Source organism: Scyliorhinus torazame, chromosome 22 (assembly GCF_047496885.1).
Source record: "Scyliorhinus torazame isolate Kashiwa2021f chromosome 22, sScyTor2.1, whole genome shotgun sequence".
Taxonomy (NCBI): Eukaryota; Metazoa; Chordata; class Chondrichthyes; order Carcharhiniformes; family Scyliorhinidae; genus Scyliorhinus; species Scyliorhinus torazame.
Window position 1 is genome coordinate 25,896,437 of NC_092728.1, and position 141,967 is coordinate 26,038,403.

The following is a 141,967-nucleotide window of genomic DNA, read 5'->3' on the forward strand; positions in this document are numbered from 1 at the left end:
CCCTCCACAGTGAGAGAGGGCGCGGGGAGGGTGCTCTCCACAGTGAGAGAGGGCGCGGGGAGGGTGCCCTTCACAGTGAGAGAGGGCGCGGGGTTGGTGCTCTCCACAGTGAGAGAGGGCGCGGGGAGGGTGCCCTCCACAGTGAGAGAGGGCTCGGGGAGGGTGCTCTCCAGAGTGAGAGAGGGCGCGGGGAGGGTGCCCTCCACAGTGAGAGAGGGCGCGGGCAGGGTGCCCTTCACATTGAGAGACGGCGCGGGGAGGGTGCCCCCCACAGTGAGAGAGGGCGCGGGGAGGGTGTCACCCACAGTGAGAGAGGGCGTGGGGAGGGTGCCCTCCACAGTGCGAGAGGGCTCGGGGAGGGTGTCCCCCACAGTGAGAGACGGCGCGGGGAGGGTGTCCCCCACAGTGAGAGAGGGCGCGGGGAGGGTGCTCTCCAGAGTGAGAGAAGGCGCGGGGAGGGTGTCCCCCACAGTGAGAGAGGGCGCGAGGAGGGTGCTGTCCACAGTGAAAGAGGGCGCGGGGGGGGTGTCCCCCACAGTGAGAGAGGGGACGGGGAGGATGCTCTCCACAGTGAGAGAGGGCGCAGGGACGGTGCCCTCCACAGTGAGAGAGGGCGCAGGGAGGGTGCCCTCAACAGTGAGAGAGGGCGCGGGGGAGGGTGCGCTCCACAGTGAGAGAGGGCGCGGGGAGGGTGGTCTCCACAGTGAGAGAGGGCGCAGGGACGGTGGCCTTCTCAGTGAGAGAGGGCGCAGGGCCGGTGCCCTCCACAGTGAGAGAGGGCGCGGGGATGGTGCTCTCCACAGTGAGAGAGGGCGCAGGGACGGTGCCCTCCACAGTGAGGGAGGGCGCGGGGAGGGTGCCCCCCACAGTGAGAGAGGGCGCGGGGAGGGTGTCCCCCCACAGTGAGAGAGGGGTGCAGGGAGGGTGGTCTCCACAGTGAGAGAGGGCGCGGGGAGGGTGCTCTCCACAGTGAGAGAGGGCACGGGGAGGGTGCCCTTCACAGTGAGAGAGGGCGCGGGGCGGGTGCCCTTCACAGTGAGAGACGGCGCGGAGAGGGAGCCCCCCACAGTGAGAGAGGGCGCGGGGAGGGTGCTCTCCAGAGTGAGAGAGGGCGCGGGGAGGGTGCCCGTCACAGTGAGAGAGGGCGCGGGGAGGTTGCGCTCCACTGTGAGAGAGGGCGGCAGGGACGGTGCCCTTCACAGTGAGAGAGGGCGCGGGAAGGGTGCCCTCCACAGTGAGAGTGTGCGCGAGCAGGGTGTCCCCCACAGTGAGAGAGGGCGCGGGGAGGGTGTCCCCCACAGTGAGAGAAGGCGCGGGGAGGGTGCTCTCCACAGTGAAAGAGGGCGCGGGGAGGGTGTCCCCCACAGTGAGAGAGGGGACGGGGAGGATGCTCTCCACAGTGAGAGAGGGCGCAGGGACGGTGCCTCCACAGTGAGAGAGGGCGCAGGGACGGTGCCCTCCACAGTGAGGGAGGGCGCGGGGAGGGTGTCCCCACAGTGAGAGAGGGCGCGGGGAGGGTGGTCTCAACAGTGAGAGAGGGCGCAGGGAGGGTGCCCCCCACAGTGAGAGAGGGCGCAGGGACAGTGCCCCCCACTGTGAGAGAGGGCGCGGGGAGGGTGTCCCCCACAGTGAGAGAGGGCGCGGGGAGGGTGGTCTCCACAGTGAGAGAGGGCGCGGGGAGGGTCCTCTCCACAGTGAGAGAGGGCGCGGGGAGGGTGCCCTTCACAGTGTGGGATGGCGCGGGGAGGGTGTCCCCCACAGTGAGAGAGGGCGCGGGGAGGTTGCCCTCCACAGTGAGAGAGGGCGAGGGGAGGGTGTCCCCCACAGTGAGAGAGGGCGAGGGGAGGGTGCCCTTCACAGTGTGGGATGGCGCGGGGAGGGTGTCCCCCACAGTGAGAGAGGGCGCGGGGAGGTTGCCCTCCACAGTGAGAGAGGGCGTGGGGAGGGTGTCCCCCACAGTGAGAGAGGGCGAGGGAGGGTGTCCCCCACAGTGAGAGAGGGGGCGGGGAGGGTGCCCCGCACAGTGAGATGGGGCGCGGGGAGGGTGCTCTCCACAGTGAGAGAGGGCGTGGGGAGGGTGTCCCCCACAGTGAGAGAGGGCGCGGGGAGGGTGCCCCGCACAGTGAGAGAGGGCGCGGGGAGGGTGCTCTCCACAGTGAGAGAGGGCGTGGGGAGGGTGCTCTCCACAGTGAAAGAGGGCGCGTGGAGGTGGTCTCAACAGTGAGAGAGGGCGCAGGGAGGGTGCCCTCCACAGTGAGGGAGGGCGCGGGTAGGGTGTCCCCCACAGTGAGAGAGGGCGCGGGGAGGGTGGTCTCAACAGTGAGAGAGGGCGCGGGGAGGGTGTCCCCCACAGTGAGAGAGGACGCGGGAGGGTGTCCCCCACAGTGAGAGAGGGCGCAGGGACAGTGCCCCCCACAGTGAGAGAGGGCGCGGGGAGCGTGTCCCCCACAGTGAGAGGGGGAGGGGGTGCGGGGAGGGGGGTGGTCTCCACAGTGAGAGAGGGCGCGGGGAGGGTGCTCTCCACAGTGAGAGAGGGCGCGGGGAGGCTGCCCTTCACAGTGAGAGACGGCGCGGGGAGTGTGCCCCCCACAGTGAGAGAGGGCGCGGGGAGGGTCCTCTCCACAGTGAGAGAGGGCGCGGGGGAGGGTGCCCTCCACAGTGAGAGTGGTGCGCGAGCAGGGTGTCCCCCACAGTGAGAGAGGGCGCGGGGAGGGTGTCCCCCACAGTGAGAGAAGGCGCGGGGAGGGTGCTCTCCACAGTGAGAGAGGGGACGGGGAGGATGCTCTCCACAGTGAGAGAGGGCGCAGGGACGGTGCCCTTCACAGTGAGAGAGGGCGCGGGGAGGATGCCCTCCACAGTGAGAGAGGGCGCGGGGAGGGTGCGCTCCACAATGAGAGAGGGCGCGGGGAGGGTGGTCTCCACAGTGAGAGAGGGCGTGGGGAACGGTGCCCTTCTCAGTGAGAGAGGGCGCAGGGACGGTGCCCTCCACAGTGAGAGAGGGCGCGGGGAGGGTGCTCTCCACAGTGAGAGAGGGCGCAGGGACGGTGCCCTCCACAGTGAGAGAGGGCGCGGGGAGGGTGCTCTCCACAGTGAGAGAGGGCGCAGGGACGGTGCCCTCCACAGTGAGAGAGGGCGCGGGGAGGGTGCCCTCCACAGTGAGAGAGGGCGCAGGGACGGTGCTCTCCACAGTGAGGGAGGGCGCGGGGAGGGTGTCCCCCACAGTGAGAGGGGGCGCGGGAGGGTGGTCTCAACAGTGAGAGAGGGCGCAGGGAGGGTGCCCCCCACAGTGAGAGAGGACGCGGGGAGGGTGTCCCCCACAGTGAGAGAGGGCGCAGGACAGTGCCCCCCACAGTGAGAGAGGGCGCGGGGAGGGTGTCCCCCACAGTGAGAGAGGGCGCGGGGAGGGTGGTCTCCACAGTGAGAGAGGGCGCGGGGAGGGTGCCCTTCACAGTGTGGGATGGCGCGGGGAGGGTGTCCCCCACAGTGATAGAGGCGCGGGGAGGTTGCCCTCCACAGTGAGAGAGGGCACGGGGAGGGTGTCCCCCACAGTGAGAGAGGGCGAGGGGAGGGTGTCCCCCACAGTGAGAGAGGGCGCGGGGAGGGTGCTCTCCACAGTGAGAGAGGGCGTGGGGAGGGTGCTCTCCACAGTGAAAGAGGGCGCGGGGAGGGTGGTCTCAACAGTGAGAGAGGGCGCAGGGAGGTTGCCCTCCACAGTGAGGGAGGGCGCGGGGAGGGTGTCCCCACAGTGAGAGAGGGCGCGGGGAGGGTGGTCTCAACAGTGAGAGAGGGCGCAGGGAGGGTGCCCCGCACAGTGAGAGGGGACGCGGGGAGGGTGTCCCCCACAGTGAGAGAGGGCGCGGGGAGGATGCCCCCCACAGTGAGAGAGGGCGCGGGGAGCGTGTCCCCCACAGTGAGAGAGGGCGCGGGGAGGGTGTCACCCACAGTGAGAGAGGGCGTGGGGAGGGTGCCCTCCACAGTGCGAGAGGGCGCGGGGAGGGTGTCCCCCACAGTGAGAGACGGCGCGGGGAGGGTGTCCCCCACAGTGAGAGAGGGCGCGGGGAGGGTGCTGTCCACAGTGAAAGAGGGCGCGGGGAGGGTGTCCCCCACAGTGAGAGAGGGGACGGGGAGGATGCTCTCCACAGTGAGAGAGGGCGCAGGGACGGTGCCCTTCACAGTGAGAGAGGGCGCGGGGAGGGTGCCCTCAACAGTGAGAGAGGGCGCGGGGAGGGTGCGCTCCACAGTGAGAGAGGGCGCGGGGAGGGTGGTCTCCACAGTGAGAGAGGGCGCAGGGACGGTGGCCTTCTCAGTGAGAGAGGGCGCAGGGCCGGTGCCCTCCACAGTGAGAGAGGGCGCGGGGATGGTGCTCTCCACAGTGCGAGAGGGCGCAGGGACGGTGCCCTCCACAGTGAGGGAGGGCGCGGGGAGGGTGCCCCCCACAGTGAGAGAGGGCGCGGGGAGGGTGTCCCCCACAGTGAGAGAGGGTGCAGGGAGGGTGGTCTCCACAGTGAGAGAGGGCGCGGGGAGGGTGCTCTCCACAGTGAGAGAGGGCACGGGGAGGGTGCCCTTCACAGTGAGAGAGGGCGCGGGGAGGGTGCCCTTCACAGTGAGAGACGGCGCGGAGAGGGAGCCCCCCACAGTGAGAGAGGGCGCGGGGAGGGTGCTCTCCAGAGTGAGAGAGGGCGCGGGGAGGGTGCCCGTCACAGTGAGAGAGGGCGCGGGGAGGTTGCGCTCCACTGTGAGAGAGGTAGCAGGGACGGTGCCCTTCACAGTGAGAGAGGGCGCGGGAAGGGTGCCCTCCACAGTGAGAGTGTGCGCGAGCAGGGTGTCCCCCACAGTGAGAGAGGGCGCGGGGAGGGTGTCCCCCACAGTGAGAGACGGCGCGGGGCGGGTGCTCTCCACAGTGAAAGAGGGCGCGGGGGGGGTGTCCCCCACAGTGAGAGAGGGGACGGGGAGGATGCTCTCCACAGTGAGAGAGGGCGCAGGGACGGTGCCCTTCACAGTGAGAGAGGGCGCGGGGAGGATGCCCTCCACAGTGAGAGAGGGCGCGGGGAGGGTGCGCTCCACAATGAGAGAGGGCGCGGGGAGGGTGGTCTCCACAGTGAGAGAGGGCGCAGGGACGGTGCCCTTCTCAGTGAGAGAGGGCGCAGGGACGGTGCCCTCCACAGTGAGAGAGGGCGCGGGGAGGGTGCTCTCCACAGTGAGAGAGGGCGCAGCGACGGTGCCCTCCACAGTGAGGGAGGGCGCGGGGAGGGTGTCCCCCACAGTGAGAGGGGGCGCGGGGAGGGTGGTCTCAACAGTGAGAGAGGGCGCAGGGAGGGTGCCCCCCACAGTGAGAGAGGGCGCAGGGACAGTGCCCCCCACAGTGAGAGAGGGCGTGGGGAGGGTGTCCCCCACAGTGAGAGAGGGCGCGGGGAGGGTGGTCTCCACAGTGAGAGAGGGCACGGGGAGGGTCCTCTCCACAGTGAGAGAAGGCGCCGGGAGGGTGCCCTTCACAGTGTGGGATGGCGCGGGGAGGGTGTCCCCCACAGTGAGAGAGGGCGCGGGGAGGTTGCCCTCCACAGTGAGAGAGGGCACGGGGAGGGTGTCCCCCACAGTGAGAGAGGGCGAGGGGAGGGTGTCCCCCACAGTGAGAGAGGGCGCGGGGAGGGTGCCCCGCACAGTGAGAGGGGGCGCGGGGAGGGTGCTCTCCACAGTGAGAGAGGGCGTGGGGACGGTGCCCTTCTCAGTGAGAGAGGGCGCAGGGACGGTGCCCTCCACAGTGAGAGAGGGCGCGGGGAGGGTGCTCTCCACAGTGAGAGAGGGCGCAGGGACGGTGCCCTCCACAGTGAGAGAGGGCGCGGGGAGGGTGCTCTCCACAGTGAGAGAGGGCGCAGGGACGGTGCCCTCCACAGTGAGAGAGGGCGCGGGGAGGGTGCCCTCCACAGTGAGAGAGGGCGCAGGGACGGTGCTCTCCACAGTGAGGGAGGGCGCGGGGAGGGTGTCCCCCACAGTGAGAGGGGGCGCGGGGAGGGTGGTCTCAACAGTGAGAGAGGGCGCAGGGAGGGTGCCCCCCACAGTGAGAGAAGACGCGGGGAGGGTGTCCCCCACAGTGAGAGAGGGCGCAGGGACAGTGCCCCCCACAGTGAGAGAGGGCGCGGGGAGGGTGTCCCCCACAGTGAGAGAGGGCGCGGGGAGAGTGGTCTCCACAGTGAGAGAGGGCGCGGGGAGGGTGCCCTTCACAGTGTGGGATGGCGCGGGGAGGGTGTCCCCCACAGTGAGAGAGGGCGCGGGGAGGTTGCCCTCCACAGTGAGAGAGGGCACGGGGAGGGTGTCCCCCACAGTGAGAGAGGGCGAGGGGAGGGTGTCCCCCACAGTGAGAGAGGGGCGCGGGGAGGGTGCTCTCCACAGTGAGAGAGGGCGTGGGGAGGGTGCTCTCCACAGTGAAAGAGGGCGCGGGGAGGGTGGTCTCAACAGTGAGAGAGGGCGCAGGGAGGTTGCCCTCCACAGTGAGGGAGGGCGCGGGGAGGGTGTCCCCCACAGTGAGAGAGGGCGCGGGGAGGGTGGTCTCAACAGTGAGAGAGGGCGCAGGGAGGGTGCCCCGCACAGTGAGAGGGACGCGGGGAGGGTGTCCCCCACAGTGAGAGAGGGCGCGGGGAGGATGCCCCCCACAGTGAGAGAGGGCGCGGGGAGCGTGTCCCCCACAGTGAGAGAGGGCGCGGGGAGGGTGTCACCCACAGTGAGAGAGGGCGTGGGGAGGGTGCCCTCCACAGTGCGAGAGGGCGCGGGGAGGGTTTCCCCCACAGTGAGAGACGGCGCGGGGAGGGTGTCCCCCACAGTGAGAGAGGGCGCGGGGAGGGTGCTCTCCAGAGTGAGAGAAGGCGCGGGAGGGTGTCCCCCACAGTGAGAGAGGGCGCGAGGAGGGTGCTGTCCACAGTGAAAGAGGGCGCGGGGAGGGTGTCCCCCACAGTGAGAGAGGGGACGGGGAGGATGCTCTCCACAGTGAGAGAGGGCGCAGGGACGGTGCCCTTCACAGTGAGAGAGGGCGCGGGGAGGGTGCCCTCAACAGTGAGAGAGGGCGCGGGGAGGGTGCGCTCCACAGTGAGAGAGGGCGCGGGGAGGGTGGTCTCCACAGTGAGAGAGGGCGCAGGGACGGTGGCCTTCTCAGTGAGAGAGGGCGCAGGGCCGGTGCCCTCCACAGTGAGAGAGGGCGCGGGGATGGTGCTCTCCACAGTGAGAGAGGGCGCAGGACGGTGCCCTCCACAGTGAGGGAGGGCGCGGGGAGGGTGCCCCCACAGTGAGAGAGGGCGCGGGGAGGGTGTCCCCCACAGTGAGAGAGGGTGCAGGGAGGGTGGTCTCCACAGTGAGAGAGGGGCGCGGGGAGGGTGCTCTCCACAGTGAGAGAGGGCACGGGGAGGGTGCCCTTCACAGTGGAGAGAGGGCGCGGGGAGGGTGCCCTTCACAGTGAGAGACGGCGCGGAGAGGGAGCCCCCCACAGTGAGAGAGGGCGCGGGGAGGGTGCTCTCCAGAGTGAGAGAGGTAGCAGGGACGGTGCCCTTCACAATGAGAGAGGGCGCGGGAAGGGTGCCCTCCACAGTGAGAGTGTGCGCGAGCAGGGTGTCCCCCACAGTGAGAGAGGGCGCGGGGAGGGTGTCCCCCACAGTGAGAGAAGGCGCGGGGAGGGTGCTCTCCACAGTGAAAGAGGGCGCGGGGAGGGTGTCCCCCACAGTGAGAGAGGGGACGGGGAGGATGCTCTCCACAGTGAGAGAGGGCGCAGGGACGGTGCCCTTCACAGTGAGAGAGGGCGCGGGGAGGATGCCCTCCACAGTGAGAGAGGGCGCGGGGAGGGTGCGCTCCACAATGAGAGAGGGCGCGGGGAGGGTGGTCTCCACAGTGAGAGAGGGCGCAGGGACGGTGCCCTTCTCAGTGAGAGAGGGCGCAGGGACGGTGCCCTCCACAGTGAGAGAGGGCGCGGGGGAGGGTGCTCTCCACAGTGAGAGAGGGCGCAGCGACGGTGCCCTCCACAGTGAGGGAGGGCGCGGGGAGGGTGTCCCCCACAGTGAGAGGGGGCACGGGGAGGGTGGTCTCAACAGTGAGAGAGGGCGCAGGGAGGGTGCCCCCCACAGTGAGAGAGGGCGCAGGGACAGTGCCCCCCCACAGTGAGAGAGGGCGTGGGGAGGGTGTCCCACACAGTGAGAGAGGGCGCGGGGAGGGTGGTCTCCACAGTGAGAGAGGGCGCGGGGAGGGTCCTCTCCACAGTGAGAGAGGGCGCGGGGAGGGTGCCCTTCACAGTGTGGGATGGCGCGGGGAGGGTGTCCCCCACAGTGAGAGAGGGCGGGGGGAGGTTGCCCTCCACAGTGAGAGAGGGCACGGGGAGGGTGTCCCCCACAGTGAGAGAGGGCGAGGGGAGGGTGTCCCCCACAGTGAGAGAGGGCGCGGGGAGGGTGCCCCGCACAGTGAGAGGGGGCGCGGGGAGGGTGCTCTCCACAGTGAGAGAGGGCGTGGGGAGGGTGTCCCCCACAGTGAGAGAGGGCGCGGGGAGGGTGCTCTCCACAGTGAAAGAGGGTGCGGGGGAGGGTGCTCTCCACAGTGAGAAAGGGCACGGGGAGGGTGTCCCCCACAGTGAGAGAGGGCACGGGGAGGGTGCCCGTCACAGTGACAGAGGGCACAGGGAGGGTGCCCGTCACAGTGAGAGAGGGCACGGGGAGGGCGCCCCCCACAGTGAGAGAGGGCACGGGGAGGGCGCCCCCCACAGTGAGAGAGGGCACGGGGAGGGTGTCCCCCACGGTGAGAGAGGGCGCGGGGAGGGTGCTCTCCACAGTGAGAGAGGGCGCGGGGAGGGTGCTCTCCACAGTGAGAGAGTGCGCGGGGAGGGTGTCACTCACAGTGAGACAGGGCGCGGGGAGGGTGCCCTTCACAGTGAGAGAGGGCGCGGGGAGGGAGTCCCCCACAGTGAGAGAGGGCGTGGGGAGGGTGTCCCCCACAGTGAGAGAGGGCGCGGGGAGGGTGCTCTTCACAGTGAGAGAGGGCGCGGGGAGGGTGCTCTCCACAGTGAGAAAGGGCACGGGAGGGTGTCCCCCACAGTGAGAGAGGGCACGGGGAGGGTGCCCCCCACAGTGAGAGAGGGCGTGGGGAGGGTGCCCCCCACAGTGAGAGAGGGCGCGGGGAGGGTGTCCCCCACAGTGAGAGAGGGCGCGGGGTGGGTGCCCGTCACAGTGAGAGAGGGCGCGGGGAGGGTGGTCTCCACAGTGAGAGAGGGCGTGGGGAGGGTGCCCCCCCACAGTGAGATAGAGCGCGGGGAGGGTGCCCCCCCACAGTGAGATAGAGCGCGGGGAGGGTGCCCCCAACAGTGAGAGAGGGCGCGGGGATCGTGTCCCCCACAGTGAGAGAGGGCGCTGGGAGGGTGGTCTCCACAGTGAGAGAGGGCGTGGGGAGGGTGTCCCCCACAGTGAGAGATGGCGCGGGAAGGGTGTCCCCCACAGTGAGAGAGGGCGCGGGGAGGGTCTCTCCACAGTGAGAGAGGGCACGGGGAGGGTGTCCCCCACAGTGAGAGAGGGCACGGGGAGGGTGCCCGTCACAGTGACAGAGGGCACAGGGAGGGTGCCCGTCACAGTGAGAGAGGGCACGGGAGGGCGCCCCCACAGTGAGAGAGGGCACGGGGAGGGCGCCCCCCACAGTGAGAGAGGGCACGGGGAGGGTGCCCCCCACAGTGAGAGAGGGCGCGGGGAGGGTGCCCCCCACAGTGAGAGAGGGCACGGGGAGGGTGCCCCCCTCAGTGAGAGAGGGCGCGGGGAGGGTGTCCCCCACAGTGAGAGAGGGCACGGGGAGGGTGCCCCCCTCAGTGAGAGCGGGCGCGGGGAGTCTGCCCTCCACAGTGAGAGAGGGCGTGGTGAGGGTGCTCTCCACAGTGAGAGAGGGCGCGGGGAGGGTGCCCTTCACAGTGAGAGAGGGCGCGGGGAGGGTGCCCGTCACAGTGAGAGAGGGCGCGGGGAGGGTGCCCGTCACAGTGAGAGAGGGCGCGGGGAGGCTGCCCTCCACAGTGAGAGAGGGCGTGGGGAGGGTGCCCCCCACAGTGAGAGAGGGCGCGGGGAGGGTGTCCCCCACAGTGAGAGAGGGCGCGGGGTGGGTGCCCGTCACAGTGAGAGAGGGCGCGGGGAGGGTGGTCTCCACAGTGAGAGAGGGCGCGGGGAGGGTGCTCTCCACAGTGAGAGAGTGCGCGGGGAGGGTGTCACTCACAGTGAGACAGGGCGCGGGGAGGGTGCCCTTCACAGTGAGAGAGGGCGCGGGGAGGGAGTCCCCCACAGTGAGAGAGGGCGTGGGGAGGGTGTCCCCCACAGTGAGAGAGGGCGCGGGGAGGGTGCTCTTCACAGTGAGAGAGGGCGCGGGGAGGGTGCTCTCCACAGTGAGAAAGGGCACGGGAGGGTGTCCCCCACAGTGAGAGAGGGCACGGGGAGGGTGCCCCCCACAGTGAGAGAGGGCGTGGGGAGGGTGCCCCCCACAGTGAGAGAGGGCGCGGGGAGGGTGTCCCCCACAGTGAGAGAGGGCGCGGGGTGGATGCCCGTCACAGTGAGAGAGGGCGCGGGGAGGGTGGTCTCCACAGTGAGAGAGGGCGTGGGGAGGGTGCCCCCCCACAGTGAGATAGAGCGCGGGGAGGGTGCCCCCCCACAGTGAGATAGAGCGCGGGGAGGGTGCCCCCAACAGTGAGAGAGGGCGCGGGGATCGTGTCCCCCACAGTGAGAGAGGGCGCTGGGAGGGTGGTCTCCACAGTGAGAGAGGGCGTGGGGAGGGTGTCCCCCACAGTGAGAGATGGCGCGGGAAGGGTGTCCCCCACAGTGAGAGAGGGCGCGGGGAGGGTCTCTCCACAGTGAGAGAGGGCACGGGGAGGGTGTCCCCCACAGTGAGAGAGGGCACGGGGAGGGTGCCCGTCACAGTGACAGAGGGCACAGGGAGGGTGCCCGTCACAGTGAGAGAGGGCACGGGAGGGCGCCCCCACAGTGAGAGAGGGCACGGGGGAGGGCGCCCCCCACAGTGAGAGAGGGCACGGGGAGGGTGCCCCCCACAGTGAGAGAGGGCGCGGGGAGGGTGCCCCCCACAGTGAGAGAGGGCACGGGGAGGGTGCCCCCCTCAGTGAGAGAGGGCGCGGGGAGGGTGTCCCCCACAGTGAGAGAGGGCACGGGGAGGGTGCCCCCCTCAGTGAGAGCGGGCGCGGGGAGTCTGCCCTCCACAGTGAGAGAGGGCGTGGTGAGGGTGCTCTCCACAGTGAGAGAGGGCGCGGGGAGGGTGCCCTTCACAGTGAGAGAGGGCGCGGGGAGGGTGCCCGTCACAGTGAGAGAGGGCGCGGGGAGGGTGCCCGTCACAGTGAGAGAGGGCGCGGGGAGGCTGCCCTCCACAGTGAGAGAGGGCGCGGGGAGGGTGCTCTCCACAGTGAGGGAGGGCGCGGGGAGGGTGCCCTTCACAGTGAGAGAGGGCGCGGGGAGGGTGCTCTCCACAGTGAGAGAGGGGGAGGGGAGGCTGCCCTCCACAGTGAGAGAGGGCGCGGGGAGGGTGCTCTCCACAGTGAGAGAGGGCGCGGGGAGGGTGCCCTTCACAGTGAGAGAGGGCGCGGGGTTGGTGCTCTCCACAGTGAGAGAGGACGCGGGGAGGGTGCCCTCCACAGTGAGAGAGGGCTCGGGGAGGGTGCTCTCCAGAGTGAGAGAGGGCGCGGGGAGGGTGCCCTCCACAGTGAGAGAGGGCGCGGGCAGGGTGCCCTTCACATTGAGAGACGGCGTGGGGAGGGTGCCCCCCACAGTGAGAGAGGGCGCGGGGAGGGTGTCACCCACAGTGAGAGAGGGCGTGGGGAGGGTGCCCTCCACAGTGCGAGAGGGCGCGGGGAGGGTGTCCCCCACAGTGAGAGACGACGCGGGGAGGGTGTCCCCCACAGTGAGAGAGGGCGCGGGGAGGGTGCTCTCCAGAGTGAGAGAAGGCGCGGGGAGGGTGTCCCCCACAGTGAGAGAGGGCGCGAGGAGGGTGCTGTCCACAGTGAAAGAGGGCGCGGGGAGGGTGTCCCCCACAGTGAGAGAGGGGACGGGGAGGATGCTCTCCACAGTGAGAGAGGGCGCAGGGACGGTGCCCTTCACAGTGAGAGAGGGCGCAGGGAGGGTGCCCTCAACAGTGAGAGAGGGCGCGGGGAGGGTGCGCTCCACAGTGAGAGAGGGCGCGGGGAGGGTGGTCTCCACAGTGAGAGAGGGCGCAGGGACGGTGGCCTTCTCAGTGAGAGAGGGCGCAGGGCCGGTGCCCTCCACAGTGAGAGAGGGCGCGGGGATGGTGCTCTCCACAGTGAGAGAGGGCGCAGGGACGGTGCCCTCCACAGTGAGGGAGGGCGCGGGGAGGGTGCCCCCCACAGTGAGAGAGGGCGCGGGGAGGGTGTCCCCCACAGTGAGAGAGGGTGCAGGGAGGGTGGTCTCCACAGTGAGAGAGGGCGCGGGGAGGGTGCTCTCCACAGTGAGAGAGGGCACGGGGAGGGTGCCCTTCACAGTGAGAGAGGTCGCGGGGAGGGTGCCCTTCACAGTGTGAGACGGCGCGGAGAGGGAGCCCCCCACAGTGAGAGAGGGCGCGGGGAGGGTGCTCTCCAGAGTGAGAGAGGGCGCGGGGAGGGTGCCCGTCACAGTGAGAGAGGGCGCGGGGAGGTTGCGCTCCACTGTGAGAGAGGGCGCAGGGACGGTGCCCTTCACAGTGAGAGAGGGCGCGGGAAGGGTGCCCTCCACAGTGAGAGTGTGCGCGAGCAGGGTGTCCCCCACAGTGAGAGAGGGCGCGGGGAGGGTGTCCCCCACAGTGAGAGAAGGCGCGGGGAGGGTGCTCTCCACAGTGAAAGAGGGCGCGGGGAGGGTGTCCCCCACAGTGAGAGAGGGGACGGGGAGGATGCTCTCCACAGTGAGAGAGGGCGCAGGGACTGTGCCCTTCACAGTGAGAGAGGGCGCGGGGAGGATGCCCTCCACAGTGAGAGAGGGCGCGGGGAGGGTGCGCTCCACAATGAGAGAGGGCGCGGGGAGGGTGGTCTCCACAGTGAGAGAGGGCGCAGGGACGGTGCCCTTCTCAGTGAGAGAGGGCGCAGGGACGGTGCCCTCCACAGTGAGAGAGGGCGCGGGGAGGGTGCTCTCCACAGTGAGAGAGGGCGCAGGGACGGTGCCCCCCACTGTGAGAGAGGGCGCGGGGAGGGTGTCCCCCACAGTGAGAGAGGGCGCGGGGAGGGTGGTCTCCACAGTGAGAGAGGGCGCGGGGAGGGTCCTCTCCACAGTGAGAGAGGGCGCGGGGAGGGTGCCCTTCACAGTGTGGGATGGCGCGGGGAGGGTGTCCCCCACAGTGAGAGAGGGCGCGGGGAGGTTGCCCTCCACAGTGAGAGAGGGCACGGGGAGGGTGTCCCCCACAGTGAGAGAGGGCGAGGGGAGGGTGTCCCCCACAGTGAGAGAGGGGGCGGGGAGGGTGCCCCGCACAGTGAGAGGGGGCGCGGGGTGGGTGCTCTCCACAGTGAGAGAGGGCGTGGGGAGGGTGTCCCCCACAGTGAGAGAGGGCGCGGGGAGGGTGCCCCGCACAGTGAGAGAGGGCGCGGGGAGGGTGCTCTCCACAGTGAGAGAGGGCGTGGGGAGGGTGCTCTCCACAGTGAAAGAGGACGCGGGGAGGGTGTCCCCCACAGTGAGAGAGGGCGCAGGGACAGTGCCCCCCACAGTGAGAGAGGGCGCGGGGAGCGTGTCCCCCACAGTGAGAGAGGGTGCGGGGAGGGTGGTCTCCACAGTGAGAGAGGGCGCGGGGAGGGTGCTCTCCACAGTGAGAGAGGGCGCGGGGAGGGTCCTCTCCACAGTGAGAGAGGGCGCGGGGAGGGTGCCCTCCACAGTGAGAGTGTGCGCGAGCAGGGTGTCCCCCACAGTGAGAGAGGGCGCGGGGAGGGTGTCCCCCACAGTGAGAGAAGGCGCGGGGAGGGTGCTCTACACAGTGAGAGAGGGCGCAGGGACGGTGCCCTTCACAGTGAGAGAGGGCGCGGGGAGGATGGCCTCCACAGTGAGAGAGGGCGCGGGGAGGGTGCGCTCCACAATGAGAGAGGGCGCGGGGAGGGTGGTCTCCACAGTGAGTGAGGGCGCGGGGACGGTGCCCTTCTCAGTGAGAGAGGGCGCAGGGACGGTGCCCTCCACAGTGAGAGAGGGCGCGGGGAGGGTGCTCTCCACAGTGAGAGAGGGCGCAGGGACGGTGCCCTTCACAGTGAGAGAGGGCGCGGGGAGGATGCCCTCCACAGTGAGAGAGGGCGCGGGGAGGGTGCGCTCCACAATGAGAGAGGGCGCGGGGAGGGTGGTCTCCACAGTGAGAGAGGGCGCGGGGAGGCTGCCCTTCACAGTGAGAGACGGCGCGGGGAGGCTGCCCTTCACAGTGAGAGACGGCGCGGGGAGTGTGCCCCCCACAGTGAGAGAGGGCGCGGGGAGGGTCCTCTCCACAGTGAGAGAGGGCGCGGGGAGGGTGCCCTCCACAGTGAGAGTGTGCGCGAGCAGGGTGTCCCCCACAGTGAGAGAGGGCGCGGGGAGGGTGTCCCCCACAGTGAGAGAAGGCGCGGGGAGGGTGCTCTACACAGTGAGAGAGGGCGCAGGGACGGTGCCCTTCACAGTGAGAGAGGGCGCGGGGAGGATGCCCTCCACAGTGAGAGAGGGCGCGGGGAGGGTGCGCTCCACAATGAGAGAGGGCGCGGGGAGGGTGGTCTCCACAGTGAGTGAGGGCGCGGGGACGGTGCCCTTCTCAGTGAGAGAGGGCGCAGGGACGGTGCCCTCCACAGTGAGAGAGGGCGCGGGGAGGGTGCTCTCCACAGTGAGAGAGGGCGCAGGGACGGTGCCCTCCACAGTGAGAGAGGGCGCGGGGAGGGTGCTCTCCACAGTGAGAGAGGGCGCAGGGACGGTGCCCTCCACAGTGAGAGAGGGCGCGGGGAGGGTGCCCTCCCACAGTGAGAGAGGGCGCAGGGACGGTGCTCTCCACAGTGAGGGAGGGCGCGGGGAGGGTGGCCCCCACAGTGAGAGGGGGCGCGGGGAGGGTGGTCTCAACAGTGAGAGAGGGCGCAGGGAGGGTGCCCCCCACAGTGAGAGAGGACGCGGGGAGGGTGTCCCCCACAGTGAGAGAGGGCGCAGGGACAGTGCCCCCCACAGTGAGAGAGGGCGCGGGAGGGTGTCCCCCACAGTGAGAGAGGGCGCGGGGAGGGTGGTCTCCACAGTGAGAGAGGGCGCGGGGAGGGTGCCCTTCACAGTGTGGGATGGCGCGGGGAGGGTGTCCCCCACAGTGAGAGAGGGCGCGGGGAGGTTGCCCTCCACAGTGAGAGAGGGCACGGGGAGGGTGTCCCCCACAGTGAGAGAGGGCGAGGGGAGGGTGTCCCCACAGTGAGAGAGGGCGCGGGGAGGGTGCCCCGCACAGTGAGAGAGGGCGCGGGAGGGTGCTCTCCACAGTGAGAGAGGGCGTGGGGAGGGTGCTCTCCACAGTTAAAGAGGGGCGCGGGGAGGGTGGTCTCAACAGTGAGAGAGGGCGCAGGGAGGGTGCCCTCCACAGTGAGGGTGGGCGCGGGGAGGGTGTCCCCCACAGTGAGAGAGGGCGCGGGGAGGGTGGTCTCAACAGTGAGAGAGGGCGCAGGGAGGGTGCCCCGCACAGTGAGAGGGGACGCGGGGAGGGTGTCCCCCACAGTGAGAGAGGACGCAGGGACAGTGCCCCCCACAGTGAGAGAGGGCGCGGGGAGCGTGTCCCCCACAGTGAGAGAGGGCGCGGGGAGGGTGGTCTCCACAGTGAGAGAGGGCGCGGGGAGGGTGCTCTCCACAGTGAGAGAGGGCGCGGGGAGGGTGCCCTTCACAGTGAGAGACGGCGCGGGGAGTGTGCCCCCCACAGTGAGAGAGGGCGCGGGGAGGGGTCCTCTCCACAGTGAGAGAGGGCGCGGGGAGGGTGCCCTTCACAGTGAGGGATGGCGCGGGGAGGGTGTCCCCCACAGTGAGAGAGGGCGCGGGGAGGTTGCCCTCCACAGTGAGAGAGGGCACGGGGAGGGTGCCCCCCACAGTGAGAGAGGGCGAGGGGAGGGTGTCCCCCACAGTGAGAGAGGGCGCGGGGAGGGTGCCTCGCACAGTGAGAGAGGGCGCGGGGAGGGTGCTCTCCACAGTGAGAGAGGGCGCGGGGAGGGTGTCCCCCACAGTGAGAGAGGGCGTGGGGAGGGTGGTCTCCACAGTGAAAGAGGGCGCGGGGAGGGTGGTCTCAACAGTGAGAGAGGGCGCAGGAGGGTGCCCTCCACAGTGAGGGAGGCGCGGGGAGGGTGTCCCCCACAGTGAGAGAGGGCGCGGGGAGGGTGGTCTCAACAGTGAGAGAGGGCGCAGGGAGGGTGCCCCGCACAGTGAGAGGGGACGCGGGGAGGGGTGTCCCCCACAGTGAGAGAGGGCGCAGGGACAGTGCCCCCCACAGTGAGAGAGGGCGCGGGGAGCGTGTCCCCCACAGTGAGAGAGGGCGCGGGGAGGGTGGTCTCCACAGTGAGAGAGGGCGCGGGGAGGGTGCCCTTCACAGTGAGGGATGGCGCGGGGAGGGTGTCCCCCACAGTGAGAGAGGGCGCGGGGAGGTTGCCCTCCACAGTGAGAGAGGGCACGGGGAGGGTGCCCCCACAGTGAGAGAGGGCGAGGGGAGGGTGTCCCCCCACAGTGAGAGAGGGCGCGGGGAGGGTGCCTCGCACAGTGAGAGAGGGCGCGGGGAGGGTGTCCCCCACAGTGAGAGAGGGCGCGGGGAGGGTGCCCTTCACAGTGAGAGAGGGCGCGGGGAGGGTGCGCTCCACAGTGAGAGTGGCGCGAGGAGGGTGCACTCCACATTGAGAGAGAGCGCGGGGAGGGTGCGCTCCACAGAGAGAGGGGGCGCGGGGACGGTGCCCTTCACAGTGAGAGAGGGCGCAGGGACGGTGCCCTTCACAATGAGAGTGGGCGCAGGGACGGTGCCCTCCACAGTGAGAGAGGGCGCGGGGAGGGTGTCCCCCACAGTGAGAGAGGGCGCGGGGAGGGTGTCCCCCACAGTGAGAGAGGGCGCCGGGAGGGTGGTCTCCACAGTGAGAGAGGGCGCAGGGACGGTGCCCTTCACAGTGAGAGAGGGCGCAGGGACGGTGCCCCCCACAGTGTGAGAGGGCGCCGGGAGGGTGTCCCCCACAGTGAGAGAGGGGCGCGGGGAGGGTGCCCTTCACAGTGAGAGAGGGCGCGGGGAGTGTGCGCTCCACAGTGAGAGTGGGCGCAGGGACGGTGCCCTCCACAGTGAGAGAGGGCGTGGGGAGTGTGCTCTCCACAGTGAGAGAGGGCGCGGGGAGGGTGCTCTCCACAGTGAGAGAGGGGGAGGGGAGGCTGCCCTCCACAGTGAGAGAGGGAGCGGGGAGGGTGCTCTCCACAGTGAGAGTGGGCGCGGGGAGGGTGCCCTTCACAGTGAGAGAGGGCGCGGGGTTGGTGCTCTCCACAGTGAGAGAGGGCGCGGGGAGGGTGCCCCCCACAGTGAGAGATGGCGCGGGGAGGGTGTCCCCCACATCCTCTCTCGCCCCATCCCGCGCTCTCCCTCGCTCGACCCATCCTGCGCGCCCTATCGCTCGCCCCATTCCCGCGCTCTACCTCGCTCGCCCCATTCCCGCCCTCTCCCTCGCTCGCCCCATTCCCGCGCGCCCCGTGACTACCCCTTTCTCGCGCGCCCCATTTTGCCTGCACGCACACTCTGTTGCTCTCTGATCTCTCATGTATTTCTCTCTCTCACACCTTTTCAGGCTGTTACATTATTTCCGAGGCCGCCACCACCTGGAGGAGATTATGTACAATGAGAACATGCGCCGCTCGGTGCTGCTGATGCTGATCGACAAGTTCCGCAGCGTGCTGGTGGTGCGAAACCACGAAGACCCCATCATTTCGGTCTTTCAGTCTCCCTTTGTGTGACAAAGCCCAGGTGGCCGGACTCTTTTTCCACTTCAGAGCCAAAATAACCATGTGACTCAGGTGTGCGTTAACCAGCGCTGCACTAATAACATCCTGAACTGTTTTTGTGTGTTTCATTTATTTTCCCTGACCCTTTTGGCTGTATTTCCGGCACAGGGGCATTGTGGATAGCACAACTGCCTCACAGCTCCAGGGACCTGGGTCGATTCCGGCTTGGGTCACTGTCTGTGCGGAGTCTGCACATCCTGCCCGTGTCTGCGTGGGTTTCCTCCGGGTGCCCCGGTTTCCTCCCACAGTCCAAAGATGTGCAGGTTAGGTGGATTGACCGTGCTAAATTGTTTCTTTGTGCCCGACGGTTGGGGGGGGTTACGGGATTGGGCCTGGATAGGGCGCTCTTTTGGGAGGGTCGGTGAAGACAGGATGGGCTGAATGGCCTCCACATGCACTAGCGATTCTATGATCTCACTGTCCAACCGGCATTTACACCTGGACACTGGCGAGACTGAGAGCTCCTCTGGGGGCACTGCAGCCAGAGCTGAACCCCCACCTGTAAAGATAAACCCAGTAACGACAGGCCAGTTAGTTTAACCTGGATGATGGGATCAGTAATCATGGACAACCTTTACGCTCACTTAAGCAAGGGTGGGTTAATTAAGGCCAGGGAGCAGACATTTGGGTGAGGCAAATTATGTTCGGCTAAGTTGATTGAGTTTTATTTTGAAGAGCTGTTGGGGATGAGGGGAAGACGGTTAAAGTGGCATCACCAATCGGCATTCGATAATGTGTGGAACAGGTTTAACCAGCAGAGCTATAATGAAAGCGACAATGTGTTATGGATTATGGTGTGGGGAGCACACAGCCCACTCTACAGGTGTGGTACAGCAGAAATGGAAAAGTATTTTTTAAAGCAAAACAATGTTTATTCTATGAACTCAAGTTAACCTTTTTAAAACATGCAGTGAACACCTTAGCAACCATCAATTCAAATACAACCCCCAAAGAATACAACACGAAGTCATGCGTACGCTGTCCTTTTAACATCCAGAAGACTTACAAAAAACATAACCTTTACCAGAAGCACATCAGGTTAAAGTCACTACTGAGAACATTTATAATTCTGAATTCACCAAATGATCAAGAGACAGTCTTTTCATGGCAGAGAGAACAGCAGTACAGCTGCTTTGTCTGGCTTCAGCTCCAACACTGAAAACGAAACCAAAAACACAGACACACCCAAGCTTTTCTCAAAGTGAAACTAAAAGGCAGAGCCACCCACACTCTGACATCACTGCAGTAACATGAGCAGCCAATCATTTCTTAAAGCGACATTCTCGGGACAAATGGCAGCACAAAAGTGTTGTGGCGAGGAATAGTCACTCCTGGACTCCTGTGAGATTCAAGTAAGTGTAAACCCCCCCCCCCCCCCCCCCTTGCTCCTGAGCAAGCCTGGGAGGAGCTCCCAGAGGTGCAGAGTCCTCACAATGCAGACGGAGACCATTCAGCTCAGTCTGCACTGTCTCACTGAAAGAACATTCTCCCTCGTCCCCCTGCCTTGTCCCCGTAACCTTGCACATTCTCTCTCAGGCAGCAACCCAGTTCCCTTTTGGATAACCTCGACCGAACCTGCCCCCACCCTTCCCTCCCTCTCTCGGGAAGCTCCTTCCAGACGTCCTCTGGGTGAAAACGTTTTCACTCCCATCCCCTCACATCCTTCTGCCCCATTGTTCGGAATCTGTGCCCTCTTGGAAGTTCCCTTGAGGGGGTAAAGCTCCTCATTATCTTTAAGACAGAGACGGGGAGAAGGCAAGAGAAAGGGGACGAGAAACATATCAGCTAGTATCGAATGGGATTCGATGGGCCTAATTCTGCTCCTGTATCTTATGGTCTTGTTATTTACTCTGTAAAAACCCTCCCCACCTTTCCACCCTCCGACGTATATCCCCGGAATCATTCTTGTGAATCGCCTTTATCACCCAGAGGGAAGCCCTCGAAATGTTGCTGTTTGCAGCAACCTGTTCTAATTCTCACCTCCGAGTGGATCAACTCTTTAACATTGGCTGGTGCCTGCAGGACCCTGCCACCAACAGCCAGGTGGATCCCGTCGACATCCGCGGACGGCCGGTCTAAATGGCCGGATCAAACCCGGCGGGACCGTGGCGAGGGAAACTCGGTAACGTTTTCCGAGCCCGTGAGACTCTTCCTGCGGGGCGTTCCACGCTCGAGCGACTGTGTTGGAGCTGCTCGGCCAGGCTGTGCGCGTGAAGGAGCCGCTGTTGTCTCACCTTTCAGCCTGAGCCAGGGTCTCGGATCGGACTCCCTTCATCGTTTGCACGGGCCGTGAGCCGCTTCAGGGGGTCATGTATCCCATCATGCCCCTTGAGTCGAAGGTTATTAATGCAGGTATATAAATACCTATCCGACCTGTCCCACTTCAAAAGTTGACTTGAGAGACAGGAAACAGAGGTAACCAGAACCGAGGGCACTGAGAAAACGCAGTTGGGTTGGCAGGATCTATTCTGAGAGAAAGCAGTGTTAAGAGTTGAGAGTCAAAGAACAAAGAAAAGTTTTAGCACAGGTCACGCCCTTCGGCCCTCCGAGCCTGTGCCGACCATACTGCCCGTCTGAACTAAAATCTTCCGGGGTCCGTATCTCTCTATTCCCATCCTATTCATGTATTTGTCAAGATGCCCCTTAAACATCACTATCGTCCCTGCTTCCACCACCTCCTCCGGCAGCGAGTTCCAGGCATCCACTACCCTCTGTGTAAAAAACTTGCCTCGTACATCTACTCTAAACCTTGCCCCTCGCACCTTAAACCTATGCCCCCTAGTAATTGACCCCTCTACCCTGGGGAAAAGCCTCTGACTATCCACTCTGTCTATGCCCCTCATAATTTTGTAGACCTCTATCAGGTCGCCCCTCAACCTCCTTCGTTCCAGTGAGAGCAAACCAAGTTTATTCAACCTCTCATAGCTCCTCCATACCACGCAACATCCTGGTAAATCTCTTCTGCACCCTCTCTAAAGCCTCCACATCCTTCTGGTAGTGTGGCGACCCGAATTGAACACTATACTCCAAGTGTGGCCGAACTAAGGTTCTATACAGCTGCAACATGACTTGCCAATTCTTATACTCAATGCCCCGGCCAATAAAGGCAAGCATGTCGTATGCCTTCTTGACTACCTTCTCCACCTGTGTTGCCCCTTTCAGTGACCTGTGGACCTGTACACCTAGATCTCTCTGACTTTCAATACACTTGAGGGTTCGACCATTCACTGTATATTCCCTACCTGCATTAGACCTTCCAAAATGCATAACCTCACATTTGTCCGGATTAAACTCCATCTGCCATCTCTCCGCCCAAAGGACGTTTGATGAGGACTCGTCTACTGAGGTTAGAAACAGGAAAGGAGAGGTCACCCTGTTAGGGGTTTTCTATAGGCCTCCGAAAAGTTCCAGAGATGTAGAGGAAAGGATTGCAAAGATGATTCTGGATAGGAGCGAAAGCAACAGGGTAGTTGTTATGGGGGACTTTTAACTTTCCAAATATTGACTGGAAACGCTATAGTTTGAGTACTTTAGATGGGTCTGTTTTTGTCCAATGTTTGCAGGAGGGTTTCCTGACACAGTATGTAGATAGGCCAACGAGAGGCGAGGCCATATTGGATTTGGTACTGGGTAATGAACCAGGACAGGTGTTGGATTTGGAGGTAGGTGAGCACTTTGGTGATAGTGACCACAATTCGATTAAGTTTACTTTAGTGATGGAAAGGGATAGGTATATACCGCAGGGCAAGAGTTATATCTGGGGGAAAGGCAATTATGATGCGATGAGGCAAGACTTAGGATGCATCGGATGGAGAGGAAAACTGCAGGGGATGGGCACAATGGAAATGTGGAGCTTGTTCAAGGAACAGCTATTGCGTGTCCTTGATAAGTATGTACCTGTCAGGCAGGGAGGAAGTGGTTGAGCGAGGGAACCGTGGTTTACTAACGCAGTCGAAACACTTGTCAAGAGGAAGAAGGTGGCTTATGTAAAGATGAGACATGAAGGTTCAGTTAGGCAGCTCGAGAGTTACAAGTTAGCTAGGAAGGACCTAAAGAGAGAGCTAAGAAGAGCCAGGAGGGGACACGAGAAGTCTGGCAGGTAGGATCAAGGATAACCCTAAAGCTTTCTATAGATATGTCAGGAATAAAAGAATGACTAGGGTAAGAGTAGGGCCAGTCAAGGACAGTAGTGAGAAGTTGTGCGTGGAGTCCGAGGAGATAGGAGACGTGCTAAATGAATATTTTTCGTCAGTATTCACACAGGAAAAAGACAATGTTGGTGGGGAGAATACTGAGATTCAGGCTACTAGACTAGAAGGGCTTAAGGTTCATAAGGAGGAGGTGTTAGCAATTCTGGAAAGTGTGACAATAGATACGTCCCCTGGGCCGGATGGGATTTATCCTAGGATTCTCTGGGAAGCTTGTGAGGAGATTGCTGAGCCTTTGGCTTTGATCTTTAAGTCATCTTTGTCTACAGGAATAGTGCCAGAAGACTGGAGGATATAAAATGTCCCCTTGTTCAAGAAGGGGAGTAGAGACAACCCCGGTAACTGTAGACCAGTGAGCCTTACTTCTGTTGTCGGCAAAGTCTTGGAAAGGTTTATCAGAGATAGGATGTATAATCATCTGGAAAGGAATAATTTGATTAGAGATAGTGAACACGGTTTTGTGAAGGGTAGGTCGTGCCTCACAAACCTTATTGAGTTCTTTGAGAAGGTGACCAAACAGGTGGATGAGGGTAAAGCAGTTGATGTGGTGTATATGGATTTCAGTAAAGCTTTTGATAAGGTTCCCTACGGTTGGCTACTGCAAAAAATACGGAGGCATGGGATTCAGGGAGATTCAGCAGTTTGGATCAGAAATTGGCTAGCTGGAAGAAGACAAAGGGTGATGGTTGATGGGAAATGTTCAGACTGGAGTCCAGTTACTAGTGGTGTACCACAAGGATCTGTTTTGGGGCCACTGCTGTTTGTCATTTCTATAAATGACCTGGAGGAGGGTGCAGAAGGATGGGTGAGTAAATTTGCAGATGACACTAAAGTCGGTGGAGTTGTGGACAGTGCGGAAGGATGTTACAAGTTACAGAGGAACATAGATAAGCTGCAGCGCTGGGCTGAGAAGTGGCAAATGGAGTTTAATGCAGAAAAGTGTGAGGTGATTCATTTTGGAAGGAATAACAGGAAGACAGAATACTGGGCTAATGGTAAGATTCTTGGCAGTGTGGATGAGCAGAGAGATCTTGGTGTCCATGTACATAGATCCCTGAAAGTTGCCACCTAGGTTGAGAGGGTTGTTAAGAAGACGTACGGTGTGTTAGCTTTTATTGGTAGAGGGATTGAGTTTCGGAGCCATGAGGTCATGTTGCAGCTGTACAAAACTCTGTTGCGGCCGGATTTGGAGTATTGCGTGCAATTCTGGTCGCCGCATTATAGGAAGGATGTGGAGGCATTGAAAAGGGTGCAGAGGAGATTTACCAGAATGTTGCCTGGTATGGAGGGAAGATCTTATGAGGGAAGGCTGAGGGACTTGAGGCTGTTTTCGTTAGAGAGAAGGTTAAGAGGCGACTTAATTGAGACATACAAGATGATCAGAGGATTAGATAGGTTGGACAGTGAGAGCCTTTTTCCTCATGATGATGGATAGCACGAGGGGACATAGCTTTAAATTGAGGGGAGATAGATATAGGACAGATGTCAGAGGTAGGTTCTTTACTCAGAGAGTAGTAAGGGCGTGGAATGCCCTGCCTGCAACAGTAGTGGATTCGCCAACACTAAGGGCATTCAAATGGTCATTGGATAGACATATGGACGCTAAGGGAATAGTGTAGATGGGCTTTAGAGTGGTTTCACAGGTCGGCGCAACATCGAGGGCCGAAGGGCCTGGACTGCGCTGTTATGTTCTATGTCTCCAAACGATCTAAATCCTGCTGTATCCTCTGACAGTCGTCATCGCTATCCGCAATTCCACCAACCTTTGTGTAGTCCGCAAACTTACTAATCAGACCAGTTACATTTTCCTCCAAATCATTTATATATACTACGAACAGCAAAGGTCCCAGCACTGATCCCTGCGGAAGAGTCCTTTGACTCTTTGTCAGAACTGAAGGGAGGGAGAACGTGTTTGAGCTGTAGAAATCTGAAGCAAACAGTGGCAACCCCAAGCCTGAAAGGCAGAGATGGCCCGGTGGGAGGGGGAGCTAGGGGTGGGTTTGCATTGAGACTATACGTGTATGGGATTCTTTTTAGAAGGCGGGGGGGGGCGCAAGATGGAGAAAGTTCAGAGTTCAAAGTTGTTGAACCCTGAGGGCTGTAATGTGCCCAATTGGAAGATGAGATGCTGCTCCTCCAGCTTGCGTTGGGCTTCACTGGATCCTTGCTAGGGCAGCACGGTAGCACAAGTGGTTAGCACTGTGGCTTCACCGCTCCAGGGTCCCAGGTTCGATTCCCCACTGGGTGACTGCCTATGCGGAGTCTGCACATTCTCCCTGTGTCTGCGTGGGTTTCCTCCGGGTGCTGCGGTTTCCTCCCACAGTCCAAAGACGTGCAGGTTAGGTGGATTGGCCATGATAAATTGCCCTTAGTCGTTAGGAGGGGTTATGGGGATAGGGTGGAAGTGAGGGTTTAAGTGGGTCGGTGCAGACTCGATGGGCTCCTTCTGCACTGCAGGTTCTATGTTCTTGCAGCCGGACAAAGGCGGACATGTGGGTACGAGAGCAAGGTGCTGTAGAAATGGCACGCAACACAAGGTTGGGGTCACGCGAGGAGGCTGAGTGAAAGTGTTCCAGCAAAGCGGTCACCCAATCTGGGTTTGGTCTCCCCAGTGTCGAGGCGACCATATTGGGAGCAGCGAATACAGGAGACCAGACTGATGGAAGCACAAGTGAAATCATGCCTCGCCTGAAAGGAGAGTTTGCTACCGAGGCTCGTGAGCCGGGAGGGGGTAAAGGGGCAGTAGTCGCACTGGGAGCGCAAGGGAAGGTGCCGTGGGGAGGAGTAGAATCATGGAATAGAATCACAGTGCAGAAGGAGGCCAATTGGTCTATTGAGTCTTCACCAACTCTCTGAAAGAGCACCCTATGATCCAGCCCTATCCCTGTAACCCCACCTAACCTTTTGGACACCCAGGAGCAGTTCAGCATGGCCAATCCACCTAACCTGCACGTCTTGTGGGAGGAAACCGGAGCACCCGGAGGAAACCCACGCAGACAGGGGAGAATGTGCAAACTCCACACAGTGTCAGAAGGCTGGAATTGAACACAGGTCCCTGGCACCATGAGGCAGCAGTGTCAACCACTGTGGAGTGGTGGACCAGGGTGCCAAGGAGCGGTACTTGTGGAATGCTGTGGGGGGGTGAGGGGAAGACGTGTTTGATGGTTGAGTCGGATGGAAATGGCGGAGGACGATCCTTTGAATGCGCCAACCGAGATTGTCATTCAGACTGGAGGAAGCGGGCACGGTGAGGCTAGTAGAAGGTCTGCTGGTGTTCTGGACGTATATCAGCGACCGAGACTCTGAGACACCGCCTGTAAACTCTGCACGAAAGCTTGGAAAACCTTGTGAACCGGGAGGAAGATCGTGATAGGCTGCAATAGATTGGTAAGACAGGCAGACAGTTTATTCGGGAGAAGAGATGCAATAAGGGTACAATTCTTTTTATTCTTGCATGCGATGTGGGCTTCGCTGGCCTGGCCCATCCCTAATTTCCCCTTGAACAGACTGGCTTGAGTGGGCAGTTAAGAATCGACCACATTGCCGTAGGGTCTGGAGTCACGTGTAGGCCAGAGCTGGTCCCCGATTCGACCCCGGCTCCACAGAGCATTATCCTGGCTCTCTGAATTACTAGTCCAGCGACAACACCACAACACATCTGCCTCCCCTAAAGGGGGCGCAGGAACAGAGGGACGTGGGGGGATAGGCACCTTAACCACTGGAAAGTGTTGGGGCAAGTTGAGAAAGTGATGTTTTAAAAAGGAATCCTGGACTTTTAATGAGGGGCAGAGGAAGCGAGAAAGTTAGAACGAGCCCTTAGAAAACTAGTTATGGCCTCAACTGGATGGGCACGGAATGGGCACAGAGAGAGAGAGAGAGAGAGACAGACATACAGCGAGAGTGACAGAGGTGGAGAGAGAGAAGGAGAGACAGACACATGGAGAGTGCCGGGCGCGAGACGGAGAAGGTCAGAGGGAGAGACAGAGAGAGGTCACTGGGGGAGTGGGACTAGACGAGTTGCTGCTGCAGAAGGCCTCCTCCAGGGCAAGAACCTTTGACGACGCTATCACTGACGAGTTGGTGAGAAATGAATGGCCTCAGATGACCATGTCGACAATTATTGATATTTCTTGATTGTTTGATGCAAAGGATTAAGCTGGGTGCGGTGTGTGATGTGATGCTAAATCCATTTGGCGAAATTGGTGTTACAGCCTGGTTCGGATGGAGTTTTCAGCTCCATATTAAATGGATTGGAGGTCACTCCCAGGCTTGAGGTGGTACAGGTCATATCTGTTCTTCCCAATCCTGAACACTCACGCAACGGGAGCCCCCTCTCTGACACCAGTCACAACCTGGTTCAGTGATGGGCGAGGTGCACGATTAATCCAGTTGGACAATCACAAGGAGATCGTTACCTGACGCATCGTGGGACCGAGGTTGGGCAGGTGGGTGTTTGCGGGGAAGAAGGGAGGGGCCTGGCATCGGTAAGCCTGGCAGGATAGCGAAAGTCTGTGTCCACGGGCAGCCGTGCTGGTAACGGGAGCCATTCTGCCACCCAGTATGTGGTTGAGTAGACCATTGGAGTGTTTATAAACTCCCGCTACTGGGACCGCTCAAGGCCTGTCGTACTTGCCGAGGTTCATTCTGTTCCCCGCTGCCATTTCAGATGGGAGGGAGGCAACCAAGATAGTCTCTTTCGGATTGGAATGTCCCCGCTCGAATCTTAGGACTGCGATGCCAGGAAGCGTTTTCTAAAAATTGGTTTACGGGATGGGGGCTTCGCTGGTCAGGGCCCAGCATTTATTCCCCATCCCTAATTGCCCCTCGAGGGGGTGGTGGGTGAGCCGCCATCTTGAACCGCTGCAGTCTCTGTGTGGTGTAGGTACACCCACAGTGCTGTTAGGGAGGGAGTTCCAGAGACAATGAAGGAACAGCCGAGATATTTCCAAGTCAGGGTGGAGTGAGTCTCGGAGTGGGTTGTGGGGTAGGGGAGAGTGCTTGCAGGTGGGTGTTCAGCCGACCCGACAGCTGCCCTTGTCCTTCTGGATGGTAGAGGTGGCGGGTTTGGAAAGTGCTGCCGAAGGATCCTTGACGAGTTAGAATAGAATAGAATCCCTATAGTTCAGAAGGAAGCCGTTTAGCCCATAGAGTCTGCACCGGTCTTTGGAAAGAGCACCCTTCTTTAAGCCCATGCCTCCACCCTATTCCCCGTCAGCCACCTAACGTTTTCACTAAGGGATAATTTATCGTGGCCAATCCACCTAACCTGCACATCTTTGGACTGTGGGAGGAAACCGGAGCACCCGGAGGAAACCCACGCAGACACGGGGAGAACGTGCAGACTCCGCACAGCCACTCGAGGCTGGAATTGAACCTGGGTCCCTGGAGCTGTGAGGCACTGTGCCACCGTGCTGCCCATAGTGCGTCCTGCAGACGGTGCACATTGCTGCTGCTGTGTGTCTGTGGGTGGAGGGAGTGAATGCAGAAGTAGTGCCAATGAAGAGGTGTACATTGTCTCTGGCAAGCTTCAATTAATGCTAGCCTCTCAATTCTGCATTCGCTGATTGGTGGTGCGACTATTTGACAACAGGGTTTAACTTGGCTAGGTCCTGCAATCTTTTAAATTGCCAATGTGTAACCCCGGACAGTGCGTTACGCTGCAAAATATTTTGTTTCTCAGTGCTTCATTCTCGCAGAGAATATTGCAAACACAAGCAGTGTACATCACAGAACGCAGGCAGCATTTATTCATATTGTGTCCATGTTGGATAAGAATAAAGTCATGATTTGGCCATGATTCACCTGAGGAAGGAGCAGCGCTCCGAAAGCTAGTGACATCGAAACAAACCTGTTGGACTTGGTGTTGTAAGACTTCTTACTGTGCTCACCCCAGTCCAACGCCGACATCTCCACATCATGGATAAGAATCAAAGTTATAAACACGCAACCTCCACTCTGCTGTGAGCTGATATACTCTCTCTCACACACACACACACACACAGAGTCTCCATCATTATCAATCTCCCCATGCTGGGCACTGACACGCACACACAGTCTCCACATTCAGCACACACACACACCCTCAGCAATCTCCCTCTGCTGGGCACACACTCACTCACTCATTGCCTCTACATTCAGCAATCTCCCTCTGCTGGGCATTGGCACACCCACACACACACATACAATATGGTTCCAATATGTTTTATGTTTTCATGGTCACAGTGGATAGCACTGTGGCTTCACAGCGCCAGGATCCCAGGTTGGATTCCCTGCTGGGTCACTGTCTGTGTGGAGTCTGCACGTTCTCCCCGTGTGTGCGTGGGTTTCCTCCGGATGCTCCGGTTTCCTCCCACAGTCCAAAGATGTGCAGATTAGGTGGATTGGCCATGATAAATTGCCCTTAGTGTCCAAAAAGATTAGGAGGGGTTATTGGGTTACGGGGATAGGGTGGAAATGAGGGCTTAAGTGGGTCGGTGCAGACTTGATGGGCTAAATGGCCTTCCGCACTGTATTTTCTATCTATGGAATGATCTGTCTGGACAGAGAACAATATTTTTCACTGTACCTGGGTACACGTAGCAAATCTAAACCTAAACCTCCCTCTGTTGGGTACTGCCTCACACTCACACACACACACACCCACACACAGGATCCACCTTCAGCAATCTCCCTCACACACACACACACAGAAAGTCACCACGTGCAGCAATCTCCCTCTGCTGGCCACTGACAGGCAAACACTCCCTCTGGTCTCTCACACACAGTCACCACCTTCAGCAATGTCCCTCTGGTCTCTCACACACACACAGACAGTCACCACCTCCAGCAACCTCCCTCTGGTCTCTCACACACACACAGACAGTCACCACCTTCAGCAATGTCCCTCTGGTCTCTCACACACACACAGACAGTCACCACCTTCAGCAATGTCCCTCTGGTCTCTCACACACACACACAGACAGTCACCACCTTCAGCAATGTCCCTCTGGTCTCTCTCACACAGACAGTCACCACCTTCAGCAATGTCCCTCTGGTCTCTCTCACACACACAGACAGTCACCACCTTCAGCAATGTCCCTCTGGTCTCTCACACACACACACAGACAGTCACCACCTTCAGCAATGTCCCTCTGGTCTCTCTCACACACACAGACAGTCACCACCTTCAGCAATGTCCCTCTGGTCTCTCTCACACACAGTCCCCACCTTCAGCAATCTCCCTCTGGTCTCTCTCACACACAGTCACCACCTTCAGCAATGTCCCTCTGGTCTCACACACACACAGACAGTCACCACCTTCAGCAATGTCCCTCTGGTCTCTCTCACACACAGACAGTCACCACCTTCAGCAATGTCCCTCTGGTCTCTCTCACACACAGACAGTCACCACCTTCAGCAATGTCCCTCTGGTCTCTCACACACACACAGACAGTCACCACCTTCAGCAATGTCCCTCTGGTCTCTCACACACACACAGACAGTCACCACCTTCAGCAATGTCCCTCTGGTCTCTCACACACACACAGACAGTCACCACCTTCAGCAATGTCCCTCTGGTCTCTCTCACACACAGACAGTCACCACCTTCAGCAATGTCCCTCTGGTCTCTCACACACGCACAGACAGTCACCACCTTCAGCAATGTCCCTCTGGTCTCTCTCACACACAGACAGTCACCACCTTCAGCAATCTCCCTCTGGTCTCTCTCACACACACAGACAGTCACCACCTTCAGCAACCTCCCTCTGGTCTCTCACACACACACACAGACAGTCACCACCTTCAGCAATCTCCCTCTGGTCTCTCTCACACACACACACAGTCACCACTTTCAGCAATCTCCCTCTGGTCTCACACACACACACAGACAGTCACCACCTTCAGCAATCCCTCTGGTCTCTCACACATACAGACAGTCACCACCTCCAGCAATCTCCCTCTGGTCTCACACACACACACACAGACAGTCACCACCTTCAGCAATCTCCCTCTGGTCTCTCACACACACAGACAGTCACCACCTTCAGCAATCTCCCTCTGGTCTCACACACACACACACAGACAGTCACCACCTTCAGCAATCCCTCTGGTCTCTCACACACACAGACAGTCACCACCTCCAGCAATCTCCCTCTGGTCTCTCTCACACACAGACAGTCACCACCTTCAGCAATGTCCCTCTGGTCTCTCTCACACACACAGACAGTCACCACCTTCAGCAATCTCCCTCTGGTCTCTCACACACACAGACAGTCACCACCTCCAGCAATCTCCCTCTGGTCTCTCTCACACACACACAGTCACCACCTTCAGCAATCTCCCTCTGGTCTCTCACACACACACAGACAGTCACCACCTTCAGCAACCTCCCTCTGGTCTCTCTCACACACACAGACAGTCACCACCTTCAGCAATCTCCCTCTGGTCTCTCTCTCACACACACACAGTCACCACCTTCAGCAATCTCCCTCTGGTCTCTCACACACACACAGACAGTCACCACCTTCAGCAATGTCCCTCTGGTCTCTCACACACACACACACAGTCACCACCTTCAGCAATCTCCGTCTGGTCTCTCACACACACACAGACAGTCACCACCTTCAGCAATGTCCCTCTGGTCTCTCACACACACAGACAGTCACCACCTTCAGCAATGTCCCTCTGGTCTCTCACACACACACAGACAGTCACCACCTTCAGCAATCTCCCTCTGGTCTCTCACACACACACACAGTCACCACCTTCAGCAATGTCCCTCTGGTCTCTCACACACACACAGACAGTCACCACCTTCAGCAATGTCCCTCTGGTCTCTCTCACACACAGACAGTCACCACCTTCAGCAATCTCCTCTGGTCTCTCTCACACACACACAGTCACCACCTTCAGCAATCTCCCTCTGGTCTCTCTCACACACACAGACAGTAACCACCTTCAGCAATGTCCCTCTGGTCTCTCACACACACACACAGTCACCACCTTCAGCAATCTCCCTCTGGTCTCTCACACACAGTCACCACCTTCAGCAATCTCCCTCTGGTCTCTCACACACACAGACAGTCACCACCTTCAGCAATGTCCCTCTGGTCTCTCACACACACACAGACAGTCACCACCTTCAGCAATCTCCCTCTGGTCTCTCTCACACACACACACAGTCACCACCTTCAGCAATCTCCCTCTGGTCTCTCTCACACACACAGACAGTAACCACCTTCAGCAATGTCCCTCTGGTCTCTCACACACAGACAGTCACCACCTTCAGCAATCTCCCTCTGGTCTCTCACACACACACAGACAGTAACCACCTTCAGCAATGTCCCTCTGGTCTCTCTCACACACAGACAGTCACCACCTTCAGCAATCTCCCTCTGGTCTCTCTCACACACAGACAGTAACCACCTTCAGCAATGTCCCTCTGGTCTCTCTCACACACAGACAGTCACCACCTTCAGCAATGTCCCTCTGGTCTCTCACACACAGACAGTCACCACCTTCAGCAATCTCCCTCTGGTCTCTCACACACACACAGACAGTCACCACCTTCAGCAATCTCCCTCTGGTCTCTCTCACACACAGACAGTCACCACCTTCAGCAATGTCCCTCTGGTCTCTCTCACACACAGACAGTCACCACCTTCAGCAATCTCCCTCTGGTCTCTCTCACACACACACACACAGACAGTCACCACCTCCAGCAATCTCCCTCTGGTGTCTCACACACACAGACAGTCACCACCTTCAGCAATGTCCCTCTGGTCTCTCACACACACACAGACAGTCACCACCTTCAGCAATGTCCCTCTGGTCTCTCACACACACACAGACAGTCACCACCTTCAGCAATGTCCCTCTGGTCTCTCACACACACACAGACAGTCACCACCTTCAGCAATGTCCCTCTGGTCTCTCACACACACACAGACAGTCACCACCTCCAGCAATCTCCCTCTGGTCTCTCACACACAGTCACCACCTTCAGCAATGTCCCTCTGGTCTCTCACACACACACAGACAGTCACCACCTTCAGCAATGTCCCTCTGGTCTCTCACACACACAGACAGACAGTCACCACCTTCAGCAATGTCCCTCTGGTCTCACACACACACAGACAGTCACCACCTTCAGCAATCTCCTTCTGGTCTCTCACACACACACAGACAGTCACCACCTTCAGCAATGTCCCTCTGGTCTCTCACACACACACAGACAGTCACCACCTTCAGCAATGTCCCTCTGGTCTCTCACACACACACAGACAGTCACCACCTTCAGCAATGTCCCTCTGGTCTCTCACACACACACAGACAGTCACCACCTTCAGCAATCTCCCTCTGGTCTCTCACACACACACAGACAGTCACCACCTTCAGCAATCCCTCTGGTCTCTCACACACACACAGACAGTCACCACCTTCAGCAATCTCCCTCTGGTCTCTCACACACACAGACAGTCACCACCTTCAGCAATGTCCCTCTGGTCTCTCTCACACACACACACAGACAGTCACCACCTTCAGCAACCTCCCTCTGGTCTCTCTCACACACACAGACAGTCACCACCTTCAGCAATGTCCCCCTGGTCTCTCACACACACACAGACAGTCACCACCTTCAGCAATCTCCCTCTGGTGTCTCACACACACAGCCAGTCACCACCTTCAGCAATGTCCCTCTGGTCTCTCTCACACACAGTCACCACCTTCAGCAATGTCCCTCTGGTCTCTCTCACACACACACACACACACACACACACAGTCAGTCACCACCTTCAGCAATCTCCCTCTGATGTCTCACACACACAGAGACAGTCACCACCTTCAGCAATGTCCCTCTGGTCTCTCACACACACAGACAGTCACCACCTTCAGCAATGTCCCTCTGGTCTCTCTCACACACACAGACAGTCACCACCTTCAGCAATGTCCCTCTGGTCTCTCTCACACACACACAGGCAGTCACCACCTTCAGCAATCTCCCTCTGGTGTCTCACACACACAGGCAGTCACCACCTTCAGCAATCTCCCTTTGTTGAGCACAGTCTCACACATACGCAAACTCATCCACACACAGATTCCACCTTCATCAATATCCCTCTGCTGGGCACTGTCACACAAACACACAGATACTCACTCATTCACTCACTCACTCTCCCACACACACAGACCATCTCCACCTCCGTAATATCCCTCTGCTGGTCCATTTTGCTCCTTTTAATTTCTGTTATTCTTTTGACTATTTCAATACATGGACGATTAATGTGCCTATGCCTTTTAGATGGCTTTCATCTTTAATTCAAGTGGCTGATAAACTGAGGATTGACCTATGACCTCAGGCAAGGCAGGTTGCGTAGGGCTGTTTATGTTTCAAATCAGTAGCTTCTAGGGAGATCAGTGCTGACACACCTTGATGGACTTGGCTGTCAGAAAATGGACTGTTTCGGATTGCTGGCCCCTGCCAATTGGTTGGCATTTGCTCTGGAAAGTTCCTTCCTCTGTGTGACTGCATTTTTCTCTTTTCTCGTGGTCAGGCGATGGAGGGTCACATCCCTGATCTCTATCTCATCTAATAGGTTCCGTCTGAAAATCCAAAATAAAGGCCTTTCTCCATCCACAGCCAGACTGAACTGCAAGGAAATCCTGTCCAGCCACCCACTGATCATTCTGGTGGAGTTGGAAACAAATAAGAATTGAACGGGCCTGAGGCTGTGCGTTTGAGGCCCATGAGTTAAAGTGCCTTTCCAGTGGAAAACCTTTTTGTCTGGGAGTACTGGCTGAATGATACCTCCAGAAGATCCTCTCCAGCGCTACACCAGTGGCTTTGATCCCTAAGCATCCTGGGAGGACAGCCTGCTACAGTGACTTCAACATCGGAAGCAAGGACTCTCATCGTTCATTTTAATTCCTAGTATTTTACCCCTTCCCCTCCCTCTGTGTATGTCTGCCATGTACTGTATGTAAATAAACAGTTCCGTGTTCAACTTACCAAACCTGGTGGCTATACCTTTTTGAGCAGTTAAGAGGCCAAAGATTTTGCAAATTATCGCGAGATGTTACGATCTGAATCCCGCCCATTGTGGGCTGGACTCGGTACTTGATAAAGCTGCATATTAGAGGGAGACGGCTACACTCTAAAATGCAGATTTCCTGATCTACACAGCCCCTTGGGACCAGCCCCTTTGACTTGGGAGTTCTTCAGCGAGTGCAGTTTAGTATTGAATTGAAGCAACTCAGAGTGAATCTGGCTACACCAGGGCTACAAACCCTCCCCACCCACCCCCGTTTCCCCCAATGTCACCCAGTCGAGGTTGCAGGCTCGACACTGACCAGAACCCTGACACAGTTCGTCAGCACCATACAGGGGCACATCCAACAGCTGGTACACGGAAGGGTATAGACTCTGGACTCTGAGACTGATAAACCTACTTTGTAAAAATGGATTTTAAAATTGCATCAATTAATGTGCAAAGCACCAAAGACACTTCTCGATGTGTAGCTACCTTTAGTTACCGAGCCAATGTTAAAGCTGTTCCTGCAGGATTGTGGGATTCCGCACCTCAGAAACTACAGACGCTAGTCGAGCTGGTGGTCCCATGGGCCATCCGTCTGGTCAGGAGGAAACGATTGTAGTTCCTCCGGCCTGGGTATTCTGCTACGGGGAGGCAACTTCACCATCACTCAAGGTAAGGAGGTGGTGGGCGGACGCCTCCTCGTAGCAGACGTCAAACACAAAAGCGCTCCTCTCAAACTCATTAATGTGTTCGCCCGGCCATCAAGAGTCAGCGGCTGGCAGTCCTTCAGCAACTCCCACTGCAGTCGGCCACTTCCATGCCGGTCATTCTGGGCGGTGACTTAAACGTCATCATTGATGCGGCTGGACGATCCGGCAGAGCCGACAGCAAGCGGACGCTACATCCAGAGACCCGATGGAAGTGGTAAAAGACGGCAAGCTGCACGATGTCTTCAGCAACCCTGCAGATTGAGCGCAGCGTAGATACACATGGTCGCGGCCAGACGGGTCCGTCCGCTCCAGGATAGACTTCCTCTTTGTGTCCCGTGCGTTCACGGTCAGGTCCACCGACGTCGGGCTGGTGTTCTTCTCTGACCACTGCCCCCTACTGGCTGACTGTCACCTGCAGGAAATCCAGGGGACAGGCAGGGGGACATGGAAGCTGAATGTCAAACTGTTGACCCCTAGAGAACCTCGAGGAACTTAAAAGTGATTACAAAGTTTGGAGAACAGTGAAACCCATCTTTGAGTCTCCATCTCTCTGGTGGGAAGCAACAAGGGGAACATCAAGAGGTTTTCCATCCTCAAAGGTACTCAGAAGGCAAGAGAGAGGCCGAGGGACATGTCCAGACTCCAGAAAAGTATGCAGAATCTGCTCTGACTGCAGTCGATGGGGGTTAATGTCAAGGCGAATCTCTAAGAGGTGAAGAGCCAGCAAGCCTGGCTCTGTACCTCGGAGTCTTCCGAGGTTATCTCCCGGCCAGAGTCCGCTCCGTGGAGCAGGATGAAACGTGCTCGCGCTTCTTCTTCCAAAAGGTGCACAGAGAGACCTCTGTGATCAGCAGCCTAAAGGGAGAAGATGGCTCTGTGGGACTGGATGGGCCCAGACCTGCTGGAAGTGTGCGAGAGTATGCTTCTGGACGGCAGCATGTCAGAAGCCATGAGGAAAGGCATCATCACTCTCATCGACAAGCAGAAGGGGGGAAAGCGAAATTAGAAATTGTGACGCATTTCACTGTTGAATGTGGTTTACAAAATTCTAGCCAAGCTCATCGCCAATCGGGTCAAGTCTGCTCTGGAGTCGGTGATCCACCCTGACCAGACCTGTGCTGTCCCCGGCAGGAAGATCTCTGATAGCCTCGCGCTACTCAGGGATACGATCGCCTACGTGCAGGACAGGAGGGTGGACACCTGCCTCATCAGCCTGGACCAGGAGAAGGCTTTTGACAGAATATCGCACACCGACATGATGGATGTGCTCCCCAAAATGGAGTTGGGGGAGGAAATCTGTTATTGGGTCTGACTCCTCTACGCAAACATCTGCAGCAGTCTTAATCAACAGGAATCAGAAAGTTTCCAGATCTAATCTGGAGTCAGGCAGGGCTGCCCCCTCTCCTCTGCCCTGTTTGTGTGTGGCACAGAACCCTTTGCCGAGTCCATCAGGAAGGTTTTCCATCCTTAAAGGAAGGGTATAAGAGGAGTGACGGTCCCAGGCATCAAAGGCGCTCAAGTCAAGGCCTCCCTGTACAAGGACGACGTCGCTGACTTCTGCTCAGATCCCGTGTCGGTACGCAGGCTCTTGAACGCCTGTGACAAGTTTGAACTGGCCTCGGGAGCCAAGGTAAACCGGGGCAAGAGTGAGGCCATGTTCTTTGGTAACTGGGTCGACCGGACCTTTGGCCCCTTCAACGTCAGGTTTACAGAACCAAAAGATCTAGGAATACAAGTTCATAGCCCTCCCAGCCTGCGCCGATCTAGATCCTTTATCTAAACCTGTCTTCTATTTTCTAAGGATCTACTTCCCTCTGTTCCCCGCCCGTTCATATATCTGTCTAGATGCATCTTGAATGATGCTATTGTGCCCGCCTCTACCACCTCCGCTGGCAAAACGTTCCAGGCACCACCACCCTCTGCGTAAAAAACATTCCACGCACATCTCTCTTAAACTTTCCCCCTCTCACCTTGAAATCGTAACCCCTTGTAATTGACACCCCCACTCTAGGAAAAAGCTTGTTGCTATCCACCCTGTCCATACCTCTCATAATTTTGTAGACCTCAATCAGGTCCCCCCTCAACCTCTGTCTTTCCAACGAAAACAATCCTAATCTACTCAACCTTCCTTCATAGCTAGCACCCTCCATACCAGACAACATCCTGGTGAACCTCCTCTGCACCCTCTCTAAAGCATCCACACCCTTCTGGTAATGTGGCGACCAGAACTGCACGCAGTATTCCAAATGTGGCCTAACCAAAGTCCTATACAACTGTAACATGACCTACCGTCTGTTATACTCAATACCCCGTCCGATGAAGGCAAGCATGCTGTATGCCTTCTTGACCACTCTATCGACCTGCGTTGCCACCTTCAGGGTACAATGGACCTGAACTCCCAGATCTCTCTGTACATCAATTTTCCCCAGGACTCTTCCATTGACCGTATAGACCGCTCTTGAATTAAATCTTCCAAAATGCATCACCTCGCATTTGCCTGGATTGAATTCCATCTACCATTTCTCTGCCCAACTCATCAGGGACTATTTAGCACAGGGCTAAATCGCTGGCTTTGAAAGCAGGCCCGCAGCATGGTTCAATTCCCATACCAGCCTCCCCGAACAGGCGCCAGAATGTGGCAACTAGGGGCTTTTCACAGTAACTTCAATTGAAGCCTACTTGTGAAAATAAGCGATTTTCATTTCATTCATCTATCTATATTTTGCTGTATTCTCTGACAGTCCTCCTCGCTATCTGCAACTCCACCAATCTTAGTATCATCTACAAACTTGCTAATCAGACCACCTATACCTTCGTCCAGATCATTTATGTATATCACAAATAACAGTGGTCCGAGCACGGATCCCTGTGGAACACCACTAGTCACCTTTCTCCATTTTGAGACACTCCCTTCCACCACTACTCTCTGTCTCCTGTTGCCCAGCCAGTTTTTTATCCATCTAGCTAGTACACCCTGAACCCTATACAACTTCACTTTTTCCATCAACCTGCCATGGGAAACTTTATCAAACGCCTTACTGAAGTCCATGTATATGACATCTACAGCCCTTCCCTCATCAATTAACTTTGTCACTTCCTCAAAGAATTCTATTAGGTTTGTAAGACATGACCTTCCCTGCACAAAACCATGCTGCCTATCACTGATAAGTCTATTTTCTTCCAAATGTGAATAGATCCTATCCCTCAGTATCTTCTCCAACAGTTTGCCTACCACTGACGTCAAGCTCACAGGTCTATAATTCTCTAGATTACCCCTGCTACCCTTCTTAAACAAAGGGACAACATTAGCAATTCTCCAGTCCTCCGGGACCTCACCCGTGCTCAAGGATGCTGCAAAGATATCTGTTAAGGCCCCAGCTATTTTGTCCCTCGCTTCCCTCAGTAACCTGGGATAGATCCCATCTGGACCTGGGGACTTGTCCACTTATGCCTTTTAGAATACCCAATACTTCCCCCCTCTTTATGCCGACTTGACCTAGAGTATTTAAACATCCATCCCTCGCCTCAACATCCGTCATGTCCCTCTCCTTGGTGAATATCGATGCAAAGTACTCATTAAGAATCTCACCCATTTCCTCTGACTCCACGCATAAATTCCCGCTTTTGTCTTTGAGTGGGCCAATCCTTTCTCTAGTTACCCTCTTGCTCCTTATATATGAATAAAAGGCTTTGGGATTTTCCTTAACCCTGTTAGCCAAAGATATTTCATGACCCCTTTTAGCCCTCTTTGTTGCGCGTTTGAGATTTGTCCTACTTTCCCGATATTCCTCCAAAGCTTCACCAGTTTTAAGTCACCTAGATCTTATGTATGCTTCCTTTACATCTTAGCTAGTCTCACAATTCCACCCGTCATCCATGGTTCCCTCATTTTCACAGAGACATGTCTGTCCTGCACTCTAATCAACCTTTCCTTAAAAGACTCCCACATTTCAAATGTGGATTTACCCTTAAACAGCTGCTCCCAATCCACATTCCCTAGCTCCTACTGAATTTTGTTATACTTGGCCTTTCCCCAATTTAGCACTCTTTCTTTAGGACCACTCTCGTTTTTGTCCATGAGTATTCTAAAACTTACGGAATTGTGATCGCTATTCCCAAAGTAATCACCGACTGAAACTTCAACCACCTGGCCGGGATCATTCCCCAATACCAGGTTCAGTATGGCCCCTTCCCGAGTTGGACTATTTACATACTGCTCTAAAAAACTCTCCTGGATGCTCTTTACAAATTCTGCTCCACCTACGCCTTCAACACTACATGAGTCCCATTCAATGTTGGGGAAGTTAAAATCTCCCTTCACGACCACCCTATTGCTCCTATATTTTTCAATAATCTGTCTACATATTTGTACCTCTACTTCACGCTCGCTTTTGGAAGGCCTGTAGTAAAGTCCCAACAATGTTACTGCACCCTTCCTATTTCTTAGCTCTACCCATATTGGCTCAGTGCTCGAATCCTCCATCGTGCCCTCCTGAATCACAGCTGTGATATCATCTCTGACCAGTAATGCAACTCCTCCACCCCTTTTACCTCCCTCTCTATCCCTCCTGAAGCATCTATACCCTGGGATATTTAGTTGCCAGTCTTGTCCTTCCCTCAACCAAGTCTTAGTAATACCAATAACATCATATTCCCAGGTACTAATCCAAGCCCTAAGTTTATCTGCCTTACCTGCTACACTTCTCGCATTGAAACAAATGCACCTCAGACCACCTGTCCCTTTGCGTTCATCATCTCTTCCCTGTCCACTCTTCCCCTTAGTCACATTGAGTTTATTATCTAGTACCTTACTGGCTTTAGTTGCTGCCTCTTTACTGACCTCTAACTTCCTAATCTGGTTCCCATTTAGCATGCTAGGTTTTATTGGACAGAATATTGAATATTAGGACGTCTTGTTGAAGTTGTACAAGACGTTAGTCAGACCACACATGGAATACTGTGTTCAGTTCTGGTCACCCTATTACAGGAAGGATGTTGTTAAACTAGAAAGAGTGCAGAAGAGATTTACGAGGATGCTACCAGGACTTGATGGTCTGAGTTATAAGGAGAGGCTGGATAGGCTGGGACTTTGTTCCCTGGAGCACAGGAGGCTTAGGGGTGATCTTATAGAGGTCTATAAAATAATGAGGAGCATCGATAAGGTAGATAGTCGACATCTTATCCCAAAGGTAGAGGAATCTAGAAATAGAGGGCATAGGTTTCAGGTGAGAGGGGAGAGAGACAAGAGAGACCAGAGGGGAAATCTCTTCACACAGAGGGTGGTGAGTGTCTGGAACGAGCTGCCAGAGGCAGGTACAATTTTGTCCTTTAAAAAGCAGTTAGACAGTTAAATGGGCAGGGTGGTATAGAGGGATATGTGTCAAATGTGGGCAAGTGGGACTAGCTCAGTGATAGAAACTGGGCGGAATGGACAAGCTGGGCTGAGGGGCCTGTTTCCAGCTGTAAGCATCTATGATTCTATATGGTTCGGAGTGGCTGTGGCGTGCACCAAAAACTGGGAGGAGCGCATCACCAAGATAAGACAGAGACTGGGTACTTGGGAGCAACGCTCCCTCTCCATTGCGAGCAAAAACCCGGCCATCAAGTGCGAGGTACTCTCGGTGTTGCTGTACATGGCACAAGTCTGGCCCATTCCCCGATCCTACGCCGCAGCAGATCTTACACCGCAGCAGACACCCGAGCCACCTTCACGTTCATCTGGAGATCCAAGATGGACAGTGTCCGAAGGTACATCATGTACAAATCTCTGGATAAGGGAGGGAGAAACGTAACCAACGTCGCCTTCACCCTGATGGCCACCTTTGTGTGTGGTTGCATCAAGCTGTGCATGGACCCCCGATATGCAAACACCAAGTGTCACTGCGTACTGAGGTTCTACCTGTCATCGGTGTTACGAAGCATGGGCCTGGCCTCATTGACGCGGAACGCTCCAAGTAGTTGGATCGTGCCGTACCACCTGTCCCTCGTGGAAAAATATGTTGAGGAAAATACCTTTGACCACAAGGCAATCAAGCAGTGGTCTGCACGGAATGTCCCGAGGCCCTTAGGGAAGAGGAGACTGTGGAGGATTTTGGATGGTTCCCTGAGCAGACTGTCAGAGTCATCTGGCAGAACACCTCATCACCAGAACAAGCGCCAAGACCTAGCTTGGCTGGTGGTGAGAAGGGCCCTCGCCGACGGATCCTTCACGCACACCTGAAGTCTCAGCGCCGTCACACGCTGCCCTCGGAGTGGCTGCGGGGGAGATGAGATGCTCGCCCACCTCCTTGTGGAATGTGCCTTTGCAAAGAAGGTCTGGAGAGAGATGCAGTGGTATTTGTCAAGGTTCATCCCGAGCAGCTCTGTGACACAGGACTCTGTGCTCTATGGACTGTTCCCAGGGACGCACACCAAGACAAATATCAACTGCTGCTGGAAGGTCATCAACTCGGTGAAAGACGCTCTTTGGTCTGCCTGAAACGTGCTGATCATCCAGCGCAAAGAATTGTCCTCGACTGAGTGGTGCAGACTGGCATATTCCGAGGTCCAGGTCTACGTGCTGAGGGACGCACTCAAGCTTGGGGCAGCCGCCAAGGCGCGATGGGGAAAGGCCACTGTGTAAGGTCTTCCAGCAAATGTACACCGAGGGTCTGGTAATCGTGTAAAAACCCCCGGTCTGGGCGATTAACATTAAATGTATAAAACTATATTGAAACACCGCTGAGTGAAACACGACCGATTTAAATATTTGGGAAAGAATTGTAATGTAAACATTGAAATGCGTGTAATGTCCTCATTATTGAATTGAAGAAAGCCAAGTAAATCTGGGCCTCTGGAGAAAATGTAAATATAACTTTACTGCTATGACAATTTGAAATGTTTCTGTAATGTTTATTTTTCGAGATTTTATGAATAAAGCATATTCTTGGGGAAAAAAACTCAGCGTGAATCTGCATCTCTGGAGAAAATATATACGCTATCGTGCTTTACTGTTACGGCCATCTGAAATGTTTTCTCTTTAGAGATTTTATGAATAAAGGATATTTTTGAAAAACAAATGCCCCCCCTCCCCCTCCCCCCTGCCATTGGAGATCAAAGGGAATGCACTTGGGGTGGGGGCAGGGGTTGGGTGGGTCTGTTAGGGGATGAGAGGCTGTCAGATGGTTGCTGCCTGGGCAGGCTGGCACCCTGGCATTGCTGGGGTCACCGAGGCTGGCATGTTCCCATGTTGGGGATCGGGTGCAAGAGGGGGCTGAGGACCTCTTTTCCGTGTCTTAATCTGCTCCTGCACTGAGGAGCTACGGTAAGTGTGGCCTTGGTGTGGCGAGCGCTGGGAAACACCAGGCTAAATGTGCTCGACACGGGACTCTGTTGCAATTTGGTGAGATTGCGCCTTTTGTGCTTACGTGTGTGTGAGAGACTGCGATGGCCTTCATAGCGAGAGGATTTGAGTATAGGAATAGGGCTGTGTGGTGGCTCAGTGGTTAGCACTGCTGCCTCACGGCACTGAGGACCCGGGTTGAAAGGCTCAAAGTAATTTTGATACGAGGATAAGGGCTTTGAAAATAGACCAAATGTATGAAGCTCTCAGAGAAAGTATACTTTTGGAGGAGTTTAAAAATTCAATTCCTGATGTAGTGAGAACTCATGTGGAAGAACAGAGGGTTAAAACTGCGAGATTAGCAGCGGAAATGGCAGATGATTATGAATTAGTTCATAAATCAAAGATTGGTTTCCGGCATCAGTTTCAGCCGGTGAGGGATAGAAACTGGGGACATGAGAAATACTCAAGTGGTAAAGGTAAAGGTGATCTGATGGGAGATAATAAGGAGAGTGTACCTCAGATTAAAAAAGAGATCCAGGAGGGTGGAAAAGAAATGAAAAGTTTAAAATGTTTTCACTGTAATAAACTAGGCCATGTAAAGTCACAGTGTTGGTGGTTGAAGAAAAGCACTGGGAAGGCTGATGTGGTAAAACAGGATAAGACAGTGGGGTTTGTTAGAGTGGTAAAGGAAAGCCCAAGGGAAGCGAAGGAAGTGCAAACGATTGTACAGCCTATAGTGGATGTGTCTACTAGGTTTCCAGAGGCCATTCCAGCATGTAATATTACAGCTAAAAAGATTGTGGAGGAATTACTTAAATTCTTTACTAGATATGGACTACCCACAGAAATTCAAGAAGTGATTGATAAGAAGGTGGCAGATCTCTTTAAAGAATTTACTTGTGTGGGTAAAGTTTACTCATGTGTATCAGGAGGAGCAGGTAAAGAAGTCACAATTTTAAGAGATACAGGAGCTAGTCAACCTTCAAAGGTAAGAGATGAGGAATTATGTAGTTTGGGAAGAATGTTGCCAGAAAAGGTGGTAATATGTGGAATTCAGGGTGAGAGGAGTAGCGTGCCATTATATAAGGTAAGGCTGGAAAGTCCAGTGAAGAGTGGTGAAGTAGTAGTAGGAGTAATAGAAAAACTATGTTGTCCAGGAATGAAGTTTATCTTGGGTAATGATATAGCTGGATGGCAGGTGGGAGTGATGTCTACTGTGGTTGATAAGCCAGTGGAAAATCAGACAACTGAAGTGTTGAAGGGCGAATATCCTGGGATTTTTCTGGATTGTGTAGTATCAAGGTCGCAAAGTCACAGGTTAAGACAAGAGGAGAAATCAAAGAGTGAAGATGAAGTTGAAGTGCAATTATCAGCAACGATTTTTGATCAGATGGTTGAAAAGAACAAGAACAGGTGGAGGATGAGGCGGATATTTTTAGTTCAGGAAAATTGGCGGAGTTACAACAGAAAGATGTAGAAATAAAATGGATATATCAGAAAGCATATACGGAAGAGGAATCTGAGAGTATACCAGAGTGTTATTACCGTAAAAATGATGTCTTGATGAGAAAATGGAGACCCGTACATATGCAGGCGGATGAAAAGTGGTCAGAAGTTCATCAAGTAGTATTGCCGGTAGGGTATAGAAAGGAGGTGTTGCGAGTTGCACATGAGGTACCAGTGGGAGGTCATTTGGGGATAAGGAAAACTCGAGCTAAAATCCAGAAACATTTTTATTGACCTGGACTACATAAAGATGCAGTTAAATTTTGTCAATCATGTCACACATGTCAAGTGATAGGGAAACCTCAAGCAGTGATAAATACCCTTAATACCCATTCCAGCATTTGAAGAACCTTTTACAACCTTTCATTGCGTAGGACCGCTTCCTGAAACAAAAAGTGGGAATCAATATCTTTTGACTATAATGGATATGTCTACTAGGTTTCCAGAGGTCATTCCAGCATGTAATATTACAGCTAAAAAGATTGTGGAGGAGTTACGTAAATTCTTTAGTAGATATGGACTACCCACAGAAATTCAATCGGATCAAGGATCAAATTTTACCTCAAGGTTATTCAAAGAAGTTATGGATAGTTCAGGAATAAAACAACTTAAATCAACTGCGTACCATCCAGAATCGCAGGGAGCGTTAGAAAGGTGGCATCAGACATTAAAGACAATCTTGAGGGCTTATGGTCACGATTATCCAGAGGATTGGGATAAAGGAATTCCATTCGTACTGTTTGCAATTAGGAATGCTCCTAATGAGTCAACCAAATTCAGTCCTTTTGAACTAATTTTTGGTCACGAGGTAAGAGGACCACTTAAATTGATTAAGGAAAAATTGGTGGGTGAGAAATTACATTATTGGATTACGTGTCAAATTTTAGGGAACGATTAAATAGAGCAGGTGTATTGGCAAGACAACATTTGAAAGATGCACAAAATGTGACGAAACGGGTAGCGGACAAGAACTCCAAAGTTCGTAGTTTTGCCAGTGGGGATAAAGTTTTAGTGTTGTTACCAGTGATAGGTTAGCCTTTAAAAGCTAGGTTTTGTGGACCGTATCAGATTGAAAGGAAATTAAGTGAGGTGAATTATGTGGTAAAAACACCAGATAGAAGGAAGACTCACCGAGTGTGTCATGTGAATATGCTTAAAAGGTACTTTGAAAGGGAAGGAGAGAAAAAGGAGGTTTTAATGATTCTAACTCAAAGTGACGAACCAAATTCAGATGACTGTGAATTTGACATACCTCAAATTAAATTGGAAAATGAGGATGTTCTTAAAAATTGGGATAAATTGTTGAGTTACCTTCCAGAGGAAAAACGAACTGACCTGAAAGAGTTATTGATATCACATGGGCAAGTTTGTGGAGATAAATTGGGAAGTACTAAAACGGCTATACATGATGTAGATGTGGGAAATGCTGTTCCAATTAAACAACATCCATATAGACTTAACCCTTTAAAATTGGCACAGGTTAACAGAGAGATTGAGAGTATGCTTAAAAATGGCATAATTGAAGTGGGTTGCAGCCAATGGAGCTCACCCATAGTGATGGTACCTAAACCAGACGGTACACAACGGTTGTGTGGGGACTATAGAAAGGTTAATGCAGTTACAAGAACGGACTCTTATCCTATCCCACGTTTGGAGGATTGCATTGAGAAAGTGGGACAATCCGCTTTTATTTTCAAATTGGATTTACTTAAAGGTTACTGGCAGGTACCTTTATCCGAAAGGGCGAAGGAGAATTCAGCTTCTGTGACTCCAGATGGTATATACGAATTCAAAGTTATGCCATTTGGCATGAAAAACGCCCCAGCCACATTTCAACGGTTAACTAACAAAGTCGTTTCAGGATTACCCAATTGTGCGGTATACATCGACGATCTGGTTGTTACCAGCCAGACATGGACAGAACATTTAAAACATCTGATGGAGTTATTCGATCGACTTCAGGAGGCGGGTTTGGTAATAAACCGAGCCGAAAGTGAATTTGGAGAAGCCCGAATCACTTTCCTTGAGGAGTTTCCGATACCCTCAAGACAAAGGGAAATAATGCGATCTCTTTGCATGAGTGGATTTGATCGAACATTTGTGCAAAGTTTTTGTAGTGTGGTTGTGCCACTGATGGACTTGCTGATGAAACGTCAAAAATTTCAGTGGACAGCGGACTTTCAACAGGCATTTGACTGCCTGAAAGCTGTGATAACCAATGCTCCTGTGTTGGAGAATTGCAAGGGACTCTGTGATCAGATTGAACTGAAGTATCTAACTTTAAAGAGAAATGCCGAGGCGTAGAGAAATGGACGGATTGTGCAGAGACCTTCTTGTTCAAAGAGACTGTCAATCGAGAAGGATTTCGGTTGGAGGAAGAAGAATGAAAAAAAATGGACTATATTATTATACCTGTTTGCGTGTGTTGTTTTTTTTGAACCGGTAAAGTGTTTTTACAGTGTGCATTTCTTAATTGATGGTGCAAAGGTGAAAAATGAAACCATCTTGAAGTAGATGGTTTATTTTTTTTTCTTGGGGGGAAGTGTCATGTGAGAGTACCTTTAAGAAATGGATGTTTAAGCAATGCACCTTTAAGAAATGGATGTTTAAGCAATGTACCTTTAAGAAATGGAGCTGATCATATTACTGAAGTGATGTCAGAGGGTGGGGGGAGCTGAGCTCACTTCTGCTTTTGGTTTCAGTTTGAGGAGGCAGCTGGGAGTGTCTGTGTGTTTTGCTGAGAGCTGCAGGAAGAAAACACAGAGCTGGTCTGTGGATGTCTGCAAATCTAAAGACGATAAATATATTAAATGTAACCTCATGTCTGTTTTTGAAGGTGAAGTCTTTTGGATGTTTAAAGGAACAGTTTGAAGGATTATTTAGGGTTGTAGTCTTTTGGGGTTACCTTTGAAGTAATGGGTGTTAAGATATTCAATGTTTGTTTTTAAAAGGTTAACTTGAGTTCATAGAATAAACATTGTTTTGTTTTAAAAACCATTTGTCCATAATAGCTGTATCACACCTGGAGAGTACGCGGTGTGCTTCCCACACCACATTCGATTAAAAGTTGTGGGTTGGTTGAACTCCATGAAACACTTTGGGGTTCTGTAAACCCGGACCCAGAACAATGTGTGTGAGACTGTTTGTTGGTGTGTGACTTTCTGTGTTTATGTGTGTGTGACTATGTTTGTGTTTATGTGTGTGTTTGTGTGACTGTTTGTGTGACTGTGTTTATGTGTGAGTTTGTGTGTGTGACTGTGTTTGTGTGTCTGTGTTTATGTATGAGTTTGTGTGTGACTGTGTCTTTGTGTGTGTGACTGTGATTGTGTTTATGTGTGTGTGACTGTGTTTGTGTTTATGTGTGAGTTTGTGTGTGTGACTGTGTTTGTGTTTATGTGTGTGTGACTGTGTTTGTGTTTATGTGTGAGTTTGTGTGTGTGACTGTCTTTGTGTGTGTGTGACTGTGTTTGTGTTTATGTGTGTTTGTGTGACTGTGTTTATGTGTGAGTTTGTGTGTGTGACTGTGTTTGTGTGTCTGTGTTTGTGTTTATGTATGAGTTTGTGTGTGACTGTGTCTTTGTGTGTGTGACTGTGATTGTGTTTATGTGTGTGACTGTGTTTGTGTTTATGTGTGAGTTTGTGTGTGTGACTGTGTTTGTGTTTATGTGTGTGTGACTGTGTTTGTGTTTATGTGTGAGTTTATGTGTGTGACTGTGTTTGTGTTTATGTGTGTGTGACTGTGTTTACGTGTGAGTTTGTGTGTGTGACTGTGTTTGTGTTTATGTGCGTGTGACTGTGTTTGTGTTTATGTGTGTGTGACTGTGTTTGTGTTTATGTGTGTTTGTGTGACTGTTTGTTTATGTTTGTGTGACTGTGTTTATGGGTGAGTTTGTGTGTGTGACTGTGTTTGTGTGTCTGTGTTTATGTATGAGTTTGTGTGTGACTGTGTCTTTGTGTGTGTGACTGTGATTGTGTTTATGTGTGTGACTGTGTTTGTGTTTATGTGTGAGTTTGTGTGTGTGACTGTGTTTGTGTTTATGTGTGTGTGACTGTGTTTGTGTTTATGTGTGTTTGTGTGTGTGACTGTGTTTGTGTTTATGTGTGTGTGACTGTGTTTGTGTTTATGTGTGTGACTGTGTTTGTGTTTATGTGTGAGTTTGTGTGTGTGACTGTGTTTGTGTTTATGTGTGTGTGACTGTGTTTGTGTTTATGTGTGAGTTTGTGTGTGTGACTGTGTTTGTGTGTGTGTGACTGTGTTTGTGTTTATGTGTGTTTGTGTGACTGTGTTTATGTGTGAGTTTGTGTGTGTGACTGTGTTTGTGTGTCTGTGTTTGTGTTTATGTATGAGTTTGTGTGTGACTGTGTCTTTGTGTGTGTGACTGTGATTGTGTTTATGTGTGTGACTGTGTTTGTGTTTATGTGTGAGTTTGTGTGTGTGACTGTGTTTGTGTTTATGTGTGTGTGACTGTGTTTGTGTTTATGTGTGAGTTTGTGTGTGTGACTGTGTTTGTGTTTATGTGTGTGTGACTGTGTTTATGTGTGAGTTTGTGTGCGTGACTGTGTTTGTGTTTATGTGCGTGTGACTGTTTGTGTTTATGTGTGTGTAACTGTGTTTGTGTTTATGTGTGTGTTTGTGTGACTGTTTGTGTTTATGTTTGTGTGACTGTGTTTATGTGTGAGTTTGTGTGTGTGACTGTGTTTGTGTGTCTGTGTTTATGTATGAGTTTGTGTGTGACTGTGTCTTTGTGTGTGTGACTGTGATTGTGTTTATGTGTGAGTTTGTGTGTGTGACTGTGTTTGTGTTTATGTGTGTGTGACTGTGTTTGTGTTTATGTGCGTTTGTGTGTGTGACTGTGTTTGTGTTTATGTGTGTGTGACTGTGTTTGTGTTTATGTGTGAGTTTTTGTGTGTGACTGTGTTTGTGTTTATGTGTGTGTGACTGTGTTTGTGTTTATGTGTGAGTTTGTGTGTGTGACTGTGTTTATGTGTGAGTTTGTGTGTGTGACTGTGTTTGTGTTTATGTGTGTGTGACTGTGTTTGTGTTTATGTGTGTGTGACTGTGTTTGTGTTTATGTGTGTGTGACTGTGTTTGTGTTTATGTGTGTGTGACTGTGTTTGTGTTTATGTGTGCGTGACTGTGTTTATGTGTGTGTGACTGTGTTTGTGTTTATGTGTGTGTGACTGTGTTTGTGTTTATGTGTGTGTGACTGTGTTTGTGTTTATGTGTGTGTGACTGTGTTTGTGTTTATGTGTGTGTGACTATGTTTATGTGTGTGTGACTGTTTTTGTGTTTATGTGTGTGTGACTGTGTTTGTGTTTATGTGTGTGTGACTGTGTTTGTGTTTATGTGTGTGTGACTGTGTTTGTGTTTATGTGTGTGTGACTGTGTTTGTGTTTATGTGTGTGTGACTGTGTTTATGTGTGTGTGACTGTGTTTGTGTTTATGTGTGTGTGACTGTGTTTGTGTTTATGTGTGTGTGACTGTGTTTATGTGTGTGTGACTGTGTTTGTGTTTATGTGTGTGTGACTGTGTTTGTGTTTATGTGTGTGTGACTGTGTTTATGTGTGTGTGACTGTGTTTGTGTTTATGTGTGTGTGACTGTGTTTGTGTTTATGTGTGTGTGACTGTGTTTGTGTTTATGTGTGTGTGTTTGTGTGTTTATGAGAGCAGGGAGATCAAACGTGGAGCCAGCGATCTGTGGTCCCAGGGATTGCCTGCCGAGGCTGATGAGGGGAAGGCAGTGTGAGAACCCCATGCATGGATAAAATCCAAAATGACAAAAAAACGGTTCAGTCCAGGCTTCAGCAGTGATAAAAGTCATTTATTCGGTGCAGCACGGCCTATTCACGCACGGCCGAGTCCCACTCGGAAGGGTGCTCCCTCGATGTTCCCGTCCCTGACCACAGCCGGGCAGTGGCTTCCGGCCAATCGGCTGGGCAGGAGAGCCAATGAACATGCGGCGAGTCCGAGGGGAAACAAACCGTCAAGGGAAAATTCAGCTGGGATCTCTCTGCATTGCCCACCCTCTGCACACACGCACGCTCGCACACACAAAGTAATGCTCCTCTGTATCTGGAGTTGGAGCAGGCATGTTATCCTCTCCTGACCCTCGCCGTTCCGATCTCGGGTCCACACGGTACGGAAGCGACGTCTGCTCTTTACAGGCAAAGTCACGCCCTGGAACGACCTGCTACCTGGGGTGGGAGGGGGGGGGGGGGATGGGAAGGAGAACAATGCCGGCATTGGAGTCAAGGAGGAGTGGGAAACATTGAACGCGGGTAAGTGTGAGTGCGGAGGAAACTTAATCTTTATCAGTGTCACAAGTAGGCTTACATTCACACTGCAATGAAGTTACTGTGAAAAGCCCCTAGTCGCCACATTCCGGCACCTGTTCGGGTACACAGAGGGAGAATTCAGAATTTCCAAATCACCTAACAGCACGTCTTTCGGGACTTGTGGGAGGAAACCGGAGCACCCGGAGGAAACCCACGCAGACACGGGGAGGACGTGCAGACTCCGCACAGGCAGTGTCCCAAGCCGGGAATCGAACCTGGGACCCGGGTGCTGTGAAGCAACAGTGCTAACCACTGTGCTACCGTGCTGCCCATACCACTGAGGGGGTTTTTGCACGTTTGAGAGAGGGGGCAGGCCGGTAGGGGCATGAGGCCAGCTGTGGAGTGCGACTGGTGGGAGCTGGGGGTGGTGGTTGTGGGGGAGGAGGGGGGGGGGGGGGGTGGTGGAGTGGTTGGGGAGGATGCAGGTTGGGGGGTGGGGGGGGAGTGGTTGGGGGGGGGATGCAGAAAAGTGTCCAATCAAATTCAATCTGCGGAGTGTAGAGGTGATGCATTTGGAGAGGCCAAGGAGGACCAGAGGATAGATAATAAACGAGAGGTGGGAGGAGGTCTGAGGAGAAATCTCTTCCGCCGGAGAGGGGAGTGGGGCATCTGGCATCCTGCTGCCTGGAAGGCCGGTGAGAGGCAGAGACCCTCCTTACGGAGAAGAGGAATTTGGGTGCAGCACCGAAAATCCCACAGGGCCGTGCACCTAGAGCTGGAAGGTTGGGTGCCTCTTCCTCAGCTAGCATAGGACTGGATAGGCTGAATGGCCTCCTTTGGGGGTGGGTGTGGGGGGGGGGGTCACGAATTGCTACGGCTCTATGCTGTGCGGTTGACCAGCACTCCGCCACTGTCGATCTGGTCCTTTACAAACGTGGAGGAACTGGGCTATATACAAATGCAGGCTGTAAGGAGGGTATCAGTATTTTACAGCGAATCTCGACAGGCAAATGAGGGGGCAGCAAATTGGCAAATGGAATTCGACGTGGGAACATGTGAGATTGTTCATTCTGGGAGAGACGAGTGAGGAGGCGGATTATCGTTTGAATGGAGAGAGATTGCAGAAAGCTGGAGGTCAAAGGGGACTCGGGGTTGGGGGGGGGGGTGCGAGATGGGGGGGGGTTCTTGTTCACGGACCCCAGAAAGCTAGCGTACAGGTGCAGAAGATAGTCGGGAAGGCAGATGGAATTCTCGCTTTCATTGCAAGGGGTCTGGAGTATCAAAGTAAAGAGGTGTTTCCGCAACTGGACAAGGAACTGTCGAGACCGGTTTCGCTCAGTTGGCTGGCTGGTTCGTGGTGCAGAGCGCAGCCATTGGCACGGGTACAATTCCCGGTACCGGCTGAGGTTATTCATGGAGGCCCTGCCTTCTCAACCTTGCCCCTCGCCTGAGGTGTGGTGACCAACACCACCTGTCCCAGCCTATGGTCATTCTGGGACCATGGCGACTACACAGAGAGGCCACATTGACAATACGGTGTGCCGAGTTGATCCCCTCACTCGAGGAAAGATATATTGTCCTCGGAGGCAGTACAGAGGAGGTTTGCTGGGCTGATCCCGGGCAGGGAGGGATTGCCACACGAGGGAAGATCATGTTTGGCTCTGTAACCATGGAGACCAGAGGAACGAGAGGCAATGCGATTGAAAGATGTAAGATTCTGAGGTAAATGTTGGCAGCATATTGCCACTCATTGGGAGAGTGGAGGACCGGTGCGTGCAGTCGCAGAATAAGGTGAGAGGGGCTCTTTAAAATGGATTTGAGGTGGGCAGTGGGTTAGCACTGCTGCCTCACGGTGCCGAGGTCCCAGGTTCGATCCCGGCTCTGGGCCACTGTCCGTGTGGAGTTTGCACATTCTCCCCGTGTCGGCGTGGGTTTCGCCCCCACGGCCCAAAGATGTGCAGGGTTGATGGATTGGCCACGCTCAATTACCCCTGAATTGGAAAAAATGAATTGAGTACTCTAAATTTAAAATGAGGAAAACTTTCTTCATTAGAAGAGCGGCAAATCTTCGGTATCCCTGGCGTCAGGAGACCGAGTCCTTGAACATTTCCCGGGCTGAGATCAGTTGGGGTATGAAGGATTGAGGAGTTGAGTCAGGAAAGTGGACGGATCGGCGATGATCTTATTAAATTCCGGAGGAGTTACAAAGGGCAGATTGGCCTCCTCCTGTTCCCATTTCGTGTGGTCTTTGTGGGGAGGGCGGCGGGTGGGGATTGGGGGATCGTTTCGGCGTTGCCGGGCAGTTGGGGGCGCCGGTGGGGGAGGCTGTCTTAGCGCCAGCGGAACAAAAGCCGCCTGCCATAAAAGGCGGTGAGCGAGTCCCAGTTCTGCCAGGAGAGGAAAACAAGGACAAAAACGACGATGGTGCTGAGGGTCCTCATCCGGGTTTTGATGAAGGGCAGGATGAGGGCGGAGATGGCGGACATCAGCATGAGGAGGACGGCGAAGATGATGAGGAGCAGGTTCATGGACTTGCCGAGCAGCTGGCGGGTGTTGACGTTGTCCAGGAGCTCCCCCTGCTGTTGCTGCTGCTCCAGTCGCATCAGCTTGCTCTGGAAGTTCTCCAACACCTCCTGAAGGACAAACAGAGCGGGCATTAACGCAGAGCGTGAGGGCGGCAAAGAGATTATTACTGGCTAAATGTTGCTCCAGTGCCCACAGGGCGGGGGTGGGGGAGGGGGAGTGGGGGGGTGGGGGGTGGGGGAGTGGCGTAGACCCCTTGTCAGCCTCCATCTTAAGGAGCTTTGAATGAAGTGGTTAACGCGCAGGTTCAGTCGGCAGTTAAGAAGGCAAGTGCAATGTTAGCAGTTATGTCACGAGGGCTAGAGTATAAGACCAGGGATGTACTTCTGAGGCTGTATAAGTCTCTGGTCAGACCCCATTTGGAGTGTTGTGAGCAGTTTTGGGCCCCGTATGTAAGGAAGGTTGTGCTGGCCTTGGAAAGGGTCCAGAGGAGGTTCACAAGAATGTTCCCTGGAATGAAGAACTTGTCGTATGAGGAACGGTTTGAGGACTCTGGGTCTGTACTCGTTGGAGTTTAGAAGGATGAGAGGGGATCTTATTGAAACTTACAGGACATTGCGAGGCCTGGATAGAGTGGACGTGGAGAGAATGTTTCCACTTGTAGGAAAAACTAGAGGGTGGTGAATCTGGGGAACTCTTTGCCGCAGAAGGCTGTGGAGGCCAATTCACTGAGTGTCTTTAAGACAGAGACAGATGGGTTCTTGATTAATAAGGGGATCAGGGGTTTTGGGGAGAAGGCAGGAGAATGGGGATGAGAAAAATATCAACCATGATTGAATGGTGGAGCAGACTCGATGGGCCAAGTGGCCTAAATCTGCTCCTATGTCTCATGGTCTAAGTGAGACCCAGAGGTTTGAACTTCAGAAGGTCCAGAAAGCTTGAACAACTGAAAGACAACAAATATCTTTTCATTCCTTCAGCTTTTGTTACCCGTCCCTAATTGCCCCCTTCCGAAGGTTGTGGGTGAGTCGCACTGTCGGAGGGTCAGTGCTGAGGGAGCACCGCACTGTCGGAGGGTCAGTGCTGAGGGAGCGCCGCACTGTTGGAGGGTCAGTGCTGAGGGAGTCCTGCACTGTCGGAGGGTCAGTGCTGAGGGAGCGCCGCACTGTCGGAGGTTCAGTGCTGCGGGAGCGCCGCACTGTCGGAGGGTCAGTGATGAGGGAGCGCCGCACTGTTGGAGAGTCAGTGCTGAGGGAGCGCTGCACTGTCGGAGGGTCAGTGCTGAGGGAGCGCCGCACTGTCGGAGGGTCAGTGCTGAGGGAGCACCGCGCTGTCGGAGGTTCAGTGCTGAGGGAGCGCCGCACTGTCGGAGGGTCAGTGCTGAGGGAGTGCCGCACTGTTGGAGAGTCAGTGCTGAGGGAGCGCCGCACTGTCGGGGGGTCAGTGCTGAGGGAACACCGCACTGTCAGAGGGTCAGTGCTGAGGGAGCGCTGCACTGTCGGAGGGTCAGTGCTGAGGGAGTGCCGCACTGTCGAAGGGTCAGTGCTGAGGGAGCGCCGCACTGTCAGAGGGTCAGTGCTGAGGGAGTGCCGCACTGTCGGAGGGTCAGCATTGAGGGAGCGCCGCACTGTCGTAGGCTCAGTGCTGAGGGAGCGCCGCACTGTCGGAGGGTCAGTGCTGAGGGAGCGCCGCACTGTCGGAGGGTCAGTGCTGAGGGAGCGCCGCACTGTCAGAGGGTCAGTGTTAAGGGAGCGCCGCACTGTCGAAGGGTCAGTGCTGAGGGAGCGCTGCACTGTCGGAGGGTCAGTGCTGAGGGAGCGCCACACTGTCAGAGGGTCAGTGCTGAGGGAGCGCCACACTGTCAAAGGGTCAGTGCTGAGGGAGCGCCGCACTGTCGGAGGGTCAGTGCTGAGGGAGTACCGCACTGTCGGAGGGTCAGTGCTGAGGGAGCGCCACACTGTGGGAGGGTCAGTGCTGAGGGAGCACCGCGCTGTCGGAGGTCCAGTGCTGAGGGAGCGCCGCACTGTCGGAGGGTCAGTGATGAGGGAGTGCCGCACTGTTGGAGAGTCGGTGCTGAGGGAGCGCTGCACTGTCGGAGGGTCAGTGCTGAGGGAGCGCCGCACTGTCAGAGGGTCAGTGCTGAGGGAGCACCGCGCTGTCGGAGGTTCAGTGCTGAGGGAGCGCCGCACTGTTGGAGGGTCAGTGCTGAGGGAGTGCCGCACTGTTGGAGAGTCAGTGCTGAGGGAGCGCCGCACTGTCGGAGGTTCAGTGCTGAGGGAGCGCCGCACTGTCGGAGGGTCAGTGCTGAGGGAGTGCCGCACTGTCGTAGGGTCAGTGCTGAGGGAGCACTGCACTGTCGGGGGGTCAGTGCTGAGGGAACACCGCACTGTCAGAGGGTCAGTGCTGAGGGAGCGCTGCACTGTCAGAGGGTCAGTGCTGAGGGAGTGCCGCACTGTCGGAGGGTCAGTGCTGAGGGAGCGCCGCACTGTCGGAGGGTCAGTGCTGAGGGAGTGCCGCACTGTCGGAGGGTCAGCATTGAGGGTGCGCCGCACTGTCGTAGGCTCAGTGCTGAGGGAGCGCCACACTGTCGGAGGGTCAGTGCTGAGGGAGCGCCGCACTGTCGGAGGGTCAGTGCTGAGGGAGCGCCGCACTGTCAGAGGGTCAGTGCTGACGGAGCGCCGCACTGTCGGAGGGTCAGTGCTGAGGGAGCGCTGCACTGTCCGAGGGTCAGTGCTAAGGGAGCGCCGCACTGTCGAAGGGTCAGTGCTGAGGGAGCGCTGCACTGTCGGAGGGTCAGTGCTGAGGGAGCGCCACACTGTCAGAGGGTCAGTGCTGAGGGAGCGCCACACTGTCGAAGGGTCAGTGCTGAGGGAGTACCGCACTGTCGGAGGGTCAGTGCTGAGGGAGCGCCGCACTGTCGAAGGGTCAGTGCTGAGGGAGCGCCGCACTGTCGGAGGGTCAGTGCTGAGGGAGCGCCGCACTGTCAGAGGGTCAGTGCTGAGGGAGCGCTGCACTGTGGGAGGGTCAGTGCTGAGGGAGTGCCGCACTGTCGGAGGGTCAGTGCTGAGGGAGCGCTGCACTGTCGGAGGGTCAGTACTGAGGGAGCGCCGCACTGTGGGAGTGTCAGTGCTGAGGGAGCGCCGCACTGTCGGAGGGTCAGCGCTGAGGGAGCGCCGCACTGTCGGACGGTTAGTGCTGAGGGAGCGCTGCACTGTTGGAGGGTCAATGCTGAGGGAGCGCCGCACTGTCGGAGGGTCAGTCCTGAGGGAGCGCCGCACTGTCGGAGGGTCAGTGCTAAGGGAGTGCCGCACTGTCGGAGGGTCAGAGCTGAGGGAGTGTCGCACTGTCGGAGTGTCAGTGCTGAGGGAGTGCCGCACTGTCGGAGGGTCAGTGCTGAGGGAGCGCCGCACTGCCGGAGGGTCAGTCCTGAGGGAGGGCCACACTGTCGGAGGGTCAGTCCTGAGGGAGAGCCGCACTGTCGGAGTGTCAGTGCTGAGGGAGTGCCGCACTGTAGGGGGGTCAGTGCTAGGGAGTGCCGCACTGTCGGAGGGTCAGTGCTGAGGGTGTGCCTCACTGTAGGAGGGCCAGTGCTGAGGGAGTGCCGCACTGTTGGAGGGTCAGTGCTGAAGAAGCACCGCACTGTCGGAGGGTCAGTGCTGAGGGAACGCCGCACTGTCGGACGGTCAGTGCTGAGGGAGTGTCGCACTGTTGGAGGGTCGGTGCTGAGGGAACGCCGCACTGTCAGAGGGTCAGTGCTGAGGGAGTGTCGCACTGTCGGACGGTCAGTGTTGAGGGAGTGTCGCACTGTTGGAGGGTCAGTGCTGAGGGAGTGTCGCACTGTCGGAGTGTCAGTGCTGAGGGAGCGCCGCACTGTCGGAGGGTCAGTGCTGAGGGAGCGCTGCACTGTCAGAGGGTCAGTACTGAGGGAGCGCCGCACGGTGGGAGGGTCAGTGCTGAGGGAGTGCTGCACTGTGGGAGGGTCAGTGCTGAGGGAGTGCCGCACTGTCGGAGGGTCAGTGCTGAGGGAGCGCTGCACTGTCGGAGGGTCAGTACTGAGGGAGCGCCGCACTGTGGGAGTGTCAGTGCTGAGGGAGCGCCGCACTGTCGGAGGGTCAGCGCTGAGGGAGCGCCGCACTGTCGGAGGGTTAGTGCTGAGGGAGCGCCGCACTGTTGGAGGGTCAATGCTGAGGGAGCGCCGCACTGTCGGAGGGTCAGTCCTGAGGGAGCGCCGCACTGTCGGAGGGTCAGTGCTAAGGGAGCGCTGCACTGTCGGAGGGTCAGAGCTGAGGGAGTGCCGCACTGTCGGAGAGTCAGTGCTGAGGGAGTGCCGCACTGTCGGAGTGTCAGTGCTGAGGGAGTGCCGCACTGTCGGAGGGTCAGTGCTGAGGGAGCGCCGCACTGTCGGAGGGTCAGTCCTGAGGGAGCGCCGCACTGTCGGAGTGTCAGTGCTGAGGGAGCGCTGCACTGTCGGAGGGTCAGAGCTGAGGGAGTGTCGCACTGTCGGAGGGTCAGTGCTGAGGGAGTGCCGCACTGTAGGGGGGTCAGTGCTAGGGAGTGCCGCACTGTCGGAGGGTCAGTGCTGAGGGTGTGCCTCACTGTAGGAGGGCCAGTGCTGAGGGAGTGCAGCACTGTTGGAGGGTCAGTGCTGAGGGAGCACCGCACTGTCGGAGGGTCAGTGCTGAGGGAACGCCGCACTGTCGGACGGTCAGTGCTGAGGGAGTGTCGCACTGTTGGAGGGTCGGTGCTGAGGGAACGCCGCACTGTCGGAGTGTCAGTGCTGAGGGAGCGCCGCAGTGTCGGAGGGTCAATGCTGGCAGAGCGCCGCACTGTGGGAGGGTCAGTGCTGAGGGAGCGCCGCACTGTCGGAGGGTCAGTGCTGAGGGAGCGCTGCACTGTCAGAGGGTCAGTACTGAGGGAGCGCCGCACGGTGGGAGGGTCAGTGCTGAGGGAGCGCCGCACTGTAGGAGGGTCAGTGCTGAGTGAGTACCGCACTGTCGGAGGGTCAGTGCTGAGGGAGCGCCACACTGTGGGAGGGTCAGTGCTGAGGGAGCACCGCGCTGTCGGAGGTCCAGTGCTGAGGGAGCGCCGCACTGTAGGAGGGTCAGTGATGAGGGAGTGCCGCACTGTTGGAGAGTCGGTGCTGAGGGAGCGCTGCACTGTCGGAGGGTCAGTGCTGAGGGAGCGCCGCACTGTCAGAGGGTCAGTGTTAAGGGAGCGCCGCACTGTCGAAGGGTCAGTGCTGAGGGAGCGCTGCACTGTCGGAGGGTCAGTGCTGAGGGAGCGCCACACTGTCAAAGGGTCAGTGCTGAGGGAGCGCCGCACTGTCGGAGGGTCAGTGCTGAGGGAGTACCGCACTGTCGGAGGGTCAGTGCTGAGGGAGCGCCACACTGTGGGAGGGTCAGTGCTGAGGGAGCACCGCGCTGTCGGAGGTCCAGTGCTGAGGGAGCGCCGCACTGTCGGAGGGTCAGTGATGAGGGAGTGCCGCACTGTTGGAGAGTCGGTGCTGAGGGAGCGCTGCACTGTCGGAGGGTCAGTGCTGAGGGAGCGCCGCACTGTCAGAGGGTCAGTGCTGAGGGAGCACCGCGCTGTCGGAGGTTCAGTGCTGAGGGAGCGCCGCACTGTTGGAGGGTCAGTGCTGAGGGAGTGCCGCACTGTTGGAGAGTCAGTGCTGAGGGAGCGCCGCACTGTCGGAGGTTCAGTGCTGAGGGAGCGCCGCACTGTCGGAGGGTCAGTGCTGAGGGAGTGCCGCACTGTCGTAGGGTCAGTGCTGAGGGAGCACTGCACTGTCGGGGGGTCAGTGCTGAGGGAACACCGCACTGTCAGAGGGTCAGTGCTGAGGGAGCGCTGCACTGTCAGAGGGTCAGTGCTGAGGGAGTGCCGCACTGTCGTAGGCTCAGTGCTGAGGGAGCGCCGCACTGTCGGAGGGTCAGTGCTGAGGGAGCGCCGCACTGTCGGAGGGTCAGTGCTGAGGGAGCGCCGCACTGTCACAGGGTCAGTGCTGACGGAGCGCCGCACTGTCGGAGGGTCAGTGCTGAGGGAGCGCTGCACTGTCCGAGGGTCAGTGCTAAGGGAGCGCCGCACTGTCGAAGGGTCAGTGCTGAGGGAGCGCTGCACTGTCGGAGGGTCAGTGCTGAGGGAGCGCCACACTGTCAGAGGGTCAGTGCTGAGGGAGCGCCACACTGTCGAAGGGTCAGTGCTCAGGGAGCGCCGCACTGTCGGAGGGTCAGTGCTGAGGGAGTACCGCACTGTCGGAGGGTCAGTGCTGAGGGAGCGCCGCACTGTCGAAGGGTCAGTGCTGAGGGAGCGCCGCACTGTCGGAGGGTCAGTGCTGAGGGAGCGCCGCACTGTCGGAGGGTCAGTGCTGAGGGAGCGCTGCACTGTGGGAGGGTCAGTGCTGAGGGAGTGCCGCACTGTCGGAGGGTCAGTGCTGAGGGAGCGCTGCACTGTCGGAGGGTCAGTACTGAGGGAGCGCCGCACTGTGGGAATGTCAGTGCTGAGGGAGCGCCGCACTGTCGGAGGGTCAGCGCTGAGGGAGCGCCGCACTGTCGGACGGTTAGTGCTGAGGGAGCGCCGCACTGTTGGAGGGTCAATGCTGAGGGAGCGCCGCACTGTCGGAGGGTCAGTCCTGAGGGAGCGCCGCACTGTCGGAGGGTCAGTGCTAAGGGAGTGCCGCACTGTCGGAGTGTCAGTGCTGAGGGAGTGCCGCACTGTCGGAGGGTCAGTGTTAAGGGAGCGCTGCACTGTCGGAGGGTCAGAGCTGAGGGAGTGTCGCACTGTCGGAGTGTCAGTGCTGAGGGAGTGCCGCACTGTCGGAGGGTCAGTGCTGAGGGAGCGCCGCACTGCCGGAGGGTCAGTCCTGAGGGAGGGCCACACTGTCGGAGGGTCAGTCCTGAGGGAGCGCCGCACTGTCGGAGTGTCAGTGCTGAGGGAGTGCCGCACTGTAGGGGGGTCAGTGCTAGGGAGTGCCGCACTGTCGGAGGGTCAGTGCTGAGGGTGTGCCTCACTGTAGGAGGGCCAGTGCTGAGGGAGTGCCGCACTGTTGGAGGGTCAGTGCTGAGGAAGCACTGCACTGTCGGAGGGTCAGTGCTGAGGGAACGCCGCACTGTCGGACGGTCAGTGCTGAGGGAGTGTCGCACTGTTGGAGGGTCGGTGCTGATGGAACGCCGCACTGTCAGAGGGTCAGTGCTGAGGGAGTGTCGCACTGTCGGACGGTCAGTGTTGAGGGAGTGTCGCACTGTCGGAGGGTCAGTGCTGAGGGAGTGCCGCACTGTCGGAGTGTCAGTGCTGAGGGAGCGCCGCACTGTCGGAGGGTCAGTGCTGAGGGAGCGCTGCACTGTCAGAGGGTCAGTACTGAGGGAGCGCCGCACGGTGGGAGGGTCAGTGCTGAGGGAGTGCTGCACTGTGGGAGGGTCAGTGCTGAGGGAGTGCCGCACTGTCGGAGGGTCAGTGCTGAGGGAGCGCTGCACTGTCGGAGGGTCAGTACTGAGGGAGCGCCGCACTGTGGGAGTGTCAGTGCTGAGGGAGCGCCGCACTGTCGGAGGGTCAGCGCTGAGGGAGCGCCGCACTGTCGGAGGGTTAGTGCTGAGGGAGCGCCGCACTGTTGGAGGGTCAATGCTGAGGGAGCGCCGCACTGTCGGAGGGTCAGTCCTGAGGGAGCGCCGCACTGTCGGAGGGTCAGTGCTAAGGGAGCGCTGCACTGTCGGAGGGTCAGCGCTGAGGGAGCGCCGCACTGTCGGAGGGTTAGTGCTGAGGGAGCGCCGCACTGTTGGAGGGTCAATGCTGAGGGAGCGCCGCACTGTCGGAGGGTCAGTCCTGAGGGAGCGCCGCACTGTCGGAGGGTCAGTGCTGAGGGAGCGCTGCACTGTCGGAGGGTCAGTCCTGAGGGAGCGCCGCACTGTCGGAGGGTCAGTCCTGAGGGAGCGCCGCACTGTCGGAGAGTCAGTGCTGAGGGAGTGCCGCACTGTCGGAGTGTCAGTGCTGAGGGTGTGCCTCACTGTAGGAGGGCCAGTGCTGAGGGAGTGCCGCACTGTTGGAGGGTCAGTGCTGAGGAAGCACCGCACTGTCGGAGGGTCAGTGCTGAGGGAACGCCGCACTGTCGGACGGTCAGTGCTGAGGGAGTGTCGCACTGTTGGAGGGTCGGTGCTGAGGGAACGCCGCACTGTCAGAGGGTCAGTGCTGAGGGAGTGTCGCACTGTCGGACGGTCAGTGTTGAGGGAGTGTCGCACTGTCGGAGGGTCAGTGCTGAGGGAGTGCCGCACTGTCGGAGTGTCAGTGCTGAGGGTGCGCCGCACTGTCGGAGGGTCAGTGCTGAGGGAGCGCTGCACTGTCAGAGGGTCAGTGCTGAGGGAGCGCCGCACGGTGGGAGGGTCAGTGCTGAGGGAGTGCTGCACTGTGGGAGGGTCAGTGCTGAGGGAGTGCCGCACTGTCGGAGGGTCAGTGCTGAGGGAGCGCTGCACTGTCGGAGGGTCAGTACTGAGGGAGCGCCGCACTGTGGGAGTGTCAGTGCTGAGGGAGCGCCGCACTGTCGGAGGGTCAGTGCTGAGGGAGCGCCGCACTGTCGGAGGGTCAGTGCTGAGGGAGTGCCGCACTGTCGTAGGGTCAGTGCTGAGGGAGCACTGCACTGTCGGGGGGTCAGTGCTGAGGGAACACCGCACTGTCAGAGGGTCAGTGCTGAGGGAGCGCTGCACTGTCAGAGGGTCAGTGCTGAGGGAGTGCCGCACTGTCGTAGGCTCAGTGCTGAGGGAGCGCCGCACTGTCGGAGGGTCAGTGCTGAGGGAGCGCCGCACTGTCGGAGGGTCAGTGCTGAGGGAGCGCCGCACTGTCACAGGGTCAGTGCTGACGGAGCGCCGCACTGTCGGAGGGTCAGTGCTGAGGGAGCGCTGCACTGTCCGAGGGTCAGTGCTAAGGGAGCGCCGCACTGTCGAAGGGTCAGTGCTGAGGGAGCGCTGCACTGTCGGAGGGTCAGTGCTGAGGGAGCGCCACACTGTCAGAGGGTCAGTGCTGAGGGAGCGCCACACTGTCGAAGGGTCAGTGCTCAGGGAGCGCCGCACTGTCGGAGGGTCAGTGCTGAGGGAGTACCGCACTGTCGGAGGGTCAGTGCTGAGGGAGCGCCGCACTGTCGAAGGGTCAGTGCTGAGGGAGCGCCGCACTGTCGGAGGGTCAGTGCTGAGGGAGCGCCGCACTGTCGGAGGGTCAGTGCTGAGGGAGCGCTGCACTGTGGGAGGGTCAGTGCTGAGGGAGTGCCGCACTGTCGGAGGGTCAGTGCTGAGGGAGCGCTGCACTGTCGGAGGGTCAGTACTGAGGGAGCGCCGCACTGTGGGAATGTCAGTGCTGAGGGAGCGCCGCACTGTCGGAGGGTCAGCGCTGAGGGAGCGCCGCACTGTCGGACGGTTAGTGCTGAGGGAGCGCCGCACTGTTGGAGGGTCAATGCTGAGGGAGCGCCGCACTGTCGGAGGGTCAGTCCTGAGGGAGCGCCGCACTGTCGGAGGGTCAGTGCTAAGGGAGTGCCGCACTGTCGGAGTGTCAGTGCTGAGGGAGTGCCGCACTGTCGGAGGGTCAGTGTTAAGGGAGCGCTGCACTGTCGGAGGGTCAGAGCTGAGGGAGTGTCGCACTGTCGGAGTGTCAGTGCTGAGGGAGTGCCGCACTGTCGGAGGGTCAGTGCTGAGGGAGCGCCGCACTGCCGGAGGGTCAGTCCTGAGGGAGGGCCACACTGTCGGAGGGTCAGTCCTGAGGGAGCGCCGCACTGTCGGAGTGTCAGTGCTGAGGGAGTGCCGCACTGTAGGGGGGTCAGTGCTAGGGAGTGCCGCACTGTCGGAGGGTCAGTGCTGAGGGTGTGCCTCACTGTAGGAGGGCCAGTGCTGAGGGAGTGCCGCACTGTTGGAGGGTCAGTGCTGAGGAAGCACTGCACTGTCGGAGGGTCAGTGCTGAGGGAACGCCGCACTGTCGGACGGTCAGTGCTGAGGGAGTGTCGCACTGTTGGAGGGTCGGTGCTGATGGAACGCCGCACTGTCAGAGGGTCAGTGCTGAGGGAGTGTCGCACTGTCGGACGGTCAGTGTTGAGGGAGTGTCGCACTGTCGGAGGGTCAGTGCTGAGGGAGTGCCGCACTGTCGGAGTGTCAGTGCTGAGGGAGCGCCGCACTGTCGGAGGGTCAGTGCTGAGGGAGCGCTGCACTGTCAGAGGGTCAGTACTGAGGGAGCGCCGCACGGTGGGAGGGTCAGTGCTGAGGGAGTGCTGCACTGTGGGAGGGTCAGTGCTGAGGGAGTGCCGCACTGTCGGAGGGTCAGTGCTGAGGGAGCGCTGCACTGTCGGAGGGTCAGTACTGAGGGAGCGCCGCACTGTGGGAGTGTCAGTGCTGAGGGAGCGCCGCACTGTCGGAGGGTCAGCGCTGAGGGAGCGCCGCACTGTCGGAGGGTTAGTGCTGAGGGAGCGCCGCACTGTTGGAGGGTCAATGCTGAGGGAGCGCCGCACTGTCGGAGGGTCAGTCCTGAGGGAGCGCCGCACTGTCGGAGGGTCAGTGCTAAGGGAGCGCTGCACTGTCGGAGGGTCAGCGCTGAGGGAGCGCCGCACTGTCGGAGGGTTAGTGCTGAGGGAGCGCCGCACTGTTGGAGGGTCAATGCTGAGGGAGCGCCGCACTGTCGGAGGGTCAGTCCTGAGGGAGCGCCGCACTGTCGGAGGGTCAGTGCTGAGGGAGCGCTGCACTGTCGGAGGGTCAGTCCTGAGGGAGCGCCGCACTGTCGGAGGGTCAGTCCTGAGGGAGCGCCGCACTGTCGGAGAGTCAGTGCTGAGGGAGTGCCGCACTGTCGGAGTGTCAGTGCTGAGGGTGTGCCTCACTGTAGGAGGGCCAGTGCTGAGGGAGTGCCGCACTGTTGGAGGGTCAGTGCTGAGGAAGCACCGCACTGTCGGAGGGTCAGTGCTGAGGGAACGCCGCACTGTCGGACGGTCAGTGCTGAGGGAGTGTCGCACTGTTGGAGGGTCGGTGCTGAGGGAACGCCGCACTGTCAGAGGGTCAGTGCTGAGGGAGTGTCGCACTGTCGGACGGTCAGTGTTGAGGGAGTGTCGCACTGTCGGAGGGTCAGTGCTGAGGGAGTGCCGCACTGTCGGAGTGTCAGTGCTGAGGGTGCGCCGCACTGTCGGAGGGTCAGTGCTGAGGGAGCGCTGCACTGTCAGAGGGTCAGTGCTGAGGGAGCGCCGCACGGTGGGAGGGTCAGTGCTGAGGGAGTGCTGCACTGTGGGAGGGTCAGTGCTGAGGGAGTGCCGCACTGTCGGAGGGTCAGTGCTGAGGGAGCGCTGCACTGTCGGAGGGTCAGTACTGAGGGAGCGCCGCACTGTGGGAGTGTCAGTGCTGAGGGAGCGCCGCACTGTCGGAGGGTCAGCGCTGAGGGAGTGCCGCACTGTCGGAGGGTTAGTGCTGAGGGAGCGCCGCACTGTTGGAGGGTCAATGCTGAGGGAGCGCCGCACTGTCGGAGGGTCAGTCCTGAGGGAGCGCCGCACTGTCGGAGGGTCAGTGCTAAGGGAGCGCTGCACTGTCGGAGGGTCAGAGCTGAGGGTGTGCCGCACTGTCGGAGAGTCAGTGCTGAGGGAGTGCCGCACTGTCGGAGTGTCAGTGCTGAGGGAGTGCCGCACTGTCGGAGGGTCAGTGCTGAGGGAGCGCCGCACTGTCGGAGGGTCAGTCCTGAGGGAGCGCCGCACTGTCGGAGGGTCAGTACTAAGGGAGCGCTGCACTGTCGGAGGGTCAGAGCTGAGGGAGTGTCGCACTGTCGGAGGGTCAGTGCTAGGGAGTGCCGCACTGTCGGAGGGTCAGTGCTGAGGGTGTGCCTCACTGTAGGAGGGCCAGTGCTGAGGGAGTGCAGCACTGTTGGAGGGTCAGTGCTGAGGGAGCACCGCACTGTCGGAGGGTCAGTGCTGAGGGAACGCCGCACTGTCGGACGGTCAGTGCTGAGGGAGTGTCGCACTGTTGGAGGGTCGGTGCTGAGGGAACGCCGCACTGTCGGAGTGTCAGTGCTGAGGGAGCGCCGCAGTGTCGGAGGGTCAATGCTGGCAGAGCGCCGCACTGTGGGAGGGTCAGTGCTGAGGGAGCGCCGCACTGTCGGAGGGTCAGTGCTGAGGGAGCGCTGCACTGTCAGAGGGTCAGTACTGAGGGAGCGCCGCACGGTGGGAGGGTCAGTGCTGAGGGAGCGCCGCACTGTAGGAGGGTCAGTGCTGAGGGAGTACCGCACTGTCGGAGGGTCAGTGCTGAGGGAGCGCCACACTGTGGGAGGGTCAGTGCTGAGGGAGCACCGCGCTGTCGGAGGTCCAGTGCTGAGGGAGCGCCGCACTGTAGGAGGGTCAGTGATGAGGGAGTGCCGCACTGTTGGAGAGTCGGTGCTGAGGGAGCGCTGCACTGTCGGAGGGTCAGTGCTGAGGGAGCGCCGCACTGTCAGAGGGTCAGTGTTAAGGGAGCGCCGCACTGTCGAAGGGTCAGTGCTGAGGGAGCGCTGCACTGTCGGAGGGTCAGTGCTGAGGGAGCGCCACACTGTCAGAGGGTCAGTGCTGAGGGAGCGCCACACTGTCAAAGGGTCAGTGCTGAGGGAGCGCCGCACTGTCGGAGGGTCAGTGCTGAGGGAGTACCGCACTGTCGGAGGGTCAGTGCTGAGGGAGCGCCACACTGTGGGAGGGTCAGTGCTGAGGGAGCACCGCGCTGTCGGAGGTCCAGTGCTGAGGGAGCGCCGCACTGTCGGAGGGTCAGTGATGAGGGAGTGCCGCACTGTTGGAGAGTCGGTGCTGAGGGAGCGCTGCACTGTCGGAGGGTCAGTGCTGAGGGAGCGCCGCACTGTCAGAGGGTCAGTGCTGAGGGAGCACCGCGCTGTCGGAGGTTCAGTGCTGAGGGAGCGCCGCACTGTTGGAGGGTCAGTGCTGAGGGAGTGCCGCACTGTTGGAGAGTCAGTGCTGAGGGAGCGCCGCACTGTCGGAGGTTCAGTGCTGAGGGAGCGCCGCACTGTCGGAGGGTCAGTGCTGAGGGAGTGCCGCACTGTCGTAGGGTCAGTGCTGAGGGAGCACTGCACTGTCGGGGGGTCAGTGCTGAGGGAACACCGCACTGTCAGAGGGTCAGTGCTGAGGGAGCGCTGCACTGTCAGAGGGTCAGTGCTGAGGGAGTGCCGCACTGTCGGAGGGTCAGTGCTGAGGGAGCGCCGCACTGTCGGAGGGTCAGTGCTGAGGGAGTGCCGCACTGTCGGAGGGTCAGCATTGAGGGTGCGCCGCAGTGTCGTAGGCTCAGTGCTGAGGGAGCGCCGCACTGTCGGAGGGTCAGTGCTGAGGGAGCGCCGCACTGTCGGAGGGTCAGTGCTGAGGGAGCGCCGCACTGTCAGAGGGTCAGTGCTGACGGAGCGCCGCACTGTCGGAGGGTCAGTGCTGAGGGAGCGCTGCACTGTCCGAGGGTCAGTGCTAAGGGAGCGCCGCACTGTCGAAGGGTCAGTGCTGAGGGAGCGCTGCACTGTCGGAGGGTCAGTGCTGAGGGAGCGCCACACTGTCAGAGGGTCAGTGCTGAGGGAGCGCCACACTGTCGAAGGGTCAGTGCTCAGGGAGCGCCGCACTGTCGGAGGGTCAGTGCTGAGGGAGTACCGCACTGTCGGAGGGTCAGTGCTGAGGGAGCGCCGCACTGTCGAAGGGTCAGTGCTGAGGGAGCGCCGCACTGTCGGAGTGTCAGTGCTGAGGGAGCGCCGCACTGTCAGAGGGTCAGTGCTGAGGGAGCGCTGCACTGTGGGAGGGTCAGTGCTGAGGGAGTGCCGCACTGTCGGAGGGTCAGTGCTGAGGGAGCGCTGCACTGTCGGAGGGTCAGTACTGAGGGAGCGCCGCACTGTGGGACGGTTAGTGCTGAGGGAGCGCCGCACTGTTGGAGGGTCAATGCTGAGGGAGCGCCGCACTGTCGGAGGGTCAGTCCTGAGGGAGCGCCGCACTGTCGGAGGGTCAGTGCTAAGGGAGTGCCGCACTGTCGGAGTGTCAGTGCTGAGGGAGTGCCGCACTGTCGGAGGGTCAGTGTTAAGGGAGCGCTGCACTGTCGGAGGGTCAGAGCTGAGGGAGTGTCGCACTGTCGGAGTGTCAGTGCTGAGGGAGTGCCGCACTGTCGGAGGGTCAGTGCTGAGGGAGCGCCGCACTGCCGGAGGGTCAGTCCTGAGGGAGGGCCACACTGTCGGAGGGTCAGTCCTGAGGGAGCGCCGCACTGTCGGAGTGTCAGTGCTGAGGGAGTGCCGCACTGTAGGGGGGTCAGTGCTAGGGAGTGCCGCACTGTCGGAGGGTCAGTGCTGAGGGTGTGCCTCACTGTAGGAGGGCCAGTGCTGAGGGAGTGCCGCACTGTTGGAGGGTCAGTGCTGAGGAAGCACCGCACTGTCGGAGGGTCAGTGCTGAGGGAACGCCGCACTGTCGGACGGTCAGTGCTGAGGGAGTGTCGCACTGTTGGAGGTTCGGTGCTGAGGGAACGCCGCACTGTCAGAGGGTCAGTGCTGAGGGAGTGTCGCACTGTCGGACGGTCAGTGTTGAGGGAGTGTCGCACTGTCGGAGGGTCAGTGCTGAGGGAGTGCCGCACTGTCGGAGTGTCAGTGCTGAGGGAGCGCCGCACTGTCGGAGGGTCAGTGCTGAGGGAGCGCTGCACTGTCAGAGGGTCAGTACTGAGGGAGCGCCGCACGGTGGGAGGGTCAGTGCTGAGGGAGTGCTGCACTGTGGGAGGGTCAGTGCTGAGGGAGTGCCGCACTGTCGGAGGGTCAGTGCTGAGGGAGCGCTGCACTGTCGGAGGGTCAGTACTGAGGGAGCGCCGCACTGTGGGAGTGTCAGTGCTGAGGGAGCGCCGCACTGTCGGAGGGTCAGCGCTGAGGGAGCGCCGCACTGTCGGAGGGTTAGTGCTGAGGGAGCGCCGCACTGTTGGAGGGTCAATGCTGAGGGAGCGCCGCACTGTCGGAGGGTCAGTCCTGAGGGAGCGCCGCACTGTCGGAGGGTCTGTGCTAAGGGAGCGCTGCACTGTCGGAGGGTCAGAGCTGAGGGAGTGCCGCACTGTCGGAGAGTCAGTTCTGAGGGAGTGCCGCACTGTCGGAGTGTCAGTGCTGAGGGAGTGCCGCACTGTCGGAGGGTCAGTGCTGAGGGAGCGCCGCACTGTCGGAGGGTCAGTCCTGAGGGAGCGCCGCACTGTCGGAGGGTCAGTGCTAAGGGAGCGCTGCACTGTCGGAGGGTCAGAGCTGAGGGAGTGTCGCACTGTCGGAGGGTCAGTGCTGAGGGAGTGCCGCACTGTAGGGGGGTCAGTGCTAGGGAGTGCCGCACTGTCGGAGGGTCAGTGCTGAGGGTGTGCCTCACTGTAGGAGGGCCAGTGCTGAGGGAGTGCAGCACTGTTGGAGGGTCAGTGCTGAGGGAGCACCGCACTGTCGGAGGGTCAGTGCTGAGGGAACGCCGCACTGTCGGACGGTCAGTGCTGAGGGAGTGTCGCACTGTTGGAGGGTCGGTGCTGAGGGAACGCCGCACTGTCGGAGTGTCAGTGCTGAGGGAGCGCCGCAGTGTCGGAGGGTCAATGCTGGCAGAGCGCCGCACTGTGGGAGGGTCAGTGCTGAGGGAGCGCCGCACTGTCGGAGGGTCAGTGCTGAGGGAGCGCTGCACTGTCAGAGGGTCAGTACTGAGGGAGCGCCGCACGGTGGGAGGGTCAGTGCTGAGGGAGCGCCGCACGGTGGGAGGGTCAGTGCTGAGGGAGCGCCGCACTGTAGGAGGGTCAGTGCTGAGGGAGTGCCGCACTGTCGGAGGGTCAGTGCTGAGGGAGTGCCGCACTGTAGGAGGGTCAGTGCTGAGGGAGTGCCGCACTGTCGGAGGGTCAGTGCTGAGGGAGCACCGCACTGTCGGAGGGTCAGTGCTGAGGGAGTGCCGCACTGTCGGAGGGTCAGTGCTGAGGGAATGCTGCACTGTCAGAGGGTCAGTGCTGAAGGAGCGCCGCACTGTCGGACGGTCAGTACTGAGGGAGCACTGCACTGTCGGAGGGTCAGTGCTGAGGGAACACCGCACTGTCGGAGGTTCAGTGCTGAGGGAGTGTCGCACTGTTGGAGGGTCGGTGCTGAGGGAGTGCCGCACTGTTGGAAGGTCAGTGCTGTGGGAGAGCTGCACTGTTGGATGGTCAGTACTGAGGGAGCGCCGCACCGTGGGAGGGTCACTGCTGAGGGAGAGCCGCACTGTCGGAGGGTCTGTGCTGAGGGAGTGCCGCACAGTCGTAGGGTCAGTGCTGAGGGAGTGCCTCACTGTTGGAGGGTCAGTGCTGAGGGAGTGCCTCACTGTTGGATGGTCAGTACTGAGGGAGCGCCGCACCGTGGGAGGGTCACGGCTGAGGGAGTGCCGCACTGTCGGAGGGTCTGTGCTGAGGGAGTGCCGCACAGTCGTAGGGTCAGTGCTGAGGGAGTGCCTCACTGTTGGAGGGTGAGTGCTGAGGGAGTGCCTCACTTTAGGAGAGTCAGTGCTGAGGGAGCGCCGCACTGTCTGAGGGTCAGTGCTGAGGGAGCCGCACTGTCGGAGGGTCAGTGCTGAGGGAGTGCCGCACTGTCGGAGGATCAGTGCTTAGGGAGCGCCGCACTGTCGGAGGGTCAGTGCTGAGGGAGTGCCACACTGTCGGAGGGTCAGTGCTGAGGGAGTGCCGCACGGTCGTAGGGTCAGTGCTGAGGGAGCGCTGCACTGTTGGAGGGTCAGTGCTGAGGGAGCGCCGCACTGTCGGAGGGTCAGTGCTGAGGGAGTGCCGCACTGTCGGAGGGTCAGTGCTGAGGGAGCGCCGCACTGTCGGAGGGTCAGTGCTGAGGGAGCACCGCACTGTCGGAGGGTCAGTGCTGAGGGAGTGCCGCACAGTCAGAGGGTCAGTGTTGAGGGAGCACCGCACTGTCGGACGGTCAGTACTGAGGGAGCACCGCACTGTCGGAGGGTCAGTGCTGAGGGAGTGCCGCTCTGTCGGACGGTCTGTGCTGAGGGAACGCTGCACTGTCAGAGGGTCAGTGCTGAGGGAGCGCGGCACTGTCGGATGGTCAGTACTGAGGGAGCACCGCACTGTCAGAGGGTCAGTACTGAGGGAGCGCCGCACTGTGGGAGGGTCACTGCTGAGGGAGCACCGCACTGTCGGAGGGTCAGTGCTGAGGGAGTGCCGCACAGTCGTAGGGTCAGTGCTGAGGGAGTGCCTCACTGTTGGAGGGTCAGTGCTGAGGGAGTGCCTCACTTTAGGAGGGTCAGTGCTGAGGTAGTGCCGCACAGTCGGAGGGTCAGTGCTTAGGGAGCGCCGCACTGTCGGAGGGTCAGTGCTGAGGGAGTGCCTCACTTTAGGAGGGTCAGTGCTGAAGGAGTGCCGCACTGTCGGAGGGTCAGTGCTGAGGGAGCACCGCACTGACGGAGGGTCAGTGCTGAGGAAGTGCCGCACTGTCGGAGGGTCAGTGCTGAGGGAATGCCGCACAGTCAGAGGGTCAGTGCTGAGGGAGCACCGCACTGACGGAGGGTCAGTGCTGAGGGAGTGCCGCACTGTCAGAAGGTCAGTGCTGAGGGAGCACCGCACTGTTGGAGGGTCAGTACTGAGGGAGCACCGCACTGTCGGAGGGTCAGTGCTGAGGGAACGCCGCCCTGTCGGAGGGTCAGTGCTGAGGGAGTGCCGCACTGTCAGAGGGTCAGTCCTGAGGGAACGCCGCACTGTCAGAGGGTCTGTGCTGAGGGAGCACCGCACTGTCCGACGGTCAGTACTGAGGGAGCACCGCACTGTCGGAGGGTCAGTGCTGAGGGTGCGCCGCACTGTCGGAGGGTCGGTGCTGGGGGAGCGCCGCACTGTGGGAGGGTCAGTGCTGAGGGAGGGTCAGTGCTGAGGGAGCGCCGCACTGTCGGAAGGTCAGTGCTGAGGGAGCGCTGCACTGTGGGAGGGTCAGTGCTGAGGGAGTGCCGCACTGTCGGAGGGTCAGTGCTGAGAGGTGCCGCACAGTCGTAGGGTCAGTGCTGAGGGAGTACCTCACTGTTGGAGGGTCAGTGCTGAGGGAGTGCCTCACTGTCGGAGGGTCAGTGCTGAGGGAGCGCCGCACTGTCGGAGGGTCAGTGCTGAGGGAGCACCGCACTGTCGGAGGGTCAGTGCTGAGTGAGTGCCGCTCTGTCGGAGGGTCAGTGCTGAGGGAACGCCGCACTGTCAGAGGGTCAGTGATGAGGGAGCACCGCACTGTCGGAGGGTCAGTGCTGAGGGAACGCCGCACTGTCGGACGGTCAGTACTGAGGGAGCGCGGCACTGTCGGAGGGTGAGTGCTGAGGGAGTGCCGCACTGTCAGAGGGTCAGTGCTCAGGGAGCGCCGCACTGTCGGAGGGTCAGTTCTGAGGGAGCGTCGCACAGTCGGAGGGTCACTGCTGAGGGAGCGTCGCACTGTCGGAGGGTCAGTGCTGAGGGAGCGTCGCACTGTCGGACGGTCAGTACTGAGGGAGCACCGCACTGTCGGAGGGTCAGTGCTGAGGGAGCGCCGCACAGTCGGAGGGTCAGTGTTGAGGGAGCGTCGCACTGTTGGAGGGTCAGTGCTGAGGGAGCGCCGCACTGTCGGAAGGTCAGTGCTGAGGGAGGGTCAGTGCTGAGGGAGCGCCGCACTGTCGGAAGGTCAGTGCTGAGGGAGCGCTGCACTGTGGGAGGGTCAGTGCTGAGGGAGTGCCGCACTGTCGGAGGGTCAGTGCTGAGGGAGTGCCGCACAGTCGCAGCGTCAGTGCTGAGGGAGTACCTCACTGTTGGAGGGTCAGTGCTGAGGGAGTGCCTCACTGTCGGAGGTTCAGTGCTGAGGGAGCGCCGCACTGTCGGAGGGTCAGTGCTGAGGGAGCACCGCACTGTCGGAGGGTCAGTGCTGAGGGAGTGCCGCTCTGTCGGATGGTCAGTGCTGAGGGAACGCCGCACTGTCAGAGGGTCAGTGATGAGGGAGCACCGCACTGTCGGAGGGTCAGTGCTGAGGGAACGCCGCACTGTCGGACGGTCAGTACTGAGGGAGCGCGGCACTGTCGGAGGGTGAGTGCTGAGGGAGTGCCGCACTGTCAGAGGGTCAGTGCTGAGGGAGTGCCGCACTGTCGGAGGGTCAGTTCTGAGGGAGCGTCGCACAGTCGGAGGGTCACTGCTGAGGGAGCGTCGCACTGTCGGAGGGTTGGTGCTGAGGGAGCGTCGCACTGTCGGAAGGTCGGTGCTGAGGGAGCGCTACACTGTGAGAGGGTCAGTGCTGAGGGAGCGCCGCACAGTCGGAGGGTCAGTGTTGAGGGAGCGCCGCACTGTCGGAGGGTCAGTGCTGAGGGAGTGCCGCACTGTCGGAGGGTCGGTGCTGAGGGAGCGTCGCACTGTCGGAGGGTCAGTGCTGAGGGAGCGCCGCACTGTCGGAGGGTCAGTGCTGAAGGGAGTGCCGCACTGTCGGAGGGTCAGTGCTGAGGGAGCGCCGCACTGTCGGAGTGTCAGTGCTGAGGGAGCCGCACTGTCGGAGGGTCAGTGCTGAGGGAGCGCCGCACTGTCGGAGGGTCGGTGCTGAGAGAGCGTCGCACTGTCGGAGGGTCACTGCTGAGGGAGCACCGCACTGTCGGAGGGTCAGTGCTGAGGGAGTGCCGCACAGTCGTAGGGTCAGTGCTGAGGGAGTGCCTCACTGTTGGAGGGTCAGTGCTGAGGGAGTGCCTCACTTTAGGATGGTCAGTGCTGAGGTAGTGCCGCACTGTCGGAGGGTCAGTGCTTAGGGAGCGCCGCACTGTCGGAGGGTCAGTGCTGAGGGAGTGCCTCACTTTAGAGGGTCAGTACTGATGGAGCGCCGCACTGTGGGAGGGTCACTGCTGAGGGAGCATCGCACTGTCGGAGGGTCAGTGCTGAGGGAGTGCCGCACAGTCGTAGGGTCAGTGCTGAGGGAGTGCCTCACTGTTGGAGGGTCAGTGCTGAGGGAGTGCCTCACTTTAGGAGGGTCAGTGCTGAGGTAGTGCCGCACTGTCGGAGGGTCAGTGCTGAAGGAGTGCCGCACTGTCGGAGGGTCAGTGCTGAGGGAGTGCCGCACGGTCGTAGGGTCAGCGCTGAGGGAGCGCCGCACTGTTGGAGGGTAAGTGCTGAGGGAGTGCCTCACTTTAGGATGGTCAGTGCTGAGGGAGCGCCGCTCTGTCGGAGGGTCAGTGCTTAGGGAGCGCTGCACTGTCGGAGGGTCAGTGCTGAGGGCGTGCCGCACTGTCGGAGGGTCAGTGCTGAGGGAGCACCGCACTGACGGAGGGTCAGTGCTGAGGGAGTGCCGCACTGTCGGAGGGTCAGTGCTGAGAGAATGCCGCACTGTCAGAAGGTCAGTGCTGAGGGAGCACCGCACTGTCGGAGGGTCAGTGCTGAGGGAGCACCGCACTGTCGGAGGGTCAGTGCCGAGGGAACGCCGCCCTGTCGGAGGATCAGTGCTGAGGGAGTGCCGCACTGTCAGAGGGTCAGTGCTGAGGGAGCACCGCACTGTCGGACGGTCAGTACTGAGGGAGCACCGCACTGTCGGAGGGTCAGTGCTGAGGGTGCGCCGCACCGTCGGAAGGTCAGTGCTGAGGGAGTTCCGCACTGTCAGAGGGTCAGTGCTGAGGGAGTGCCGCACTGTCGGAGGGTCAGTGCTGAGGGAGCGTCGCACAGTCGGAGGGTCACTGCTGAGGGAGCGTCGCACTGTCGGAGGGTTGGTGCTGAGGGAGCGTCGCACTGTCGGAAGGTCAGTGCTGAGGGAGCGCTGCACTGTGAGAGGGTCAGTGCTGAGGGAGCGCCGCACAGTCGGAGGGTCAGTGTTGAGGGAGCGTCGCACTGTCGGAGGGTCAGTGCTGAGGGAGCGCCACACAGTCGGAGGGTCAGTGTTGAGGGAGCGCCGCACTGTCGGAGGGTCAGTGCTGAGGGAGTGCCGCACTGTCGGAGGGTCGGTGCTGAGGGAGCGTCGCACTGTCGGAGGGTCAGTGCTGAGGGAGCGCCGCACTGTCGGAGGGTCAGTGCTGAGGGAGTGCCGCACTGTCGGAGGGTCAGTGCTGAGGGAGCGCCGCACTGTCGGAGGGTCAGTGCTGAGGGAGCGCCGCACTGTCGGAGGGTCAGTGCTGAGGGAGCGCCGCCCTGTCGGAGTGTCAGTGCTGAGGGAGCCGCACTTTCGGAGGGTCAGTGCTGAGGGAGCGCCGCACTGTCGGAGGGTCGGTGCTGAGGGAGCGTCGCACTGTCGGAGGTTCAGTGCTGAGGGAGCGCCGCACTGTCGGAGGGTCAGTGCTGAGGGAGCGCCGCACTGTCGGAGGGTCAGTGCTGAGGGAGCGCCGCACTGTCGGAGGGTCAGTGCTGGGGGAGCACCGCACTGTGGGAGGGTCAGTGCTGAGGGTGCGCCGCACTGTCGGAGGGTCAGTGCTGGGGGAGCACCGCACTGTCGGAGGGTCAGTGCTGAGGGAGCGCCGCACTGTCGGAGGGTCAGTGCTGGGGGAGCACCGCACTGTCGGAGGGTCAGTGATGAGGGAGTGCCGCACTGTCGGAGGGTCAGTGATGAGGGAGCGCCGCACTGTCGGAGGGTCAGTGCTGAGGGAGCGCCACACTGTCGGAGTGTCAGTGCTGAGAGAGCGCCGCACTGTCGGAGGGTCAGTGCTGAGGGAGCGCCGCACTGTCAGAGGGTCAGTGCTGAGGGAGCGCCGCTCTCTTAAAAAATTCATTAACATCGGTGGTGCTGGTTGGGTAACATTTATTGCCCATCCATAATTGCCCCTTAAGGGCGGCACGGTAGCACAGTGGTTAGCACTGTTGCTTCACACCGCCAGGATCCCAGATTCGATTCCCGGCCTGGGTCTGCGGTTTGCTCCTGCAAGTCCCAAGAAACGTAAATTGGACATTCTGAATTCTCCCTCAGTGTACCCGAACAGGCGCCGGAATGTGGCGACGAGGGGATTTTCACAGTAACTCCATTGCAGTGTTAATGTAAGCCTACTTGTGACACTGGTAAAGATTATTGAGGTTGGTGGGTGAACGGCTGCAGTACCCGTGAGGTAGGTACACCCAATGTGCTGTTAGGGAAGACTTCTGGGATTCTGACCCAACGTCAGTGAAGGAACGGCTGATATATTTCCAAGTCGGGAAGTTGTGTCGGGGGCCGGCGGGGGGGGCGGGTTTCGGAGGGGAAGTTGCAGGCGGTGGGTATTACCCACACATCTACCCTTGTCCTCCTAGGGGGTAGAGGTGGCGGGTTTGGGCGGAGATTGTCGACGGAGGGTTGGCGAGTGGCTGCCGTGCACCTTGTAGACGGTGCACACGGCTGCCGCTGTGCGTCGGAGGGAGCAGATGTTGAAAGTGGCAAATGGGGTACAATTAATCGAGTTGGCAATGCAGCCTCACTATTTGGTGGTTGGGTGGGGGGGGTGGTGAGGGCAGAGAGAGAAAGTGGGAAATAACCGGCCTGTTACACTGTCATCAGTACGGGGAAAGTGCTGGAAAGATCTTCGGGATTCAGCCCTTTGCAAAAATGATTGGGCAGTGTCGCCATGGAAACCTGATAGAATCTACAGAAACCCGATGCAGGAGGCCTCGGCCCATTGAGTCCTCACCCACCCTCAGAAAGAACATCCTACCTAGGCCCTCTCTCTGCCCAATCCCGGTAACCCCACCTAACCTGTACATCTTTGGACTGTGGGAGGAAACCGGAGCACCCGGAGGAAACCCACGCACACACGGGGAGGACGTGCAGACTCCGCACAGACAGTGACCCGAGCCGGGAATCGAACCCAGGACCCTGGCGCTGTGAGGCAGCGGTGCTGACCACTGCGACGTCCCAACATGTTTGACAGGTTAGTTGTTTTGAGGATGTGACCTGCAGAGTCGATACCAGGATGTAAGTCAATTCTCAGTGTGTCTCTAGACCTTTGTAAAACAATGACAGGGTGGCTGGAACCATGCCCAGTTCCCAGCCTCTGTTCCCCCTCCTGACCAAACGGGGCTCGCACATACTGACCCAGATGTCTCTGCTGCTCTCGTACGACTGGTAGGCGATCTTCTCCTCCAGGCTGGCCAGCTCGCTCTTCAGGTTCAGCACCTCGTTCTGGTGAAGGTCAATCAGGTCGTTCAGTTGGGCCTGCAACTGGTTCGATCTTAAAGGCGGAAAACAGTCAATCACCTCGGGCACGGGACACTCGGAAGGCCGCCGTCAGGGAATAACGATAAGTCTTTATTGTCACAATGATGTTACTGTGAAAATTCCCCGGTCACCACATGACAATCTGGGCAGCCGAGCGCTCCCTGTGAGGCCCGGCTTTCAGCACTCTGCTCGGGGGCCCTGTCGGCCATTTTGGTGGCCCGTGTTGTGCCCGCACACCTCGCTGCAGCCCCTCCATGTTCCTCAGCTACCTCTCTCATTCCCTAAAGCTCAATGACTCGGAAGACCTCCGTCCGAGATGGTGAGCTCGGAGTGGGGTGAGGAACGATTGAGTCGAATTAGCCCTCACGTCCTCTGGTGTTGGTGAGTTAAGAGGCACGCTTCTCTTGGGGTGTTTGTCTGGCTGTTTGTAGTCATGTGACCACTGCCACAAGCAACGCCCTCTTGCGTTCCGCGCAATCGAGACACCAGATCATCATATGGTATCAGGAGTGGTTTGAGTTTTGAAAAGCTGAAAGAGAAGATGCAGATACTACCAGAGGAAGACCGAATGTGTCAACCTGCTGTCAGCTGCCGCAAGTACACACTCACTCTCTCACACTCACACTCACTCACACACTCACTCACACTCTCTCACACTCTCTCACACTCACACTCACTCTCTCACACTCACTCACACTCTCTCACACTCACACTCTCTCACACTCTCTCACACTCACACTCACACTCACTCACACTCACACTCTCTCACACTCACACTCACTCACACGTGCACACTCACTCACACTCACTCACACACTCACTCACACTCCCACACTCACTCACACTCTCTCACACTCACTCACACTCTCTCACACAATTGCACACTCCCACACACACTTCAACACACACCCACACAGACTCACACTTTCCCTCACACACACACTCACACTCTCTCACACTCGCACTCACTCACACGTGCACACTCACTCACTCTCTCACACTCACACTCACACACTATCTCACACTCACTCACACTCACTCACACTCACACTCTCACACAATTGCACACTCCCACACACTCCCAAACACACACCACCAGACTCACACTTACCCTCACACACACACACTCACACTGATACAGACTCACACACACAACTCACACACAACTCATTCACACACACCCACACTGACCCACATACACTCACCAGACTCAAGCACATGCACACTGACACACACACTCACTTATACACTCACACACACTTACCCTCACACATTCTTACTCACACACACACACACACCCACACAGAAACACACACATGCTCACACAGACTCACACTCACACACATGCAGGGGCAGCATGGTAGCATCGTGTTTGGCACAATTGCTTCACAGCTCCAGGGTCCCAGGTTCGATCCCGGCTTGGGTCACTGTCTGTGCGGAGTCTCAACATTCTCCCCGTGTCTGCGTGGGTTTCCTCCGGGTGCTCCGGTTTCCTCCCACAGTCCAAAGATGCGCAGGTTAGGTGGATTGGCCATGATAAATTGCCCTTAGTGTCCAAAATTGCCCTTAGTGTTGGATGTGGTTACTGGGTTACGGGGATAGGGTGGTGTGGGCTTAGATAGGGTGCTCTTTCCAAGAGCCGGTGCAGACTCGATGGGCCGAATGGCCTCCTTCTGCACTGTAAATTCTATGTCATACAGACTAGCACTAACACACACACTCACACTCTCTCACACTCACTCACACTCACACTCTCTCACACAATTGCACACTCACGCACACACTCCCACACACACTCACATAAACTCACACTTACCCTCACACACATACTCGCACTGATACAGACTCGCACTCACACACACTTACCCTCACACATTCTTACTCACACACACACACACCCATACAGAAACACACACACACGCTCACACAGACTCACACTCACACACATGCACTGATACAGACTCACACTAACACACACACTCACACGGACTCGCACACACCCACACACATGGTCACACACAGACTAACAGACTCGCATGCACAGACTCACAAACGCTCACTCATATTCTCACTCACACAGAGATTCACACACACACACATATGTTGATACAGACTCAAGCTCACACACACGCTGGTACAGACTCGCGCTCGCACACGGACTCACAGACTCACACAGACTTGCACTCACATGCACACGGTCACACGTGCATACGCTGATATAGAATCGCGCACGCACACAGATTCACACAGACTTGCACTTACACACGCACACGGTCACACACACTCACACATGTGGTGATATGCACATATGCATAACTGTATATAATTGTACCAATGTATAAAGCTGATTATCAATACATGTAGTGACAGTTATGACCTCCTGCCAGTAGGTGGAGTCAGACACACATGGAGCTCAGGTGACTGATGAGACACAGGCAGGATGGATAACAGGACAGTCACATCTCACTGTAGCTCTACAGTAACAGATTTAATTGTCTGTACATAGGTTTGTTGGTTACCTGTCCACGTGTTTAATAATAAATACTTGTTAGAGCTAAACACACATGTTCTATGCGTGTCTTCATGAACAGGGGAGCCATGGAACACAACAGACTTGCACAAACACTCACACAGACACGTACTCGCATAGAATTGACAGTGCAGAAGGAGGCCATTCGGCCCATCGAACCTGCACCGACCCTCTGAAAGGGTACCTCGGTTCAGGCCCCTATCCTCTTAACCCAGTGACCCCCACCTAACCTAACCTTTTGGAGATTAAGGGGCAACTGATCAAGGCCAATCCACCTAACCTGCACATCTTTGGACTGTGGGTGGAAACCGGAGACACGGGGAGAACGTGCGGACTCCGCGCAGACTGTCACCCGAGGCTGGAATTGAACCCGGGTCCCTGGAGCTGTGAGGCAGCAGTGCTAACCACTGTGCCACTGTGCTGCCCTTACATACCCCACTCACATACACTCACCACTCTCCCCACATACACTCACATAGACTCACACGCCCACTCACACAGACTCAGACACACACTCACAAACACATGCACACACATGCTCACAGGCTTAGAACATAGAACATGGGAAATACAGCACAGAACAGGCCCTTCGGCCCACGATGTTGTGCCGAACCTTTGTCCTAGATTAAGAACAAATCAATCTTCACCCCAGCATTCTACCGTAATCCATGAACCTATCCAATAGCCGCTTGAAGGTCCCTAATGTTTCCCACTCAACTACTTCCACAGGCATGCACACACATACTCACCCAGACTTACACACACACTCACACAGACTCGTACGCACATTCACACACATGCTAAGACTCACACGCACACACATACACACACAGACTTGCACTCACACGCACACAGACTCTCACTCACACACAAACTCACACACACTTTCTCGCGCACTCACACACAGATGCAAACATGTTCACACTCACGCACTCGAACAAAGTCACATCTCACACACACTTCCACACAAACTCTCACAGACTCACACCGACTCAAACACACACATACATTCTCACACTCACGCACACATACGTGCACACTCATACACATTTACTCATTCACTCACACACATATTTGCTCACTCACATACACACTCATTTATATACACACACACTCATACAGACTCTCAGTCACACACAAACACACTCAAACACACACTCAAACACACACACAACTTGTGAGCACACAAACGTGCACACACGTGCACGCAAACACACTCACAGAGTCGCGCACGTACACACTCACTGACACTCACTCACACATCAACACTTGTGCACACACTCACGCGCGTACACACACACATACCCGCATGCACACACGCTTGTGTGCACTTGCACACTTACGCATACACCATGCTTGCCCACTCAGTCATGCGCACTCATACACACACCCTCGCACTCCCTCAAGCACACACCCTCACACAGTGACAAGCTGGCCAGGAGCTGGAGTGTTGCTGGGAGCTGATGCGAAGCAGGAAATTCCCTGGGGAGAGGGGGAGAGCTGACACACGCACCTGTATTTCTCCTCGTGTAGCGACTCCCCGAAGGCTGCGTAATGCTGATTATATTGTTCCGCAATGTTCTTGAAGTTGAGCTCCAGATTTATTTGTGTTTCCTTGATCTCGGTCAGCTCCTCCAGCATGGACAGGTAACCCATGTTTTGCCTCTCCAATGAGTTGGCCCTGGACGATTTGGTGTCGAAGCTAAGTCCCAGTAAGTCCTGGAAGTCTTCCGAGAAGCTGGTGATCACAGAGTACTCATCGTCCGGCAGGGGCATATGGTCAATGTTATGGAAGGGGGCGCCAAAGGCCCTTTGGTGGAGTGTCTGTGAAGGCGGCAAGTCCGCGTCGGACTGGACCACGAGGTTGGTGCTGGCCTCACTGGGCTGCGGTGAGGCAGGCCGCAGGTGGTCCTGATTGTAGTCGCTCCTCACCCGGTGGAGCCCGTCGATGGTCAGCAGCGAGGAGGCATTTTCGCGCATTAGGCTGGCGTCCTGCTCCAGCTGCTTCTGCCTGGCAACGTAGCTCTCCAGCCGGCGCTCGAGCTGGGAGATGACCGCGGAGAGGTACTGGTTCTTCTTCTCGAAGGCCTCCTTGAGCCGGAAAGCCTGGGCCCGGTCGGTGTGGGAGATGAGGTGCAGGTACTCCGAGGTGTTGGCGCTGCGGTGGCTCTGCTTGACCCGGATCTCCTCGCTGATCTTCAGCACCTTCTGCTGCAGCAGTGCCTGCTCGGCCCTCAGCCCCTCCAGCAGAGCCGCGTCCTCGTGCTGCTCAGGCAACGGCGAGATGATGCTACCGTCCGGGCTGAGGGTGAGCGGGGTGGGTGAGGGCACCCTCACCACCTCCGACTGCTCAGCCTGGAAGACAGAAAAAGAGTTGAGAGGGAGAACAAGCTTACGGCTAGGGGCGGGCCCTTCAGCCCCTCCACCTCGAGACTGTCGTCCCTTTCAGTCGCCTCAAGGCTGTCCCTCCATTCACCCCCCTCAAGGCTGTCCCTCCATTCACCCCCTCAAGGCTGTCACTCCATTCACCCCCCTCAAGGCTGTCCCTCCATTCACCCCCCTCAAGGCTGTCCCTCCATTCACCCCCTCAAGGCTGTCCCTCCATTCACCCCCCTCAAGGCTGCCCCTCCATTCACCCTCCTCAAGGCTGTCCCTCCATTCACCCCCCTCAAGGCTGTCGCTCCATTCACCCCCCTCAAGGCTGTCCCTCCATTCAATCCCCTCAAGGCTGCCCCTCCATTCACCCCCCTCAAGGCTGCTCCTCCATTCACACCCCTCAAGGCTGCCCCTCCATTCAATCCCCTCAAGGCTGTCCCTCCATTCACCCCCTCAAGGCTGCCCCTCCATTCACCCCCTCAAGGCTGCTCCTCCATTCACTCCCCTCAAGGCTGCCCCTCCATTCACCCCCTCAAGGCTGCTCCTCCATTCACCCCCCTCAAGGCTGTCCCTCCATTCACCCCCTCAAGGCTGTCCCTCCATTCACCCCCCTCAAGGCTGTCCCTCCATTCACCCCCCTCAAGGCTGTCCCTCCATTCATCCCCCTCAAGGCTGTCCCTCCATTCACCCCCTCAAGGCTGTCCCTCCATTCACCCCCCTCAAGGCTGCCCCTCCATTCACCCTCCTCAAGGCTGTCCCTCCATTCACCCCCCTCAAGGCTGTCGCTCCATTCACCCCCTCAAGGCTGTCCCTCCATTCAATCCCCTCAAGGCTGCCCCTCCATTCACCCCCCTCAAGGCTGCTCCTCCATTCACCCCCCTCAAGGATGCCCCTCCATTCACCCCCCTCAAGGCTGTCCCTCCATTCACCCCCCTCAAGGCTGTCCCTCCATTCACCCCCCTCAAGGCTGTCCCTCCATTCACCCCCTCAAGGCTGCCCCTCCATTCACCCCCTCAAGGCTGCTCCTCCATTCACCCCCCTCAAGGCTGCCCCTCCATTCACCCCCTCAAGGCTGCTCCTCCATTCACCCCCCCTCAAGGCTGTCCCTCCATTCACCCCCCTCAAGGCTGTCCCTCCATTCACCCCCTCAAGGCTGTCCCTCCATTCACCCCCCTCAAGGCTGTCCCTCCATTCACCCCCTCAAGGCTGTCCCTCCATTCAATCCCCTCAAGGCTGCCCCTCCATTCACCCCCTCAAGGCTGTCCCTCCATTCAATCCCCTCAAGGCTGTCCCTCCATTCACCCCCCTCAAGGCTGCTCCTCCATTCACCCCCCTCAAGGCTGCCCCTCCATTCACCCCCCTCAAGGCTGCTCCTCCATTCAACCCCCTCAAGGCTGCCCCTCCATTCACCCCCTCAAGGCTGCTCCTCCATTCACCCCCTCAAGGCTGTCCCTCCATTCAATCCCCTCAAGGCTGCCCCTCCATTCACCCCCCTCAAGGCTGTCCCTCCATTCACCCCCCTCAAGGCTGCTCCTCCATTCACCCCCCTCAAGGCTGCCCCTCCATTCACCCCCTCAAGGCTGCCCCTCCATTCACCCCCCTCAAGGCTGCCCCTCCATTCACCCCCCTCAAGGCTGTCCCTCCATTCAATCCCCTCAAGGCTGTCCCTCCATTCAATCCCCTCAAGGCTGCCCCTCCATTCACCCCCCTCAAGGCTGTCCCTCCATTCACCCCCCTCAAGGCTGCTCCTCCATTCACCCCCTCAAGGCTGCCCCTCCATTCACCCCCCTCAAGGCTGCCCCTCCATTCACCCCCCTCAAGGCTGTCCCTCCATTCAATCCCCTCAAGGCTGTCCCTCCATTCAATCCCCTCAAGGCTGCCCCTCCATTCACCCCCTCAAGGCTGCCCCTCCATTCACCCCCTCAAGGCTGCCCCTCCATTCACCCCCCTCAAGGCTGCCCCTCCAGTCAGTCCCTCAAGGCTCCTCTGCCCTATTTTGCCCCCTCCAACCTTCTCCGAATCATTCAATAAGATTATAGCTGGTCAGATTGTAACCTAAACCCACCCCCCTTTTAAGGTCGGATGTCAGGGCTTGGGAGAGAGTGGGGATGGGCTCTCCTACAATACCTGTGAGATGAGGGATTCGAGTGAGCGTGGAGAGATTGGGGGAATCTGGGATTGTCCCCCTTCGGAGCAGGGAAAGGGCTTTGACAAAGCGTCATCCTGAGATGCTGTCAGACCTGCTGAGATTGCCCAGTATTTTCTCTTTCTGCTGAGGTAAAAACTTGGTTTGAACCCCTTTATGGTCAATAAAACCTGCCCCCTCCGCCCTGTCTCCGCAACCTAACCTGCACATCTCAGGACACTAAGGGCAAATGATCGTGGCCAATCCACCTACCCGGCACATCTTTGGACTGTGGGAGGAAACCGGAGCACCCGGAGGAAACCCACGCACACACGGGGAGAGCGTGCAGGCTCCACACAGACAGTGCCCCAAGGCCGGAATCGAACCAAATGGGCAATTTCACATTTTCCCACATTGCGCTCCATTTCACCAGCTCTTTTCCCATTTACTTAACCTGCCATTGTCGCTTTTTGTAGCCTCCGAGGGGGGGGGGGGGGGGGGGAGAAGGAAAGGCCTGGTCTGTTTCACTTCCATTCGAAGCATGCTCACCAAATCTTCCCTCACATTGGTGCAATGAAAGCTTCCTCATCCCAGCCCGGAGTAGACTCCCCCCGTTCCCCCGTCCCCGTCCCCTCCCCCCGCCCACACTGGGAGCGAGGCAGGCTGACTGGTTCGCTCCAGAAGTTATTCCTCGTTACCGAATCCTACCCCTCACAGACAGCAACAAAAGAGCTGGCAAGTGGCTGGTTTGTCTTGGTCAGGTTCGAGGGGCTGAATGGCCTCCCTTTAAAAAAAAAAAGCAATTCCTTTTAATGGGGATGTTGTATTCGCCCTCCCCCCCGATCCGAGCATCTTTTGCTGGGCTCAGTTCCGAGGGGCATTTAAGAGCCAACCACTTTGCTGTGTGTATGTGTGTGTGTGTGTGTGGGGGGGGGGGGGATCTGGAGTCAATTTCCCTTCCCTATTAGTCAGCCAGATGGGTGTTTTTTACGACAATAGATGATCGTTTCATGGTTCCCATGACTGAAACTAGCTTTATAATTCCAGATTTTATGAATTGAATTCACATTTCACCGTGGCAATTTTTTCAGCACTGCCAATCCACCTAACCTGCACACCTTTGGACTGTGGGAGGAAACCGGAGCACCCGGAGGAAACCCACGCACACACGGGGAGAACGTGCAGACTCCGCTCAGACACTCACCCGAGGCCGGAACCGAACCCGGGTCCGTAGCACTGTGGGGCAGCAGTGCTGCCCACTACCCCACAGTCTTCACGTTTCCCGCGTAGTGCATCTCCTGCGTGTGTTTCGTATCAAACAACACGTGCCCTTTCGGCTGTTCACAGTTGGCCAAACGCTGACCGTCCCCAGCCAGCCCGCGCTCGTAAAACCCAAAACATCGCGTCCAACACGAGGTGCGATTCCGTGATCGGTCAGGTCTTGCCGGATCAATCCCGAATGCGCTAAGAACGGCACTGACAACCAATTTGAGGATTCCAGGCGTGCTTGCCGTGTGGCTCACCTCTGCGTGCAGGCAATCACGTGTATTCACAGGCAGGGCCCTGCCCTTTGCAGATGGAAGGAGCAAGTCCACGCATTGCGCCTCTTCAAACGAAAACGTTCGCGCGGGGGACAAGGGGGTGGTTGTGGGGCAGCCATTGTCCGATTCATTCCCCATGGTCACACCTTCAGCAATCAGAGTCGGCCTGCTTGGTTTGCCGTTAAACAAAAGCTTTGGCAGTTATCTGTACCCTGATGCTTTCTCCGTGGCAACGCCTCAACCAATCAGTGTCCACTTTGCTTGACCAATCAGCACTCTCTCCCCATGCAGCATCAATTGTTGTTTCCTTTACCAATTTGAGCACGCTCAAAGTGCATATGGCAAAAATATATTGACTACATTTATTTTTCAGCCTCGGGCAGGGAGGGGGAGTGGGGGAGGGGAGTGCCTCATAGGTCGCAGGGAGTTCAAGCAAGGGTTGGGCATGGGAGGTGGGAGTGTCCTTGGTAAACCAGCGGTAAACCATGGGAACCACGCTCGCTTCCTGCGTTCGGCGAAACTGCCTGTAAACAGGAAGCCGCCAGACATCGATGCTGCCCTATTTTTGGTACCTGCTCCCTGTCCCCTCACTGAGGGCAGAGGAACATAGAAACATAGAAAATAGGCGCAAGAGGGAGGCCATTCGGCCCTTCGAGCCTGCTCCTCCGTTCATGGTTGATCATCCACCTCAATAGCCTGACCCTGCTGTTCCCTCCCTATCCTTGGTCCCCATCACCCGAGCTAACTGCTTCTTGAAAACATACAGCGCTGGTTTCTCCGATTTCCGGGTTATGTGCAGAGGATCCGTGGCGTTTTACGTTAAAATATTTGGCGCCGCCCCAGCACCGATCCTCCGACTGGTGAGGGGCGAGTCTCGCAGCCGCACCATGTAAATCGCCCGGCCTCCGCGACAAAAACGGCCGTATCGGTGGCCGCGCGCACGGCGACGACCGGCCGTACAAGATGGCGCCGGCCATGCGCGGACCCGACCTGCCAGAGAGTGCCTCCCTGGACATCCCCTCGCCAGACTTGCACACACACTCACACAGACAGGTACTCACATAGAATTTAGAGTGCCATTCAGCCCATCGAACCTGCACCGACCCTCTGAAAAGGTGCCTAGGGTCAGGCCCTCACCATAGCCAGGAGCCCCACCTAACCTAACCTTTTAGACCCTCAGGGGCAATGGATCATGGCCAATGCACCTAACCTGCACATCTATGGACTGTGGGAGGAAACCGGAGCACCCGGAGGAAACCCACGCAGACACGCATCACCGTGCACAGTCCCGGTCTCTGTATCGCTCGGTTAGACCACACTGCGAGCACTGTGCACAGTCCCGGTCTCCGTATCGCTCGGTTAGACCACACTGGGAGCACCGTGCACAGTCCCGGTCTCCGTATCGCTCGGTTAGACCACACTGCGAGCACTGTGCACAGTCCCGGTCTCCGTATCGCTCGGTTAGATCACACTGGGAGCACCGTGCACAGTCCCGGTCTCCGTATCGCTCGGTTAGACCACACTGGGAGCACCGTGCACAGTCCCGGTCTCCGTATCGCTCGGTTAGACCACACAGGGAGCACCGTGCACAGTCCCGGTCTCCGTATCGCTTGGTTAGACCACACTGGGAGCACCGTGCATAGTCCCGGTCTCCGTATCGCTCGGTTAGACCACACTGCGAGCACCGTGCACAGTCCCGTCTCCGTATCGCTCGGTTAGACCACACTGGGAGCACCGTGCACAGTCCCGGTCTCCGTATCGCTCGGTTAGACCACACTGGGAGCACCGTGCACAGTCCCGGTCTCCGTATCGCTCGGTTAGACCACACTGGGAGCACCGTGCACAGTCCCGGTCTCCGTATCGCTCGGTTAGACCACACTGGGAGCACCGTGCACAGTCCCGGTCTCCGTATCGCTCGGTTAGACCACACTGGGAGCACCGTGCACAGACCCGGTCTCGGTATCGCTCGGTTAGACCACACTGGGAGCACCGTGCACAGTCACGGTCTCGGTATCGCTCGGTTAGACGACACTGGGAGCACCGTGCACAGTCCCGGTCTCGGTATCGCTCGGTTAGACGACACTGGGAGCACCGTGCACAGTCCCGGTCTCCGTATCGCTCGGTTAGACGACACTGGGAGCACCGTACACAGTCTCGGTCTCCGTATCGCTCGGTTAGACCACACTGGGAGCACCGTGCACAGTCCCGGTCTCCGAATCGCTCGGTTAGACCACACTGGGACCACCGTGCACAGTCCCGGTCTCCGTATCGCTCGGTTAGACCACACTGGGAACACCGTACACAGTCCCGGTCTCCGTATCGCTCGGTTAGACCACGCTGGGAGCACCGTGCACAGTCCCGGTCTCCGTATCGCTCGGTTAGACCACACTGGGAGCACCGTGCACAGTCACGGTCTCCGTATCGCTCGGTTAGACCACACTGGGAGCACCGTGCACAGTCCCGGTCTCCGTATCGCCCGGTTAGATAACACTGGGAGCACCGTGCACAGTCACGGTCTCCGTATCGCTTGGTTAGACCACACTGGGAGCACCGTGCACAGTCCCGGTCTCCGTATCGCTCGGTTAGACCACACTGGGAGCACCGTGCACAGTCCCGGTCTCCGTATCGCTCGGTTAGACCACGCTGGGAGCACCGTGCACAGTCCCGGTCTCCGTATCGCTCGGTTAGACCACACTGGGAGCACCGTACACAGTCCCGGTCTCCGTATCACTCGGTTAGACCACACTGGGAGCACCGTACACAGTCACGGTCTCCGTATCGCTCGGTTAGACCACACTGGGAGCACCGTGCACAGTCCCGGTCTCCGTATCGCTCGGTTAGACCACACTGGGAGCACCATCTCCCTATCGCTCAGTTAGGTCACACTTGTCCTGTACACAAGAAACAGGACAAATTCAACCCAGCCAATTACCGCCCTGTCGGTCTACTCTCCATCATCAGCAAAGTGATGGAAGGAGTCATGAACAGTGCTATCAAGCGGCACTTACTCAGCAATAAGCTGCACACGGACTCTCAGTTCGGGTTCCCCAGTGTCACTCAGCTCCTGACCTCATTCCAGCCTTGGTTCAAACCTGGACAAAAGAGCTGAACCCCAGAGGTTCAGAGGTGAGGTGAGAGTGACTGCCTTCGACATCAAGGCAACATTTGACCGAGTATGGCATCCAGGAGCCCCAGTTAAACTGGAGTCAATGGGAGTCAGGGGGAAATCTCTCCGCTGGTTGGAGTCATACCCGGCACAAAGGAAGATGGTTGTGGTGGTTGGAGGTCAATCATCTCAGCTCCAGGACATCACTGCAGGAGTTCCCCTGGGAAGTTTTAATAAAGACTAGTAAACAAAAGCGGACGTTTATTTATAAGAACTACTATTTACCTGAGGCCTGGTTTTACCTCACTGGGTCATCTCTCTGTGTCAGTCTGTAGCAGAAAGTGAAAGTGGGCCAGGATTGTCGGCAAGTTCAGAACAAACTGGGTGTAAAATTGATCAGTCCTAAGGAGGAGCCAAGTTCCGCAGTGTCATGGGGTGGCAGGGGCCATCTTGGCTGCTTGAACCTTGTTGGCGACTGGGCCGTCCTGGCTGACCCGCTAGCCTAGATACACCATCCCCTTAGCGTCATGCCACCTCAGGCAGGCGGGCACCAGGTTCCGAAAACATCTGCAATGCCGCTTCAGAGTTTCACAGGTGCTGAGCCCCTGTGATCGTCGGGAGGGACGGCAACGTGCGGGAGACCTCGTAACATGCCTTCCGTTACGCGTTGAAACACGGCACGAGCTAAGGACACGACGAACGTGATCCGGGTGCGCTCGTGCAGCCCTTTAGGAATATCGATGGTAAAATATTTTCTCGAAGCCTTGTCCAATTGAAGCTGCAAATCGCTAACTGGGCAAATGTAGAATCACCTGTCAGTGTGAGGTAGAGATCTTCAGTTTGTGGTCGAGGTTATCGGCCTAAACATGAAGCTGCATTGACGGTTAACTTGTAATTGCCACAAAGATGGTCAACCGATCAATTGCGCAGTCGGTGAATCAAACCGGCCGGATTTTACCGAGTCTCTCCGATTATTTTAGTTTGGCCTCAACCTCACCTACAACTGCATAGGGACTGGTCAGGCACGGAACAAACCGGGCCGGGCCTACCAATTCACTTGGATTTTCCCCACCGTTCCATTAAATCCCCCCAGGCCGGGCCCGGAAACGTCGGGAAACTATTGCAGTCCCACGGACAAGGCCCCTCTCCCCGTCTCCACCTGGAGGACACATTGCTAGACGATCCACAGATCCGCAATGTGGGGAAGGTGCAGGGCCTGATGCCCGTAGACCACCCACTATAACCACATCGTGAGGTAGGCGGTCGCCTGTGCCAGAGACACTTGATTCAGCCCATGTCGGATCCGGTCGAACCCATGTCATGGCAGCGTGAGTGTCCAACTCCATTTGGATTAAGTGTCTGTTGTCCCGTACATGGATATGTATAGGGGCTACCGGGGGAGGCAGCCACACCATTCAGCTGCATTTCCCATTCATCTCCAGCTTCTTCGGGGGTCGTCCAAATGTAGGGTCCCAGCTCGGGGCCGCCAGGGCATTACCCTTCACGCAGCTGGCAGCCTCGCCAAGCCTGCCGTCCATAGGGGGTGGAGTCGGAATCCAGAGAGGGTGTGCAGCGCGGTCCAGCGCCTTGAGATCCAGGGCCTGTAGCATTGGGATGGTCCTTTCTAGTTACAGACGGGCGCCAAGGGGAAGCCGTGCCTGACATCACTCACCTCCATTCCCTGGAGTTCCTGCACCCACCGAGCGGCACGCTCCTGTGAAAGAGAAATTTGCAAAGCCTGCTGGAGTATTAGGGAACTCTCACCTAGAAGCTTCTTTTGGATTTCAGGGTTGTTAATACCGCACACCAGGCGATCGTGGAGCTTGTCTGCCAACACAGTGCCGGATTCGCAACAATCGGCAATTTTTAGCAAACGGAAAACCCTTCTGACCTTTCCGCCATATTGGCCCTGTATCTTTGCACAATGACGGATGGAGTCGGGTTAAAATGGTGTCCCACCAACGCAATAAGCTGGTCGAATGCTAGCGTATCCGGTGCCGACGGAAACGTAAGGCCCCTAATGACTCCAAACATGTGCATCCCAGAGGCCACCGATAGGATCATCGTGAAGCACCTAATGCTGGGCCTCAGTCATGGAGAGGTGGCTCAGTCGGCAGAGTTGCACATCGACAGTTCCAGTTTAACCCTCATCGCCAGTTTAATGAAGCCAAGGGGAGTCCGACAAGTAAACAGCCAAGTTGTTTATTTATAAGAACAACTATTTAAATGGGGCCCGATTATACCTCACTGGGTCCTCTCTCTGTGTCGGTCGGTTCCTGATTGGCCGACCATTTGTACAACATGGTTATCGGCCCCGTAGTTATTGGGGGAGTTCGCACTCCTCGGGCCACAAGGACAAAATAATCCACCCAGCACCATGTTTCCTGTGCAGGTTATTACAGTCGTGTCCTAGGCCCAACCATCTTCAGCTGATTCATCAATGACCTCCCTTCCATCGCAAGGTCAGAAGTGGGGATGTTTGCGGATGACTGCACAATGTTCAACACCATTTGCGACTCCTCAGATAATGAAGCAGTCCATGTCCAAATGCAGCAAGACCTGGACAATATCCAGGCTCGGGCTGACAAGGGGCAAGTTGCATTCACACCACACAAGTGCCAGGCAATGACCATCTCCTACAAGAGGATCTAACCACTGCCATGGCTGAATTAACAACTATTAACAACCTGGAGGTTACCATTGATCAGAAACTGAACTGGGTTCAGCCATATTAATACTATGGCTACCAGGGCAGGTCAAAGACTAGGAATGCTATGGTGAGTAACTCACCCCCCTGAACCCCACCCCCCACGCCAAACCAGCAGCACTCACATCCCGGAAATGAAGAAAAACTACTTGGCGCTCTGCGCACAGTTCTGGTCTCCATATTGGTCAGTTAGATCATACTTAGAGCACTGTGCACTGTTCTGGTCTCCCTGTCTCTCGGTTAGACCACACCTGGAGCACTGTGCACAGTTCTGGTCTCCATATCGCTTGGTTAAATCACACCTGGAGCACTGTGCACAGTTCTGGTCTCCATATCTCTCGGTTAAATCACACCTGGAGCACTGTGCACAGTTCTGGTCTCCATATCGCTTGGTTAAATCACACCTGGAGCACTGTGCACAGTTCTGGTCTCCATATCGCTTGGTTAGATCACACCTGGAGCACTGTGCACAGTTCTGGTCTCCATATCTCTCGGTTAGATCACACCTGGAGCACTGTGCACAGTTCTGGTCTCCATATCGCTTGGTTAGATCACACCTGGAGCACTGTGCACAGTTCTGGTCTCCATATCTCTCGTTTAGATCACACCTGGAGCACTGTGCACAGTTCTGGTCTCCATATCACTTGGTTAGATCACACCTGGAGCACTGTGCACAGTTCTGGTCTCCATATCCCTCAGTTAGACCCCTCTTTGAGCACCCTGCCCTTACTGGGGGGGGAACTTGTAACTCTCAGGAAAGGTTCAACCAGCTGGGTCCCTTCTCCCTTAGAAAACAGACAGCGGAAGGGCGACCTGATGGAAGTCTTTAAAATGGTGAAAGGTAGAGAGGTCGGCACGTACCTGGAGGCTGCAGCGTCTCTTCCTCAGGCTGAAGCGGTGGACCATAACGGGTGGAGGTGGACGGGACGGCCCGTTAGCCCATGGCTTTGTAAAGAAAGACTCTTGCGTGTGCGCAGAGAGGGGGGGCTGGCACACGCGGGCGTGCGGCTGCCCCGCTGCTGATTCGGGATCTGCTGCTCTCAGCGACAGCCAGTCCAGGCCGATGAGGAAGTTGGCCAATTCTGATGTGCTCTGGAACGCTGAGTGAGGCAGTTTGACCTCCTGTGGGGCTGTTGCTCTGTGTGGTTGTGGGAGTGGCCCTGCAGCTGTCTCTCTGCCTGTGGCTCAGTGGCCACTGTGCTATGACGTCTCTGTGCCGCAATTGCAAGCCTTTAAAGGTGTGGTTTGCAAGCAACAGGAAAACAATAGCGTCGCTGGATGGGCCTCTCTGCATTGTTATAGCCCCCGATTTGTGTTTATCTGGCACGTTTAATCCGGTTCAATATCCCCGAGGAGTGCAATTTGGACCAAATTTAATAGTCAGCCCTGTGAGACGATGTGAGGGGCAGGCGATCAAAGCTCGGTCAAAGTGGTCAGATTTCACACAGCGTCTCAAAGAAGAGATAGAGAGAGAGAGAGAGGAACAGAGAGAGGAACAGAGAGAGGAAGAGACAGAGAGAGAGAGAGAGAGAGAGGGGAACAGAGAGAGGAACAGAGAGAGGAAGAGACACAGAGAGAGAGACAGAGAGAGAGGAACAGAGAGAGAGAGAGGAACAGAGAGAGGAACAGAGAGAGGAAGAGACGGAGAGAGAGAGAGACAGAGAGAGAGAGGAACAGAGAGAGGAAGAGACAGAGAGAGAGAGAGACAGAGAGAGAGGAACAGAGAGAGAGACAAACAGAGAGAGAGAGAGGAACAGAGAGAGAGAGAGAGAGAGAGACAGAGAGAGAGAGAGAGAGAGAGGAACAGAGAGAGGAAGAGACAGAGAGAGAGAGCGAGAGAGAGGAACAGAGGAGGAACAGAGAGAGGAAGAGACAGAGAGAGAGAGAGACAGAGAGAGAGGAACAGAGAGAGGAAGAGACAGAGAGAGAGAGAGACAGAGAGAGAGGAACAGAGAGAGAGACAAACAGAGAGGGAGAGAGAGAGAGGAACAGAGAGAGAGAGAGACAGAGAGAGGAACAGAGAGAGAGAGAGAGACAGAGAGAGACAGGGAGACGGAGAGAGAGATAGAGATATGGAGAGAGAGACAGAGAGAGAGGAGACAGATAGAGGGACAAAAGTGAGACAGAGTGAGTGAGAGAGCGAGAGAGAGAGAGAGAGAGAGAGAGACAGAGACTGGAGAGACAGAGAGAGAGACAGGCAGGGAGAGAGAGACCGAGAGGGACAAGGAAGAGACAGATGGGGAAAGATGAGAGAGAGACAGAGACAGAGAGAGAGAGAGAGACAGAGAGACAGAGAAAGAGAGAGAGAGAGAGACACAGAGAGGGAGAGACAGAGAAACAGAAGCAGAGACAATCAGAGAGAGAGAGACAGACAGAGAGAGACTGAGAGAGTGAGACAGACAGAGACACAGTGAGCCAGACAGAGAGACAGTGATAGAGATAGAGAGAGGGGGAGACAAAGATGTGATGTTCTTTGTGATTCTGTTATCAGGATGGATGTCGTAGTTTTCACAAAGAGCACAGAAGCTAAGTTCATTAACAAAGCTAAGTTTTATTTACACTACTTATTGAAGCTCAACCACTTCCTCCGATAGTAACTAATAATCTAGTAATCTACAATCTACACTCTACTGACACTAGTCTCTACACTCTAACTATAACTGTACTCTGCACTGTCTAGCCCTCGCTCAGCACTCTCTGCAGCCCACTCCCGGAAGCCTGAGAGTCAATGCTTTATATAGTTCTGCATCTAGCTCCATCTAGTGGTCAACTATAATATTACATTGACACTTTATATTCTAGACATTCTACATAATGTCACATCCCCCTTTCTTTGAAAAAAATGTTGGAAATACTTTCAAACATTTGATACATACATATACGAGAATCCGTTTATGCATAACCTGCACAATGTCATATAAAATATCATAATTACAAATACAGAGTGACAGGTATCATTGTTTGCAGGTTCAGATGATTAGGTTGTTTCCTCGCCTTTTATATCTTCTTAATACACTCTCAAAGTGTCATTAGAATTGTCCTTTGTCAGTTCATTAGTTCGATTTGACACTAAAGCTATCGGAAAGTCAATATTGCAAAACATTGGGCGGGGTTCTCTGTTGCCTGATGGCGATGTCGGAATTGGCGGTCAGTTGGAGAATCCACTCTGGTGGCCAAATCGGGGTCGGCGGTGGTTTGACATTGGTCAGCCATGCTCCGCCCACTCAGAAGTGGCGGAATCGCGTCACGCGCCGCACGCCATTGCAACGTTGTTGCCGCATCATCGGCAGGCCCTCCCCCGATGGGCCGTGTTCCCGGCCGCGCGGTTGATGTGTGGTCTCAGCGGTCGGGAACCCGGTGTAGCGGCTGCGGACTGTCCAGCGCCACCACACTCGGCCTGGATCTGTGCCACTGTCCGGGGGAAATTCCGTGAGGGCTGGGGTGTCGGGTAGGGGGTGGCCAGGGGGTTGCCTGGGGTTGGGCAGTGGGGTCGCGATGGCAGTTCGGGTCCGCGCACGGCCGACGCCATGTTGTATGGCACAGCCGCTGCAGGTCGTCGCCGTGGCAGTGCCCCGGACATTCTCCGGCAGCTTTCGGCAAGGGCTGCAGGAGTTTCACCCGGTGCCGTGCTAGCCCATCACCGCTCCTGGAATCAGTGATTGTTCGGTGTTGATTTTGGTGTCAAACGCCTGCAAATTCTCCGTTTGACTGGCACTTAGCGTGAAACGGAGAATCCAACCCACCGTGTCCGGCTGTGTTATGCTCTGGAACATGCACGGGATTCTTGACTTTTAACAAAGCTCGTCGATTCCTCGGAAACATCAGTCCAGATGCAGCTTACACCAGGCTCTGTGCTGAGACATGATGCTGGGCCTTACTCACAGAGAAGCCTGAGGCTGCACAGGGCCGCATCTTCGAGAGGGCCGAGAATCGGAAGATATGCTGGACCTCAATCACGGGTTTCAACGTAGCGGTGACGTTTGAACTCACACTCCCAGGATGTCAGAAACCCAGTGATCCACGCCTGCTGGTGAGGCCTCGGGTACATGTGAGCCGACCATCTGGGAGCGGTTCCTTGCGAAATCTCCCTGGCTCAGTGCTCGCACATTTTGCTTCTGAATCGGAAGGTCATGGCTTTGAGACCTGCCCGCGACCACTCCCGGCCAACTCTCCAATGCTGCAGTGTGATAGGGACGATAAAGCCAGGCTCCACCTTCACTGTCAGGGACACAGGGGGTGGAGATGAGATGGAGCTTCCATTTGCAAAATCGCTATTCGATGAAGAACAGGGCAGCGTCGAAGTCAGGCTTCAACTGTTCAAAGCTCCGGTCAGGACACATCTGGAGTCACTATTCGCATCCCTAGACCCCCCACCTCAGAACGGGATATATTTACTTCGGAGAGAGGGACTCAGTGTAGAATATTCCGGGTCCAACACTGCAGGAAGGGACATATTGACCCAGGAGAGAGGAGTTCAGTGTAGAATATTCCAGATCCCACACTGCAGGAAGGGACACATTGACCTCAGAGAGAGGAGTTCAGTGTAGAATATTCTGGAATAATCCCTGGTTTCTGAAGGATTAAATGAGGAGGAGGAGGCGATTAAACCCTGAGGCATGATAAATTTGGCTGGAGACGAAGTTGAATTCAAACTGAGGCTTTATTAGTATCTGAACTATGGCCTCCCACAGCAGCTGCGGAAATGGCTGCGAGCTGAAGGCCACGCATATTTATAACCCGGCTCCTGGGCGGAGCTAGCATGCAGGGGCCCAGGTGAACCTGTAGTGCAGGTTCTACCGTACAACCCTTAATATAGGAACACAGTGGTTTACCACATTCACCCCCTGTTAAAATTGAGTCCGGCGGGGGTGGTGGATAACTATATACAATTAGCAATCTTTAATATTTACAGAACAGTGAAAAGAAATTGTCTCTGGTCATCCGGTGGGCCGGTCAGAGGTTCAGCCGGTCCGGCGCCTTGATCGTCCTCTGGGATCGACGAAGTGGAGCCGGCGACGTTGGTGTTGTCGTGGTCGAAGTTGACTCCGGGAGCGTGCCAAAATCCTCTTCATCAACGGGGGTGGACAGGGGGAGGACGGACAGTCCTAGGGAGGGTGATGGGGGCGGCGGGGGTGGGGAGGGTGGCGCCACGGGCGACAGGGGTGGTGTGGGGGCGGAGCCTGCTGGTTCCAGGTCCCTGAGGGAGACGGTATCCTGGCGGCCGTCGGGGAACGCCACGTAGGCGTACTGTGGGTTTGCGTGGAGCAGGGGCACCCTCTCCACCAATGGATCCGCCTTGTGGAGCCGCACATGTTTACGGAGAAGCACGGTTCCCGGAGCTGTGAGCCAAGTTGGGAGCGACACCCCGGATGTGGACTTCCTGGGGAAGGCAAAAAGACGTTCATGCGGTGTACTGTTAGTGGCAGTGCAGAGTAATGAGCGAATGGAATGTAGTGCATCAGGGAGGACCTCTTGCCAGCGGGAGGCCGGGAGATTTCTGGACCGTAGGGCCAGCTGGACGGCCCTCCAGACCGTCCCATTCTCCCTTTCTACCTGTCCGTTTCCCCGGGGGTTGTAGTTCGTCGTTCTGCTGGAGGCGATACCCCTGCTGAGCAGGAACTGACGCAGCTCATCGCTCATGAATGAGGATCCCCTGTCACTGTGGATGTAGGCGGGGAAGCCGAACAGAGTGAAGATAGAATTAAGGGCTTTAATGACGGTGGCAGGCATGGGATGGAGAAGGGAAAACAGGAGTATTCATCGATCACACTGAGGAAATACGTGTGTCGGTCGGAGGAGTGAGGGGGCCTTTGAAATCCACGCTGAGGCGTTCAAAGGGGCGGGAGGCCTTCACCAGGTGCGTGTGTTTTGCCCGGTAGAAGTGCGGCTTGCACTCCGCACAGACCTGACAGTCCTTGGTGATCGTCCTTACTTCCTCGACAGAGTGGGGCAAATTTTGTGTCTTAATGAAGTGGTACAACCGAGTGACCCCTGGGTGACAAAGGCTGTCGTGCAGGGCCCGGAGTCGGTCTACCTGTGCGCTGGCACATGTACCTCGGGAGAGGGCGTCTGGGGGCTCGCTGAGTTTGCCAGGGCAATACTTGATCTCGTAATTATAGGTGGAGAGCTCGATTATCCACCGCAAGATTTTGTCATTTTTGATCTTGCCCCGCTGTGTGTTGTTGAACATGAAGGCTACCGACCGTTGGTCGGTGAGGAGAGTGAATCTCCTGCCGGCCAGGTAATGCCTCCAATGTCACACAGCCTCAACGATAGCCTGGGCCTCCTTTTCTACGGATGAGTGCCGAATGCCACGGGCCTGCCTGCTTGAGGGTGGCGGCAAGGGCGACGTCCGATGCGTCGCTTTCTACTTGGAAAGGAAGTGTTTCGTCGACAGCGTGCATCCCGGCCTTGGCGATATCGGCTCTGATCCGGGCGAAGGCCTGTTGCGCCTCTGCCATCAGGGGGAAATGAGTGGACTGTATGTGTGGGCGGGCCTTGTCCGCATAGTTTGGGACCCACTGAGCGTAATACGAGAAGAACCCCAGGCAGCGTCTGAGGGCCTTGGGGCAGTGGGGGAGGGGGAGCTCCATGAGGGGGCGCATGCGGTCGGGATCGGGCCCCAGAACTCTGTTCTGGACCACGTAGCCGAGGATGGCTAAGCGGTTTGTACGGAACACACACTTCTCCTTGTTGTAGGTGCGGTTGAGGAGAGTGGCGGTGTGGAGAAATTTAGCGAGGTTGGCGTCGTGGTCCTGCTGATCATGGCCGCAGATGGTCACATTGTCTAGGTACGGAAACGTGGCCCGCAAGCCGTACCGGCCGACCATGTGGTCCATCTCCCTTTGGAAGACCGAAACCCATTGGTGACGCCGAAGGGGACCCTAAGGAAGTGGTATAGCCGGCCGTCGGTATGGCCGGTCCGATTTACAGATGGGGAGCTGGTGGTAGGCGGATTTCAGGTCCACCGTTGAGAAGACCCGGTACTGTGCAATCTGGTTAATCATGTCAGATATGTGTGGGAGGGGGTACGCGTCGAGCTGCGTGTACCTGTTGATGGTCTGGCTGTAGTCCACGACCATTTGATTTTTCTCCCCAGACTTAACCACTACCACTTGAGCTCTCCAGGGGCTGTTGCTGGCCTCGATGACTCCCTCCCGAAGCAACCGCTGGACCTCGGACCTGATGAAGGCCTTATCCTGGGTGCTGTACCGTCTGCTCCTGCTGGCAACGGGTTTGCAATCTGGAGTTAGATTGGCAAAGAGGGAAGGAGGATCAACCTTTAGGGTCGCTAGGCCGCACACAGTGAGGGGTGGTAAGGGTCTGCCGAATTTAAGTGTCAGGCTCTGGAGGTTGCACTGAAAATCCAGGCCGAGGATAAGTGCAGCGCAGAGGTTAGTGAGGACGTAGAGGCGAAAACCGTGGAACTCTACGCCTTGGACTGTGAGCGTGACCGTGCAGTACCCCCGGATCACTACGCGATGGGATCCGGAGGCCAGGGAGATTTTTTGATTGATAGGGTGTACCTTAAGGGAGCAGTGCCTTACTGTATTTGGATGTACAAAGCTCTCGGTGCTCCCGGAGTCCAGTAGGCTGGGGCACGTGGCCGTTGACTATCATGCTGGTGGATGCGTTCGTCAGAGTGTGTGGTCTGGACTGGTCGATTACCATGGATGCGAGTCATGGTTGATCGTCGGGTAGTGAGGCGGACACTGCGTCGGGGTCCTGAAACGCCGTTGGTCTCCGTGTGCTGCGGGGTGGACAAGATGGCGGCGCCCGGAGGTCCTGGGGGATCACAAGATGGCAGCGCCCATGAAACGCACGAGTTCTGCGGGGGAGAATATGGCGGCGCCCATTGCTCACACATGGCCTGGGGAGGAGGGGAGGATAGCGGCGCCCATTGTCCGTGACCGCTGCCGCTGAGCGGGCCTGGCACACCGCTGCGTAGTGGCCCTTCTTCCCGCAGGCCTTACAAAGGGCAGCACGGGCCGGGCAGCGTTGGCGGGGGTGTCTTTGTTGGCCGCAGAAGTAGCACCTGGGCCCCCCGGAGATCACCGGCTGGCGCGTAGCGCAGGCGTACTGGGTGGGTAGCGGCCCCGCTGGAGAGGCTGCCTGTGAGGCCCATGAAGTGTAGGAGGAGTGGGCCGCGCGGTTGGGGGCGTGGGACTGTACATTGCGCAGGGCGACCGTCATAGAAAACGCTCGTGTTTTAGTCTCTGCGAGGTCGCGCGTGGCTCCTTCTAGGAGCCGCTGCCTGATAACATCGGACCCAATCCCAGTTACAAAGGCGTCCTGCATAAGGAGATCTGAGTGCTCTTTAGCTGTAACGTCCTGGCAGTCACAGTCCCGAACTAGTGGGATCAGGGCCCTCCAGAAGTCCTCGATTGACTCACCAGGTAGTTGAGTGCGCGTTGTGAGTGCATGTCTGGCGAAGAGCGTGTTCGTCTTCTGCTCATAACTCTCTTTGAGTCGAGTCATAGCGTCAGCATAATTGGGCGCGTCCTGAATCAGCGGGAAGATTTTAGAGCTGAGTCTGGAGTACAAGATTCGAATCTTCTGAGCCTCTGGAACAGGGGTCGGCGCCGCGTTGATATACGCTTCAAAACAAGCTAGCCAGTGCTGAAAGTCCTTTCTGGCGTCGCTTGCGTGTGGATCCAGCTGCAGGCGATCTGGTTTAATCCGGAGGTCCATCTTCTGAATCAGATACTAATAAATTGAGGCACGATCAATTTGGCTGGAGGCGAAGTTGAATCCAAACTGAGGCTTTATTAGTATCTGAAGTGTGGCCTCCTACAGCAGCTGACAAAATGGCTGCGAGCTGGAGGCCACGCATATTTATAACCCGGCTCCTGGGCGGAGCCAGCATGCAGGGGCCCAGGTGAACCTGTAGTGCAAGTTCTACCATACAACCTCTAATATCAGAACACAGTGGTTTACCACAAACCCAAACTCGGGTTTGCATTTCCCTGCGATTTAGAAGGTTCAGGGGGCGATTTGATGGAAGTTTTAGAGATATTCACATCATGTCGAGAGAGAGAAACTATTTCTCGCTGGTTTGGGGGGGGGGAGTTGGGGGAGTCTGGGATGAGGGGAGTGGGGGGGCGAGGTGGGGCCTAAAGACGAGAGGCCGGTGTTTGTGGATTGAAATTTGAAAACCCGTCAACACACAATGGGTGGACGTGGCAGAATCCTCTATACCCTCGGAGGACCATGAGCTGTGTTTGCCCCCTCTCCCTCTGCGGCCTGTTGCCTGCTGTCTCCCCGGGCCTGCAGCGAAGACCACGACCCAACCAGAGGCCTAAACGTGGGAAAGAAACCAACTGGAAGACATCCATCTGAATCAAAGATCCTTTATCTTTTTATTTTATTAATATTTCTTTATCTCCGAACCACCCTTTTCCTTCTGTATTGTTTGTGTAGAGAATGGGGGGGGGGGTAGTAAGATTCCTAGTATTGGACTACGCCAAGTTGAAGGAATCTATATTATTCCTACTATTCGGTTACCAGTAGCACTTTGCGAATACTGGAACTCAGTAGAAATTTAAGTTAAAACTTCTCAGGTGCCAAAAGGAATTGTTTTATTTGTCTTCTATTGATTACAATTTGAAAGTTATTTAAAAGGCAATTCGTTGACAATTTGAAGCATTCAGAGAATCCTGCCGGTAGCCGAATTCTCCGGCACTTGATATTCGGCGGGGGCGGGAATCGCGCCGGTTGGCGGGTCCCCCCCCGGCGATTCTCCGGCCCGCGATGGGCCGAAGTCCCGCTGCTGGAATGCCTGTCCCGCCGGCGTGGATTAAACCACCTCTCTTACCGGTGGGACTAGGTGGCGCGGGCGGGCTCCGGGGTCCTGGGGCGATCTGGCCCCGGGGGGTGCCCCCACAGTGGCCTGGCCCGCGATCGGGGCCCACCGATCCGCGGGCGGGCCTCTGCCGTGGGGGCACTCTTTTCCTTCCGCCTTCGCCACGGTCTCCACCATGGCGGAGGCGGACGAGACCCCCTCCACTGCGCATGCGCGGGGATGCCGTGAGCGGCCGCTCTACGCTCCCGCGCATGCGCCGCCCGGCAAAGTCATTTCCGCGCCAGCTGGCGGGGCACCAAAGGCCTTTCCCGCCAGCTGGCGGGGTGGAAATCAGCCCGGCGCGGACCTAGCCCCTCAAGGTTAGGGCTCGGCCACTCAAGATGCGGAGGATTCCGCACCTTTGGGGCGGCGCGATGCCGGACTGATTCGCACCGTTTTTGGCGCCGCTCGGCGGACATCGCGCCGATTGCGGAGAATTCCGCCCATTATCTTCTTGCTGAGGCAGACAGCTCGACAATAACTTTTAAAAGGTCAAAGTCTGAAAATGAAATATGAAAGAGAGAGAGAGAGAGAGAGAGCTAATCTAAAACTAAACTCCTACATAACTAAAACACCAAAACCACACAGAAAACACACATACAGAAACACACTAAACACTTCAAAAAGGTGTGGCGAAACTTTTCAGTTATACACTTTCATATCTGTCTTAAATCATCTAATCACACCCCAATATAATCCGAATTGGTTTGGGTTAGACTCAAACACATTTGATTTGATGGCAAGCCGTCCATCTTCAATGTGCAACATCAGTTCTAATTGTTTCATGTCTGAATACTTGTGCATGTTATGGAATGCGATATTCTGCTTCACCTTTACCAGCAAAAACTGGTCTTCTGCTGACTTAGCTGTTATCTGCATTGTGAACAATGGTGCCTTCATGTTGCTATGGTGCCTGCTTCGTCCTTGATCTGATTATTGGTACAGCTCATTTCTTAATGTATTAGAACAATAGCTTTTTCATTTTGCTTCGTGAAAATGTTGTTTATATCTCCAATTAGTTTATGCATGAGTCAGGATTTTTGTGCCTCTGTTGAAGCTATGTGTTTTGTCATGACCTGAGGTTATGGGTGAATTTAAAATGGGTATTTAAAACTGGGGCTTAATATTTATGCTTAAACAGCTATCTTTTACCTATACTAGTTGTATTTGAATACCTGGCTTCTATAGGGGGTGGGGTTTGGAAACAGATAGGCAGTTGTATTTTTTGCCAACTTGATTATAATTACTGTTAATAATAAAAGTTTACGTATATAATAATAAAAGGGTGGCCCGGTGGCACAGTGGTTAGCACCGCTGCCTCACAGCGCCAGGGTCCCAGGTTCGATTCCCGGCTTGGGTCACTGTCTGTGCGGAGTTTACACGTTCTGTGCGGAGTCTACACGTTCTGTCCGTGTGTGCGTGGGTTTCCTCCGGGTGCTCCGGTTTCCTCCCACAGTGCAAAGATGTGCCGGTTAGGTGGATTGGCCATGATAAATTGCCACTTAGTAAAAGAACAAAGAGAACAAAGAACGAAGAAAATTACAGCACAGGAACAGGCCCTTCGGCCCTCCCAGCCTGCGCCGATCCAGATCCTTTATCTAAACCTGTCACCTATTTTCCAAGGATCTACTTCCCTCTGTTCCCCGCCCATTCATATATCTGTCTAGATGCATCTTGAATGATGCTATCGTGCCCTCCTCTACCACCTCTGCTGGCAAAACGTTCCAGGCACCCACCACCCTCTGCGTAAAAAACTTTCCACGCACATGTCCCTTAAACTTTCCCCCTCTCACCTTGAAATCGTGACCCCTTGTAATTGACAAGGACGTGTCCAAAGATGTGCCGATTAGGTGGATTGGCCGTGATAAATTGCCCCTTAGTGTCCAAAGATGTGCCGGTTAGGTGGATTGGCCGTGATAAATTGCCCCTTAGTGTCCAAAGATGTGCCGGTTAGGTGGATTGGCCGTGATAAATTGCCCCTTAGTGTCCAAAGATGTGCCGGTTAGGTGGGATTACGGGATAACGGGGATGTGGCGGGGGAGTAAGCTTAAGTGGGGTGCTCTTTTAGAGGGCAGGTGCAGACTCAATGGACCAAATGGCCTCCCTCTCACTGTAGGGGTTTCTATGGTTACTTGTGTTTAGATTTCCCAAATCGGGTGTTTGTGGTCAAATTAACTCCACCAAAGTCACGGACATTAATATCAAATCCTGGTCAAGTGGAGCTGCAACTGACTGTGCGCTCACCCCGTCGTGACATAGTTTGGGGGCTTGGTCCTGGGATATTTGCAACGGTAGACGCTGACGATTTGGGGTACCAGGAAGAGGCACCAGGTTTGTAATCGCACAACAGGATGGCTCTGGAAGCTGCTCAGACTTTTCTTCAGGTGGAAGGCTGGCCTTTGGTTTATCTACAAGGTTTTCGCGAAGACAAGTCAACTGAATTGGAGGCGGCACGGTAGCACAGTGGTGAGCACTGTTGCTTCACAGCGCCAGGGTCCCCAGGTTCGATTCCCGCCTTGGGTCACTGCCTGTGAGGAGTCTGCACGTTCTCCCCGCGTCGGCGTGGGTTTCCTCCACCTCCAAGTCCCGACAGACGTGCTGATCGGTGCATTGGACATTCTGACTTCTCGGGAAGAGTCCATGACTCTCATGAACGAGCAGACCAGTTGGTGTCGCTTCACAGGCACTTTCTTTGGTGAAAACGATCAGGGGGGAATTCAGTTGCATTTCGCGCATGAGGGGGAAATTTGACAAAACGGAGTTGCGGGATGAAGGGAGGAAGAGGGAGCTTTCCAAAGGGAAATTGAAATGAGGAAACTTTCATGTGGAAATGGAAAGATTGGCAAGGGGGAGGGGGAAAGGAGACGGAGAGCGAGAACGTCAATTTAAAAGGTAGGCGTTAAAGACCGTTGAGGAAGGAATTACTCTTCGCAGCCCAAATCAACCGATTAGAATCTATCGGCCAATGCCATGTGATGCACTATCAATTGCCACAAAGACGAGAGTAGTGGAATAATCGAGGCTTTATTGAGCAAAGATGTGATGCCTCCTGTAGCTGGAACCAGAATGGCTGCAGCACCGGCGGGCACACACATTTATACTCCGTCTACTGGGCGGAGCCAGCAGGCAGGGATTTACCCATGTACCTCTAGTATATGTGTCTTACCGTAATACATATAATACAGCTCGTGGTGACTACCACACCATGCTTACCTTTACCTTCTTTAAGCCTCTCATCCTGGAGAAGGTGCTGGAGATGGTGAATAGGCGGGAGTATTCCATCCGCATTTTGCGTTTGCTTTTGACTTCATCGGCGTCAGTCTCGATCTCTAAAAAGTCGACGTTGCTGGTCTCGGAGCCGAGCTCCAGGGGGGGGGTGAGAACGGCCTTGGCGCCAACGTGGCTGACGAACTCGAGCGGACGAAAGGTCTGGAGGTCGTGGAGTCCTGTCCAAGAGCGCTCCTCCGGCCTGAGGTTGGTGCCAGCCTGGCCGGGCAGCGTCGTGACCAACCCGGCCCGGCTTTCCAGTGCCATATTGGTTAGCAGCTTCTTGGACACCTCGGGGCTCTTCCTGCTCCCCTTGGGTATGAAGTGGGGGCGGATATGGGTCGGCAGCAGCCCAGCGCGCTTAGGATCCCTGTACCAGCGGCGTTCGGACTGGGGTTTGGAAAACACGTGGCGAGACAGCGGATTGGTGTCGGAGATGGATGGTCTCTGGCTGTCCGGCACCACCAGCGACATCTCATCGTCCGAGGCCAGCATGTAACTGCGCAGGAGCGAGCTCTTCCTCCTGATGCCCAGCCCTGCACCGGTGCTGTGGATGCCATTGCTCTCGGTGACCGATTCCCTCTGATTGGCAAAGAGCTGTTTCACTCCCTTGACCAGGACCTTGTTGACCTTCTGTAAACTGGTCCCTTTACGTTGTGACCGGGTCCTGTCGCCGGGCATCGAGGACGAGGGAGTATTCCCTTCCTGGTCTGCCTCCATGGCAGTGCCCACCGGGCACCACCCCTCTCGCTGCCTGTCACCTGATAGCTTCCCTCAAGTCCACTGGCGCTGGGGAGAAAGCTGCAAACAGGAGAAATAGAACGAGGTAAGTATCAATCGACAAACTAACCCTTCAGAATTGCGGAGTGTTGGTTCAATGTACAACTCCTGCCTTCAAGCATGGCTAGAAATAGAGGGAACTATAGGGGGGGGGGGTTACTGAGTGACAGTGTGAGGGAGCTGGATTAACATCAGTACAGATACAGTCAGTAACACAGGGTGCTGGGAGAGAGGGGTTACTGAGTGACAGTGTGAGGGAGCTGGATTAACATCAGTAGAGATACAGTCAGTAACACAGGGTGCTGGGGGGAGAGGGGGTACTGAGTGACAGTGTGAGGGAGCTGGATTAACATCAGTACAGATACAGTCAGTAACACAGGGTGCTGGGGGAGAGGGGTTACTGAGTGACAGTGCGAGGGAGCTGGATTAACATCAGTACAGATACAGTCAGTAACACAGGGTGCTGGGGGAGAGGGGTTACTGAGTGACAGTGCGAGGGAGCTGGATTAACATCAGTACAGATACAGTCAGTAACACATGGTGCTGGGGGAGAGGGGTTACTGAGTGACAGTGTGAGGGAGCTGGATTAACATCAGTAGAAATACAGTCAGTAACACAGGGTGCTGGGGAGAGGGGTTACTGAGTGACAGTGTGATGGAGCTGGATTAACATCAGTCGAGATACAGTCAGTAATGCAGGATGCTGGGGGAGAGGGGTTACTGAGTGACAATGTGAGGGAGCTGGATTAACATCAGTAGAGATACAGTCAGTAACACAGGGTGCTGGGGGAGAGGGGTTACTGAGTGACAGTGTGATGGAGCTGGATTAACATCAGTCGAGATACAGTCAGTAATGCAGGATGCTGGGGGAGAGGGGTTACTGAGTGACAGTGTGAGGGAGCTGGATTAACATCAGTACAGATACAGTCAGTAACACAGGGAGCTGGGGGAGAGGGGTTACTGAGTGACAGTGTGAGGGAGCTGGATTAACATCAGTAGAGATACAGTAATTAACACAGGGTGCTGGAGGAGAGGGGTAACTGAGTGACAGTGTGAGGGAGCTGGATTAACATCAGTAGAGATACAGCCAGTAACACAGGGTGCTGGGGGAGAGGGGTTACTGAGTGACAGTGTGAGGGAGCTGGATTAACATCAGTAGAGATACAGTCAGTAACACAGGGTGCTGGGGGAGAGGGGTTACTGAGTGACAGTGTGAGGGAGCTGGATTAACATCAGTAGAGATACAGTCAGTAACACAGGTTGCTGGGGGAGAGGGGTTACTGAGTGACAGTGTGAGGGAGCTGGATTAACATCAGTTCAGATACAGTCAGTAACACAGGGTGTTGGGGAGAGGGGTTAATGAGTGACAGTGTGAGGGAGGTGGATTAACATCAGTAGAGATACAGTCAGTAACACAGGGTGCTGGGGGAGAGGGGTTACTGAGTGACAGTGTGAGGGAGCTGGATTAACATCAATCGAGATACAGTCAATAACACATGGTGCTGGGGAGAGGGGTTACTGAGTGACAGTGTGAGGGAGCTGGATTAACATCAGTAGAGATACAGTCAGTAACACAGGGTGCTGGGGGAGAGGGGTTACTGAGTGACAGTGTGAGGGAGCTGGATTAACATCAGTAGAGATACAGTCAGTAACACAGGGTGCTGGGGGAGAGGGGTTACTGAGTGACAGTGTGAGGGAGCTGGATTAACATCAGTAGAGATACAGTCAGTAACACAGGGTGCTGGGGGAGAGGGGTTACTGAGTGACAGTGTGAAGAGCTGGATTAACATCAGTCGAGATACAGTCAGTAACACAGGGTGCTGGGGGAGAGGGGTTACTGAGTGACAGTGTGAGGGAGCTGGATTAACATCAGTAGAGATACAGTCAGTAACACAGGGTGCTGGGGGGAGAGGGATTACTGAGTGACAGTGTGAGGGAGCTGGATTAACATCAGTAGAGATACAGTCAGTAACACAGGGTGCTGGGGGAGAGGGGTTACTGAGTGACAGTGTGAGGGAGCTGGATTAACATCAGTCGAGATACAGTCAGTAACACAGGGTGCTGGGGGAGAGGGGTTACTGAGTGACAGTGTGAGGGAGCTGGATTAACATCAGTAGAGATACAGTCAGTAACACAGGGTGCTGGGTGAGAGGGGTTACTGAGTGACAATGTGAGGGAGCTGGATTAACATCCATAGAGACACAGTAACACTGGGTGCTGGGGGGAGAGGGGTTACTGAGTGACAGTGTGAGGGAGCTGGATTAACATCAGTAGAGATACAGTCAGTAACACAGGGTGCTGGGTGAGAGGGGTTACTGAGTGACAGTGTGAGGGAGCTGGATTAACATCAGTAGAGATACAGTCAGTAGCACAGGGTGCTGGGGGAGAGGGGTTACTGAGTGACAGTGTGAGGGAGCTGGATTAACATCAGTAGAGGAACAGTCAGTAACACAGGGTGCTGGGGGAGAGGGGTTACTGAGTGAAAGTGTGAGGGAGCTGGATTAACATCAGTAGAGATAGTCAGTAACACAGCGTGCTGGGGGAGAGGGGTTACTGAGTGACAGTGTGAGGGAGCTGGATTAACATCAGTAGAGATACAGTCAGTAATACAGGGTGCTGGGGGAGAGAGGTTACTGAGTGACAGTGTGAGGGAGCTGGAGTAACATCAGTAGTGATACAGTCAGTAACACAGGGTGCTGGGGGAGAGGAGTTACTGAGTGACAGTGTGAGGGAGCTGGATTAACATCAGTAGAGTTACAGTCAGTAACACAGGGTGCTGGGGGAGAGAGGGGTTACTGAGTGACAGTGTGAGGGAGCTGGATTAACATCAGTAGAGATACAGTCAGTAACACAGGGCGCTGGGGGAGAAGGGTTACTGAGTGACAGTGTGAGGGAGCTGGATTAACATCAGTACAGATACAGTCAGTAACACAGGGCGCTGGGAGAGAGGGGTTACTGAGTGACAGTGTGAGGGAGCTGGATTAACATCAGTAGAGATATAGTCAGTAACACAGGGTGCTGGGGGGAGAGCGGTTACTGAGTGACAGTGTGAGGGAGCTGGATTAACATCAGTAGCGATACAGTCAGTAACACAGGGCGCTGGGAGAGAGGGGTTACTGAGTGACAGTGTGAGGGAGCTGGATTAACATCAGTACAGATACAGTCAGTAACACAGGGTGCTGGGGGAGAGGGGTTACTGAGTGACAGTGTGACGGAGCTGGATTAACATCAGTAGAGATATAGTCAGTAACACAGGGTGCTGGGGGAGAGGGGTTACTGAGTGACAGTGTGAGGGAGCTGGATTAACATCAGTCGAGATACAGTCAGTAATGCAGGATGCTGGGAGAGAGGGGTTACTGAGTGACAGTGTGAGGGAGCTGGATTAACATCAGTACAGATACAGTCAGTAACACAGGTGTGGTGTTGGGTGCTCTGACACACAGATGAGCCAACACGGTTGCATATGGTACAACGCTACTTTATTTAAACTTACTATTTACAGTTTGGTCTTTGCACTCTGCACGTGGGGGTTCCCTGCTTGTGATGTTTTAACAGCTCTTTCTTGTTCCCTTCTCCCCAGACCTACTGACCACCAGGTGTCGTGCTCGTGCTTTTTATGTGGTTGGTGTTCTTGTCTGTGATTGGTTGTGGTGTTGTGTACTCTGATTTGCCTGTTAGTGTGTCCATCATGATGTGTGTGTTTGAATATCATGACTTCCCCCCTTTTTACAAAGATATGTGCCTACGTGGTAATAAATATGATCGTGTCATATTTGGCTTGGTTTTCGCCTTCTTCGAACACCAGTGAGTTGAAGACGTCGGTGGCGTGCGGACCGGCGTAGAAGAGGAGCATTGCAATCTTCGTGTCATCCGAGACATTCTGTTTTTCGGTGGCACGGATGTACAGGTCAAATCGCTGCCTGTAGAGCTTCCAATTGGTGCCTAGGTTCCCCGCGACTTGCATCGGCTGCGGTCCGTCGGTGTGGTCCCTGTCCAGAATAGCAGGTTAGTAGGCAGGTATCGATCCTCTCCTGTACCATGTGCTGTTGGGTGCTCTGACACACAGATGAGCCAACACGGTTGCATATGGTACAACGCTACTTTATTTAAACTTACTATTTACAGTTTGGTCTTTGCACTCTGCACGTGGGGGTTCCCTGCTTGTGATGTTTTAACAGCTCTTTCTTGTTCCCTTCTCCCCAGACCTACTGACCACCAGGTGTCGTGCTTTTTATGTGGTTGGTGTTCTTGTCTGTGATTGGTTGTGGTGTTGTGTACTCTGATTTGCCTGTTAGTGTGTCCATCATGATGTGTGTGTTTGAATATCATGACAACAGGGAGCTGGGGGAGAGGGGTTACTGAGTGACAGTGTGAGGGAGCTGGATTAACATCAGTAGAGATACAGTAATTAACACAGGGTGCTGGAGGAGAGGGGTAACTGAGTGACAGTGTGAGGGAGCTGGATTAACATCAGTAGAGATACAGTCAGTAACACAGGGTGCTGGGGGAAAGGGGTTACTGAGTGACAGTGTGAGGGAGCTGGATTAACATCAGTAGAGATACAGCCAGTAACACAGGGTGCTGGGGGAGAGGGGTTACTGAGTGACAGTGTGAGGGAGCTGGATTAACATCAGTTCAGATACAGTCAGTAACACAGGGTGTTGGGGAGAGGGGTTACTGAGTGACAGTATGAGGGAGGTGGATTAACATCAGTAGAGATACAGTCAGTAACACAGGGTGCTGGGGGAGAGAGGGGTTACTGAGTGACAGTGTGAGGGAGCTGGATTAACATCAGTAGAGATACAGTCAGTAACACAGGGTGCTGGGGGAGAGCGGTTACTGAGTGACAGTGTGAGGGAGCTGGATTAACATCATTAGAGATACAGTCAGTAACATAGGGTGCTGGGGGAGAGGGGTTACTGAGTGACAGTGTGAGGGAGCTGGATTAACATCAGTAGAGATACAGTCAGTAACACAGGGTGCTGGGGGAGAGGGGTTACTGAGTGACAGTGTGAGGGAGCTGGATTAACATCAATCGAGATACAGTCAATAACACAGAGTGCTGGGGAGAGGGGTTACTGACTGACAGTGTGAAGAGCTGGATTAACATCAGTCGAGATACAGTCAGTAACACAGGGTGCTGGGGGAGAGGGGTTACTGAGTGACAGTGTGAGGGAGCTGGAGTAACATCAGTACAGATACAGTCAGTAACACAGGGTGCTGGGGGGAGAGGAGTTACTGAGTGACAGTGTGAGGGCGCTGGATTAACATCAGTAGAGATACAGTCAGTAACACAGGGTGCTGGGGGAGAGGGGTTACTGAGTGACAGTGTGAGGGAGCTGGAGTAACATCAGTACAGATACAGTCAGTAACACTGGGTGTTGGGGGGAGAGGGGTTACTGAGTGACAGTGTGAGGGAGCTGGATTAACATCAGTACAGATACACTCAGTAACACAGTGTGCTGGGGGAGGGGGTTACTGAGTGACAGTGTGAGGGAGCTGGATTAACATCAGTACAGATACAGTCAGTAACACATGGTGCTGGGGGAGAGGGGTTACTGAGTGACAGTGTGAGGGAGCTGGATTAACATCAGTACAGATACAGTCAGTAACACAGTGTGCTGGGGGAGGGGGTTACTGAGTGACAGTGTGAGGGAGCTGGATTAACATCAGTACAGATACAGTCAGTAACACAGGGTGCTGGCGGAGAGGGGTTACTGAGTGACAGTGTGAGGGAGCTGGATTAACATCAGTAGAGGAACAGTCAGTAACACAGGGTGCTGGGGGAGAGGGGTTACTGAGTGACAGTGTGAGGGAGCTGGATTAACATCAGTAGAGATACAGTCAGTAACACAGGGTGCTGGGAGAGAGGGGTTACTGAGTGACAGTGTGAGGGAGCTGGATTAACATCAGTAGAGATACAGTCAGTAACACAGGGTGCTGGGTGAGAGGGGTTACTGAGTGACAGTGTGAGGGAGCAGGATTAACATCAGTAGAGATACAGTCAGTAGCACAGGGTGCTGGGGGAGAGGGGTTACTGAGTGACAGTGTGAGGGAGCTGGATTAACATCAGTAGAGGAACAGTCAGTAACACAGGGTGCTGGGGGAGACGGGTTACTGAGTGACAGTGTGAGGGAGCTGGATTAACATCAGTACAGATACACTCAGTAACACAGTGTGCTGGGGGAGGGGGTTACTGAGTGACAGTGTGAGGGAGCTGGATTAACATCAGTACAGATACAGTCAGTAACACATGGTGCTGGGGGAGAGGGGTTACTGAGTGACAGTGTGAGGGAGCTGGATTAACATCAGTACAGATACAGTCAGTAACACAGTGTGCTGGGGGAGGGGGTTACTGAGTGACAGTGTGAGGGAGCTGGATTAACATCAGTACAGATACAGTCAGTAACACAGGGTGCTGGCGGAGAGGGGTTACTGAGTGACAGTGTGAGGGAGCTGGATTAACATCAGTAGAGGAACAGTCAGTAACACAGGGTGCTGGGGGAGAGGGGTTACTGAGTGACAGTGTGAGGGAGCTGGATTAACATCAGTAGAGATACAGTCAGTAACACAGGGTGCTGGGAGAGAGGGGTTACTGAGTGACAGTGTGAGGGAGCTGGATTAACATCAGTAGAGATACAGTCAGTAACACAGGGTGCTGGGTGAGAGGGGTTACTGAGTGACAGTGTGAGGGAGCAGGATTAACATCAGTAGAGATACAGTCAGTAGCACAGGGTGCTGGGGGAGAGGGGTTACTGAGTGACAGTGTGAGGGAGCTGGATTAACATCAGTAGAGGAACAGTCAGTAACACAGGGTGCTGGGGGAGACGGGTTACTGAGTGAAAGTGTGAGGGAGCTGGATTAACATCAGTACAGATACAGTCAGTAACACAGGGTGCTGGGGGAGAGGGGTTACTGAGTGACAGTGTGAGGGAGCTGGATTTACATCAGTACAGATACAGTCAGTAACACACGGTGCGGGGGGAGAGGGGTTACTGAGTGACAGTGTGAGGGAGCTGGATTAACATCAGTAGAGATAGTCAGTAACACAGCGTGCTGGGGGAGAGGGGTTACTGAGTGACAGTGTGAGGGAGCTGGATTAACATCAGTAGAGATGCAGTCAGTAACACAGGGTGCTGGGGGAGAGAGGTTACTGAGTGACAGTGTGAGGGAGCTGGAGTAACATCAGTAGTGATACAGTCAGTAACACAGGGTGCTGGGGGAGAGGAGTTACTGAGTGACAGTGTGAGGGAGCTGGATTAACATCAGTAGAGTTACAGTCAGTAACACAGGGTGCTGGGGGAGAGAGGGGTTACTGAGTGACAGTGTGAGGGAGCTGGATTAACATCAGTAGAGATATAGTCAGTAACACAGGGTGCTGGAGGGAGAGGGGTTACTGAGTGACAGCGTGAGGGAGCTGGATTAACATCAGTACAGATACAGTCAGTAACACAGGGCGCTGGGGGAGAAGGGTTACTGAGTGACAGTGTGAGGGAGCTGGATTAACATCAGTACAGATACAGTCAGTAACACAGGGTGCTGGGAGAGAGGGGTTACTGAGTGACAGTGTGAGGGAGCTGGATTAACATCAGTAGAGATATAGTCAGTAACACAGGGTGCTGGGGGGAGAGGGGTTACTGAGTGACAGCGTGAGGGAGCTGGATTAACATCAGTACAGATACAGTCAGTAACACAGGGCGCTGGGAGAGAGGGGTTACTGAGTGACAGTATGAGGGAGCTGGATTAACATCAGTACAGATACAGTCAGTAACACAGGGCGCTGGGAGAGAGGGGTTACTGAGTGACAGTGTGACGGAGCTGGATTAACATCAGTAGAGATATAGTCAGTAACACAGGGTGCTGGGGGGAGAGGGGTTACTGAGTGACAGCGTGAGGGAGCTGGATTAACATCAGTACAGATACAGTCAGTAACACAGGGCGCTGGGGGAGAAGGGTTACTGAGTGACAGTGTGAGGGAGCTGGATTAACATCAGTACAGATACAGTCAGTAACACAGGGTGCTGGGGGAGGGGGTTACTGAGTGACAGTGTGAGGGAGCTGGATTAACATCAGTATAGACACAGTCAGTAACACAGGGTGCTGGGGGAGAGGGGTTACTGAGTGACAGTGTGAGGGAGCTGGATTAACATCAGTAGAGATACAGTCAGTAACACAGGGTGCTGGGGGAGAGGGGTTACTGAGTGACAGTGAGAGGGAGCTGGATTAACATCAGTACAGATACAGTCAGTAACACAGGGTGCCGGGGGAGAAGGGTTACTGAGTGACAGTGTGAGGGAGCTGGATTAACATCATTAGAGATACAGTCAGTAACACAGGGTGCTGGGGGAGAGGGGTTACTGAGTGACAGTGTGAGGGAGCTGGATTAACATCAGTACAGATACAGTCAGTAACACAGGGTGCTGGGGGGGAGAGGGGTTACTGAGTGACAGTGTGAGGGAGCTGGATTAACATCATTAGAGATACAGTCAGTAACACAGGGTGCTGGGGGAGAGGGGTTACTGAGTGACAGTGTGAGGGAGCTGGATTAACATCAGTACAGATACAGTCAGTAACACAGAGTGCTGGGGGGAGAGGGGTTACTGAGTGACAGTGTGAGGGAGCTGGATTAACATCAGTACAGATACAGTCAGTAACACAGAGTGCTGGGGGGAGAGGGGTTACTGAGTGACAGTGTGAGGGTGCTGGATTAACATCAGTACAGATACAGTCAGTAACACAGGGTGCTGGGGGAGAGGGGTTACTGAGTGACAGTGTGAGGGAGCTGGATTAACATCAGTACAGATACAGTCAGTAACACAGAGTGCTGGGGGGAGAGGGGTTACTGAGTGACAGTGTGAGGGAGCTGGATTAACATCAGTACAGATACAGTCAGTAACACAGGGTGCTGGGGGAGGGGGTTACTGAGTGACAGTGTGAGGGAGCTGGATTAACATCAGTAGAGATACAGTCAGTGACACAGGGTGCTGGGGGAGAGGGGTTACTGAGTGACAGTGTGAGGGAGCTGGATTAACATCAGTAGAGATACAGTCAGTCACACAGGGTGCTGGGGGAGAGGGGTTACTGTGTGACAGTGTGAGGGAGCTGGATTAACATCAATAGAGATACAGTCAGTAACACAGGGCGCTGGGGGAGAGGGGTTACTGAGTGACAGTGTGAGGGAGCTGGATTAACATCAGCAGAGATACAGTCAGTAACACAGGGTGCTGGGGAGAGGGGTTACTGAGTGACAGTGTGAGGGAGCTGGGTTAAAATCTGTAGGGATACAGTCAGTAACACAGGGTGCTGGGTGTAGCGCACAATGACTTACGCAAGACGAGAAGTGATGAAGTCGATCTAGGCTTTATTCAGCGAGGCTTGTCCCCAGCAGCTCAGCAACAGAATGAAGCTGCGGGGTGAAGCTCGGGCTCTTATACTCCGCCTTCAGGGCGGAGCCAGAAGTCGGCAGATCCAACCAGGACCCGGGACCTGTCAGCCAATAGCATCTCGGCTTCACAGGCCCCACATGACCCCTAATACCATCACATTCACCCCTTGTTAAAAAGGAACCCGGCGAGGTGGTGGTTCGCATGGTGGTAGGGGTTTACAAGGCTGGCCCTGGAACAAATTTCGGACAGTGTTAATACAGCTTTAGCCCTACACTGGGCTATGTACAAGTTTGTGAGCACTATTTACAATATGAAAAAAAATTTGTTACAACAACATTCTTGCTTTTCTTGGTGTCATGCGGATTCCACGAGTCGAGCGGGCGGTCTGGTCTTCCTCGTTGATCGCCTCAGCCCCGGTGGTGGTGCAGGTGCTTGCTCGGGCGTTGTCGTCTCCGGGAGCGTTTCGCTGTTTGTTCCTGTTTTACTCCTGGGCGGACACGGGAGGAAGACCGATCCCCCCGGGAAGGGGGCGGTCGCGGGGTGCGCCGGTGGCAGGGAGGGGGTGATCGGTGTCGGGGGGTGTGTGTGTGTTGCCGGCGGGCGCCAAGTCCCGCAGGGAGACCGTGTCCTGTCGGCCGTCGGGGTACGCCACGTAGGCGTACTGAGGGTTTGCGTGGAGAAGGTGGACCCTCTCGACCAACGGGTCCGATTCGTGCACCCGCACATGTTTCCGGAGCAAGATGGGTCCTGGGGCCGCCAGCCAGATCGGCAGCGACGTTCCGGAGGAGGACATCCTGGGGAAGACCAGGAGGCGCTCGTGAGGCGTTTGGTTAGTGGTGGTACACAGCAGCGACCGGATGGAGTGGAGAGCGTCCGGGAGGACCTCCTGCCACCGGGAAACTGGGAGATCCCTGGACCGTAGGGCCAGTAGGACGGTCTTCCAGACCGTGCCGTTCTCCCTCTCTACTTGCCCATTCCCCCGGGGGTTGTAGCTGGTCGTCCTGCTCGAGGTTATGCCCTTGCTGAGCAGGAACTAGCGCAGCTCGTCCCTCATGAAGGAGGACCCCCTGTCACTATGGATATACGCGGGGCAACCGAACAGTGTGAATATGGTGCCAAGGGCTTTAATGACTGTGGCCGCTGTCATGTCGGGGCAGGGGACGGCGAAGGGGAAACGGGAGTACTCGTCCACACGTTCAGGAAGTATGCGTTGCGGTCGGTGGAGGGGAGGGGCCTTTGAAATCCAAACTGAGGCGTTCAAAGGGGCGGGAAGCCTTGATCAGGTGTGCTCTATCCGGCCTGAAAAAGTGCGGTTTGCACTCTGCGCAGATGTGGCAGTTCCTGGTGACTGTACCGACCTCCTCCACAGAGTAGGGGAGGTTGCGGGACACAAAATGGTAGAATCGAGTGACCCCTGGGTGGCAGAGGTCCTCGTGGAGGGCTTGGAGGCAGTCTATTTGTGCGTTGGCACATGTGCCGCGGGATAGGGCATTGGACGGCTCGTTCAGCTTTCCGGGACGATACAAGATCTCATAGTTATAGGTGGAGAGCTCGATCCTCCACCTTAAGATCTTGTCATTCTTAATTTTGCCCCGCTGTGCATTATCGAACATGAAGGCTACCGACCGTTGGTCGGTGAGGAGAGTGAATCTCCTGCCGGCCAGGTAATGCCTCCAGTGTCGCACAGCTTCTACTATGGCTTGGGCTTCCTTTTCGACTGAGGAGTGGCGGATTTCTGAGGCGTGGAGGGTCCGGGAGAAAAAGGCCACGGGTCTGCCCGCTTGGTTGAGAGTGGCTGCCAGAGCTACGTCGGATGCGTCGCTCTCGACCTGAAAGGGGAGGGACTCGTCGATGGCGCGCATCGTGGCCTTTGCGATATCTGCTTTGATGCGGCTGAAGGCCTGGCAAGCCTCTGTCGACAGGGGGAAGGTAGTGGACTGTATAGCGGGTGGGCCTTGTCTGCGTACTGGGGGACCCACTGGGCGTAATATGAAAAGAACCCCAGGCAACGTTTCAGGGCCTTGGAGCAGTGGGGGAGGGGAAATTCCATAAGGGGGCGCATGCGTTCGGGGTCGGGGCCTATTACCCCATTGCGTACTACGTATCCCAGGATGGCCAAACGGTTTGTACTAAAAACCCATTTTTCCTCGTTATATGTGAGGTTCAGGGCGTTAGCGGTCTGGAGGAATTTTTGGAGGTTGGCATCGTGGTCCTGCTGATTGTGGCCGCAGATGGTTACGTTGTCGAGATACGGGAACGTGGCCTGCAACCCGTGCTGGTCAACCATTCGGTCCATCTCCCGTTGGAAGACCGAGACCCCGTTCGTGACGCCAAATGGGACCCTTAGGAAGTGGTATAGACGCCCGTCTGCCTCGAAGGCGGTGTACTTGCGGTCACCTGGGCGGATGGGGAGCTGGTGGTAGGCGGACTTGAGGTCCACAGTGGAAAAGACCTTATACTGGGCAATCCGATTGACCATGTCGGATATGCGGGGGAGATGGTACGCATCTAGCTGCGTGTACCTGTTGATGGTCTGACTATAGTCTACGACCATCCTTTGCTTCTCCCTGGTATTTACTACTACCACCTGGGCTCTCCAGGGACTATTGCTGGCCTGGATTATGCCTTCCTTCAGCAACCGCTGGACTTCGGACCGAATAAATATCCGGTCCTGGGCGCTGTACCGTCTGCTCCTAGTGGCGACGGGTTTGCAATCCGGGGTAAGGTTTGCAAACAAGGACGGCGGTTCAACCTTGAGAGTTGCGAGGCCGCAGATAGTGAGTGGGGGTATTGGGCCGCCGAATTGGAATGTTAGGCTCTGCAGGTTACACTGGAAATCTAATCCCAGTAATGTGGGCGCGCAGAGTTGGGGAAGGACGTAGAGCCTGTAGTTCTTAAACTCCCTCCCTTGCACCGTTAGGTTTGCGATGCAGAACCCTTTGATCTCTACGGAATGGGATCCTGCAGCTAGGGAAATCTTTTGCGTGCTTGGATGGATGGTCAGAAAACAGCGTCTTACCGTGTCTGGGTGAATAAAAGTTTCAGTGCTCCCGGAGTTGATCAGGCACGGCGTCTCGTATCCGTTGACCAGCACCGTTGTTGTCATCGTCTGGAGCGTCCGGGGTCGCGATTGATCCAGTGTCACCGAAGCCAGTCGTGGTCGTAGTGTCGCGGCGTCTTCTTCGGAGCTCGTGGAGCCGTCGATGCTGGGGTCCTTTGTTGTCAACCAAGATGGTGGCGTCCATGAATCGCACGCGGCCGGGGGTGGACAAAATGGCCGCCCCCATGAATAGCACGTGGCTGGGGGGTCGCAAGATGGCGGCGCCCACCCTCCCCTCGTGGTGCCCGGGACCCAAAATGGCGGCACCCGTGGGTCGCACATGGGGCGCTGGGGGGGTTGGGGAGCGTTTGGGATGTGCTGGGCTCGTTCTTCTCCGGGGATTGCGGCGACCCCCCGGGACCGACACACTGCCGCGTAATGGCCCTTTTTGCCGCAGCTTTTACAAATAGCTGCGCGGGCCGGGCAGCGCTGCCAGGGGTGTTTCGCTTGTCCGCAGAAATAGCAGCGGGCCCCCCCGGGATGGTCTGGCGCTTTAACCGCGCAAGCTTGCGGGGGGGGGGCCGGGGAGCTTGTCGCGACGGGGGTCCACGGAGCCCAAGGGGGTGCCGCGCAGTCGGGGCCGTAGGCGCGGGCGTTTTGTGAGGCCACATCAAGGGAGGCTGCAAGGGCCCGTGCCTCTGAGAGTCCTAGCAACTCTCTTTCTTTTTTTAAATAATATTTTTATTAAGGTTTTTTAACAACACAACTTTTTCCCTTTACAAAAAATAACCCCCCCCCCACCCCCCGTAACAAAATAACGCAAATTCTCCCTGAGCAAGATATATACATGGCAAGATGGTATATTTACATAGCTTTATACACTGGCTCTCGCCCATTCGTGCCAGTTTCCCCCACCCTCCATGTTATCCCCCGCTCATCCGTCCCCTCCAGCAATCTCTCGTTCCCCCCCTACCCCCGGGTTGCTGCTGCTGACCGACCTTCCTCTCACGCTCCGCAAGATAGTCTAGGAACGGTTGCCACCGCCTGTAGAACCCTTGTGCAGACCCTCTCAAAGCGAACTTAATTCTCTCCAATTTTATGAACCCCGCCATGTCGTTTATCCAGGCCTCCAGGCTAGGGGGCTTCGCCTCCTTCCACAATAGCAAGACCCTTCGCCGGGCTACTCGGGACGCAAAGGCCAGCGACTCTCTTTCTAAAAGTCTTTGGCGAATTTGGGGAGAATTCATACCTGCCACAAATGCATCGCAAATTAGCAGGTCCGTGCGTTCGATCGCGTACACCGGCGGGCAGCTGCAGCCTCGTCCCAAAATTAGCAGCGCGCCGTAGAATTTTTCTAGCGATTCTCCGGGACTTTGCCGTCTCGTCGCGAGTTGGTGGCGCACGTAGACCTGGTTAACGGGCCGAACGTAGATGCACTTCAGCAATGCGAGCGCCGTCAGGAAATCCTCTGCGTCTTCTATTAGTGAGTAAATTTCCGGGCTTACCCTCGAATGCAGGACCTGCATTTCTGCTCTTCCGTGATCCGGCCGGGGGCCGTTCGGAGGTAGCCTTCAAAGCATGCTTGCCAGTGTTTAAATACTGCTGCCGAGTTCGCTGCGTGGGGGCTGATCCGCAGGCATTCCGGGGCGATCCGGAGCTCCATAGTCTTTTAAGCTTGCTTAATAAATTGTAGCGCACAATGACTTACGCGAGACGAGAAGTGATGAAGTCGATCTAGGCTTTATTAAGTGAGACTTGTCCCCAGCAGCTCAGCAACAGAATGAAGCTGCGGGGAGAAGCTCGGGCTCTTATACTCCACCTTCAGGGCGGAGCCAGAAGTCGGCAGATCCAACCAGGACCCGGGACCTGTCAGCCAATAGCATCTCGGCTTCACAGGTCCCACATGACCCCTAATACATACCACCTGGGGGGAGAGGGGTTACTGAGTGACAGTGTGAGGCACCTGGATTAACATCAGTACAGATACAGTCAGTAACCCAGGGTGCTGGGGGGAGAGGGGATACTGAGTGACAGTGTGAGGGAGCTCGATTAACATCAGTACAGATACAGTCAGTAACACAGGGTGCTGGGGGAGAGGGGCTACTGAGTGACAGTGTGAGGGAGCTGGATTAACATCAGTAGAGATACAGTCAGTAACCCAGGGTGCTGGGAGAGAGGGGTTACTGAGTGACAGTGTGGTGAGAGTTGGATTAACATCAGTACAGATGCAGTCAGTAACACAGGGTGCTGGGGGGGAGAGGTTACTGAGTGACAGTGTGAGGGAGCTGGATTAACATCTGTAGAGATACAGTCAGTAACACAGGGTGCTGGGGAAGAGGGGTTACTGAGTGACAGAATGAGGGAGCTGGATTAACATCAGTACAGATACAGTCAGTAACACAGGGTGCTGGGGGAATGGGGTTACTGAGTGACAGTGTGAGGGAGCTGGATTAACATCAGTACAGATACAGCCAGTAACACAGGGTGCTGGGGGAGAGGGTCTACTGAGTGACAGTGTGAGGGAGCTGGATTAACATCAGTAGAGATACAGTCAGTAACCCAGGGTGCTGGGAGAGAGGGGTTACTGAGTGACAGTGTGAGGGAGCTGGATTAACATCAGTACAGATACAGTCAGTAACACAGGGTGCTGGGGGAGAGGGGTTACTGAGTGACAGTGTGAGGGAGCTGGATTAACATCAGTAGAGATACAGTCAGTAACACAGGGTGCTGGGGGAGAGGGGTTACTGAGTGACAGTGTGAGGGAGCTGGATTAACATCAGTAGAGATACAGTCAGTAACACAGGGTGCTGGGGAGAGGGATAACTGAGTGACAGTGTGAGGGAGCTGGATTAAAATCAGTAGAGATACAGTCAGTAACACAGGGTGCTGGAGAAGAGGGGTTACTGAGTGACAGTGTGAGGGAGCTTGACTAACATCAGTAGAGATACAGTCAGTAACACAGGGTGCTGGGGGAGAGGGGTTACTGAGTGACAGTTTGAGGGAGCTGGTTTAACATCAGTAGAGATACAGTCAGTAACACAGGGTGCTGGGGAAGAGGGGTTACTGAGTGACAGTGTGAGGGAGCTTGACTAACATCAGTAGAGATACAGTCAGTAACACAGGGTGCTGGGGGAGAGGGGTTACTGAGTGACAGATTGAGGGAGCTGGTTTAACATCAGGAGAGATACAGTCAGTAACACAGGGTGCTGAGGGAGAGGGGTTACTGAGTGACAGTGTGAGGGAGCTGGATTAACATCAGTAGAGATACAGTCAGTAACACAGGGTGCTGGGGGGAGAGGGGTTACTGAGTGACAGTGTGAGGAAGCTGGATTAAAATCAGGAGAGATACAGTCAGTAACACAGGGTGCTGGGGAGAGGGGTTACTGAGTGACAGTGTGAGGGAGCTGGATTAACATCAGGAGAGATACAGTCAGTAACACAGGGTGCTGAGGGAGAGGGGTTGCTGAGTGACAGTGTGAGGGAGCTGGATTAACATCAGCAGAGATACAGTCAGTAAGACAGGGTGCTGGGGAGAGGGATTACTAAGTGACAGTGTGAGGGAGCTGGATTAACATCAGTACAGATACAGTCAGTAACACAGGGTGCTGGGGGAGAGGGGTTACTGAGTGACAGTGTGAGGGAGCTGGATTAACATCAGTACAGATACAGTCAGTAACATAGGGTGCTGGGGGGAGAGGTGTTACTGAGTGACAGTGTGAGGGAGCTGGATTAACATCAGTAGAGATACAGTCAGTAACACAGGGTGCTGGGGGGAGAGGGGTTACTGAGTGACAGTGTGAGGGAGTTGGATTAACATCAGTACAGATACAGTCAGTAACACAAGGTGCTGGGAGAGAGGGGTTACTGAGTGACAGTGTGAGGGAGCTGGATTAACATCAGTACAGATACAGTCAGTAACACAAGGTGCTGGGAGAGAGGGGTTACTGAGTGACAGTGTGAGGGAGCTGGATTAACATCAGTACAGATACAGTCAGTAACACAGGGTGCTGGGGAGAGGGATTACTAAGTGACAGTGTGAGGGAGCTGGATTAACATCAGTACAGATACAGTCAGTAACATAGGGTGCTGGGGGGATAGGGGTTACTGAGTGACAGTGTGAGGGAGCTGGATTAAAATCAATAGAGATACAGTCAGTAACACAGGGTGCTGGGGAGTGGGGTTACTGAGTGACAGTGTGAGGGAGCTGGATTAACATCAGTACAGATACAGTCAGTAACACGGTGCTGGGGGGAGAGGGGTTACTGAGTGACAGTGTGAGGGAGCTGGATTAACATCAGTACAGATACAGTCAGTAACACAGGGTGCTGGGGAGAGGGGTTACTGAGTGACAGTGTGAGGGAGCTGGATTAACATCAGTACAGATACAGTCAGTAACACAGGGTGCTGGGGGAGAGGGGTTACTGAGTGACAGTGTGAGGGAGCTGGATTAACATCAGTAGAGATTCAGTCAGTAACACAGGGTGCTGGGGGAGAGGGGTTACTGAGTGACAGTGAGAGGGAGCTGGATTAACATCAGTAGAGACACAGTCAGTAACACAGGATGCTGGGGAGAGGGGTTACTAAGTGACAGTGTGAGGGAGCTGGATTAACATCAGTACAGATACAGTCAGTAACACAGGGTGCTGGGGGAGAGGGGTTACTGAGTGACAGTGTGAGGGAGCTGGATTAACATCAGTACAGATACAGTCAGTAACACAGGGTGCTGGGAGAGAGGGGTTACTGAGTGACAGTGTGAGGGAGTTGGATTAACATCAGTACAGATACAGTCAGTAACACAAGGTGCTGGGAGAGAGGGGTTACTGAGTGACAGTGTGAGGGAGCTGGATTAACATCAGTACAGATACAGTCAGTAACACAGGGTGCTGGGGAGAGGGATTACTAAGTGACAGTGTGAGGGAGCTGGATTAACATCAGTACAGATACAGTCAGTAACATAGGGTGCTGGGGGAGAGGGGTTACTGAGTGACAGTGTGAGGGAGCTGGATTAAAATCAATAGAGATACAGTCAGTAACACAGGGTGCTGGGGAGAGGGGTTACTGAGTGACAGTGTGAGGGAGCTGGATTAACATCAGTACAGATACAGTCAGTAACACGGTGCTGGGGGGAGAGGGGTTACTGAGTGACAGTGTGAGGGAGCTGGATTAACATCAGTACAGATACAGTCAGTAACACAGGGTGCTGGGGAGAGGGGTTACTGAGTGACAGTGTGAGGGAGCTGGATTAACATCAGTACAGATACAGTCAGTAACACAGGGTGCTGGGGGAGAGGGGTTACTGAGTGACAGTGTGAGGGAGCTGGATTAACATCAGTAGAGATTCAGTCAGTAACACAGGGTGCTGGGGGAGAGGGGTTACTGAGTGACAGTGAGAGGGAGCTGGATTAACATCAGTAGAGACACAGTCAGTAACACAGGATGCTGGGGAGAGGGGTTACTGAGTGACAGTGTGAGGGAGCTGGATTAACATCAGTAGAGACACAGTCAGTATCACAGGGTGCTGGGGGAGAGGGGTTACTGAATGACAGTGTGAGGGAGCTGGATTAACATCAGTAGAGATACAGTCAGTAACACAGGGTGCTGGAGGAGAGGGGTTACTGAGTGACAGTGTGAGGGAGCTGGATTAACATCAGTAGAGATACAGTCAGTAACACAGGGTGCTGGGGGGAGAGGGGTTACTGAGTGACAGTGTGAGGGAGGTGGATTAACATCAGTAGAGATACAGTCAGTAACACACGGTGCTGGGGGAGAGGGGATACTGAGGGACAGTGTGAGGTGATGTGTTATGTACTCTGGGATAACACAGGCAGCAACTGGATGCAGCTTTAACCAAAAGATACTCCATACCTTGATGTTAGTTCAATCTGATTTATTGAACCAGTAGCACAGTTAGCACAGTTCTCTATGAGTTCGACTCTTTGCTAACCGAACTGTGGTTACTCTGTCTGACTGAACCAGACTAGCTCTTAGCCACGTGCTGGAGGTGTGATACTGTACGTACACCCTGACTCACTCTGTAGATGTTCATCAGTGGAAAAAGGCGGCGTGTGAGTGTGTCATGCAAGAGTGCCTTTAAGAAATGGATGTGTAAGCAATGTACCTTTAAGAAAACAGTGATGTCAGAGAGTGGGTGGGGCTGGGCTTTAGATCAGCCATTTTGCAGGTTTTTAGTTTCAGTTTTAAAAGCAGTGTCTGTGTGTTTCCAGAGTGCTGCAAGTTTTGCAGTTTGGTTTTGCTGAGAGCAGCTAAAAAGTGCCTGGCTGGTTTTGCTGAGAGCAGTTTAAAAATAGAAAGCCAGTTTGCGACAGTCTCTGCCATTCTACTGAAAAAAAAATGTCCTTTAACCTGATGTGATTCTGTTTAAAGGTGTTAAGTCTCTTGGAAGTTTGAAGGAACATTTTAAGGAATTATTTACTGTTGCAATATTTTCTGAGTTATCTTTGAAGTAAGGGGTGTTGAGAGATCCAATGTTTATTTAAGATGTTAAGTTGAGTTCATGGAATAAACTGTATCTTGTGTTTAAAAACCCACATGTCCATAATTGTAATCCCACACCTAGGGAACAAGCCGTGTGCTCGGAAAAACAACAAATCCATTAAAGGGAGAGGTTGGTTGAACTCCATGATACATTTTGGGGTTCTGAAAAGCCTCGCTTTTGTGAGGGCCACGAAGAATCCAGCACGAGTTTCAAGGATACAAAGAAATAACATTTATTTTCAATAACATACATACATATATATATATATATATAAACACAACAGCAGCAACCTCGCTTGCTGCTTACTCCTTCCTGCTAGTTCCAAACTGGCCAGCTTTATTTATACAGGGAGTCTGCTAATGATTTCTCCGCCCCCCTCATTGGGGAAGCTCATACTCCCACAGGATTGTGGGATTGTCATTAGTCCCCAGCCAATGGTAAGCAGGCAGGTTATAACATCCCTTCGCCCCAAAGTCCGAGGAATCCACCGAAGACCCTGGCGAAGGAGGGCGTCGGACTTGTTTTGCCGCAGGCCGGACACCATTTGCACGCGGCGCTGGATCGGGCGGAGTGTAACGAGACGGAGACCGGCGCTTCCGTGATGATCGGCGTAACTGTTGTACATCCATGGCCCGTGGGTCCGAGGATTCCCCCTCTGATGCGTCCTGTGTCTCCATCTCGGAGTCAGAGTCTGCTGCCTCCGTCATCAGCGTCTCTATCTCCGCGCTGTTCTGTAACGACCTGCGCAGGCTTCGAGTGAGGCACCAGTGGAAGATTGTGAGGACTACCTTCCCTTGTCTCTGGTCTCTGCGGCTGTAGAAATGAGCTCCGGGGGCGGGGAATCTTTGGAAGGGATAGTCTTCTGGACCGAACGTGGTCTACATGTTTGTGCTGGAGACGACCCTGGGCTTGCACCTGGTAAGATATAGGGCCCGTTTGGCGAAAGATTACGCCAGGGACCCACTGGGCACCAGCAGCAAAATTGCGAACGAACACTGGGTCACCGGGCGCAAACTGCCGAATCGGACGATGCCGAGAAAATCCCTGTCCCTGCCGTTCTTGTGTGCAGCGTACATTTGCGCCAATGTCCGGGAAAACCATACTAAGGCGGTGCAAAGTCTCCGGCCCATTAGTTCTGCGGGAGCTACCCCAGTCACCGCATGGGGGGTGGTCCTGTACGTAAACAAAAAGCGAGCCAGTCTCGTGTCCATTGATCCGGAAGACTGCTTCTTTAGGCCTCTTTTGAATGTCTTCTGATGCTCCTGGCAAATGGAGCAGTTTTGGGCCACCTTCTCAATGTCGGTGTCGAGGCCTGGCCACCAGACATAACTCCGGGCCAACATTTTCGTTTTGGTCACACCCGGATGCCCATTGTGCAAGTCTCTTAGTATCAGCTCCTGTCCTTTTTCCGGGACAATCACACGCGTCCCCCACAAGAGGATGCCGTCTTCCACGCTGAACTCTGACAGCTTGGAGGGAAATGCCCGCAACTCGCCTGGGAGCTGTCTATGCTGCCCACCATACAGGACTATGTGCCGAACCTTTGACAGGACTGGCTCCGTCTGGGTCCACTCACAGATCTGTGATGCCGTGACAGGCAAGGTGTCCATAAAATTTAGGGTTGCAACCACCTCACCGGTCGTGGGGGTCGACATGGGGCCGGTCGATAAAGGCAATCGGCTCAGTGCATCGGCATTTGCTATCTGCGTACCTGGTTTGTGCTCCAGAGAATACTCGTATGCAGCAAGCAACAAAGCCCAGCGCTGGATCCGTGCAGAAGCAATGGGCGGTATTGGCTTATCCTCTCTGAAAAGTCCTAGCAGAGGCTTATGATCAGTCACGATAGTGAAGTGGCGGCCATACATGTACTGGTGGAAACGTTTCACCGCAAAGACCACCGCCAGGCCCTCCTTCTCGATCTGCGCGTATTTTTTCTCCGCTGCAGTCAATGTGCGGGAGGCGAAAGCTATCGGCCGCTCGGCTCCGTTCTCCATCTTGTGGGACAGGACGGCCCCAATACCATACAGGGATGCATCACACGTGACAAGGAAAAGCTTTCCAGGATCATAGTGGGTTAGTAACCCAGACGACGACAATTGTTGCTTTACCCGCCGGAAAGCGGTTTCTTGTGGCTGACCCCAAACCCAGATGTGATTTTTCTTTAGCAGAAGGTGTAAGGGGGCCAGCGTAGTTGCCAGATTGGGGAGGAACTTCCCGTAATAGTTTACGAGACCGAGAAAAGAACGAAGATGAGAAGTGTCAGTCGGAGCGGGGGCATGTTGAATTGCACGCACCTTCTCTGCGACGGGGTGCAAACCTTCGCGGTCCACCCGATAACCTAGGTAGACTACTTCCTTCGCCTGAAAGACACACTTTGTGCAACGCAAACGGACTCCAGCCTCCGAAAAGCGTCTAAGGACAGCCTCCAGATTTTCCAAATGTTCCTGCTCCGACGTCCCTGTAATCAAAACGTCATCTAAGTAGACAGCGACACGCGGTAAACCTCTCAAAATGCCCTCCATAACGCGTTGAAAAATAGCGCAGGCAGAGGATACTCCAAAGGGCAAACGTGTATATTCATACAGGTCCCGGTGTGTATTAATCGTTACATATGGTCGGGAGGCAGGGTCCAGCTCCAACTGAAGGTATGCATGACTCATATCTAATTTTGTGAGCGAGAGTCCACCTGCAAGCTTCGCGTAGAGATCCTCTATGCGAGGCATTGGATATCGGTCGAGTCGGGAAGCCGTATTCACTGTAAGTTTATAGTCGCCGCACAAGCGAACTGTGGCATCTGGCTTCATTACAGGTACAATTGGTGCTGCCCAGTCAGCAAAACGGACGGGCCTGATAATACCCAAAGTTTCCAAACGAGTGAGCTCCCCTTCTACCTTCTCGAGCAAAGCGCAAGGCACCGGGCACGCCCGGAAATAGCGCGGCGTGGCTCCTGGTTCGACTTGGATATGGGCTATGGCCCCTTTTATTTTCCCCAAACTGGGCTGGAATACATCTGGATATCGTCCTAGCACCTCAGTCAACCCTCCAGAAACTGTTTGGAGGATGTGCTGCCACTGCAGCCGCAAATGGCGCAACAGGCTGGGCCCGTGGCCGCGCACCACGATAAGTGGGAAACGCCCCTCCTGGCGTCCATAAACAACAGGAGTCATCGTAGTTCCTGCGATGTCCAATGGTTCCCCCTTGTAGGTGGCCAACCTGGCCTGTGAGTCGGTTAATGTAAGGGTCTGTATACCCTGCTTGATGCGGTCGAATGTCCTTTGGGCGATCACGGAGACTGGGAGATCACGGAGACCGCTGCGTCAGTGTACAACTCCATCTCAAGCGGGTGGCCATTGACCTGTACTGTCACCTTAATGGGGGCCACACGGGGAGCTGCCACACAATGCAGCTGCAGGCAGTCGTCCTCCATCTCCACGTCCTCAGGAGTAGTCGCCGCAGGTTCATCCACATGGAAGGTCTCAGTTTTGGTCGGAACGACGGTGCATTTGGCGCCCCCAGGACCGGTGTCGGCCACGGGGTCGGCGCCTACAAGTCTGACATGGACATGGCTCCTCATCCATTGGCTCTGGAGAAGGCTCCCTATGGGGAGGAATGTCCGACGGCCACTGGCGTCGATCCGTTCGTCGTCTCGCCCAAGGTACCGCAGGAGTGCGGGGCGACGTTTTCGGACGGAAGGGGTTGCGCCCCAAGGCATGCACTTCCATTCCCTGTAGCTCCTGTACTCCTCGCTCTGCGCTCTCTCGGGACAAGACTATTTGAATGGCCTGTTGAAAAGTCAATGTTGGCTCCGCTAACAACTTTCTCTGGGTGGCCGCATTGTTAATACCGCAAACCAAACGGTCGCGTAACAATTCTGACAAGGTCTCACCAGAGTCACTCCACAATCCTGCGTAGCCTGGATAGAAAGTCGGCAAGGGATTCTCCAGGGGTCCTCTCAGCGGTATTAAACCGGTAACGCTGGACTATCGTGGACGGGGTTGGGTTAAAATGTTGCCCCACTAAATTCACAAGTTCACCAAATGTTTTGGTGTCCGGCACAGCTGGGTACGTAAGGCTCCTAATCATCTCAAATGTATGCGGGCCGCAGGCGGTGAGCAATATGAACATCTGGTGCTCGTTTTCGGTGATATTGTTTGCCCGGAAATAGTAACGCATCCGTTGTACGTACTGGTTCCAGCTTTCCAGCGCAGCATCAAAAACATCCAAACGTCCGTACAGAGGCATGGTGTAATAGAAAACAACTTCCAACCTGTATCCAACAAAAATCCAGGGAGGTGGCTTCAGCAGTGTAGACAGCTATTCACTTTTACCTTCGTCGCCCGTTTTGTGAGGGCCACGAAGAATCCAGCACGAGTTTTAAGGATACAAAGAAATAACATTTATTTACAATAACATATATATATATACACACAAGCAGCAACCTTGCTTGCTGCTTACTCCTTCCTGCTGGTTCCAAACTGGCCAGCTTTATTTATACAGGGAGTCTGCTAATGATTTCTCCCCCCCCCCCCCCCACCCCTCTGTCATTGGGGAAGCTCATACTCCCACAGGATTGTGGGATTGTCATTAATCCCCAGCCAATGGTAAGCAGGCAGGTTATAACACTCCCCCATAACAATTGGGGGCTCGAGGGGGATAAAAGTTGATCTATTGGATTAGCTTTTGTGAACTTAAAGATAGTGAAGGATTGTTGCTTTTCCGGTGTGGTATTTTAGTTTAAGTGGGGAGAGTGTTGTGAACAATGGCTCTTTCAGAGGCTCAGAAGTTTTTGGGGGTGGAGAATGTCACATGTAGTACTTTACGGACAGAAACGAAATGCAGACTGTTAGATTTGGCAAGAACATTGCAGTTAACATTACCTGACAAAATGCGAAAAGCTGAGGTAATTATGGAGGTGGTTAAGCATTTAAAGTTGCCTGAGATAGAATTTGACTCATTGGAAATGGCAAAAGTTCAGTTGCAAATTAAACAAATGTTCTAAGGGCAATTATGATGCCATTAGACGTGACTTGGGGGGGATAGGTTGGAGAAGTAGGCTGCAAGTGTTGGGCACACTGGATAAGTGGAGCTTGTTCAAGGATCAGCTACTGCGTGTTCTTGATAAGTACGTACCGGTCAGGCAGGGAGGAAGGCGTAGAGCTAGGGAACCGTGGTTTACCAAAGAAGTGGAATCTCTTGTTAAGAGGAAGAAGGAGGCCTATGTGAAGATGAGGTGTGAAGTTTCAGTTGGGGCGATGGATAGTTTCAAGGTAGCGAGGAAGGATCTAAAGAGAGAGCTAAGACGAGCAAGGAGGGGACATGAGAAGTATTTGGCAGGTAGGATCAAGGAAAACCCAAAAGCTTTCTATAGGTGTGTCAGGAATAAGCGAATGACTAGGGTAAGAGTAGGACCAGTCAAGGACAGGGATGGGAAGTTGTGTGTGGAGTCTGAAGAGATAGGCGAGATACTAAATGAATATTTTTCGTCAGTATTCACTCAGGAAAAAGATAATGTTGTGGAGGAGAATGCTGAGACCCAGGCTATTAGAATAGATGGCATTGAGGTACGTAGGGAAGAGGTGTTGGCAATTCTGGACAGGCTGAAAATAGATAAGTCCCCGGGGCCTGATGGGATTTATCCTAGGATTCTCTGGGAGGCCAGGGAAGAGATTGCTGGGCCTTTGGCTTTGATTTTTATGTCATCATTGGCTACAGGAGTAGTGCCAGAGGACTGGAGGATAGCAAATGTGGTCCCTTTGTTCAAAAAGGGGAGCAGAGACAATCCCGGCAACTATGGACCGGTGAGCCTCGCGTCTGTAGTGGGTAAAGTCTTGGAGGGGATTATAAGAGACAAGATTTATAATCATCTAGATAGGAATAATATGATCAGGGATAGTCAGCATGGCTTTGTGAAGGGTAGGTCATGCCTCACAAACCTTATCGAGTTCTTTGAGAAGGTGACTGAACAGGTAGACGAGGGTAGAGCAGTTGATGTGGTGTATATGGATTTCAGTAAAGCGTTTGATAAGGTTCCCCACGGTAGGCTATTGCAGAAAATACGGAGGCTGGTGATTGAGGGTGATTTAGAGATGTGGATCAGAAATTGGCTAGCTGAAAGAAGACAGAGGGTGGTGGTTGATGGGAAATGTTCAGAATGGAGTTCAGTTACAAGTGGCGTACCACAAGGATCTGTTCTGGGGCCGTTGCTGTTTGTCATTTTTATCAATGACCTAGAGGAAGGCGCAGAAGGGTGGGTGAGTAAATTTGCAGACGACACTAAAGTCGGTGGTGTTGTCGACAGTGTGGAAGGATGTAGCAGGTTACAGAGGGACATAGATAAGCTGCAGAGCTGGGCTGAGAGGTGGCAAATGGAGTTTAATGTCGAGAAGTGTGAGGTGATTCACTTTGGAAGGAATAACAGGAATGCAGAATATTTGGCTAATGGTAAAGTTCTTGGAAGTGTGGATGAGCAGAGGGATCTAGGTGTCCATGTACATAGATCCCTGAAAGTTGCCACCCAGGTTGATAGGGTTGTGAAGAAGGCCTATGAAGTGTTGGCCTTTATTGGTAGAGGGATTGAGTTCTGGAGTCAGGAAGTCATGTTGCAGCTGTACAAAACTCTGGTACGGCCGCATTTGGAGTATTGCGTACAGTTCTGGTCACCGCATTATAGGAAGGACATGGAGGCTTTGGAGCGGGTGCAGAGGAGATTTACCAGGATGTTGCCTGGTATGGAGGGAAAATCTTATGAGGAAAGGCTGATGGACTTGAGGTTGTTTTCGTTGGAGAGAAGAAGGTTAAGAGGAGACTTAATAGAGGCATACAAAATGATCAGGGGGTTGGATAGGGTGGACAGTGAGAGCCTTCTCCCGCGGATGGAAATGGCTGGCACGAGGGGACATAACTTTAAACTGAGGGGTAATAGGTATAGGACAGAGGTCAGAGGTAGGTTCTTTACGCAAAGAGTGGTGAGGCCATGGAATGCCCTACCTGCAACTGTAGTGAACTCACCAACATTGAGGGCATTTAAAAGTTTATTGGATAAACATGGATGATAATGGCATAGTGTAGGTTAGATGGCTTTTGTTTCGGTGCAACATCATGGGCCGAAGGGCCTGTACTGCGCTGTATCGTTCTATGTTCTAACATGAGAAAGAATTAAAGTGGCTGGAATATGAGAGTGAGAGAGAGGAAAAAGAAAGAGAAAAAGAGAGAGGAAAGAGAGAGAGAGGAAAAAGAAAGAGAAAGAAAGAGTGAGGAAAAAAAAGGGAAAGAGAGAGAGAGGAAAAAAAAGAGAAAGAGCGAGAGAGGAAAGAGAAAGAGAGAGCGAGGAAAAAGAAAAGGAGAGAGAAGAAAGGAGAAAAGAAAGAATAGCCCTAGCAGAACAAAAAGATAAAGCGAGGGAGTTTGAACTTCAGAAAATGGCCATGAAATATGACAATCAGTTAAAATTGGCAGACGTAAAGGGAAACGTACAGTTGGATGATAGTGATGAGGATAGTGAGAAAGAGCGTCATAGTCGAAGGCTTGGTGGGAATCTATTTAAATATGTCCAAGCATTGCCTAGGTTTGACGAGAAGGAGGTGGAAGCCTTTTTCATTTCATTTGAGAAGGTAGCTAAACAAATGAAATGGCCACAGGACATGTGGGTGTTACTGATTCAAACAAAGCTGGTAGGTAGAGCTAGTGAAGTGTTTGCATCACTACCGGAGGAGGTATCTGGAACGTATGAGGAGGTGAAGAAATCCATCTTAAGTGCAAATGAGCTAGTGTCTGAAGCTTGCAGACAAAAGTTTAGAAATTTAAGGAAAGAATTTGGTCAAACATACATGGAGTTTGAAAGGCTCAGAGTAATTTTGATAGGTGGATAAGTGCTTTGAAAATAGACCAAACGTATGAAGCTCTCAGAGAAATTATACTTTTGGAGGAGTTTAAAAATTCAATTCCTGATGTAGTGAGAACTCATGTGGAAGAGCAGAGGGTTAAAACTGCGAGATTAGCAGCGGAAGTGGCAGATGATTATGAATTAGTTCATAAATCAAAGATTGGTTTCCGACATCAGTTTCAGCCTGTGAGGGATAGAAACTGGGGACATGAGAAATACTGAAGTGGTAACGGTAAAGGTGATCTGATGGGAGACAATAAAGAGAATGTACCTCAGGTTAAAAAGAAATCCAGGAGGGTGAAAAAGAAATGAAAAGTTTCAGATGTTTTCACTGTAATAAACTAGGCGATGTAAAGTCACAGTGTTGGTGGTTGAAGAAAAGCACTGGGAAGGCTGATGTGGTAAAACAGGATAAGACAGTGGGGTTTGTTAGAGTGCAGGAAGAAGTCTTACAACACCAGGTTAAAGTACAACAGGTTTGTTTCGATGTCACTAGCTTTCGGAGCGCTGCTCCTTCCTCAGGAAAGGCTGGCTGCTCGGCAACTTCCTGCCCAAAAAAGACCTGAGGAAGGAGCAGTGCTCCGAAAGCTAGTGACATCAAAACAAACCTGTTGGACTTTAACCTGGTGTTGTAAGACTTCTTACTGTGCTCACCCCAGTCCAACACTGGCATCTCCACATCTTTGTTAGAGTGGTAAAGGAAAGCCCAAGGGAAGCGAAGGAGGTGCAAATGGTTGTACAGCCTGGTCAAGAAGTAATTGTTAAGAAGGTGGCAGATGTATTTAAAGAATTTACTTGTGTGGGTAAAGTTTACTCATGTGTATCAGGAGGAGCAGGTAAAGAAGTCACAATTTTAAGAGATACGGGAGCTAGTCAATCTTTAATCGTAAGAGATGAGGAATTATGTATTTTGGGAAGAATGTTGCCAGAAAAGGTGGTGATATGTGGAATTCAGGGCGAGAGGAGTAGCGTTCCATTATATAAGGTAAGGTTGTCCAGTGAAGAATGGTGAAGTGGTAGTAGGAGTAATAGAGAAACTATCTTGTCCAGGAATACAGTTTATCTGGGGTCATGATATAGCTGGATCGCAGGTGGGAGTGATGCCTACTGTGGTTGATAAGCCCGTGGAAAATCAGACAACTGAAGTGTTGAAGGACGAATATCCTGGGATTTTTCTGGATTGTGTAGTATCAAGGTCGCAAAGTCACAGGTTAATACAAGAGGAGAAATCAAAGAGTGAAGATGAAGTTGAAGTGCAATTATCAGAAAGGATTTTTGATCAGATGGTTGGAAAAGATCAAGAACAGGTGGAGGATGAGGCAGATATTTTTAGTTCAGGAAAATTGGCGGAGTTACAACAAAAAGATGTAGAAATAAAACGGATATATCAGAAAGCATATACGGAGGAGGAATCTGAGAGTATACCAGAGTGTTATTACCGTAAAAATGATGTCTTGATGAGAAAATGGAGACCTGTACATATGCAGGCGGATGAAAAGTGGGCAGAAGTTCATCAAGTAGTATTGCCGGTAGGGTATAGAAAGGAGGTATTGCGAGTTGCACATGAGGTACCAGTGGGAGGTCATTTGGGAATAAGGAAAACTCAAGCTAAAATCCAGAAACGTTTTTATTGGCCTGGACTACATAAAGATGTAGTTAAATTTTGTCAATCATGTCACACATGTCAAGTGATAGGGAAACCTCAAGCAGTGATAAAACCAGCACCCTTAATACCCAGTCCAGCATTTGAGGAACCTTTTACAAGGGTCCTAATCGATTGTGTAGGGCCGCTTCCTAAGACAAAAAGTGGGAATCAATATCTTTTGACTGTAGTGGATGTGTCTACTAGGTTTCCAGAGGCCATTCCAGTACGTAATATTACAGCTAAAAAGATTGTGGAGGAGTTTCTTAAATTCTTTACTAGATATGGACTACCCACAGAAATTCAATTGGATCAAGGAACAAATTTTATTTCAAAGTTATTCAAAGAAGTTATGGATAGCTTCGGAATAAAACAATTTAAATCAACTGCGTACCATCCAGAATCGCAGGGAGTGTTAGAAAGGTGGCATCAGACTTCCGGGTGCGGCGATGACCAGCTGAGTCGCACGTTTCGGCAGCTCCCGGTGGAACGGACTTTTGGGCTCTTAATAAGAGCCCCAACGGCAATTTTAACGGCTAAAATTACTGTGCGGTGAACCAGAAGGGAATCCCCCCTGGATACGGATGAAAAAAGGAGAGGAAGGTGGCCGGATTGCGGTGGATCCTTTAGAGCAGCGGCAAGGAAGGCAAGCAAAAACCAAGATGGCGTCGGAAGGTGGCAGTTTAATATGGGGCCCTGAACAACACGAGTTTTTGAAACGCTGCGTGGAAGAACTCAAAATGGAAATGAAGAAGGAGCTGTTGGCCCCGATATTACAGGCGATCGAAGGGCTAAAGGAGGAGCAAAAGACCCAGGAGCGAGAGCTTCGGGTCGTGAAGGCAAAGGCTGCCGAGAATGAGGGCGACATACAGGGCCTGGTGGTGAAGACGGAGATGCACGAGGCACACCATAAACGATGTGTGGAAAGGCTGGAGGCGCTGGAGAACAACGCGAGGAGGAACAACCTAAGGATTCTTGGTCTTCCTGAAGGTGTGCAGGGAGCGGACGTCGGGGCATATGTGAGCACGATGCTGCACTCATTAATGGGAGCGGAGGCCCCGGCGGGTCCGCTGGAGGTGGAGGGAGCATACCGAGTGATGGCGCGAGGACCGAGAGCAGGAGAAATTCCTAGAGCCATAGTGGTGAGATTCCTCCGTTTTAAGGACAAAGAGATGGTCCTTAGATGGGCAAAGAAAATTCGGAGCAGTAAGTGGGAGAACGCGGTGATCCGCGTATATCAAGACTGGAGTGCGGAGGTGGCGAGAAGGAGGGCGAGCTTTAATCGGGCCAAGGCGGTGCTTCACAAAAAGAAGATAAAATTCGGAATGCTGCAACCGGCAAGACTGTGGGTCACATATCAAGGGAGGCACCACTACTTTGAGACGGCGGATGAGGCGTGGACTTTTATCGTGGAAGAAAAATTGGAATGAGCGGGTTATTTTTAAAAAAAAGAACGTTTGAAACAAAGTGGTGGGGCGAGCATGGGGGGCGAAGAGGGGGGTAAAAAGGGGGGAAAGAGGAGTTTTATGTTATTGATCCTGCGATGTGGTAACTTTTCTCTCTTCCACAGGAGGTGGTGGGGGGAGGAAAGGAGGTGGAGGAGATGGGGCGTTGACCATTGGGGGCGGGGCCAAGGGGGAAGCGCGGGCTTGGTTCCCGCGCTATGATAATCATGGCGGGAATAGGGAAGCAGGAAGGAGGGGGCGTCGCAAGGTGCGAGCCGAGGTCACGGGGGGAAGCCGAGGTCGGCCAGAGTTTGCTGACTTCTGGGAGCAACATGGGGGGTGTAACTACGCTAGTGGGGGATCTACCGGGGGGGGGTGGGAGGGGGGGTGGGAGGGGGGAACTATTGGGCTGCTGCTGCTGGGGAGAGGGGGGAGCTGGTATGGGGTGGGATGGGCGGGGGGGCACCGCCTGGGGGGGACACAGCTGCGTGGGAACAGGGTGAGGAGCTGGAAAAAGAAGATGGCTAATCGACAAGGGGGGGGTAAAAAGCCCCCCAACCCGGCTGATCACGTGGAATGTGAGAGGGCTGAACGGGCCGATAAAGAGGGCACGGGTACTCGCACACCTTAAGAAACTTAAGGCAGACGTGGTTATGTTACAGGAAACGCACTTGAAACTGATAGACCAGGTGAGACTACGCAAAGGTTGGGTGGGGCAGGTGTTCCATTCGGGGCTAGATGCGAAAAACAGGGGGGTGGCTATATTAGTGGGGAAGCGGGTAATGTTTGAGGCAAAGACTATAGTGGCGGATAGCGGGGGCAGATACGTGATGGTGAGTGGCAAACTACAGGGGGAGACGGTGGTTTTGGTAAACGTATATGCCCCGAACTGGGATGATGCCAATTTTATGAGGCGTATGCTAGGACGCATGCCGGACCTAGAGGTGGGAAAGTTGGTAATGGGGGGAGATTTCAATACGGTGTTGGAACCAGGGCTGGACAGGTCGAGGTCCAGGACTGGAAGGAGGCCGGCAGCAGCCAAGGTGCTGAAAAATTTTATGGAGCAGATGGGAGGAGTAGACCCGTGGAGATTTAGCAGACCTAGGAGTAAGGAGTTTTCGTTTTTCTCCTATGTCCACAAAGTCTATTCGCGAATAGACTTTTTTGTTTTGGGAAGGGCGTTGATCCCGAAGGTGAGGGGAACGGAGTATACGGCTATAGCCATTTCGGATCACGCTCCACATTGGGTGGACTTGGAGATAGGGGAGGAAACAGAAGGGCGCCCACCCTGGAGAATGGACATGGGACTAATGGCAGATGAGGGGGTGTGTCTAAGGGTGAGGGGGTGCATTGAAAAGTACTTGGAACTCAATGATAATGGGGAGGTCCAGGTGGGAGTGGTCTGGGAGGCGCTGAAGGCAGTGGTTAGAGGGGAGCTGATATCAATAAGGGCACATAAAGGAAAGCAGGAGAGTAGGGAACGGGAGCGGTTGCTGCAAGAACATCTGAGGGTGGACAGGCAATATGCGGAGGCACCGGAGGAGGGACTGTACAGGGAAAGGCTACACGTAGAATTTGACCTGCTGACAACGGGTACTGCAGAGGCACAGTGGAGGAAGGCACAGGGTGTACAGTACGAATATGGGGAGAAGGCGAGCAGGTTGCTGGCCCACCAATTGAGGAAAAGGGGAGCAGCGAGGGAAATAGGGGGAGTGAGGGATGAGGAGGGAGAGATGGAGCGGGGAGCGGAGAGAGTGAGTGGAGTGTTCAAGGCATTTTATAAAAAATTATACGAAGCTCAACCCCCGGATGGGAGGGAGAGAATGATGGGCTTTCTGGACCGGCTGGAATTTCCCAAGGTGGAGGAGCAGGAAAGGATGGGATTGGGAGCACAGATTGAAATAGAGGAAGTAGTGAAAGGAATTAGGAGCATGCAGGCGGGGAAGGCTCCGGGACCGGATGGATTCCCAGTTGAATTTTACAGGAAATATGTGGACTTGCTCGCCCCGGTACTGATGAGGACCTTTAATGAGGCAAAGGAAAGGGGACAACTGCCCCCGACTATGTCTGAGGCAACGATATCGCTTCGCCTAAAGAAGGAAAAGGACCCGCTGCAATGCGGGTCCTATAGACCTATTTCCCTCCTAAACGTAGACGCTAAGATTCTGGCCAAGGTAATGGCAATGAGGATAGAGGATTGTGTCCCGAGGGTGGTCCACGAGGACCAAACTGGGTTTGTGAAGGGGAGACAGCTGAATACGAATATACGGAGGCTGCTAGGGGTAATGATGATGCCCCCACCAGAGGGAGAAGCGGAGATAGTGGTGGCGATGGATGCCGAGAAAGCATTTGATAGAGTGGAGTGGGATTATCTGTGGGAGGTGCTGAGGAGATTTGGTTTTGGAGATGAATATGTTGGATGGGTGCAGCTGTTGTATAGGGCCCCAGTGGCGAGTGTGGTCACGAATGGACGGGGATCTGCATACTTTCGGCTCCATAGAGGGACAAGGCAGGGATGCCCTCTGTCCCCATTATTGTTTGCACTGGCGATTGAGCCCCTGGCAATAGCATTGAGGGGTTCCAAGAAGTGGAGGGGAGTACTTAGAGGAGGAGAAGAACACCGGGTATCTCTGTATGTGGATGATTTGTTGTTATATGTAGCGGACCCGGCGGAGGGGATGCCAGAGATAATGCGGACACTTCGGGAGTTTGGAGAATTCTCATAAACTGAACATGGGGAAAAGTGAGTTGTTTGTGGTGCATCCAGGGGAGCAGAGCAGAGAAATAGAGGACTTTCCGCTGAGGAAGGTAACAAGGGACTTTCGTTACTTGGGGATCCAGATAGCCAAGAATTGGGGTACATTGCATAGGTTAAATTTAACGCGATTGGTGGAACAAATGGAGGAGGACTTCAAGAGATGGGACATGGTATCCCTGTCACTGGCAGGGAGGGTGCAGGCGGTTAAAATGGTAGTCCTCCCGAGATTTCTCTTTGTGTTTCAGTGCCTCCCGGTGGTGATCACGAAGGCTTTTTTCAAAAGGATCGAAAAGAGTATCATGAGTTTTGTGTGGGCCGGGAAGACCCCGAGAGTGAGGAAGGGATTCTTACAGCTTTGTAGGGATAGGGGGGGGCTGGCACTACCGAGCCTAAGTGAGTACTACTGGGCCGCCAATATCTCAATGGTGAGTAAGTGGATGGGAGAAGAGGAGGGAGCGGCGTGGAAGAGATTGGAGAGGGCGTCCTGTAGGGGGACTAGCCTACAAGCTATGGTGACGGCCCCATTGCCGTTCTCACCGAAGAAATACACCACAAGCCTGGTGGTGGTGGCGACTTTGAAAATTTGGGGACAGTGGAGACGGCATAGGGGAAAGACGGGAGCCTTGGTGGGGTCCCCGATAAGAAATAACCATAGGTTTGCCCCGGGGAGAATGGATGGGGGATTTGGAATATGGCAAAGAGCAGGAGTAACGCAACTGAAAGATCTGTTTGTGGATGGGAAGTTCGCAAGTCTGGGAGCGCTGACCGAGAAATATGGGTTGCCCCAAGGGAATGCATTCAGGTATATGCAACTGAGGGCTTTTGCGAGGCAACAGGTGAGGGAATTCCCGCAGCTCCCGACGCATGAGGTGCAGGACAGAGTGATCCCAAAGACATGGGTGGCGGACGGTAAGGTGTCAGATATATATAGGGAAATGAGGGACGAGGGGGAGATTGTGGTAGATGAGCTGAAAGAGAAATGGGAAGAAGAGCTGGGGGAGGAGATTGAGGAGATGCTGTGGGCTGATGCCCTAAGTAGGGTAAACTCATCGTCTTCGTGTGCCAGGCTAAGCCTGATTCAATTTAAGGTGTTACACAGGGCGCATATGACTGGAGCACGGCTCAGTAAATTTTTTGGGGTAGAGGATAGGTGTGCGAGATGCTCGAGAGGCCCAGCGAATCACACCCACATGTTCTGGTCATGTCCGGCACTACAGGGGTTCTGGGTGGGGGTGACAAAGGTGCTTTCGAAAGTAGTGGGGGTCCAGGTCGAACCAGGCTGGGGGTTGGCTATATTTGGGGTTGCACAAGAGCCGGGAGTACAGGAGGCGAGAGAGGCCGATGTTTTGGCCTTTGCGTCCCTAGTAGCCCGGCGCAGGATACTGTTGATGTGGAAGGAAGCCAAGCCCCCGGGTGTGGAGACCTGGATAAATGACATGGCAGGGTATATAAAGCTGGAACGGATTAAGTTCGTCCTAAGGGGATCGGCTCAAGGGTTCACCAGGCGGTGGCAACCGTTCGTCGAATACCTCACAGAAAGATAGAGGGAATGGAAAAGAAGAAGGTAGCAGCAGAAGCCCAGGGGGGAGGGGGGGGGGGGGAGGGGGGGGGGGGGGGAGGAACCAGAAGGACTCTCAGGGTTGTTAATATATATGTATAATATGTATAGGTCGTTGCTATAAATAATTGTATATTGGACTGTTAAATCATATTTTTGGAGAGTGTTTATCTGAGACAAGGCAGTTGCCATTTAGTTTTAGTTTTAGTTTTTGTTATATATTATTTATTCTTTGTTTATATAACAGGTCATTGTTATTTATACGGTTATATTATTGTGTAAAGGATACACAATGTACTGTGATGGTTGACCAAAAATTTTCAATAAAATATTTTTTAAAAAAAAGAAAGAAAGGTGGCATCAGACATTAAAGACAATGTTGAGGGCGTATTGTCAAGATTATCCAGAGGATTGGGATAAAGGAATCCCATTCGTATTGTTTGCAATTAGGGATGCACCTAATGAGTCTACCAAATTTAGTCCTTTTGAACTAATTTTTGGTCATGAGGTAAGAGGACCACTTAAATTGATTAAGGAAAAATTGGTGAGTGAGAAATCAGAACATACACTATTGGATTACGTGTCAAATTTTAGGGAATGATTAAATAGACCAGGTGAATTGGCTAGACAACATTTGAAAGTTGCACAAAATGTGATGAAACGTGTAGCGGACAAGAAATCCAAAGTTCGTAGTTTTGCCAGTGGGGATTAAGTTTTAGTGTTGTCACCAGTGATAGGGGAGCCTTTAAAAGCTAGGTTTTGTGGACCGTATCAGATTGAAAGGAAATCAAGTGACGTGAATTATGTGGTAAAAACACCAGATAGAAGGAAGACTCACCGAGTGTGTCATGTGAATATGCTTAAAATGTACTTTGAAAGGGAATGAGAGAAAAAGGAGGTTTTAATGATTCTAACTCAAAGTGACGAACCAAATCCAGATGACTGTGAATTTGACATACCTCAAATTAAATTGGAAAATGAGGATGTTCTTAAAAATTGGGATGAATTGTTAAATTACCTTCCAGAGGAAAAACGAACTGACCTGAAAGAGTTATTGATATCACAAGGGCAAGTTTGTAGAGATAAATTGGGAAGTACTAAAATGGCTATACATGATGTAGATGTGGGAAATGCTGTTCCTATCAAACAACATCCATATAGACTTAATCCTTTAAAATTGGCACAGGTTAACAAAGAGATTGAGAGTATGCTTAAAAATGGCATAATTGAAGTGGGTTGCAGCCAATGGAACTCACCCATAGTGTTGGTACCTAAACCAGACGGTACACAACGGTTGCGTGTGGACTATAGAAAGGTGAATGCAGTTACAAGAACGGACTCTTATCATGTCCCACCATTGAAGGATTGCATGGAGAAAGTGGGACAATCTGCTTTTATTTCCAACTTCCAGACATGGAAAGAACATTTAAAACATCGTATGGAGTTCTTCGATCGACTTCAGGAGGCGGGTTTGGTGATGAACCTAGCCGAAAGTGAATTTGGAGAAGCCCGAATCACTTTCCTTGCAGAGTTTCCTTTATCCTCAAGACAAAGGGAAATAATGCGATCTCTTGGCATGAATGAATTTGATCGAACAGTTGTGCAAAGGTTTTGTGGTGTGATTACTCCACTGATGGAATTGCTGACGAAACGTAAAAAAATTCAATGGACAGCGGACTTTCAACAGGCATGTGACTGCCTGAAAGCTGTGATCACCAATGTTCCTGTATTGGAGAATTGCAAGGGACTCTGTGGTCAGATTGAACTAAAGTATCTGATACTAAAGAGAAATGCCGAGGAGTAGAGGAATGGATGGATCGTGCAGAGACTTTGTTCAAAGAGACTGTCAATCGAGAAGGATTTTGGTTGGAGGAAGAAGAACAAAGAAAAATGGACTATATTATTATACCTGATTGAGTGTGTTGTTTTTTTAAAAAAACGAAAAGGTATATTTACTGTGTACATTTCTTAGTGGATGGTGCAAAAGTGAAAAATGAAACCATCTTGAAGTTGATGGGTTTTTTTTCTTGGGGGGAGGATTCATGCAAGAGTGCCTTTAAGAAATGGATGTGTAAGCAATGTACCTTTAAGAAAATAGTGATGTCAGAGAGTGGGTGGGGCTGGGCTTGAGGTCAGCCATTTTGCAGGTTTTTAGTTTCAGTTTTAAAAGCAGTGTCTGTGTGTTTCCAGAGTGCTGCAAGTTTTGCAGTTTGGTTTTGCTGAGAGCAGCTAAAAGGTGCCTGGCTGGTTTAGCGGAGAGCAGTTTGAAAGTAGAAAGCCAGTTTGCGACAGTCTCTGCCATTCTACAGAAAATATATATATCCTTTAACCTGATGTGATACTGTTTAAAGGTGTTAAGTCTCTTGGAAGTTTGAAGGAACATTTTAAGGAATTATTTACTGTTGCAATATTTTCTGAGTTATCTTTGAAGTAAGGGGTGTTAAGAGGTCCAATGTTTATTTAAGATGTTAAGTTGAGTTCATGGAATAAACAGTGTTTTGTGTTTAAAAACCCACATGTCCATAATTGTAATCCCAAACCTAGGGAACAAGCCGTGTGCTCGGAAAAGCAACAAATCCATTAAAGGGAGAGGTTGGTTGAACTCCATGATACATTTTGGGGTTCTGAAAATGCCTCGCTCATAACAAGTGCCTCATGCCTTTTATAGTGAGATATCACCCCTGAGTGTCCTGCCTGCTCATTGGTCATGTCCTGTTCTCTGTGCTCATTAGCTGCCTATCTGTGCCTGTCTGTATATCATTATTTGCATGTCTGCATATCATGACATCTCTCCTTTTTTTCAGTGTTTTGTTGGAACATGGGAACATACTTACATATGGTGGCATATATTAGCATATTTACAAGCGGTGGCATATGTGAACGTATTTACATGTGAAGACAGCTGGCTAAGTGAGAAAACAGAACATAGCAAACAAAACAAATGTTCATAAGTCCAGTCTCTGTGGCTTGCGTCTGATCCTTGTCGACCGCGAGAGAGATGGTGATGGTGACGACGGCGCCTTGACAGGCGGGATGGAAGCCTGACTGGTGGCCTCGTAGTTCGAGGTATCAGGAGGTGGCAAAACAACGGACAGAAATGGCGAAGAAAACGGTTGCGGGCAGGCAACTTTGCGCAGTGCCCGTCTGTTTTGTCGCACAACAGAACCATCAGCCAGACGCACAACATACGAGCGGGGCGCAGCCTGTCGAATAACGACAGCTGGAGCAGACCAGCCACCATCCGGTATCTTGATCCTGACAGTGTCTGCCGGGGATAACACGGGCAAATCGGTGGCATGAGCATCATAGTCCTGCTTTTGCTGGTTTCGGAGCTGCTGCACCTTCTGCAGCACCGGGAGGTGATCCAGGTTGGGCAAGTGTATGGCTGGAAGTGTCGTCCGCGGGTCCCTGTTCATCAGGAGTTGAGCCGGCGACATGCCAGTGGACAGTGGGGTCGCCCTGTACGCAAGCAGCGCGAGGTAGATGTCAGAAACAGAATCCGCGGCCTTGCAGATGAGCTGTTTCACAATGTGCACCCCATTTTCAACCTTCCCATTGGACTGCGGATAGTGTGGCTGGAAGTGATATGTTTGAAATGGTATGACTTGGCAAACATAGACCACTCGTGGCTGTTGAAGCACGGGCCATTGTCACTCATGACAGTGAGTGGGATACCACGCCTGGAGAATGTCTCCTTACAGGCCTTGATGACGGTCCGCGATGTGGGGTCTGAGAGCTTCACAACTTCAGGGTAATTGGAGAAATAGTCAATAATCAACATGTAGTCACGACCATTCGCACGAAAGAGGTCAATGCCAACCTTGGACCATGGGGCGGTCTCAATCTCATGCTGCTGGAGCATCTCCTTGCTTTGCGTTGGCTGGAAGCGTTGACACGTCGCACAGTTATGGACCATGTTTGAGATGTTCTGGCTAATAC

At 55.3% G+C, this 141,967-nt stretch overlaps 1 protein-coding gene across 1 annotated transcript; it reads right to left on the reverse strand.

Annotated features, from left to right (window-relative positions):
* Nucleotides 1-50,412: 50,412 nt before the first annotated feature.
* On the reverse strand, nucleotides 50,413-91,041 carry LOC140398973 (transmembrane and coiled-coil domains protein 1-like). The gene is made up of 4 exons (XM_072487992.1): nucleotides 90,796-91,041; nucleotides 79,593-80,434; nucleotides 75,427-75,562; nucleotides 50,413-52,619 (listed from the first exon to the last, which is right to left on the reverse strand). Exons 1-4 carry the CDS (start codon nucleotides 90,838-90,840, stop codon nucleotides 52,317-52,319), a joined length of 1,326 nt encoding a protein of 441 aa, XP_072344093.1. The 5' UTR covers nucleotides 90,841-91,041; the 3' UTR covers nucleotides 50,413-52,316.
* Nucleotides 91,042-141,967: the final 50,926 nt, after the last annotated feature.

What these genes read in the sequence shown, in the direction of transcription:
- LOC140398973 (XM_072487992.1), bottom strand. Translation starts at nt 90,840, where the DNA reads ATGGTCCACCGCTTCAGCCTGAGGAAGAGACGCTGCAGCCTCCAG. An exon ending in AGAGACGCTGCAGCCTCCAG is followed by an intron (nt 80,435 to 90,795) that starts GTACGTGCCGAC and finishes TCTGTCTTCCAG; the next exon opens with GCTGAGCAGTCGGAGGTGGT. An exon ending in CTACACGAGGAGAAATACAG is followed by an intron (nt 75,563 to 79,592) that starts GTGCGTGTGTCA and finishes TCCGCCTTTAAG; the next exon opens with ATCGAACCAGTTGCAGGCCC.